The 144,179-nt window shown below is 42.2% G+C and overlaps 1 protein-coding gene across 1 annotated transcript; it reads right to left on the reverse strand.

Moving 5' to 3' along the window:
* Nucleotides 1-7,228: 7,228 nt before the first annotated feature.
* RGS17 (regulator of G protein signaling 17) lies at nucleotides 7,229-99,202 on the reverse strand. The gene is given in 6 exon segments (XM_065401644.1): nucleotides 7,229-7,417; nucleotides 11,465-11,699; nucleotides 13,678-13,767; nucleotides 43,345-43,488; nucleotides 99,044-99,166; nucleotides 99,168-99,202. Coding segments are annotated over 6 exon segments (816 nt in total).
* Between the last annotated feature and the right edge of the window lie 44,977 nt (nucleotides 99,203-144,179).

Here is a 144,179-nt window from a genome sequence, read left to right on the forward strand (position 1 = left end):
CCAATATGTCCACAGTCCTGACCTTGAGGCCCTATATCTATGGGATAATGACAGTTCATTCTCCATTCCTTCTGAATTTTTGTCTTTAATGCGGAGACTGACAACAAGAGTACCAATTGTGGCAGTGATTTTGACACGTGACTTTTGCCCACTGGGAGATAGATTGAACCATTTCTTTACTAGTAAGTACATCTTCACATACATACATGAGCTGTCAAATGTTGTTTCAGTAAGGTAACTGTATCATCTCATTGTCTCTAATGCTTAACCCTGATGCACTTAAGGGCAGCGTGAAGGCTGCTAGAACTCCACAACCAATCTTACTCTGTTAGTAGATTTTAAGACTAGAAGGGACCATAGTGATCATCTAGCCTGACCTCCTGCATAGCACTGGCTGCGGAATTTCACTCAAATGCTGCCACACCACTTGCATACTTATGGAAGGACCACCATCTGACTCTACCCTTCTATGAATAATGATGGGGAGCTTTTGTGCATGTACAGAGGTTGACTCTGGAAGTAGCAGGGAGGATTTCTTCCCAGGATTAACTGCACAAGAACACACCTTGACTGAAGAGAGGGCAGAAGATATGTCATCCTATTCTCCCCCTCTCCCCAATCAGCACTAGCTATTTTTTCCTTGTAAAGGCATTCTTTTCTCCTTTGGGAGTAAGCTCACTCCCTTTCTTCCATTTTGTTGCTGTTCCATATGGGTAACAGTAGGAACCTCCATTATTCCAGCATAGAAACAAGGGGAAACATCTGAGGGACAGGGATCTTATTTCCTCAAACTCCTATGACTTAGATATATGATGGACACTGTAGATAAGCCCAAGCAGAAAAGCCCAGATCCTCCAAGGTAGTTAGGTATCTAACTCCCATTGATTTCAGGGAGTTAGGTACCTACATACTTCAAGGATCTGAACTTAAGACCCCAAAAAACACTGTGGATCCCACACCTGCTCAGACCTGGTCACTTCAGCCCCATACTCACATCAGAGCAACTATCCTCAAAATAAGGGCTTGTCAATATTGAAGAGTTTTAACAGTTATTCTAGTATAATCCTATGTTTACACATTTTCGGGTATAAGAATTGTTGTGTTTGTTTTGTTTAGTTTAAACCTTTCCTGAGCAACATAAGCTAACGTGAAAAAGACATACTGGAATAAGAGTCAATGATGTTTAGACTGGTATAACTATATTTGTTTAAATTCATACCTTAAGTTATTTTAAAAAAGGATAAATAAGGCCCAAGTCAGTTTACTGAGGCGCTGGTAAGCATAGGCGTGAAGTGTTTGTAATCTATGTAAAAGCTGTACCAGGATTGGGCTCTTGTTATGTATAATTTCCGAGTTCTCAGCCACTCCTCCTACTATAAGGAGTCCTCAAAATATAGTGGTGAAGGAACGTCCTTAAAATAGTTTAGGCATCTTTGCATATGTATCCTGTAGTTACAGCAGATGCAAAAATCAAACATTCAGAGTAAAAGCAGAACTAAAATGTTTTGTAAGAAAGAGAGAAGGGCAATTTTCAAGAATTATTTCAGTCAGAGCTCAGTGGATAGGGACATCATTAAAGATGACCAGTTTCTAAAACACGTCTGCTAAATACATTTTAATGCTCAGTTGAATTGGAAATGTAAAAGCTATACAAAGAGATCATTTAGGAGGCTGTGGTGTGCTAACTTTATTTTTGCAGTCTGGTATTATCAGTTCATCCCTTCTGATATCTCCTTGTGTGCAAACAGGTTGCAATAAAGTCACTTTCTTTTGGATGACATCAGAAGTAAGACTCTCAGCTAAACTCAAAACATAAGTAGTTTAAAGAATATACTTTATTATGTTATAAAAAGGTGCAATTATCCGTAAAATTGTGTTGAGCAATAATCTTATAGTACAGCCATTGGAAGGAATCAAATCAAAGTATTCTGTTCTTCCTTTCATATTCACATCTTAAATTAACAGAAGTAAATAAGCATACTTTACAACTAAATTAACACACACCTGTAGAGTAACAGTAAGTTCTCCCAAGCTTACATTAGTGAGTTGTCAAGTTCAAAAGATTTATTTTAAAAAAAAGTTAATGTAATGCATATTCATGTAAAGTTGCCGAAACAGTCAGAAATGAAAATTTGTAATCCAGATCAATTTTGGAAATCCACAGGAAATACATTCAACATGAGAAGATGGTTTGTGGATATTAAAATGAATGGGTGATCAAAAATGGTAATTCTGCAATGTTTAGAAAACCATTTTCAGCAAGTCTGTCACTGTATACAATTGGATTGACAAAATACATTGTAACAGCAATATTTTTAAAATAAGAAAATTACACTTAGAGGATATGCAGTGAATTTACAGTCTTTGAAGTTAGTCTGGCATTAAGAAATAGCCTAAAGCACTGCCTCTGAAATCTTATTCATGCATGCAAAGCTTCTTTGTGATCCACTGGTACCTGTCAGTGGAGTTCACTGAAGTATGATGGATAATTTAATACAGTAAGCATTGTTGTCAAAGGAAGAAAAGAAAAATGATGAAGTTTTATGGATTTCATAGGACCAAATACTTGAGTTCCTATGAATGTTAGAATTTATGAAATTCATAACTACTATGTATAATTAACATGCTTTGTGACAAATAGTCAAAAGCCAGGAAATTTAGAGTACAGGATGATTTAGTGTAAATTAAAGCTTGTAAGGAAAAAAGCCAGCATGAATTAATGCCTTACTGTCAGCAGCTGAATTATCTGGCTTGTATCACAATTTTAAATTGTAGGGAAAGTTTTTGTGCTGATATCTTAGTTTATGGGACCAGTAGGGTCAATTTCTGGCTCCAGGCATTAAGCTAGCGTACTTGTTTTCCAAGTGTGTAAACAATATTAATGTGAGTCCAAACAGTTATGGATTTTGGCACCACCATGCACTGTCCTCCCACCCCTCACAGATTACTACTGTTATTGGCAGAAGTATGCAGGATAGGGTTGAATGGGGTTGAAGCTCAGTCAGTGGGCATACATATTAAAAACCTGTGTCTCCTAAGCCCCACATTGGGGTTGGTAGCCAGGGAGGAACAAGCAAGTTTAAACTGACATTTTGGTTATCCATGTATGTAAAGTCTAAATCCATTCAGTCACTGGGTTCCATCAGCAGGATACCTGCTGTGGGTCTTTGGCTGCAAGGAGAAGGTTTACAGCCATTGATACTGCAGGCCTTACTCCTTGTGGGACATGGATTCTGATTCAAAGGCCATTGAAGAAAATAGTCTAACAATTTCAGTAGGCTTTGAATCAGGCTCATTGAGCACATATCCTAGTCAGCCTCTGCAAAGCAAGCCTTCTAGGAAGCTCTTACTGTAATTTAAAGTTGCTCTCCCCTCTATGGCCCCCCAGCCTGATGTATGGCAGCAATTATATCCACTTGCTCTCCCAGCGAGAGCATCCCCCTCCATAGCACCTGCCTGTGAAGGTAGGTGCAATCTGTGTAGACATCCTATGCCAGGGGGAGAAAATATGGCTCCAAGTCAGAATTTGGACCATATTTATTAAACCTGAAAAATGGGGGTAGCTTCCTGCATACTGTTGGCTTAGAGTACAAAACAACTATGCATGTGAATAATTTAAACAGAACCATTTATTGGCTTCAATAAGACTATTTGGGCAACCCTAAGTTACTCACGTGGTCCCCAATTCAGCAAAGCCCATGTTTAATTTCTCTGAAGCCAATGGGATTTAGGCATATGCTTAAATGCTTTGCTTATTCAGGGCCATGCATAGGTGTCTGCAGGATTAGGCCCTATGATGTATGTGCATTTAAACTTATTTTTTTCTTTTTTAAAGCTTACGTTTATATTTTGAACTTGCATTTCAGTTTTTCATGAGACCAGAAGTGGCACGGTATATACATATATGTTATTCCAGTCTATAGAGTAAGCATATTGGGCAGTTTAAAAATTGTATTGTACATTATATGTACAAGTAAATCAGTTTTCAAGTTTAATAGCGTGGCTGTTTACATTTTTTTCAAAATACTGTACCAAAAGTAATGAGATTGTGTTATGACCTAATTTGTTGTCAATATCAATTTCAGAAATTTAAACAGTTTGAGATATCCAATAAGTTGACATGGACTGTAGTTGACTATTCATATAATTTTGAAAACACCAATTATTTAAGTTTATATTAACAGTAATTATATTAATATTTACTCCTTGGAAGCAAGATTCTATGTCATAAATAATGGTCAGTTTATAAATCCCTGAAAATAGGGGATTTAGAACATAATCTCATTGCAATATTACACTGAAGACCTATGTAATATTTCTTAAAATAATGTAACAGTTTCCAGATATAGATTTCTGGAATGCCTATGCTAGAAACCAACATGTATTTTAGGGCCCTTATCTTTAGCTTTAGTTAGAAGTGTCCTAAAAAGGATGAACTGTCTGTTTTGACAAGAACATCTACTTGTCTAAAGTATCTTATAAAGATAGCTTATGGCTAGCAGGTCACCATCAAATGGTAACATCAAGAATATTCAAGTCTACATTTTTAAAGGCTTATACATGCAGTATTGTCTTATTACACATTGTCTAGTTGTTTGCACCAAAATGCATTGTGCCTCAAACACTAGCAAACCTAAAATCATGCCATATAAATATATACATATATGATGCTATATATGTATAGTACCATAGTAAATATCATTCTAACTAAATGGCACCGTAGATATGTAGGACCAAATTTAATTCTAATTAAGAAAAAGCATCTTAAATTCATTTTTAAAATTGTATTTCACAGTAGAAGGAGGCAATTCTTCCTTGTTGAATTCCATCCCCCCCTTCAGGAAGAAAAGTTTTGTAAACATCATAGCTATTACTCTATCAATATAATTGAATATTTTATTCATAATGGTAAATAGCTAACCAACATGAATAAAGTATGTCATAACACAACAACACTTTCAGACAAAACAGGTATTTATTAAAAGAAATATTTATAAATATTATGTCTTGCATTTTAAACTACATTTTCATAAACAACAATATTTAAAAGTGCTGAATATAGTAGGATAGTCAGCAACGCCACTGTAAACAGAATTTTGTTTTCTGCCTTGCAGAATTTGTTTAAAATCCCATTTTGTCATACACTACAACATTTAAAATATTTGCATAGGGAATAAAGAATAGCCCTTTTAATAATCTCCTGAATTCTATATAAATTACAAAACCAAATGAGTTTAAGAAACAATTCTTCAAATTGTTCATATTCATCCAGAAAAAGCACACAGGTTTCAAGTAAAAATGATAATTAAAAAAATTCCCCAAACCGGCTATTTGAAACATATTCTATAAATAATAATAATAATAAATGTGTGAGAGAGGTAGTAAAATAAAGGAAAAAAATAAGCCCCAGAAAATAAACTAAACTCCAAATCCTGCAAGTTATTCCATGCAAGCAGATCCCTGTGCCTGTATGAATCATATTGACTTCAATAGGGCTCTGTACAGAGGTCAGCCCATCAGAAGTAATTTACAGACTGAGGGGAAGGGCTCAACATTTCAGGGCTAGATTCTGCTCCATTACAAATCCGTATAATCTGTCAACTCCAAAGTTAATAGAGTTACTCCATATTTCTATGGGTGTAAGGGAGAAGACTCTTGCCTCTCTCTAAGCCTTAGTATAAGGACAATGTTCCCAGTAATAAGGACATTTAAAACTTTTATTCAAAGCCATTCTATCATTTATCTTTCAAGATAGTTTGCAGGGGATGCTAGCCCTCAGAATATAGTTTTGTGTACTTTAAGCATGAAGATGGTGTTTTGTAAGTTACAAGTTATGGTATATTTAAACATCAAAGTGCATATCAAAATAGGACAGTTTTTTTTTAAAAAGGCCAAGCCAGACACCTGCAAAAAATAGCCTGGCAGCAAGGCGATTTGAGCCGCCTTAGTTCTGATTGTACTGGGCCGTTAATATTCAGAATTCTTTACCCAAGAAAGACACCTGTTAACTTCAACTTTTGCCTGGGTAAGGAGTGTAAAATCATAAGCCCTTGAACATTAATCTCTACAACCCCTTGTTTTCAAGGAGTTTTTCAAAATCAAAGAGACAACAAGCTGAGATAAGTCTTCCTTAGCCCCTCTCCCCCTTTGTAAAATACTACTTTTTTAAAAAAAAAACATCTTTTCACTGGATTTCTCTTTAAAAGAAAAATATCTTACAGGACAGATGCAATTCATCAAAATGTTCTAAAATGCTCTAAAATGCTACATGTAGGCAATCTTTTATTAAACTTCTTTATTCAAAAACTAAATTATAAACTTTTTTTTTTTTTTTTGCTGAAGTACATAACATTAGACAACAGTGTTAGAACTGGATCGCCAGTCTTTAATAAATCAATTACAGTATCTGACATCTGAAGTGTACATTGAAAATCTTTGTTCTTATAACAATTAAACAATATCAGCGCATAAATTGTGTCACCCAGACATGGATCCCTTTAAGTGGTTTGTGCTTTTTTTTTTTTTGACATTGCAAACGCTAATGAAAATGCCAGTTTTGGCAGTGACCAACCAGAGGAATCCCCACTTTGATTTATTTTAAATAAACAGTGATAAATAGCTCTTTTTCCCATACAGAATTATTGGCTTCAAAAAGTCAGTGTATTGTACTCAGTAGAGCATGTTGAATAATGCTACACGTGAAAAATTGGCTTTTTTCTGTGTTAGTGATGTTAAAAAAAAAAAAAAAAAAAAAAAAAAAGCAGCAAGCCCCTTCCTGGTTTGCTGCAATTATTTCTATGTACCATAAGACTGTATTGCACAAAAAAGTTCTTAAATACAGATATAATTTATGTTATTGAATTAAATATTGCAACAACTAAGTGGTATGTGAAGCAATTTTATCTTGCACATGCAGTGTGAGAATACACAAGGAGACTGTTCATAAAACTACAAATACATCATTGCAATCTTGACTGCAGTTAAGTGAAAGGAGTGTGAAACAAATGTATTTTGGCAAATCCATTGTTCCCTCCCCCGCAAACTCAAGCAAGGAGGACCTTGGTAAAAATGTAGACAGAGACCATCATATGTATTTGTTTTCTTCACAGTAGCCTGAGTAGTGCTAAACTGTAGTTCTCCAGGAACTCAGCGCCAGATGTTATTAAACTACTTTTATTCCCTCCCACCCATCCAAAAAAACCCAAATTATTTTATCCAAAAATTAGAACTAAGTTTCAGAAGTAGAGCCTACAGTACTTTCGATGAGAGACTTGTACATCTGAGAGTTCAAAAACCTTGGGAAAGAGTCTCTGTGCATTAAGGTGTATATCTGAAGTTGGGCATCTTCATACATGTGAGGACTGGGATCCAACAAGTTTCTGTTGATCACTTCTCGCACCCGAGAATCAAGACTAACCTGAAGAGAATAGAAAGAGATGTCTGTTAAACAACAGATTTGGAAAGGGCCGTATAAATATCTATATTTCATAGATATTTTCCGCCCCCTCTCCCCTCCCCCCCCCCCCCAAAAAAAAAAAGAATCCACAGAGGACCAAGAGCTCAGTTTCCTTTTGTCAGTTATATTTTTTGTGTACTTGGCTTCTTCAAAAGTCAATTTTATACAAGTATGGGCAAAACTACAATCTGAGCTTACCAAACCCATTTTGATTTGCCTTGGTCTTTGTGTTCACATTAGGTACTATGAGAAAAAGATGCCATTATATCACAGCAAAAATGCAGGGAAGTTAAAGCTATACATTAACATGGATCTCTCCATATACATTTCATTTTACATTGATCATTTTACTCAGTTTTTCCAAACTTAAACATATTCCTCCTGGGAAATACTGAATGACTCATTAATTGGCTGAAATGCTTTCTCCTAGTTGCTTTTGTTCAGTCTTCTGAAATTTTCTGCTTACTGTACCATGGTTGTTGGGTTTTTTGTTTTATTCTTAACACTATACTTACTAGTCACAAATTGCCAAAAGTTTCTTTTTTTTATTGTTGTGCTAATGTTGCTATTAGTCTTAAGTCTCATTTTTTTTCTTCCATTCAAGGCCTTTTAGATTCTGGTAATTTCCTCTTTTAGGCAATTTTATATTCATATTTAACTTGGTAGCAATTTTGCAATTTCCACTTGAATTTCTGACCTTATATTCCTTTTGTAATAAACTCTGACATCTAGGAAGGACAGAGGGACATTGCCCCTGATGTTCTACTAAAACACAAGATTCATATGAGATTAAGTAAAATATGGCTGCAATAGGGAAAACCTAAATGGGTCCAGTTAGGAAAATATTAGTTGTGGAGAAAAAAGATAGAGCATTGATATGGAAGAGCCAAGAACAATTTGTTGCTTTGATCCTTCTATTTGAGCCATGCAATGAACTTCAATGGGCCTATGCTATTTAGATCAGCTGAGGATCTGGGTCTATATATCTACACTGTACCCATATTAAAAAAAAAAGTATTGTCCAAATATATTTAGTCCATATAAACCCAAAAGCAACAGAGACACCCTGATGTTAGAGGAACATTAAAGGTACATGGTTAAGCATTAAAAAAAATCAGGAATGAATATTGCATATGCATTGCAATAAAGTCTTTAAATATATAACCAAATACCATATTGAAATAGTTAAGATAGCATGCAAGTTTTTTCTACAGCCTTACGAGTGACATGTAGCAACCTGTATTTTTTCCATTCTTGTATGCTTGTACTATTGCCATAATAGTCTAATACATCTTTATTGGCTTAGTCTTTGTATAGAGTAAGTCCACTTCTCCAAGATGCATTCTATAGTCTAATCATTTCTTAGTCACAAGGCATTATTATGATGCCAACTTAACTGCAAATATCACATTCCTAGCAAGTTTTTCTATTACTTTTTTATATTTACTCTGTAGAATATTTTTTGTCTTGTTTACCATGTACTTTCATATAAATGGCTGTTGTGAACTCTGTCCTATCATGCACACAGCACTATGTGATGCAACATGCATCACTAAAGCTGTAGACAAGATAGTGTACAGGTCTGTCTCATCTTACGCTGGGGTTACGTTCTGCAGTCAGCGCCTAAAGCGAAAATCGCGTACAGTCAAAATTACATTGAGTGTAATGGCGGGCGGAATCACCCGCACTACAGAAACAGTATTTAAATGGTTATTTTTCTCTTTTTTGGGGTTTTGTTTTTGCCAACCGCGTAAAGCTGAAATCGCACATGTTAAATGCGCCTAAGATGCGCCTGTATTGTATTATAGTACTGAAGAAGCAGCTGCAAAGGGCAGTATTGCAACCTTGGAACTTGCTTTGGGCAGATTTCAACTCCTGACCAACTGTACTTCTCTATCCTAGACCTGAAATTCTTAGCTGTAAGTGATTTTTCCCTTGGGTGATTTGCCTTTGAGTACATGAAGTTAACAGCATTAGGCTCTCATTTTATGCAGCTAGCAGATTAATTCTCTTTGTTAGAGAAAGTGGCATCAAGTAGTCCTTATTGAAGATATTTGCTGGTGAGTGTTCTGGTGAAAATTGGTTGAGTTTATGGAATTTAAAAAAAGTCACCTTTCACACCTGTAGTCTATTTTGACCAGAATTTTCTCAATGACCCTGTAAAGTGTGCAGGCAGTTTATATGCATAACTGAGTGTTGGTTGTGACACTCTGTATCTTGGGGGAACACCCTGCATCCCCACGTTCATCCTTATAATATGATTGTGTGTGTGTGTGGGGGGGGGGCAAAGCCAAGCGGGAAGAAAGAACATGATAAAAGGGAGAGACTTTTGCCATGCTCTTCCTCTCTCTTCTACCTCCATCTACAGACATCACCACCAAGCGACTGAAGCGCTGATCAAAGGGGAGAGCCTGGCTGAAGAGCAAACAGCCAGCCTGTTGTAGAAGCATCTAAGTTTGTAAGGGCACTGAAAGTGTTAAGATCAGCTTAGAATGCATTTTGCTTTTATTTCATTTGACCAAATCCAATTTGTTCTGCTTTGACTTATAATCACTTAAAATCTATCTTTTGTGGTTAATAATTTGTTTGTTTATTCTGCCTGATACAGTGCGTTTGGTTTGAAGCGTGTCAGCGACTCCCCTTGGGATAACAAGCCTGGTACATATCAATTTCTTTGTTAAATTGATGAAATCATATAAGCTTGCAGCGTCCAGCAGGCATAACTGGACCCTGCAAGACGGAGGTTCCTAGGGTTGTGTCTGGGACCAGAGATATTGGCTAGTGTCATTTGGTTGCACAATCCAAGCAGTTTACATATCAGAGGCTGTGAGTGAACAGCCAGGAGTGGGGGTTCTCACAGCAGAGCAGGGTAAGGCTGACTCCCAGAGTCAAGGATTGGAGTGCCCTAGCAGATCACCGGTCCAGATAACACTAAAGCTTTTGCACTAAAGTGGTTTGTAAACAGCTATAGTTCAGACAAACCCATAGCAGCATAGGGAAAAGGGTGCATAGTGACTGGGGCAAAGGTTCCCAGCTCACGTGCCCGTCTAAGTGGTTTCAAGAGGTCTCCTGCTTGCCTCTTAAGATCTACAGTAATGACAGGAGATGATTTGGGATAGCCATTGAAACTGAAGGGGATCTGCATGGAAAGTTTTATGTACACTGAGCATGAAATTTGTTATCACTTTTGAGCTATTAATGATGAAACTAGAATGCTACAGCAGTCCTAAAAGCTGGGGAGAGTTGTGGGCTACATGATGGCTTAGAAAGCCATCTGAGTATTAATAAGTGAAAGAGAAAAACATTATTAGCTTACTATACTGACAGTCGTATCACTCACACATCAACATAGCATATTACAAGACATAAGAAAGGCAAGATAATGACAATGGAATCTATTACCTCTAGCGACCATCCTGGAGGATAAATGTATAGGGCCAAGTCCTCAGCTGGTATAAATCAATATAGCTCCATTGGCTTAGAGCTAGAATGGTTTACAAAAGTTGAGGATCTTGTCCAAAGTGTAGGGAAAGTAAAGGAACTAATTGTACTTGACACGATCCAAGCATTTATCTAAAATATTGAGAAAAACAAACTCCAACAGTGATTGCAGGACATCACTCCACACACAACTTTTTAAGTATTATAAGAGATTATTCATTGGGATGTCACAGTTGTTGACTGGCACCATCTCCTCAAGTCGTCTTCCCTGGCTTACTCCCTATCTCTAAAAGGAACTTTCCGCTACAAAAGCAGAGAACAACATACATCTGCTGGCCTTGTGATCACTGAGCCTTGCTTCATTACCCAGAGATTTGAGAAGCTGGAGTGAATGATGCCAAATGCCCCCAACCCCAACCCTGGCCCCTTTTCATTGGCTGGAGATCCTCAGTGTGAAGAATCTGTCTGATCTAGCAAGTCAGGTATGTTTTCTGACCCCACCACATGAACCTGCAGCACTGCCATCCTTGATTACAGCAAATGAAAGTTTAGTATTTCCAGCTTTACCTCTTTTGGTGAAAGTATAGAAATATAATCTTCATATATAAGCCTCGACTTTTCTTCAATAACTTTCTTGTTCTGTTCCTTCTTTAGGTCTTCACACGCAAGCCAGAAAAGCAGGTTCTCTTCGCTGTACTCTGTTCGAAGAAACTCTCTGAAAAGGTTCCTACCAGCTGGTGTTTTCATCATCTTGTCAAAATTCTGAGCCCAAGACATAATTTCATCTGCAGTAGGGTTTTGGCTGCAAAAAGAAAGTATCATTAGAATATGCTTCTGTTTTTGTAACAGTGTTTACATACATTGGGCCAAATTCTCCTCAGTTACACTGTAGTCAAGAACTAATGAAAACAATGGGGCTTCATTCATAACTGTAGAGTTTTGCACGGTGTTCACTTCTGTGTTCATAATCCCAATACCAATTAAATTTGTTTTATTTTAAGAGGCAGGGTACCCTGGTTTTCTATTGATTTTCTGCTAAGATTATTTGTTACCCATAAAACTCAAGAATAAAGTGACATTCTGCAAAGACACAGCAGAATTTAATTACTGCCTCTGTACTTAAAGGAGATTGGATTCTGAATGGCTGATAATGGATTCTCTTTCAAGGCTAGTTTAGATGACATCTGATGTCACTGCTTGCTTCTGAAGATGCTAGGCCAATCAGGTGCATCTGCATTATTTGGTTCAGTAGGGCTGAGAAGAACAAAGAGGCCCTTGGCAGCCAAGGGCATACTAATGAGGCCCAACAAAATACCAATTGAGAGATATTTTAAATTAGCATATGTCTCTAGTACCTAAGAGTTGCTAAGTTTCCCTTTGTTTGGTGCTACTGATCTGAATGATGATCTATTAACACATGATTTGATGGGTAACACCAGATGCTACTGGTAAAATTGGATACAGAAGAAGGGGGAAAAAACCCAACCCATTCCCACTTTTAGAAGAAAGCTATCCCCAGTTTGTTATACTTTAAGCACTGGATAGGAGATCAGAAGACTACATTGTTTAATATGTAAATAATAAACTGGAGGGTTAAGTCGTTCAAGTTATTTAACTACTATTAAATTTAATACTGGGTACTCATCCTGTCCTTCCTGCATGATGGAAGCCTCTGAAAGTTCCAGTGTTTAAGAGCTTTTGAATATACATGTCACACAATAAGCAGTATTCGACCATATGTCTAGTGCTCAAATCCATTTAATCAACCTTTATTTTACAAGCAATACAGGATATACAAGTTATTTAATATTTATACTTCCAGAAAGCTATCCTGAGCAAAATGGGTATAACTTTTTAGTTAACTAATACAGACTCCATATTTTCTGTTTTGTCAGTCAGTGATAATTTCTTGGACTCAGAGGCCTGGATTCTCTTCTCAGAATGGTCAAAATAAGAAGCAACTCCACTGAAGCTAAAGGAGTTTGTGGCATGTATACATGCAGTGTCCACAAGACAGCACTTCCAGGAAGTTCAGAAACAGGTAGAAGTAGGATAGAGTGTCTGGAATTTATTCAGAGTTTAGGGATTGAGTAGGGCATCGAATCTGGTTTCATCCATTAAGTTCCTTTTTTGTAACCATTAACTCATTGCTCTAAAACTGGACCCTCCTTGCTTCGTGAATATTACAATCTGATGAAGATATCTGAGCAAGATGGCACTATGCCCCAGAGTTACATTAATTTAAGAAGAGAATAATAAGCAGAATCTCAAGTTCAGAAAGTTAAGGTTAAAATCCTTTCTCCAGCATTTATTCCAAATAACTCAGCTGGATGCTAGGGAATTTTGCAGAGAGAAGGAGAAAAATTTCTGTTCCCCAAGGTCTTGGAACAGCAGCAGTTGCACTCAAAGTTGGAGCAGCAACTGCATGACCCCTGAATTTGTGTATATGGAAGGAGGGCCAGAAGATATGTAGTGACAGTTCCTCTAGTCCCATCTTCTCTCCTCCCCATGTGTTTGGGCAACAACATTTTCACAACTGTATTTAAACAGTTATTTTTGTAGGTAAGATAGGACTTGGAATGCCTTTACTTGCGTTTCATCATCATGTCTGATTTTACTGCCTTTTATCCAAAGATTTAAGAAGGGAACATCAGATAACTTCCTAGAAGCCTCAGATCAAGTGAGGTTTTGATATTACTTACAGACAAGTTAGAGATACAGACATTTGATTTACTGGATAGCTATTGTGAGCACTGGAAGATTTAACGTGACAAACTTACCATTCCTCTATGACCTGGATACTCTCCATTTTGGTTGTATGTGTTGGCCTTCCTGCATTGTCCCCTCTATCTTCATTCCTAACAGTGAGGCTGCAATGTAGTACAACACTTTATTTTGTCTAGAGAAAGTTAATTTAAAATAATGACTATAGCAATGTTCCAATGTATGGAGTATGTATATATTTAGAGCTACGTTTTCCAAAGTGGTTTCACACCAGCCTCTAAATATGAACCGAGTTTTGGGAGAGTTTTTCAGTCACAAATTTTTGCATGCCCCAGAACTCAGATTAGGAGGTACAGATGCTATTTCCAGATGCAATTTACTACAAGTTCATAGTTGTGCACCCAAAAACTGGCATAAATTTAGAGATCACTTTTGGAAAGATTGCCCTAAGTGAAGTCAGAATAATACTGGTAACAAGTAAGAGGAAAGGAAGAAGAAAAAAGAGAGAGAGAGACTTTATTGGGCACTTACAAAAATGCCCCAGCAATGTTGGGGATTCATTCATTCTTTGAGTAACAAAATTTCCCCCACATTAAGATTATGTTGTGTGGTTTCAATTACAAGATTTAGCATGTAGCTGTCCCATAGAATTCCTTCCCTCTTTAACCAAATTTGTGAGGACTCCTGGACACATTACTTTGAAAACTGACTTTTATTTTTAATGGACTGCCAACTTAGCAAATATCGTGCTAAATGGATTACACTTCATTAAGTGGTAAGCCATTTTGTCCATATGGCAAGTACTATTAGTTTTTCATACCGATAAAACTTATTGGTTTTTCAGTAGAAAGACTTCCATTAGCCTTCTGTAACTGAGGGTACGTCTACACTTACCGGAGGGTCCGGCGGCAGGCAATCGATGTTCTGGGATCGATCCCGGAAGTGCTTGCCGTCGACGCCGGTACTCCAGCTCGGCGAGAGGAGTACGCGGCATCGACGGGGGAGCCTCCCTGCCGCGTCTGGACCCGCGGTAAGTTCGGACTAAGGTACTTCAAATTCAGCTACGTTATTAACGTAGCTGAATTTGCATACCTTAGTCCGAAGTGGGGGGTTGGAGCTGAGAGAAGAATGACTTTCCTTTTCTAAAATAAATAAATACATACATCTTCAAAGCTAGGTGAAAATGTAAAAAAAAAATCTGCAAATATTTTTCTGTTTTGAATCCTATTTGCTTCATTTTTCTTTGCTGTCTATGAATATTCTAGCAGGTGAAATTACTAGCAGGAACATTTACAGCAGGGATCAGCAACCTTCGGCCCGCGGCCCGCTAGGGTAAGACCCCTGGCGGGCCAAGACGGTTTGTTTACCTGCCGCGTCCGCAGGTTCGGCCGATCGCGGCTCCCACTGGCCGCAGTTTGCTGTTCCAGGCCAATGGGGGCTGCGGAAAGCGGCGCGGGCTGAGGGATGTGCTGTCCGTGGCTTCTCGCAGCCCCCATTGGCCTGGAACAGCGAACTGCGGCCAGTGGGAGCCGTGATCAGCCGAACCTGCGGATGCGGCAGGTAAACAAACCGGCCTGGCCCACCAGGGTGCTTACCCTGGCGAGCCGCTTGCCAAAGGTTGCTGATCCCTGATTTACAGAAACAGAATTAATTGAATACTGGAAGATGCTTACAGGAAGCAACTTTTGTATGGCATCAATATTTGCATGGGAAATCTGATTATAAGAGTTAGGCTTGGGAACTGGAACATACCACGTGAACAGTCTGTCCAATGGAAAAAAACCACAACCAATATAGCTCAGATTTTGAATAACAAATATCCACAATGCCCCTGATCATCTTATGTAGTTGCAAGTATAAAAAATTGAAATGGTTTCTCCCTCTTCGATTGAGTTGAGTACCTTCCACTCACATTGAAAGAGAAATCCATCTCTGAGTCACTCTAACTGTAAATAAGGTTTCCCTCCACCCCTTCTTCACTCAGGTGCGTGATCAACACTTTTATCATCAGTTTGGCAGAGCGTATGGTGAACTCAAGGGCTCTTTTAAAAATCCACAATTAAAAATCCCAAATATTGCAGATTACATATTAAGACTTAAACATTACAAAGATATACACTTTCAAACAAAGCTGCTTGAAATCAGTTGCTTCTTCACTTACCTGCCAAGACCTGAGTTCAGGCCCTTGGTTCTGCTTCCCCTGTTACAGCGTAGGAATGCAGCTCCTGTGCTGCTTAAGGTGTTAGGATGTCATCAACTGCTGCAGGAGAAACAACACATCCTGAACTCTGGGGTTGGCAGGTAAAAAGCTTTTTCCATCTCCTTTTGACCCATTTCCTGTCAAGCTATAAAGGGAGCACCCACCGAAGCCAATGGGAGTTCCATGTATAGAACAAGAACAGAATATGGACCATCCACTTTTTACATCTTGTAATCTTTAAGTCCACACGTGTAACTGCTTAGGGTCAGATTGTACCTGGTTAGAGCACAAAGGTTTATTTGGGGAGGAGGGGGAGAAGATGTCACAAGAAGCCTCCCTCCCTCTGTCATGGCCCCTACACTCCTCTAGATACAGGGACTTCAGTGCCTCTGTGGTCACAAGTCACTCCATGGAGGAGATACAGAAAGGTGACCGGCAGCTCCCAGCCAACTCCACTGGTTGGTGTAGGGTAGGAGCACAAAAGGATAGTACAACAGATGTGCTCTCCCTTGTGCTTCTCTGAGGGATTGTACCCAAGGCACAATCCCTCCCAAAGCTCCCCCTGGGACAATACAGCTTTTCATCACAGACACAATCCTGCTTGCTAGGTACAGCAAGCTCTTATTAATTTATGATTGCAAACAGTTTTTTAAAAATAGTTAAAGCATTATGATTCACCACATCCTACTCATCTTATTCATGCAATTTTAATGGGAGCGCTCGCGTGATGGGTAAGACGAGGAAGATTCAACCCAAAAAGAATGAAATGACCCGTCTTTTTTCTTCTGCGATGTGAGCAGCAGTTAAACTGCACTGAGCTCATCAGCCTGCCTCAGGGCTGAGCCACTCCAAACCACCCACACCCCAAGTTTTAAATGGGGCTCCAGGTTTCTCAGCCAAGAGGTGTAAGATTGTACTGTTAGTTTAAGTAGATATTTGGGGTCAAATGCTACTTGCTTTGCTCATGCAAAGCTTCTGCTGAAGTATGAGAATCAGGACTGGCTGCTGAAGTTGGAAAAAAATGAATAGGGTAGTGAGTTCGAAAAAGAAATAGGAAACTAGACACCAAAGCTGTTATTTATCAGAGCAGTAAACTGGGATAGGAGTCTATATTTTGCTTTGTTAAGAGCTTTGGTATACATCTAGATAGAAGGTTAAAGAAGAACCAAGAATATTTTGTCATCTGCGATTTTGTAGTTTGTGCTAGTGTGATGGTATCAAGTACATAACTGGCACTAATTCATTCACCTCATTGTTAATAAATGAAGTTCAATGACTGAATTAGTCATTATTAGAATTAAAATTAGAATTAGCCTTGGAAAGCTCAGAAAACTCTGACGGGTTGATATGGTCAGTTGGAACAATTTCTCAAATTCAATTACTTTAGTGAGAGATGCGCTAAGTTCACAATAGTTGTTGACTGACATTTTGCATTACATTTCTGGCTATCTTGGTTTGAATGATTTTAGTACAGTCCAACTTGATTTTCTGCATTTGACAGAAGGTTAGTGTTTCATCAGACATATGACATCTTGATTTGAAGGCAACTTTCATTTGAACAAATGAGTTAATGTCACTCAGGGTAGCTCTTTGTTTTTTGCTCTAGAAACTGGTTCACTTTCATTTAAAAAAATAATACATTTGCATAAAGTTTGTGAGATCTACCATTTCCCCACAAAGAGAGTCTATTTTCAGCCATGTAATGAAATGTAAAGAACTTTGAATGCCAAGCAGTTTTTCATTTTGAGATGAATATTTTGAATGCATCTAATTTTAGTGAAACCACCTGGGGCAAGATATTCAAATCTGGGTGTTATGGCTGTACCTACAGAAACATGAATAACCGTGAGCCCAGTACCAGTTTTCTACTTTTCATTATTTGTTACCTTCATTAATAATATTGCATTGATATCAGCTATGTTGCAACTTTTGTGATAATGTAAAAATAAATAAATAAAATTAATTCCTCTCTTTTTGTGGAAATCAAGCAGTCCACAATGGCAAAGTGTTTGCATATTCCTCATTTAGGGGGACCTGAAAACCTCAAGTTAACATAGATGCAGTAGTCTGCGTTGGAAACAAGTTGCAAGCAAGTTGTGTTATGGAAAACTAAACAAACAGGATAAAACTCAGTTTTACCAAGCAACTGATTGTGAGCTTTTAGGAAGAGAAAGTGTGTCCTTTGGAAGGTGTCAGGCAACAGTGAAACAATAGTAAGCTGATCAACAGTCGGACCCCATAAATCAGTGGATAGTGCCCTTATAGTGTACTGTACTTATTCAAATACATCCAGCTAACTTCCCTGAAAAAAGTGTAGTCTATAGACACAGATTCTACATGCTAAAGTTGCATCAGAAATAATAATGCCTTGACGTGGATAGGTCTGGAGTGCATAAGGGCATAGTGAGGAATGAAAAGTGCTGCCACTTAATGGATTTTAGTTCCAGTTCATTGAGAGGTTGTGCTCCATGCCTATTTTTGTTGTTGTTTTATTGTTCTGAAGAAAATACTAAAAACATTACAACAGGGCCAAATGGGGTGACTTTGTTCTTGCTTTCAATACACCATGAGCTTCCAGCTTTCTGCAATAGCTATAATCATCTTACCAACTGCAAATAATATTATTGAAAGAGTAATTCATGTTTTCATTTGGAACTTCATGACCATAGGATCTAAACATCTGACTAATCAGACACTGCAGTACACCATTTAAAATAAATGTACAAATTCAAATGCAAGCAAATACCAGGTTAAACTTGCTCAGAATTCCTTGTCAATGATTTTGGATCAGCTGTTGGGGATCCTGGTGTTTCAGATGTACAACATTTAACTTTTTAAGATACTACTCTCCCTTAGTCTCTATGTTCAGCAATTAAATATTTGTCCTGTCAAGTAATTATTTTACTAGGCCAATATTGCAAGCCAGTAGTTTTTGTATCTCACAATACACTGAGTAGAGATATCAAAAGAGCCTAAGTAATCTAGGAGCACAAATTCCACTGAAAGTCCCCAAAACTCTTTTGATAATTCCACCCAGTTCTTTCAGCCACTCAAAAAGTTCCAGAATGTCCTTACAGTGACACTTTTGTCCTCCTGCTATTCTGAAACAATGGAAGTAATTTACATTTGGGACCTGATCCTTTATGCTCTGGGAATCCAGTACTCTTGTGGACTTCAGCTGATGCATCAGGAGCCAGATTCTAATCTCAGTTACACTGGTCTAAGTACAGTGAAGTCAGTGATGTTACAGCAAATTTACACAGGTGTAACTAAGAGCACTATTAGTTGGAGGGGGGAGGGATAGCTCAGTGGTTTGAGCATTGGCCTGGTAAACCTACAGTTGTGAGTTCAATCCTTGAGGGGGCCATATAGGGATCTGGGTCAAAATCAGTACTTGGTCCTGCTAGTGAAGGCAGGGGGCTGGACTCAATGACCTTTCACGGTCCCTTCTAGCTCTATGAGATAGGTATATCTCCATATATTTCTTTGCCAGGGAAGATAATGGAGCAAGTAATTAAGGAAATCATCTGCAAACACTTGGAAGGTGGTAAGGTGATAGGGAACAGCCAGCATGGATTTGTAAAGAACAAATCATGTCAAACCAATCTGATAGCTTTCTTCGATAGGATAACGAGTCTTGTGGATAAGGGAGAAGCTGTGGATGTGGTATACCTAGACTTTAGTAAGGCATTTGATACGGTCTCGCATGATATTCTTATCGACAAACTAGGCAAATACAATTTAGATGGGGCTACTATAAGGTGGGTGCATAACTGGCTGGATAACCGTACTCAGAGAGTTGTTATTAATGGTTCCCAATCCTGCTGGAAAGGCATAACGAGTGGGGTTCCGCAGGGGTCTGTTTTGGGACCGGCTCTGTTCAATATCTTCATCAACGACTTAGATATTGGCATAGAAAGTACGCTTATTAAGTTTGCGGATGATACCAAACTGGGAGGAATTGCAACTGCTTTGGAGGACAGGGTCATAATTCAAAATGATCTGGACAAATTGGAGAAATGGTCTGAGTTAAACAGGATGAAGTTTAACAAAGACAAATGCAAAGTGCTCCACTTAGGAAGAAAAAATCAGTTTCACACATACAGAATGGGAAGAGACGGTCTAGGAAGGAGTACGGCAGAAAGGGATCTAGGGGTTATAGTGGACCACAAGCTAAATATGAGTCAACAGTGTGATGCTGTTGCAAAAAAAGCAAACATGATTCTGGGATGTATTAACAGGTGTGTCGTGAGCAAGACATGAGAAGTCATTCTTCCGCTCTACTCTGCTCTGGTTAGGCCTCAGCTGGAGTATTGTGTCCAGTTCTGGGCACCGCATTTCAAGAAAGGTGGAGAAATTGGAAAGGGTCCAGAGAAGAGCAACAAGAATGATTAAAGGTGTTGAGAATATGACCTATGAAGGAAGGCTGAAAGAATTGGGTTTGTTTAGTTTGGAAAAGAGAAGACTGAGAGGGGACATGATAGCAGTTTTCAGGTATCTAAAAGGGTGTCATAAGGAGGAGGGAGAAAACTTGTTCACCTTAGCCTCTGAGGATAGAACAAGAAGCAATGGGCTTAAACTGCAGCAAGGGAGGTTTAGGTTGGACATTAGGAAAAAGTTCCTAACTGTCAGGGTGGTTAAACACTGGAATAAATTGCCTAGGGAGGTTGTGGAATCTCCATCTCTGGAGATATTTAAGAGTAGGTTAGATAAATGTCTATCAGGGATGGTCTAGACAGTATTTGGTCCTGCCATGCGGGCAGGGGACTGGACTCGATGACCTCTCGAGGTCCCTTCCAGTCCTAGAATCTATGAATCTATGTTATTGTAACCCGGTGATTAGGCTGATGTCCTATCCATGCATGGCTGTCATCAGTTAGTATTTATACAAGCATGATCTCAGTTATCATCTCCAAACCGTTAAGGTATTTTTGAAATCACTACATACCCATCAATGCACATTCTATACCTCTATCAACATAAAATAAGGAAGTTATTAAAACCCTTTCCCTGGTGTCATTCAATATGCTGCAGGGTATATGGAAAGTAGAAGTCAAACTAAGAAAGCATAGTCTAGTGCAGTGGTGGGCAACCTGCGGCCTGCGTGCTGCATGCGGCCTGTCATAAACATACAGCTAAGGGTAGCATAAAATCCCTCTTTATCCTGTAAAGGGTTAATTCCTCTTTTACCTGTAAAGGGTTAAGAAGCTCAGATAACCTGGGTGGCACCTGACCAAAAGGACCAATAAGGGGAGAAGATACTTTCAAATCTGTGGGGGAAGGTTTTTTGTCTGTGTCTCTCGGAGCCAGCCAGGAAACAGGACAGGGAAATTACATCTCCTTAAGCATATCTGAACTAAGCATCTAGTACTGTAGAAATAGTGAGTAATAGGAAAGAAATGCGTTAGGTTATCTTTTGTTTTAGCTTGTGAATTTTCCCTGTGCTAAGAGGGAGGTTTATCCCTGTTTTTGTAACTTTACGTTTTGCCTAGAGGGGAAATCCTCTGTGTTTTTGAGTCTTTTGTTATTCTGTAAAGTACTTACCAGCCTGATTTTACAGAGGTGATTCTTTTACCTTTTCTTTAATTAAAATTCTTCTTTTAAGAACCCGATTGATTTTTCATTGTTCTTAAGATCCAAGGGTTTGGGTCTGTGTTCACCTGTACCAATTGGTGAGGATATTTGGGAAAGGTAGGGCTCCAAGTGGCCCTCCCTGAATGTTTGTTTTAATCACTTGGTGGTGGCAGTGATACTAAGGCAAGGAAGGAATTTGTGCCTTGGGGAAGTTTTTAACCTAAGCTGGTAAAAATAAGCTTAGGGGGTCTTTCATGCGTGTCCCCACATCTGTACCCCAGAGTTCAGAGTGGGGAAGGAACCCTGACACGGCCCATCAGGGTAATCTGATTGCAGACCCCAACACCGACTGCAGCTCCCAGTGGCCGCAGTTCACCGTTCCCAGCCAATGGGAGCTGCGGGAAGTGGCAGGCTGCAGGGACGTCCTGGCTGCCGCTTGCCGCAGCTCTGATTGGCTGGGAACGGCGATCCGCAGCCACTGGAAGCTGCGGGGGGCCATGCCTGCAGACGGTCAATGTCAGCAAAATGTCTTGTGGTCCGCAATCAGATTACCCTGATGGGCAGCACGCGGGCCGCAGGTTGCCCACCACTGGTCTAGTGGCAAAAGCACTGGAGTGTCAGGAAATTTGTATTTTATTCCCACTTCTGCAACCTTGGGTAAAATCCTATCACTTCTTTGCACCTGTTTCCATCCCATCCTTTGTGTTGTATGTTTAGATTGTAGGCTTTTCATGGCAGGGACCATCTCTTACTATGCATTTGTATAAGTAGTGAAATGGGGTCCTGATCTTGGTGGGGCCTCTGGGCACTGCTGTAATAAAAACAAGAAATTTATCCTCACCACAGCCTAAGGACCAGATGAAGTCGATGGAACTTGCATGCATCCAAGGACAGAATTTGGCTCTAAAACTAGAAATCAGCATTGTATACATTTAGTATCAATGTATATTTTCAGCTAAACTTACTGGGGGCTGACAGACATTCTCACATGTTTCTCTGTAACCTGTTTGTCCTCAGGAAGTGTCTGTTTCACTGGGGTTATAATTCATAGTATTCACAGACACTTCCTGCTGCTGGGAAGTCTAATTATCACAGAATTAAGAGACTGGGGAAAAAAGACAGTTAGGTCATAGATACATATATTTTAAAGACAGATGGGACCATTGTGATCATCTAGTCTGACCTCCTGTATAACACAGGCCAGGAATTAATTTCCACTTCAAGTCCAATAACTGGTTGAACTAGGGCATATCTGTTAGAAAAAACATCCAATTTTAATTACAAAAATCACAGCGATAGAGAATATACCACAACCCTTGCTATGTTGCTCCAATGGTTAGTTACCTTCACTGTTAAAAATATTGCACCTTATTTCTAGTTTGATTTTTTTCTAGTTTCAGCTTCCACCTGGAGGATCTTCTTATATCTTTGTCCTCCAGTTAGTTACTAGCTCCTGCATTGGCAGGGAGACTAAGAACTATGCCCTATAGCAAGCAGTAGTGATGGAATGGTCATCCCCAAATCGAGACAAAACTGAATACATCTCAAGACACTAGGGGACAGATTCTGAAGCCATTGGAATTAGAGATTAATGTAGTGCCATGATATTGCAGTGCATAAGAGCAGATGACTATTGGCTTTTTTTTTATACAGTAGAAAAGAGAATGAATAAGTTGTCTGGCATCTTACTTGTAAGTCAGCTGGAAGTTTTGAGCCATAGGCCAGTGAAAACTCGGCAGGACAATGTTTATTTAGGAGCAGAGAAGCATGACAATGTTGCTCTATTATATGAAAAGATCACTGAAATACCAGTAAAATCCATTGACAAAGCTGTATAACTATGAATGATACAGCCAGGCAACCTCCAAGCTATGTTATACAGAACCTAGCTAGTCAATAAACCTCTCTCCTATCTCACTATTTATGTTTGCCAAAAATAAACTTATCTGCTTGAAATTTCACACACTCAATCTTATACAGCGATAGATTTTTTTTCCTTTTGAAAATATGAGGCCATAAGGAGAATATCAGTATTAGGTATTAATTAATTTAATATTTTCTGAACTTTTTTGGCTTGTCTCAGTTCCTAAGACCTAGAGACTCCATGTTTATTTGATCTTCACAAGAATTGGTACCCGGTGCTAGTTTTTTGGGTATAGAGGGGTTTCTCAGCAAGATTTAGAAATTAAAGTTAGTTCATGCATGCACTTTGGGCTCTGCAGTATTAAATCCTCATGCTGGCTCTGTATCGTGGGTTTTTAGAACTCTGCATGGTGCAGCTACTTTGGTGCCAGCTTCAGAAAGCTCATGTTAGAGCAGTTCATATTCTCTTCTAATCTAGGTGATGCATGCAGAGATACTTCTCAGAACCTGACCCTGTTTTCAGTTGCCTATAACTTTGTAAACTTTAACCATTCGACCTGAAGTTTTCCATTCTGAGTGTCTGCCTCACACTGACTTTTCCTGGAAAGTTTCAGCAAATAACAGTTTCTCCAAACAATTATAAGGAAAAATATATATTTGCCCATGTTAAAAAAAAATTCTATAACTGTTTCATTGAGAAGCTCTAGCATCTCCATACGTTGAAGCAGGGACTAGAAGTTCAGTGGGTTGTTGATGGTAGGAAATTCCTCTGGTGTCAGGGATGTGCCTTTTGCATTCTGAAAATACACCCTCTTTGGGGCAAATTGTGAGCATCTGAAAATTTAAGTTCAGGCATGCTCAGTAAAGACTTGTTAAGAGTTCAGCAGCTAAATTTTCCGGAGGACCTATCTGCACTGAGCATGATCCAGCTCCTCACAGATCCCACTTGCTGACCAGACTGTGCATGCACCATCCTGGGCTGAGCGGGTCTTTTCCTGTAGTTGTTGCTCTGGAGACTGCAAAAAAATCTGCTGGATTTTAATACAAGAACTCTGAAAACTAAACCAGGTAACTTCACTCACGCACTAGGAGGACAGCTGAACAAAGCATTTTAAAAAATAAAGTGTCATGTATTTCACTCCTGATCAGTTATTTTTGCTTAATTCTTCTCAAGAAGGTCTCTTTACAGGTTATATATTTAAGCTGTTTAGCTTCCCTCTTAATATGAGGTGACCAGTCAGTATACTACCCCTTACTGCACATTCAAGGGCCAAACACTGATGTCCATGATCAATTTGGTCTGTGGCTTGTTGTAGTTTTGTATATATATGTTTTGTCTTCCACAATCACTAGTGTATTATTCAAAAAGGTTTGTTAGCCACCTGCTAGAAGACAGCAATTCAGACAGTGAAATATGCATGAACATGCACATCACCATGAACAGGCAAGTTAGTCTTCAGCATGCAGTAAGAGTCTCCATGATTTTTAGAAAAGTTTTATAACCTTTAAAGGTCACCTCCTACTAGGCAAAACCTAACAGGTAGTTTGAGGCAGGTTTCATTGTATTAGCATGCAATTAGTTTTGGCTCATATTCCATGAGCAAGCTCTCATATAATTTGACTTAGGCCTGGTCTACACTAGGAGGTTATGTCGAATTTAGCAGCGTTAAATCGAATTAACCCTGCACCCGTCCACACAACAAAGCTATTTAGTTCGACATAGAGGTCTCTTTAAATCGATTTCTGTACTCCTCCCCGACGAGGGGAGTAGCGCTAAATTCGACATGGCCATGTCGAATTAGGGTAGGTGTGGATGGAATTCGACGCTAATAGCTCCGGAAGCTATCCCACAGTGCACCACTCTGTTGACGCTCTGGACAGCAGTCCGAGCTCAGATGCTCTGACCAGCCACACAGGAAAAACCCCGGGAAAATTTGAATTCCTTTTCCTGTCTGGCCAGTTTGAATCTCATTTCCTGTTTGGACATCGTGGCAAGCTCAGCAGCACTGGCAATGATGCAGAGCTCTCCAGCAGAGGTGACCATGCAATCGCAGAATAGAAAGAGGGCCCCAGCATGGACTAATCGGGAAGTCTTGGATCTGATCGCTGTGTGGGGCGATGAGTCCGTGCTTTCGGAGCTGCGATTGAAAAAACGGAATGCGAAGATCTACGAGAAGATCTCCAAAGCCATGACGGAGAGAGGATACAGCCGGGATGCAACGCAGTGCCGCGTGAAAATCAAGGACCTGAGACAAGGCTACCAGAAGACCAAAGCGGCAAACGGATGCTCTGGATCCCAGCCCCAGACATGCCGTTTCTACGAGGCACTGCATTCCATTCTAGGTGCGGCCGCCACCACAGCGGCCTTATTGCGTCCTCCATGGTAGGAAACTTTTCCGCGCCAGGCTAGCAGCAAGTACTCTGGGATCAGTGCCTCGCACAGCATGGCCGCATACGGCCCTGGTTTTTGCTGGCATTTACGCAGCATGCGGTCTTTCTCTGTGTCCGAAATCCTCATCAGAGTGATATCACTCATGGTGACCTGCTTTAAATTAGGGGAATGTTAGTATTGGGACTGATTGCTTGTTCCTTTACATAACTGTAACCGGCGGTTTACAGCCACGCGGTGGAGGCGGGACAGGGGCAGCATACAGGGATCTTTCCCGGGGACAGCCGCAAGGGGGGTGGGGCAGGGGCAGAGTTCATGCTGGCCGGATTGCCGGCAGCAGGAACTGGCCAACGCTAGGGGCATTGCTTTGAACGTGAAAGGAGGGCACTGCTATAAATTAAGCTTTCAGCAGCCAAAAGTCTACGGCTTACCATGTCCGCCTGCTACCCGAATTCCGCTGTCCTGCCCCGCTTGTGTGATCTGTACTCCAAGACCCCAGGCACTGAATGGGAAGGCCGAAAATTCGACCTTGTCCTGAGTGCGCATGTGATAGGTGCTGTGCATGGTCTTGTTCACAGAGAAAGACTATGTTCATTGTTCACAAAAATGTATCTTTGTGAGGAATTCACTCCCTTTTTCCCATCCCACAGCTGCGAGTGTCTCCTGACCTACCCCAGCATCCCCCTCCCAGAGGCTGGCACAGATTAGGCGCCGAAAGAGAAGGACACGGGATGAGATGTTCTCCGAACTTATGGGCTGCTCCCAAGCCGAGGCGGCACAGCAGACCCAGTGGAGGGAGAACATGTCGCAATACCAGTGATCACACAGCGAACGGGAGGACAGGTGGTGGCAGGAAGACCAGCAGGCGACTCAAACGCTGCTTGGACTAATGAGGGAGCAAACGGACATGCTCCGGCACCTTGTAGATGTTCTGCAGGACCGGAGGCAGGAGGACAGAGCCCCGCTGCAGTCTCTCTCTAACCGCCCTCCCCCGCCACACAGTCCCATCCCCCCCTCACCCGAAGTCCCAAGAAGGAGGGGCGGCAGGGGCCATGAAAACAGTCACTCCACCCCTGCAGACTGCTCAAGTACCAGACGGCTCTCATTCCCAAAGTTTTGATAAGTCCTTTCCTTCACTCCAAAAGCACCTCACCCAAGCCCCCGTCCCAGTGTCATCCCCTAACTGTGTAGTTGTTAATAAAAAAATACGTTTCTGTTAATTACTGTTTCCGTCAGGTTCTTTTAGAGGAGAGTGTGTTTGAAGGGGGGAAAGGGGGTTGGTAATTGGAGAGGACAGTCACCTTTACCAGGGTACAGACACGGGGGCAGGTTCAGCAGCAGGTCACACACACATTGCAGTCACTAGGCACCCTGGTCAGTCTGGGAGGTGGTTTTCATGTTCTGTGGGGGGGGGGGGGCTATGTGAGTTTGTGGCGGGGGAGGGCGGTTACAGATCTTATGCAGCGGTCCTTAGCCTGGATGACAGAGCCACGCAGCAGGGGATCTGTAACCATCCTCCCCCGCCACAAAGTCACATAGCCCCCACACACAGAGTCCCGAAAAGGAGGGGTGGCAGGCTCCGTTGAAACAACCAGTCCACCACTGCGGACCGCTCTAGGAGCAGGAGCCTGTCATTCCTCGAGTTTAGAAGCGTCCTTTCTATCACTACACCCGCTCCCCACCACAGTCTGCGTCCCAGTTTCAACCGTTTACCACGAAACCCTTAATAAAGAAAACGGTGTTAATGAACAAAGTTCCATTTATTTTATTTTTAAAGGTGTGTTGGAAGGGGGGCAACGGGGTGAAGGGGGTATGTAACTGGAGAGGATAGTCAACATTAAGTGGGTAAAGAAATGGGGGCAGGTTCAGCTTCTCTTTAAACAAACTTAATAGTCACAGGTTACCCTTCTCACTGTGGAACCTAGCTTTCAAAGCCTCCCGGATGCACAGTGCATCCCGCTGGGCTCTTCTAATCGCCCGGCTGTCTGGCTGGGCATAATCAGCAGCCAGGCGATGTGCCTCAACCTCCCACCCCGCCATAAACGTCTCCCCCTTGCTCTCACAGAGATTGTGGAGCACACAGCAAGCTGCAATAACATTGGGATTATTGGTTTCGCTGAGATCAGAGTGAGTCAGTAAGCTTCTCCATCTCCCCTTGAGACGTCCAAAAGCACACTCCACTACCATTCTGCACTTGCTCAGCTGGTAGTTGAAGAGTTCTTTTTCACTGTCCAGGGCGCCTGTATAGGGCTTCATGAGCCAGGGCATTAGCGGGTAGGCTGGGTCCCCGAGGATCACTATAGGCATCTCCACATCCCCAACAGTTATTTTGTGGTCCAGGAAGTAAATACCTTCCTGCAGCCGTCTAAACAGACCAGAGTTCCTGAAAACACAAGCGTCATGAACCTTGCCCGGCCATCCGACGCTGATGTTGGTAAAACGTCCCCTATGGTCCACCAGTGCTTGCAGCACCATTGAAAAGTAGCCCTTTCGGTTGATGTACTGGCTGGCCTGGTGGTCCGGTCCCAGGATAGGGATGTGAGTTCCATCTATAGCCCCACCGCAGTTTGGGAATCCCATCGCGGTGAAGCCATCTATGATGACCTGCACGTTTCCCAGGGTCACTACCTTTGAGAGCAGTAGCTCAACGATTGTGTTGGCTACTTGCATCACAGCAACCCCCACGGTAGATTTGCCCATGCCAAAGTGGTTCGCGACTGACCGGTAGCTGTCTGGCGTTGCAAGCTTCCAGAGGGCTATGGCCACTCGCTTCTGGACAGTCAGGGCTACTCACATCCGGGTGTCCTTGCGCTTCAGGGCAGGGGACAGCAACTCACAAAGTTCCAGGAAAGTTCCCTTACGCATGCAAAAGTTTCGCAGCCACTGTGATTCATCCCAGACCTGCAGCACTATGCGGTCCCACCAGTCCGTGCTTGTTTCCCGGGCCCAGAATCGCCATTCCACAGCATCAACATGACCCATTGCCACCATGATGTCCACGGCGCGGGGTCCCATGCTTTGCGAGAGGTCTGTGCCACTCTCAGACTTAATGTCCTCACCGCGCTGCCGTAGCCTCCTCGCCCGATTTCTCAGCATCTGCCTCTGAAAAAGGTGGATGATAGGGTGCAAGGTGTTGACAACGGCCATAACTGCAGCGATGGTCGCAGCGGGCTCCATGCTCGCAGTGCTGTGGCGTCTGCGCTGTCACTCACCAGAAAAGTGCGCGAACTGATTGCCCGCCGGCGCTTTCAGGGAGGGAGGGCGGGAGTGACGGTTGAATGTCGACAGTTACCCAAAACCACCCTCGACACATTTTTTTCCCCAGCAGGCATTGGGGGCTCGACCCAGAATTCCAATGGGCAGCGGGGACTGCGGGAACTGTGGGATAGCTGCCCACAGTGCACCGCTTCCTATGTCGACGCTTGCCCCGTTAGTGTGGACTCAAAAGTCGAATTACTGTTCTTAGTGTGGATACACACGTTCGACTTTGTAATATCGGTTCCACTAATTTGATTTAAGTAAAATCGAACTACTCTCGTAGTGTAGACATACCCTTACTCTTCTCTTCCCATTGAGGATAGTGAGAGATTGGCAATTGGCTTCAAGGAGATTAGGAGCATGCCTTTTATTTCTACATGTCAAACTGAAGTATGGTCTCTATTAGATACTTCCTCACCCTAACAGAACCTACAAAAGCAAGAAGTTTTGTTGAATTGTCTTCCTAAACCTGGGGGTAGAGAGGGGTAATGTGGTCCTGCATGAGATTCTGCAAGTCTTTCAATAAACTAGCTACAATGGAATGAATAGAGGAGAGAGTTTTAGCCTTTATTGTGAATTTCCTTGGTTTAGACAGTGTTTTAGTTTTAATATGAAGTGGTGTTGGTGCCGTATATTTGCTATTGCAGTATACAATCTATGTACTTCTATATAATATGAGTTTAATAAGAGTGTAGGGAGGAATTTATTGCTCTGTACATTCATATGCATTTTCCTAATTAGATAACAGAAATCTATATTACAAGAAACTCTGGTTTTAAGTGGAGCCTTTCATACTCTCATCATCTCAAATCCATTAAGATGTCATTAGATGCTGGTGGTGGTGCTGCCATGAAGGCAGACACAGCAAACATTATGCACCAAGCTGCAGTTAGCAGCCTTAGTATTAGACTGTATTTTACTGAAGGAACTTTGATCAATACTCTGAAATTCTATCCCTTCCCACCTCAACTCTGAATGCGCCGTGGAATCTCTCTGCTGCCAAGATAGCCAAAGATGTGGAGAAGGGACCCCCTCTTCTCTACAGTATGGCACCTCTAAACTCATCTTAGTACCATGCTGTCAGGTATGAGCCTAGGTGCCGATGCGGTACAGCATCCTAATAGTTCTACTTACAAATATGCACTTATTTTCAGGTTTTGAAGTTGTTTTTCCATATGTGCCAGTATATTACTACTTCTTGGCTTTCGGGCTAAGGGCAATATGTAGATAAATACTTCTCTGATGCACTGTATTTACTGAGGGACAACCAGTCCTAAATGCTCAATTACTGAGGGACAATCTCCACTCATTGCTATATTTGCTTTCTACAACCAACTCTCTGTAAAACTTTTCATGACTGATATACCCGAATATTTGGATGCTAACACCTAAACTGTGTAATTAAATTTATTAATCTAAATTTGGGTTATTGCTGATTATGTACTATATATATTTTATGATTTTTAAAGCATACATTGTACTTTTGAATGATTTAAGCACTATACCCAGATGTACCAACGCAATTCCCTTAACCTGTGCATTATAGAATTTTAACCTTAGCTTTAATAAAAATTCAGATTATGAGTTTAGTCTTTTTCAGGTAATTTACAGTCACTATGATCATGTTTATAGAGAAAGATTTGAGTTAAATGTTACAGTTTGGGGGCTATTTTAACAAAATTTAAATGAAGAAATACCTGTTTATAATTTTATTATATATATTATTTTTTATATTTTATATTAAATTATATGGATATTATTTATATATTATTATATAAAAAAGGTGATGGTGGGAGATGATTTTGAGGTCATTGATGACACGTGTGAATTTGAGGACATACAAAAGCAGACAAGCATTTTAAAAGGTCTAGTGATACAACACTGTCCACAAGGGGGCTTTACTATACCCTGCTTATTTCCTAGTTGTCTCTCTCCTCCCAGAATTTCATAGTGAACACTGATGGAAGAAAAAAATTTTCAACTGACCTCCATCATAAAGAAATCACACTGCTTTTATGTAGTATTTACAGCAGAAGCTATTAAATAAATATTTTGGAAACTTTTAGTCTTCTCTCAGAAAAGGTGTCCTATTTTAGACTCAAATGTGGAGTGCACTTTAAGAAATCTACTACTGCAATCTGGTGTGCTAAGTCCTCTTACCACTGATTTTAATGGAATTATTCTGGTTCTATTTCACTATAGCAGGGCTGGCCTCTAGTTCATGAACTTAGGCAAATATTAGACTTGGGGTGGCCTTACCCTACTTTGATCTCCATCCCACCAACTCACCCAACAGTCCACTTGTCTCCCTGTCAGTTTCATTTCTTCCTTCAAAAGATTGTTGTTCTTTATATTCTGTTGCGTGCAGAGGGTATGTGTAGTTTCTAGACATGCCCCCGAGTCCTTAGTACTGACTGCAGCTATTCTACAAGTGATTGGTATATTTGAAAGACATAAAGGCACCTGTTGTCTAGGTCTCAGAGAACTAGAAAGGACACTAATTTAAAGGGACACCAGGTGAACAGAAGCTTCACCATCAGAGTGGTTTGGAGCAGTCTTTTGGCAGATGACTTTAGTGATTCCAATGCTATTCCAACAAGTGCACATTGGGTCTCAGTTCTCTGCTGCCTTACACTTTGTATAGCCACTTACATTTGCTTTGTACAGGTGTGAGTGACTATCCAAGATATAAGGCAGTGGAGAATTGGAGCCCATTAGGAAGTTGCCAAGGGCATGACGAGAGTTAGCTTTGCTAAGTCCATCCGCTTGTTGCACTCTTGTTGCTTCTTTCACAATGGGGAGAGATGACCGGAATGTTCCTGCTAAGCTCTCATAGCTTTATTCAAAGGCATTATTAAGTTTTTGGGTTAGGGAGTCTAAGTTTTTTATAAAGATTCCTATTATGAGATTGAAGAACATACTTTCTTAATAAATTAAATAGGATTAAACCGGTTTTGCACAGCATTGCATTATATTTTGTTACAATTTTGAAATAACAGATTAAATGGTTAAGTAGGACCTTCAGTCTTCCACTTCCACAGATACAGATTGAAACCTCCCGTAGCTCACCTACAGAGAGGAGCATTTAAAATAGCCACCACACAATTTAGTACAGATGGTCTCTAGCAAGAGAGAGATTCAAGACTGGATTATAGCAGAGGTGTTGCTATTTGGGACTGAAGTACATTGGCAGAGTTAAGTATGAGTGTTTATATACTTGCCTATACTCTTCAAGTCAAATTAGGAATGTTACCCCTTCATTTTCATTCAACCATTCATTTTTTAATTTATTTTTAAACACACTGCTGGGTTGAGATCATTATATTGGTCTGGATATAGACAGAAGTTTGCACTGTTTCACAATGGACTTTAATTGCTATTTTTCAAATTTTCCATAGAGCGAAGGGCTCAATCTTTGAGGGAGCATGTGCCCCCAACACAGAGACATCAAAGGGAGTTGAGGGCACCCTAAATTTGCTAGTTTATAACCACGAATGCTGCCAACTGGCTACGTGTTTGTATTTTCGACTCATATTAAGATGACTAGATAAGACTGTCATCACCTTTTTTCTGCCTTGATGAGTAACTGGCCTACTTTTAGCAGAAGATTCTCCATCTTCTGGGTTTTATCTACTAGGACTTAGCCTCCAAAGACTCATTTCCATGATCTATCCTCATTTTTATTTAAAAGCCCTAGACATTTATTCCTGTTTTAACTGACATTTTAAACTGATTTGGAATAATACATAGTTACATGATAAACCTTTACCAGTTGGAAGTTATGCTGCTAACAAATTGACTGGAGCTAGTACCTTTTCCCTTTCAGTTAGGAACCAGTGTCTTATTTGGATAAGAATTTCTCCTGATAGAAACTTAAATATGTAATGTCCTGTTATATGCCACTGTTGAATAAAATTGAAAACTTACAGAATTTTCCCTTGTCCTTTAAGGTACCATACAGAGTGTCCTAATTCCCACTTTATTTTCAATTTAGGCTTATGTTAAGCCTCTCCCCTTGCAGCAGTTTTGTGTTTTTTCCAGGGTCTGAAGTCAATGCATCTTTGTGTAGCTATATAAATGTCACACCTGAAAGGAGAAGACAAAGCTTCTTCACAATATGTTCTGGACTGACATGGGGCCAATGCTCCTACCCACTGAAACTCACACAAACTGCAATGTGAACAGGACTCTGGTGCCCTAGCTCTCCAGTTTCTTTTCCAGACCACAGCTTTGCTCATCTGTCCTGGTGGCAGAAAGTCCACCCATGGCAGGACTATAACACTTCAAGCCTCCCACAGCCCGTTCTCCCCAACCCTGGAGCTGAATGACATTGCCCAGGAGGTGGGTAAGGTTGGCTGTGAAGCCAGCATGATGTGCTAAATCAGCACATCTCCCTGAGGGTCTTCAAGCTACCCTCTTCTGATGGAGGGGGTACCTCCACTCCTTGCCTTCCCCTCAGGGATGAATTTCTCCTCAAGGTCAGCTACCTCTACATGCACAAGTGGTGCTGCAACAGGCTGGAATCAAGATCACTTTCTAAAATTAACTAGGTTTAGTCTTAGATCTCCTTCTAAGAAACTACTGCCAGCAACTTAGGTGTGGCTGAATAAGATTAAGAGTAATGTGATCCTACATATTTACTCTTCAAATCAGGGGGATTGTGGGTCTGATTTTTTACACCCTAATTTTCCCAGCAATTTCCAATTGTTTGTTTGAAATGGGGCCACCAGATTTTCATTCTGGGGGATTTCAACTCTCCTTCTTATTTTTTCGGACTTTGCTATCAGAATGAGGGGGGTTCTGAATTTAGCACTATTGTATACACCAGGGGTCAGCAACGTTTGGCACGCGGCTTGCCAGGGTAAGCACCGTAGCGGGCCGGGCCAGTTTATTTACCTGCTGACGCGGCAGGTTCGGCCGATCGCGGCCCCCACTGGCCGCGGTTCGCCGTCCCGGGCCAATGGGGGCGGCGGGAAGCGGCGCGGGTGAGGGATGTGCTGGCCGCGGCTTCCCACCGCCCCCATTGGCCCGGGGCCGCGATCGGCCGAACCTGCCGCGTCAGCAGGTAAATAAACTGGCCCGGCCCGCTAGGGTGCTTATCCTGGCGAGCCACGTGCCAAACGTTGCCGACCCCTGGTATACACAAAGGTCTTTCCATTTTGTTTTGTGACACTTCAGTTTAAGTTATGGACTACCTGCTAATTCCATACATTTAGGTTTTTCCCCTCAGCCCATCCTTCCTGGGTTACCACAGATGGACAGGTCACAGTAAATACAGACACGAACCTCAATGCATCTCAGAACTAATGTGAACTTTTGAGGTTAGAAAAATTAGGTTACCGTTTCAGAAACACACCCCTTCCCTCCCACCACCCTAACAACTGGCCAATAACAGTGCAACAATTTCCTAGAGTACTGCAGTATAGTGTCTGTTCTATATTGCTATATATTAGATTCTCCAATTCATCTGAATCAAAACTCAAATTCACAAGTGGAATGGCTGAACGTAGGCTGTGGCTTTAAATGCCCCCCCCCCCCCTCCAAAAACCCCAAACCAAATAACTCACTCTTGTTCTGAAGTCATTGTGGAATAGTTACTTAAGTAGTTAAGTAATGCACGTGGTACCCAACTGAACCCCCACCACACCTTGTGTAATCATTTACACAAGCACAGAGTGGGTATGAAGTACTACCAGTTAGAATGGTACCATTTTACACCCATTTTGCACTGGTGTAAGTGACAATAAGGTGCGGGGCAATGATCTGTCAGTTTCTTGGTTATCTTTGAAGTTCTTCAGCCCAGATCTCTCTCTTTCTCTCTCGCTTAAACCACACATGAGAAGTGTTTGTTAATCTCAGCCTACTAATTGCTGGAAGTTTGCCCTTCTCATTAAACCAGAACACAATCTGGCACAGTATATCAGGCAGGGCCCAGGCCCAAAGGTTTGCAAGGCAGATTGTGATGCCCTGGGAGAGTTGTGTAAACAGTGTGCACAGAGCCACCTGTCTCTAGCCCTGTTACAAGCACTAAACATTCATAAGGCTCCAGTACAATCAGCAGGAAAAATCCCTGCCCCTGCCGAATGATGATTTGAAGAGTGAGCATGTTTATTTTTAATGTTATATACTCTAGGATTATACATGTTTCCCCCCCTCTGCTGTTTCCCTGTTGCGGCAACAGCTTTCTTTCTTTCTTTCTTTCTTTCTTTCTTTCAAAGAAGTGTTTGGAGTATTGCTTAAGTACCATTAATTTAACCAATTAAGGCATGAAAAGAGTACTCTAACAGTCAGAATGTCTTCTTTTTGGTTGTCCAATGCTGAAAGTTAAGTTTTCCCATTTTAGGTAGCTTGGAGAACCTTGAGTGGGGCCAGTTTCCAGGACTAAGTAGTTAAATCTCTGCCCTGTCCCCCCAGTCTTGTGATGCAAAAAAGAGAATGTTTTGCTAGACAGCTCTGTCTAGCAACCTAGAAAATATGAGTTAATGGATCCAAAGAGAAGACAATTTAGAAGATTGTATGTACAAGAACATTTTCTGCATAGTGTGAGAATTAGGCCCAGATTGTGAGTTTTATTCAGATTTTACTGGTTTCATTGGGAATTTTGCTTGAGAAGGGAGCTCAGGTGCACTCCCTTATAGTTACTCTGACACAAATCTAGCAAGACTGGCCCATGGAGGTAAGAGGCATGAACTGAACCAGCTAAGCCCATTGTGACCTAGAATAAATTAATTCCCATGGAAGAGAGGTGATGTTTCCATCAAGGTATTAGACCTGGTCAAAAAATGGAAAAAAAGAATTGTGAACTATTCTGAGTTTGTTTAGCAGGGTTTGAAATGGAACAATTTCTATTCAACATTTTTTTTTAAATCGCCTTCTCCCCTTTCCCCTCCAATCCCCATAGTGTAATAAAATGGAGTCGTGTCCAAATTTCTTTTCCATTCTAAGTCTCCAAAGTCAGAGATGTTGATATGAGTGGTGCCTTTCCATCTTCCAGAAGAGGAGGGTTCGAGAGAAACCTTCAGAAGCTATTTGAATGAGGCCTTTAAAAAAAACAGATAAGGCCTTTCAGCCTGGGAGTTTGTATCAGGCTTCAGAACCAAGGAAGGCTTTGTGGCTAGCTTACTCTTTCCTGGGGAAGCCATCTTAGAAGGTCTCCCAAACTCATGTTACCAGGTTCTCTTGCAGGAGCAGATCTTGAACCAATCTTTTGGTTTTGGTGTTGAAGGAAGAGGAATTTGCAGACATCATACTTTGGCAGAGTATCTTTCAAAGGTGCAAGTTGTCCTGCTAAATTCACGAGGAACACCTTTTAAAATCCTTTAGATGCACCTGCCAACTTGGGTAAAACCTCAGCAGAAACCAACTAAAAGAGGCAAAATAGTTAACTTCCATATATGTGTTCAGATTTAGAATGTTTTGAACTTTGCAATTTACAAATATTTATACTAACATGACAGAAAGGAGCTGGCTCTGTGACTGCTCTACTAGGTGTTAAGTGGAAACAAGGGACTGTTAAAGAAAGTAGGTATGTAAAGAGTATGTGTATTTATTGGCATATAAAGCTCCAATCCCCTAACTGCCAACTATAGCTAAAAATGATTAGTTAGTATTAGAGCTAGGCATGCAGTTCCCACAGTGTGGAGGCAACACCGAAAAAGTTAATCTCCTAACATGGTAAGTTAATCATCTTCAGTCTTTACTTCTTGTAAGTTTTGCATCTCTAGGGCCAGTCAAACAAATCAAAGTGGTTTATGTTGGCTAAGCCTGTCATTTCTGGTTCTCCAGGTTTCTTGCGGTGCTACCACCATTCCATAGAGCATTAAGACATTCTAGCTACTGTACATTTGACAACACAGCAAGTTTGCTCACAAAGAATCTTTAACTATCCAAGAAGACAGACAGATGATCCTTGCTGGGGATTCTATACTAAGAAGAATCAAATGAACATTCTGCAAGAGACAGGCATGCCTTAGGACTATGTGCTCTTTTCCTGGAGCCAAGACATGAGATCTCTCTCTAAGATAGGATGAGCTTTTGAAATTGATGGGAAAGGATCCATTTGTGGTGGTTCCTATCAGCAAATGAGTAATGAGAGTTCATCACGGGATAGGTCTCAGACAACAGATGACTTCAGGGAAGAGTGCTGAAGAAAAATCATATACAAACAAACAATCTCCAGGGAGATCCTTCCTGTCCTGTGAGTGAATGAAGACAGAAGGCAGAAGATTCTGGAAGTGAACCACTGGTTAGATAAGTGGTGTAGGGTGGAGAGTTTTGGTTTTGTGGAACATTGGTTTCCCCCTCCTGCTGAGGTCGAGGACATCCAAACTATACAGTCCCCTCTCCCCATAGAAGGTGGGCCAATCTCCTCGGGGGCAGGCTGGCTAGAGCAGTCAGGAGGGCATTAAATTAACAACAAAAGGGAATGGTAAAAGGCAGGAAGACATGAGCTCTCAATTAGCACAAAAATGAGATTTGAGAACAAAATTAATCAAGGACCAAAGGAGAAGAAATTCTTTAAATTACATTCACACCAGTGCTAGGAGCCTGGATAGCAAACAAGAGGAATTGGAATTGCTCATTTATGAACATAAGTTTGATCTAGGTAGTATCACCAAAACCTACAGGGTGGAGTCACGTGACTAGAATGTTATAGTCATTGATTTTAACCTCTTTAGGAAGGATCAAGTGGGCAAAAGGGGAGGAGGAGTGACACTATGTCAAAAGTGGCATCATCTGTTTCCAAGTCATTGCTAACTCAGAAGAAAATTATCTTGAATGCTTATGGATCAATATCCTAACAGATAAAGCACAAGATGGGGTAGTAATTGGTGTCTGTTACAGACCACCAAATCACCCTAGGGAACAGGATGACCGCCTGCTTATGCACCTAACTATCAAGTGTAGGGGGAAAAAGCTGCGTGATTGGGGCGGTGGGATTTCAATTTGAGTGACATATGAGGAGCTCATGCTGCCAGTATTAAAACATCCTTGGAATTTCTGAATATTATAGGTGACTATTTCCTAACTCAGAAAGCTTTGCAGCCAACATCTGTGATTTCTATATTAGACCTTGTCTTGACAGAGAAAGAGAAATTGATTACAGAACTAAACATTAATGGTAGTTTAGGTACAAGTGATCATAATTTGGTCACATTTCTAATGTGCAAACAGAACAAAGTCCAAACCAATTATATACATTTGGGACTTTAAAATGGCCAATTTCACAAAGATTAAATGAATTATGAGATAAATCAATGTAGAGGAAGAATTTAAACCATGAAAATGTGTGTGATAATTGGGAATAGTTCATGAACACTTTACTAGATGCCCCAAAAGCTATAATTCCACAATCAAGGAAGAAGGTCATACTGGTAAAAACACCTAACTGGTTTAGAGGGGAAGCAAATGCAGTGATCAACCAACCAACCAAATAATGTGTATATTTATATAACAAATGGATGAAAGGGGAAGTTGATGGTAATGAATGTAAATCAGAAGCCAGGAATTGTAGAAAACTGATATGGGAATCAAAGAGATAGAAGGAGAAGTTGATGGCCAGCAGAATTAATGACAAGAAGAAGGAGTCTTTTTAAGTATATTGTGAAACTGAAAGAATCCTAACAATTGTATTGGTCCATTACTAGATGGAAATGGTAGAATTATCAATAATAATACAGAAAAGGCAGAACTGTTCAATAAATATTTCTGTTGGGGGGGAACAGATGATGTAGTCATATCATATGATAAGACTCTTTCCATTCCAATAGTATCTCTGGAGGACGTTAAACAGCAGCTACTGTTAGACATTTTTAAATAATCACATCTAGGTAACTTGCACCCAAGAGTTTTAAAAAGAGTTGGCTGAGGATCTCACTGGACCGTTAATGTTGATTTTCAATGTCTTGGAACACTGGGGAAATTCCAAAAGACTGGAAGAAAACTAATGTTGCACCTCTATTATGAAGGGTAAATGGGATGACCCTGTAATTATAGGCTTGTCAGTCTGACATTGATCCTGGGTAAGATAATAGAGTGGCTGATATGGGACTCGATTAAGAGAGTAAATGAGGGTAATAGAGCTGATGCCAATCAACATTGATTTATATGAAATAGATCTTGTCAAACTAACTTGGTATTTTTTTTATGATATTACAAGTTCAGTTGATAAAGCTAACAGTGTTGATGTAATATACTTAGATTTCTGTAAGGCATTTGAATTGGTACTGCACATTTTTATTAAAAAATTTAAACAAATACAAAATTAACATGGCACATGTTAAATAGTTTAAAAATTGGATAACTGATAGACCTCAAAATGTAATTGTAAATGGGGAATCTTAATCAAGTGGGTTTACTTCTAGTGGGATCCCGCAGGGATCAGTTCTTGGCCCTGCGCTATTTAACATTTTTATCAGTGACCTGGAAGAAAACATAAAATCACCATTGATAAAGGTTGCAGATGACATACAAATTGGGAGTGGTAAATAATTAAGAGGACAGGTCACTGATACAGAGCAATCTGGATTGTCTGGTAAGCTCTATGTAAGCAAACTACACATTTAAATATGGCTAACTGTAAACGTATCCATACTTACATGATGGGGTAAAAGAGTGACTGAAAGGGGGTCATGTTGGATAAATCAGCTGTACATGAGCTCCCAGTGAGACACTGAGGCCAAAAGGGCTAATGCAATCCTTGGATGCATAAACAGGGAATTCCAAGTAGAAGCAGAGAGGTTACTTTACCTCTATTGAGCACTGGTGCTACTGCTGCTGGAATACTGTGTCCATTTCTGGTGTCCACAATTGAAGGATGTTGGTAAGTTAGAGAAGGTCCTGAGAAGAGCCCTGAGAATGCTTGAATTATAATTTCTAATAATTATTAGAAAACATACCTCACAGTGGTAACCTCATGGAGGTAAGGGGTGACCTGGTTACAGTCTACAAGTACCTACATGGGGTATAGATGTTTAATGATGGGCTCTTCAATCTAGCAGAGACAGGTATAATACGATCCAATGGCTGGAAGCTGAAGCTAGACAAATTCAGACTGAAAATAAAGCACACATTTTAAACAGTGAGAATAATTAACCACTGGAACTATTTACCAAGGGTTGTGGTGGATTCTCCATCACTGGCAATTTTCAACTCAACATTGGATTTTTTTTTTTTTTAAAGAGATGCTCTACTTCAAGAGGAATTATTTTGGGGAAGTTCTATGGCATATGTTACACAGGACGTGAAACTAGATGATCACAATGGTCCATTCTAGCCTTGCACTCTAGGAATGTGTTTTTACCTGTAGTGAAATGGTTAACAGAAAGGGACAGTTTCTTTCCCACCTCTCCCTGTAACAGCCGGCATTGACAACCCACACCAATAGCGCTGGAACACTTTTTATAGTGGGGGTGAAGAAAGTCAGCTAACTGTAAAGCAGTGGTCCTCAAACTTTTTACCTCATGCCCCCCTTTACCCCTGTCCACGCCCCCCGCCCCCCAGAGCTGGGGCCGAGAGTGGGGCCATGGCTCCGGGAGAGGAGGATGCGGACAGGGGCAAGGGGGCTAAGGTTGGGGCCACAGCTGGGGGTGGCATGGGGCTGGCAGCTGGAAGTGGAACCCCAGGCAGGGGGCCAGCAGCTGGGAGTGGAGCCCTGGGCGGGGCCAGGAGCAGAGCTTCAGCACCCCCTGCACCTATAGTTCCTGCCCCTATGACCAGCACTGTTTTGTCCTTCTAAACTACTAATGCTTACTATCACTGGACTTCCAGTGCTATTGGAAATAGCTTCCAAAATTAACAGATGACACTTATTTAAAAAATACATAGTTTAAAAAATATAACCCACAACATACCTAATCATTCTCATAAGGTACACGGAATAGCTTTCTGAATAAAGACCTAATGCTGCTAACAAGTTCTCTGTTAGGAAAGATATTATATCCACAAACAAAGGTGTGGGTATTTGACTAAGTTGCTATGTAAACAGAATCTTAATCCTCATTTCACTTTAACACTGGGTGGAATGAAAGAAAACTGAAATATCACATGACTCGCTAGGATATTTTTAGAACTGTAATGACTTGTCCAGAGCTGTCAGCTAATGAACTAGCACCTTGAACAGATACAGCCTTGTTATTGACAAAAGTGAAAGCATTCATTATAAGCTGCGCAAGCCACGCTCCAAGGTGGGCAAGTATTATACTTATTTTTTAATAGCAAGGAGATTGAGGCACAGAGAGGGTAAGTGATCTGAATTGTCTAACGTCACACAGGTTGCTGGCAGAGCTGGAAATAGCCAACAGCGTCAGTACTGGCAGGTTCTATTAGAGCATTGTCACCAGTAATGAACCCAATGATGTCTCCATAAAGACATCTGGTGAGATTCATAATACTCCAGATAGAAGGACTGATGGAACTGGGGAGAGTCTGGGTAGGTTTAAGGCCAGCATAGTCTGTTATGATAATCTAATATGACTTCCTGCATAATATGGCTCCAGAGAATTTCTTGCCTGAAAGAATAATCAGCAAGTCAGGTTTCTCATGTAGGTTTTTTTATATATATAAAAGCTATTAGAGAAAATGAATGAGGGAAATAAAGTAGCATGCTGGCTCCTTGTAGCCATAAACAAGCTCACAAGACAAATTCCACACCAAGACAAATATTTCATTTTGACTCAAGCTCTAAAAGGGCCAAAATTGCCTTTCAGAAATGACTCCCCCTCAACCCCTCCTTCCCCTCACATGCCTTCTTTGGGCTTTAATCACAGATTCAGAAGTTAGAGGTGGGAGACCCATTAGGTCATCATTCTGCCCGTGCAGGATTTATTTTCACCATTATATTTTCCAAATATTGTCCAGGTTAGTTTTAAGAGTCATAAGCAATGGCATTTCCACGACATCTCTCAAGCTAGCCTGTTAGACTTTACTTTTAAGATAGAAAATAGGCTTAGCCAGACAGGGTTCTTCATGCACAATCAAGTCCACATTAAGAAAAAAAAGTCAGGATATGATCAGCAATAAACACTTCTACAAAAGCAGTTGAGAGTACACCCAACATTGTAATGCAATGATGGATCATATCTACACTGAATATGCACACGCTGTTCAAATGTATGGGAACTGCATACTGCTCTGGAAGCTCTCCAAGGGAAACAAAGCTCTAAGAATGTGTGAGGAGAACTGATTATTCAAATATCTATCCCAGTGCAGCCTATAACGATCCATAAGTAAAGTCGATACTTATGGCCCCGCATACCCTTTACACAAGCCACAGAAGAGCAGAGGCAGCACAGTGCTTGTCTTCACATTTAAGACCCTTTCAGACTCTCTGTGTTGTATGGAGTGAACATATAGCAAGAAGCAGGATAGCTTTCTAATAGCATGTTCTCACTCACTCTTTCTTGTTCCCATGGATCCTCTGGTTCTGTGAGAGCTGGAAGTTTGTGCCATTCTGTTTCTGCCCCTGTGGCAAAGAGGAGGACGTGGCAGGGAAGTGGTTCAGAAGAGGCTGTTCCATTGTGATACCCTCTGATGTGCATTTTTAGATGCAGGAAAAGGAGCAAATGGCTGACTTAAGTGTAAAATAGGAGAGATGTACACAGAATGGCCACTCCAAAAAGACTCAGATGATTATATCTTTGCATAGGCCCCTGAGCAATTCCGAGAGTAGCTTTATGCTTCATTAGGACTAGCCATCTGTGTAAAGTTAAGTATGTATATAAATTGGAGCCTTCTATATTACGGCAATAGATACCTTAGACATACAGCTCAGCAAAATGATTAATTGAAGTTATTTTGAAACAGAAGTTCATAGATTTAAGCTTCAAACTCCCCAATCCAATTCTTCCTTTAAGAATAGCTGAGTAGCAACGACTTTCCCTGCTAAAATAGTGCTTTTTGCTAGTTGGAAGATCACAGTGGAAATCCATTTTTTTATGCTCTCAGACTAGAGAATTTAGTTAACAGTTTATTAATTCAACAACTAAATTGCTATAGCACTATATAGTTCCCATTTCTGTCCATTTACCTCCCAATGAATGCAAAGATAAAGTGTTTTGAAACATTTCTTATAGTTTAGAGTGAACAATGTAAATACTAAAAAATACAAACTGAAACAAGAGTGTCTTAAATGTAAAATTAAGACATTTTCAAGATCATCTGCCCATCTGAGTTTTACACCTGCTACTTCCTCATTTTATGATAGTAACTTTGCAAAGGGGGCAAAATTAAAGTCGTGTTTTCAATGCCTGCTGCCTCATCTGTAACACAAGAGGTCCAAAGAGCAGAGAACTATTTAATAAAATTTTTATGTAGAAAAATAAAGTCTGACTTTCAGCAGTATCACTCTCAGAGAACTCCATACATTCCCAGCAACTGGCAGTTTTCACTCTCATTGGTTACCTGTGTTGAATAGGATACCAAGTACACTACGGGACATACCATGAGCAGCTGCAACAACAGCACCAACAAAAGCAACATGTGTTGTTGGGCCTTTGGTTTCCAGGTGCTTGAGACACAGCAGATGTTCCTTCATTTTGTGACTGCTGCCTTTTTCTCATTTCAGCTACTTCAGTACCCAAGTGGCTACAAGAACACAGACATAAGAGATTTACAGAATTACTACAGACAAACATGAAGTACAATCACATTTTCTACATTAATTATATTAAGTCTCTCAAAAACTTTTGGCAATAAAGACAAATAACCATCATCTGTGCTGCCTAAGTAGTAATTTTACAATAAAAACATTTTGCTAAAACAATACATTCCAGTGACGTGCTTATGCTCCTGTTCTGATCACTTTGACTAGAATAAAAGGCTGTTTGTTATCCTTACAATCACTAGCACACACCTCACCAATTGTATAGCACTTGTTAGAGCTTAAAATATTAATGACAATATGACTATCCAACTTTTTTTTGTTTTTTCCATCTCTCTAAAACTATTGTAAGATGGTAATTCACTTAAAAACATGAGCCTGACTTTGATCTTTGTTATTCCAGTGTAAGCTAGAATTAAACTGCCCTGAAGTCTGAATTGGAACACTACAACTGATGTGATGCATCAGTCAGGGCTAATACCTATTATTTACCATTAATTAGTCCAGATTAGCATTACTGTGGGTTTGGCTACTGGAGTTATCTGTGCATCCAAGGAAAAATAAACATTTCAAAATCTTTCCCAGTGTTAGGCTTTTTGGCTAGGCAAGTTTTTCCTTCCCTCATCACCAGTACTTCCCAGATTTTCTGAAACCAAGCTTTTTTTCCCTTCCAGTGGTTTGTACTTATTCCAGCTGGAATTAATATTCCATGAATTAGCTGAACTTTTCATATGAAGAGAATAAGAGTAAAGTTAGGTTTATTAAGGGATTTTATTAAGGGATTTTTTTTCCACTGGTGCACACAGTATGACTCAGTTTGCATACACCGAAACAGGAACAGTGAAAGTTAAACCTTAAATGGCTTCTTTCTAAAATCACTGAAGTATTTTCAGCACTACATTTCATAACAGTCGCTAAGGGAGTCTGTGGCTATACAGCCACACATTCCCACCTGTCATGTGACAGGGGTATTAATTACATCAAGTCAAGTTGAGAGACTGGGGCTTGGAAGCATTTCAATCTTTTGCCAGAACTGGTGTGCTTTCAGACTCTCATACCTTTCTTAAGTCAGTTACTCACAATCTCCATCCCCTCTCCCAACCCCTCCCCCCCCCAAAACCCCACAACTCTCTACACCAGCAGTTTTAAACCAGAGGTCTGGGGCTTCCCGAGGAGGCTACAAGCAGATGTCAGGGGATCCGCCAAGCAGGGCTGTTATTAGACTCACTGGGGCCCAGGGCAGAAAGCCGAAGCCCTGCCACACAGGGTTTAAGTCCAGGACTCTGAGCCCCACCACCTGCAGCTGAAGCCGAAGCCTGAGCAATTTAGCTTCATGGGGGCCCCTGTGGTTGGGGCCCCAGGCAATTGCTCATCTTCCTACCCCCTAACTCCTGGCTTTTATATGCAGAAAAACAGTTATTGTGGCACAGATGGGCCATGGAGTTTTTAGGACTCAAGTATTTGATCAAGTTAAAATGAAAGATCATATTAAACAGTGATTGATTTAAGTGAAAGGCACTACGTACATACATATACATATATATAAAAGAACTATCACTTCCACCATTCAGGTATGAATCTCAGAAGTCAACTGCCCTGCATGAAGGTGTGTGTTAATGTTACTGATGCTATTTCTTATGGTTTATATTTGCAATTTATAGGGAGCCATACACTTGTGTAGCGCTGGTTGAAGATTTAAAGGTCAATTTTTTGTAAAATATTGAAAGTTACAGGAAAATTCTTAATGTTTCAGCCAGCTCTAAGTGTTTATTAACACTATACATTTGCCATAGCTGAGAAGAATGCCTTCATTCTTGTGATAGTGTTATATTTTGTTTGCCAATAACAGAAGGAGGGAAGAGTGCTACAGCATGACAACATGTAGTTCAAAAGTTTCTGACATGTATAATGTCACTTTCCCTGAACTACATATAGGGACGACTCTGCTGTGCACGCATGATGCAGTTAACCTGCTTTATAATTACCATACCATGCTCTGAATTGAACCTATAGAAACCATGCACTGACTAGTATATGGGTGCTGACGAAGGATCTTTCATATGGTATGTTCTCTTCTTGAGGCCAACACCTGAATTCTAGAAACTTTTGGACATAACTTCCCATAATTTAGCAATCTCAGAAATCAACAGGACTACTCATGGGTCTAAGTGTTTGCAGGATTGGGGTCTTTGTCAACAAAGAAATATTGGGCCAGTAGAATAAAAATGAAAACATTCTCCATATTCCACATATCTTTAAAGTTGTACAAGAAATGTAGGATTATTGCATGTCAGAAATACCCATCCCCCACATTTCCCCAGGAAGAGCAACAAAAGAGAGGTTCAGGGGGCACAGTCGCTTCCAAGTGCTCTGACTATGCTATACAGGCTGATGTAAAGGGTGAAGAGAAAACACTAAGCATGATGGCAGGGCATACAGTGGTGCGAAGGCTTGTGTTTTGTGGGGGGTCGAGAATGTGGTAGATTGACCACACTCATGCCTTTATAGTCCCAATATACTGACACTCCCTGACTTACGCAAGCATTCTGTTCCGGAACGCCTTGCGTAACTTGAATTTTGCATAAGTCGGAAACGTATCTCCAACCATTATGCCAAAAAAACAAACAATCACCACACCTCCTATTTCTAGCTTACAGAACTTTTTCCATAAATGCGGATCTGCGTAAGTCGGGTCTTGCGTAACCCAGGGAGCGTTTGTAATGTTCAGGGAATTTGGTGGCACAGAGGGCTTGGGCACTATTTGCTCTCTGCAACCCCATCAAGTTCATTTTTGGTCACAGTTGATACAAGTTTGGAGCCTCAACCTCATTTCACAGTACATTTATCTGAAAATACAAAACATTGCTTTAATTTGACGTGACTGGCAGTCTGCTCTATCGACGTTCAAGACTAGAATAGCAGAGGGTGTTGCTCCCACTGACTGAGGTGCATTTGCAGAGCTTACACAGCACCTGGCTCAAGTCAATGCTATCAGTCCTACACTTCTGTGAGCATGATATTCCCTCAGATCCTATAAGGGAAAGTTTACAAGCAATCAGCAAATCCCAAGGGTGGTGGTGCAAGCCAGACATTCATTTACTGAGCACAGAGGTGCGGGGGTGATCAGGAGTCAAGCTTTTCGTCTTTGCTTGCTTTGGCAGTTAACTACTGTATTTGCAAATATCAGACCTGATCCTATTGTCTTCTCTGACAAAACTCCCATTGATTTCATTAAGTGTTTAGGCTGTAGGAGAGGGATTATCAAACTCATTCTTTGGATATATTCAGTGATTGAGCTATGGAATGTAAACAGTGACTTAGTCATATGATGGGGATGCCTTTTGTCTGATCCAGGTTATGAAAATGAAGTTTAGAATTCTAAACTCAGATCAATCTAGTGAGATGATTGTTTGACTGGAACCAAATGTAAGGGAATGACGATAGAGATCCAAAATTATGCGACCTGATTTTGAACAGAGATTCTGTGATAGTGATACAAGCTGGAATTACATATTTTGAGTTTGCATTTTAGCTTTTGAAAGGTCTCACTCTTCTTGAGATCCCAGAGAGAAATTAGCTCTGTGCTGGGCATGAACACTGTGGAAATAAGGGGCAAAAGTCCATCTGCCCAATAGAAGCAGCATCTCTTCCTAGCACTACAAAGGAGATTAGATAGACTCTCCTATATCAGGCAGCCCACCGTGGGCCCAATTCCCTTCTCACTTTTTAACATCTGGATATTTCCATTTGCTTCAATTTTATGACCTCCAATTTGTGAGATCAGAATCTGGCACCATTTTACACAAGAGGTTCAATTCACTTTCTAGGGGTTATCTAAGTACTATGCCCTCATCACCATAGCATCTGAGCATCTCATGATAATTAATGGATTTTATCCTCACAGTGCCCCTGTGAGGCAGGAAAGAACTATCCCCATTTTACAGATGCAAAAGTATGGTACAGGGTAGATTAAGTAATTTAGTAACATTTACATAATTTTTTAAAGCAGCAAAGCAAGAGAAACATATGTATCCTTTGTGTGCAGTCAGACCCATATTAGTTTAAAATGAAATGAACAAACCCTGTAAAACTTGGAGTCAGGCTCATTGTCAGTTGTATGGAGTTGACTGCACTAAGACTCCTACTGACATATTTAGGACATAATTACCACAAAATTCACTGTAATTAGCACAGAAATCCCCTAGCACAGAGCAATATCTTGGGACGCGACCTCAAAAAGAAGGGAATATATTAAGAAACATTTGCTTCATTACACACCTTACAACTGGGAAAGCATAATGGATATTGACTGAGGAGTTCAAACCCCAAATGATTCATCCTAGAGGATAAAGAGATGATCCTTCACAACCCATTTCACATTCTTGTCCCCCACCATCTCACATGGGACTTACACTTAAATTCTTAAATCTCTTCCCCAGAAATCCCCAAGATACAGCGTTCTTCACTCTCCTGCCTTTTGGACATTGCACCAGACCCTGACCACATCAACTCAATTGTTCTATTGGCTCCTCTCCTCTAATGCATCAAGATCAAGCTTCTTGTCCCTGCTTCAAAGCCACGCAGAACAGTCCCTCCTCGTATCTGAGCTTTTCTTTTGATATTGTCTCGTCCCCCATCAATTGGGCTAGTTTTGATACCCCATTTACCTGTATCTCCTATAAATGTCCCTGCACTTTCTTCCACACTGCCCCTTATGTTGGAAAGTCCTTCCTGATTTGCAAACTTTTTCCTCCTTCCCCAACCCTCACACCTCATTCAAGTTTCTCCCCCATCACCCTTCTGCTGCAACATCTACAAGAAGTTAACCAGAACATCCATTTAGTCAAATAAAACCCACCCTCTTTATTCCATCATGCGGTGCAATAGTCCTTGTTTGAGGCAGTGTTTGAGGGAGGTTTAGGTTGGACATTAGGAAAAACTTCCTAACTGTCAGGTTGGTTAAGCACTGGAATAAATTGCCTAGGGAGGTTGTGGAATCTCCATCATTGGAGGTTTTTAAGAGCAGGTTGGACAAACACCTGTCAGGGAAGTTCTAGATAATACTTAGTCCAGCCATGAGTGCAGGGGACTGAACTAGACGACCTCTCGAGCCCCTTCCAGTCCTATGATTCTATTATCGTAGTGATGTTGCCCCTAGCATAAGTCTTAAAATAGTGTTTTATTTAAGGGCGGACCCACTGGTATATCAGAGCAGTGCAAAGCTGCCAGAGTGCACCAGCCTGTTAAGCTGGTTTACAGCAGCTTGCGCTGCTCTTGTGATGCAAAGCAGAACAAATCTGGCCCTTCCTTTACAATGTACTCATGTTTTTAGGGGGCTGTGTTAGTGAGACCAGTGCTAAGTGAAGGCAGGCAGGGAGAATACAGTCCTATTGTCCATCCCTGCACTCCTGCCTCCTTTCTCCTAGCAGTGCTGCCTCAATGCACAGTGAAGCCAAGGCAGCATGCCATTGGGAACCTTTCAAGCACCGATGCCCAAGCTAGCATGCAGCTACAGAATTTTTAAAGAGCAGTGACAGTTGGCTCAAGTAATTTGCCAATGAGAACTCTAGACTTGTGTTCAGTCTCCCTCACACCAACTCATTACAACCAATAGACTTTGCAAGTTAGGTGTAGAGGAATGGTTGTTGGTTGAATTACCTTCGATGTCACAATGAATGGCCCCACTTGAGTTACCTCAGCCTAGACGTTAGAAGCAATTAACTTAGCTTAACTGCCACTTAGTTTCTTAAAATATCAATTATGCATAAGATTTAAATGCATTGCAATTATATGGAAAGTGTTTGCATTATGCACTTGTTAACATCATTTGGGAAGAAGAGACTGACAGATGCCAAGTTTCTTAAAGGACCCCTTTAAATTGCAACTCAAACTGATTAACACATTTACTTGTAAGTTCTCCAGAAATTCATTCTGCACTCCATAAGTTCTGTACATTTGAGGATACACTATTTTGTACCAACTCCCTCCCTCCCAAACCACGAGGTTGAATCCTGCTTTAAGTGCAAAATAAACTGCTTGAGCTATGGAGTTACAAGCTGCAACTTCATAATATACAGTGTTAATGTAACATGCCGGTCAGCGTGTTAACATAGAATGGGAGAGGTCAGTCCAGAGGATGTGTACATTATAGCTCTTGAGCTAGCGAGATGGGCTTTCTAGCTAAGTCCTAGAGACTAATGCTTTACACTTTGAAGGCCTCCCAGTGTTTGCCAAGATGGCAGCCATCATATTATGAAGCCTTGTTTTTCTTTAGTTTTCAGAGGGGTCATGTAAATACCTCATCCTGCCTCAAATACTTGTACTCCCCCAAATTACCTCCTTTCCATTATGAATGACAGGTCTAAGCCTCCTCTTGGTCCATTCCTTTTACAGTTCTATGTTGTAAAATACTTGCTTGTCTCTGAGAGCAGACTACTTCTCCGCCTACTAACTTTTCTTCAGAAGCTGGAGATCTCAAGTAACTTCATAAGTAGTCTTATTGCCTCCCCATGACTAGAAGTTTTGACTGCAGCTGCTCTTGCTGCACCTATTTCTTTCCCAAGTGAACTCCAAGATAATGTGAGTTTTCTGCAAATAAAACATCTTTCTTATGTCAGGCCCTTCTATTCTGGATGTTTGGCCCTTCATCATGGTTTTTTAAAAACCGGTTGGAACATGGTCATAAAACAATTTGAAGTCACACAAACTCCCTAGCAGTAATTCATTTCAGTGTTAGATACTCTCAAAAGCACAGTATTTTTGCATTCATGCATCACATTGCATCAGTTTTCACTGGCAGTCATATGATTTGTAGAGCTGGCTCCTACATCTATGTAGAATGCCTGATCTTTGATCCCTAATTTAAATTGATCCTAGCCTGCTCTGGTACACAAGCCCTGAAAACTCTTGCATTTAAGAGTCTATTCTTCATACATTTTTGTCTGTTTCCTCAGTTATAGGAGCAAGCATTTTTCAATTTGTGAATCACTGAATACAATAAGTGGAATTGTAGGGAGAGGAAGAATTGCTGTCAGAGAGTTATAATTTGGTCTCATCCTAAGCAAGTCAATCTTTTGAAAAAACAAAAACAAAATTGTTTTCCTAAATGCTAGCCACATGAAGTAGGCCTCTTTTCAGAACTGGACCCCTTGTGTCCAGGAGCGAAGACAAAGCCTCCTAGGATATTAAGAAATTATATAGAAGCTGTTCAAATATTTAATATTTTATTGGACTATCTGGGAATGCTAACTCAGCCCTACCAAAACCAGCTTGTGTAATTTGTTTGGACACTACAGAGACCTTGCTCTGTGTACAACAATGCCTTTTTATGAATCTGCCAGACAGCCTTCATGGTTGAGAAGGTTGACTGAGATGTCTTGTTATCATTTTATAGTGAATTTAGTACCCTTAGGAAGCCCCACTTAAGTCTCTACATTACAGTGCAGCTATGGATTAATACTTCTAAATCAGACAGTATTGCCCAGCTACTAAAGATTAAGCCTGACAGTAATGCATTATTTAAAAGTTTGAGATGGGTACATGAACAGTTTTTTGCTTCAGTGTTTAAAACATTAAACAAGCTGTGCTAAAATTATGAGGAGCACTCTGCAGCCTTCAGGAGCATTTTATAAGTGCAGGATGTAAAACTCACCAGGAAGCCTTCCATATTTCCCAAGCATATTTTATATTTGTATGTGTGGCACAGCATTGGAGATTCCCATTTGGTGCTTCACGTATCTATCCTGCTTCTCTGGCTCGTACTGACTTTGCCAAATGAAGCCGCTGGTTGCAACTGATGAAAAAGTTATTTTCCCTCCAGAGAGGGCTTGCAGATCCTGACATAGACGTCTTTGGTCAAGTCTATAATGTACTCCACTGAGAGCTTACTCACGGGAGCCTTGAATGACACAGAAAGCAAGCAGCTCTGCTGAAGCCACCACTGTTGTAGCTCCTACATAAGCATTAGATTTTTCAGTGCACTAAAAACGCCAGATCTCATTTCACAGTTCTACTTATTTTACTGCTTTGTGACCTGCATAGATCCTGTACAATGTCATCAGAAATTTAACAATTAGAATAAGTAGGTCAGTCGAAGAATTTTGACTAGAGTAAGGAAAGCAAGATATTTGTTCAAGAATATTTTTTTTTAATTTTTTGTAGTGTTGGTAGGAAGGTTTCTGTGGGTTAGTGTGAAGAATACCCAGAAGTCACCTACTACAGGACAGGCCCAACAAAGAGAGTAACAGAACGCCACTAGCCGTCACCTTCAGCCCCCAACTAAAACCTGTCCAGCGCATCATCAAGGATCTACAACCTATCCTGAAGGACGATCCCTCACTCTCACAGATCTTGGGAGACAGGCCAGTCCTCGCTTACAGACAGCCCCCCAACCTGAAGCAAATACTCACCAGCAACCACACACCACACAACAAAAACACTAACCCAGGAACCAATCCTTGCAACAAAGTCCATAGCCAACTCTGTCCACATATCTATTCAAGGGACACCATCATAGGACCTAATCACATCAGCCACACCATCAGAGGCTCGTTCACCTGCACATCTACCAATGTGATATATGCCATCATGTGCCAGCAATGCCCCTCTGCCATGTACATTGGCCAAACCGGACAGTCTCTACGCAAAAGAATAAATGGACACAACTCAGACGTCAAGAATTATAACATTCAAAAACCAGTCGGAGAACACTTCAACCTCCCTGGTCACTCGATTACAGACCTACAAGTCGCAATTCTTCAACAAAAAACCTTCAAAAACAGACTCCAGTGAGAAACTGCAGAACTGGAATTAATTTGCAAACTGGACACCATTACATTAGGCTTGAATAAAGACTGGGAGTGGATGGGTCATTACACAAAGTAAAAACTATTTCCCCATGCTAATTTCCCCCCTACTGTTACTCACACCTTCTTGTCAACTGCTTGAAATGGACCATCCTGATTATCACTACAAAAGTTTCTTCTCCTGCTGATAATAGACCACCTTAATTGATTAGTCTCGTTAGAGTTGGTATGGCAACACCCATTTTTTCATGTTCTCTGTGTATATATATACACAGATATATATATATATATATATATATATATATATATATCTTCCTACTGTATTTTCCACTCCATGCATCTGATGAAGTGGGTTTTAGCCCACGAAAGCTTATGCCCAAATAAATTTGTTAGTCTCTAAGGTGCCACAAGTACTCCTCGTTCTTTTTGCTGATACAGACTAACACAGCTACCACTCTGAACCCTGCTCTAAGGTTAACTGACAGAAACAAATCTGTCTCCCCCATATGTTGGAACCACATATCCCACAAATGATCTTGTCTCTAGTTATGGATCATGGTTACCAGCCTTCTCAGCTCTAATGTTAGTATTTATTTCCTCTTCTGTTTCTTGGTTTCAGGCAAAAAACAAAACAAAACAAAAACAGTATCTACAGTCTCATTCTGTCTGGAGTCACAGTATTGAAACACTTATCAGTGTTCCAGTGTTTCCGGCATTATTCCTGGCAACAGCGTCTCACTCACTTCTCATCACCTTCTGCCCTCAAATGAGGTAGTAAAAAAGCTTTACCCTTATTTTTCATCTTTATCCCTAATGGTCAGTTTTGTATGCAGACTCAGTTCTTGCTTCCAGAATTATTGAAGGGATTTGTCTGGAAATCCAGTATTCATTGTGGTCTGAGTTCTTCCATGCTCTGCTTCTAGTTGCTGTATTGTTTACCTGTTAATTATGCTTCCTGACCAGGGGTCTTGCTAGACTGATCGCTACCACCACGTTTCATGTGCTGTATAATGGATAACATGAAAGGACTACATGCTTCTAAAACTAAATTGGCTCTTTATTAAGAGAATTATTTAAAGCAGCACTGCAACTGTAGCTAGCATTCGAACCATGTGCATGCAGACCGACTAATGAATGCCTCCCCCATACTCTTCACTCCTGCAACCTGTGCACCTCCTAAGCTCCATGCAGGCTGCCGGCACAGACAAGGGTTATACAATCAGAGACACTGATGAAAGGTCAGATATTGGGCTAGTCACATCCACAGAAGCAGTACAGGCTCAAGAAGGAGAGTTCTCTTCTACCCTCACTTTCCCTGTTAAGGAGCAAACACCAAGCCCCAAAGAAAGCAAAGGCATGGAAACCAAATAGTGACAACATCATGAAAATGAAAGGGCAGCAGACATCAAAGGATGAGGATAAAGAAGATATCCTTAGATCTAGCTAGGAGAAGGTAATCACTCACTTTTGTCAGGGAATTACAATGGAGAGGGAATAGACAGCAAGTGGGGCTGGTTGATAATTTGGAAGTTTCTGGGTTTGTTATGCTGCAATCCACCTCCACCCCCTTCCCAAATAAACACTTTCTAAAAAAAATATATATATATATGTTTGTTTTGGTCAAATATGTGGCTGGAGAAAACGTAACCAGCTTTCATGACAAGTCAAAGCAGAGCAAGTAAACCGCATGCTCCAGGCCTATGGAGGCAAAGGATGATGAATAAATACTGTTTAGAAAGGCAGAGTTGAAAACCGTGGAAAGTCACTAGCTATTTAAAGCATACCCAGACCTTCTTAAGAAACATTCAGCTATGTGAGAAAAAGGAAGAGTAGAAAGTATGAATACAGGGGAAAGCCAACACTGGCAGAATTAGAGAGATACATTTTCACATGGGTATAAATTAGGAAGAAGTCAGTTTGCCTCCTCCTGCTGATTTCTCTTCAATTCTTTCAATATAGGACCTGCTTTAAGAACACTCTTCATTTATTAGACTTATGTTGGGGAAGGGGTTGCAAACATTTGGCTTACTCCTACAGGAATTTGTTGGAGACCTAGGGTAAAGTTTTTTCAAAAGTGCTTAAGTGACTTTTGAAAATCGAATTTAGGAATTTAAGTGTTACAACCCTGGGTGAGGTCCCTGGTAAACATCACCAGGCTGCTGTACTGGATCCAACCCTCATGTCCCACATGCTATTGGCTTGTTGGGGCCAGGCAGAGTTTAGGTACTATTTCTCTGGCTCTGGGCACCTAGACTCTCACTCCAGGTGCAGATTCTGTGTTGGACACCACACTTGGCTCTGGGGACCCTGTGGTTCACTTTTGTAGGCCCTGAAACTAGAGTTGGATTTCCCAAGCCTCCCTATCAGAGGGGTAGCTGTGTTAGTCTGTATCCACAAAAACAACGAGGAGTCCGGTGGCACCTTAAAGACTAACAGATTTATTTACAAACAAATCTGTTAGTCTTTAAGGTGCCACCAGACTCCTTGTTGTTCAAGCCTTCCTGGTCACTACTACACATTCCCAGAGTTCCACCAAAGCTGTGGACTTACTGTTTCCCTCTTCAGGGATTGTGACAGTGAAAACAAGTAACACAGGCTCGACAAGGAATTTCTAAACACAGACCAATGTAGCAGCACAAGAGATCTACAGATCTATGGGAAAAACAAAACTTGCGTGCAAATCCCTGCCTCTCTTTCCTCACCGCTCCAAATGCCCTTTGGGGTTTGGTCAGTGTCTGTTCAGGGAGTCCAGGATTCCTCTTCTTCTCATCCTTGTTTGCTTCTGGTTCTGGCCTGCTCCACTTGTTTGAGTGAGTCCTTTTTATGAAGTTGCAATTCCCTTTGTCAGATCTCGTCAGTGACTTCAAGTCCCTGGCCAGGTGATCTGTTGCTTGGAACCCTTTCTTCCTGGTGAGTTGGTAAACTCCTAGGCATTGTCCTGCTAGAGCAAGATTATTCAATTGTTGATGGTCCTTAAATGTCCTGTTTAGGGGCAGATACCCATGTGCCAGTCCCTCTGCCCTTAACTTGAGGGATGATGCAAAGATACAGGCATATTCAAACTGGATTTCATAAATTCACATGGCCAGATTGAGACTTACTGAGAGATTTTGGCACTGAAAAAAATCAGAGGGACTTGGAGACTAGGAATAGCATTTTTCAAAAGGGCCTAAAACTAGTCATAAAATGGAAGAAGAAAAAAACAAAACATAGTAGCTATTATCTCCCCCACACCATTTTTCATCATTTTTTTGCAAAAAATTGAGATTTACAACCAAAAATAAATGAAACATTCTTAGCTGGCAGATCAAGTATTTACTCATTTCTTTGCTTCTCACCAATAATTAAGACCAAAACATATCTTCCCATAGAAAGCAATAGATGTCTTACTATGGAAAGCTTTGAAAATGGTCATATTTGATAACTTGCCAAGCATTTACGGTGACTCATACTGCATTTTGTTTGCATTTTAAAAGACATGTTCAGGTAGAAAATCAAATCTCTTCTTTTAGGGAACACTTTAAAAAAAATACAGAATAAGCACAATTATTCATATGAGAAAATGATATTCATGGAGCCAAGTTTGGTCCCTACTTCCTTTTAAGGCACCATATTCAACACAAAAACAATGAGGAGTCCTTGTGGCACTTTAGAGACTAACAAATGTATTTGGGCATAAGCTTTTGTGGGCTAAAACCCACTTCATCAGATGCATGGAGTGGAAAATACAGAGGCAGGTATAAATACACAGCACATGAAAAGATGGGAGTTGCCTTACCAAGTGGGGGGGTCAGTGCTAATGAGCCAATTCAATTAAGGTGGAAGTGGGCTATTCTCAACAGTTGACAAGAAGGGGTGAATACTAATGAGTTCAATGTAATCAAGGTGGCTTATTTCAAACAGTTGACAAGAAGGTGTGAGTATCAGCAGGGGGAAATTAGTTTTTGTAGTGACCCATCCACTCCCAGTCTTTATTCAGGACTAATTTGATGGTGTCCAGTTTGCAAATTAATTCCAGTTCTGCAGTTTCTCATTGGAGTCTGTTTTTGAAGTTTTTTGTTGAAGAATTGCCAGTAGGAGAACACTTCAATCTCCCTGGACACTCAATAACAGACTTAAAAGTGGAAATTCTTCAACAAAAAAACCTTCAAAAACAAAAAGTGAGGAATTTGATATCTAGACTGAAAATATCTAAGGCAGGAATATTTTGAAGACCATTTATAAGGGAATTATAAACAGACATTTTTATGTAACATCTCACTTTTGATGAAGTTCAGAGAGAACTTGAAGCTACTTTTCAGTGATACCAGTTGTGATTTATCAGAATCCATTTCTATATATTGTACCAGTATTAAATAGTTTAATGTTCAGAGGCAAAGAAAGAAGAACATGCTATCAAAACTTGAAACATAGTCTTTCAAAATCCTTTGGGTACATGCAAATTTGCGTGTGACAATGTTTGCTTAGTCAGATCTGTATGTTTCCCAGTTCTCTAATCTTATCCTAAGCGTTGTAAATTGAGCTAATCCCTTAGCTGTATTAACATACAGCAAACCATTAAGTAATTCTTCCATTCAACTATGCAATGGGACACAGTGAACACATTTAATTTTGATAAACAGGTCCCTAGTGATCAGCAGTTGAAACCTCTTAGAATGTCGTCTTTATAGATTACTGAACAAAGCTTGACATGCATATCTGCCACTGATCTTCCTATAAATTGTGTTCCTAGGCAATTGCAACTTGTTTGATATCCTTATTTACTGCTGCATAGACTATGGGCTTCCTGAGGGAAGTTCATTAGTGCCCTGTCATCCTTGTTTACCTAAACTACTTTAAAGTAGAAAAATAGTTGCATACAGCAGCAGTTCTCAACCAGGGGGGCCACAAGCAGGTTTTAGGCTGGCCACCGAGCAGGGCCAGTGTTAGACTCACTGGAGCCCAGGGCAGAAAGCTGAAGCCTCGCTGTTCAGAGCTGAAGCCCGGGGCCCTGAGCCCTGCCACCTGGGGCTGAAGTCGAAGCCTGAGCAACTTACCTTTGCGGGGTCCGCTGTGGTGTGCGGTCCCAGGCAATTGTCCTACTTCCAACCCCCTAATGCCAGCCCTGACTTTTATATGCAGAAAACCAGTTGTGGTGGCACAGGTGATCTGTGGAGTTTTTATAGCATATTGAGAGGGGGGGGCTCAGAAAGAAAAAGGTTGAGAACCCCTGGCATACAGAACTATTTCCTTGAACCAATGAAACATGGACATTTACATGCTGAATTTTAGAAGATTAAGTTAAAGAATCAGAAGAGGGCCATGTAATATACATAACTGAGACACCTATACAAAAGCTTTGGGTACCCTGACAATTTAATGTTTTAACATTAGCATTAAAAAAAATACAAAAAACAGGAACACAACTCAGTTTGGCCAGCCAGCCACCAATCATGCCTTTTCAACCCCTGCCTCGCCCCCAGCCCCTCCAAACAAAAAAACCTCCTGCCGTTAAAAAGTTTAATGACAGAATCGATACACAATTTGGACCAAATGCAGACACCTCCCGGGTGGAGGAGTCTCTGCTGGCTAATGAGTCTGGTGGAGAAGATGGGTGTATAAAGACTGAATTCTGCTCAGTTATACCCAAGTAGCTCCGTAGTCAGTTGTGACACTCTTGATTTACACTGGTAAAACATCACAAGCCAGCTGAATATGCACAGCTCTCCTGTGGCTCCGATCAACCCTGCAACTGCATGGCTATATTCCCTACCAGGGTGGGATCTGTGCAAGTTTTTATTCCAGTTTTTGAGCTGAGTGCACAGCCACAGCTGTTCTGTTGCTTTAGGTGTTGTGGTATTGGGTAGGGTGTGGGGTTCCCAGTATCTAGCCCAGCTACAGGGGCTAAGGAGTAGGCTTAGTACTACTTTAGTCCATTTTTGACACAAACACAGACTGCTTAAAATAGAGCCCTTTTAGATATGCTCTTGCTCCCATTACCAGCCAAAGTCATATCTAAAGCTCTCTGCTTAGTGCTCCATCCATTTTTAATTTAACTCTGTGAGAGCTTGATCAGGCTATAAAAGCACGTTTGTCTGCTTAGTGACAGGGAGGGTCGGTAGACTTGCATTTATTTTTTACAAGAGACCAACAGTGACTCTGCAGTTTTAACTAAAAGGCCTGTCTTTATTAGCATCTTTCATCCCAAAGCACTTTACAAGTGATGTATGTGTTTAAGAACCATATAGCCACTTCTGCCTATGCTGACTGAAATGATAAAAAACTACTTCCGTTAACTCCAATAGGAGTAATGCTAAGTGCTTTTCAAAACCCCACCTTTAATGTCTGTGCAGGACAAGGGGACTTTTTGGATGAGAGCTTAAAAATAAGAAATCTAAACACAGTGAACTGCATAGGATTCACTTCACTAGCTGGAGATCTACATATGTTAAAACACAATACTAAACCCACTTATGAGGATGACTGGTTATAACATATGCCTTTAAGGCAGTATAATGCTGATCAATGACTCCTCTAGTGCTCTAATTTAAAGTAAAAGGCTTTTTTGGACAACCACTCACTGAGCAATAGATAACACTATGCCTTCATACAGCTAATGGAAATTATTTTTTCCTTTTCCTATGTGGCAGAAACACAGAAGTATGGCACGCCATGTGCTACATCAGGGATCTACTGTAATTTTCTTTCCATGGCTATGCCCTGTTAGAGTGCAGACGTTAAATGTGGGCAAAGGTTTTTATAAAAGGACATAAACATTGTGTAAAAGCAGCAAAGAGTCCTGTGGCACCTTATAGACTAACAGACGTATAGGAGCATGAGCTTTCGTGGGTGAATACCCACTTCTTCGGATGCATGTAGTGGAAATTTCCAGAGGCAGGTATAAATATGCAAGCAAGAGTGAGTCAGAGATAACGAGGTTAGTTCAATCAGGGAGGATGAGGCCCTCTTCTAGCAGTTGAGGTGTGAACACCAAGGGAGGAGAAACTGCTTTTGTAGTTGGCTAGCCATTCAGTGGGTATTCACCCATGAAAGCTCATGCTCCTATACGTCTGTTAGTCTATAAGGTGCCACAGAACTCTTCGCTGCTTTTACAGATCCAGACTAACACGGCTACCCCCCTGATACTTGATAAACATTGTGTTTATCAATAAAAGAGGCCAATGTTTTGCTTCAAAACACTTGAGCCAAGTGATGCCTTAGTATTATGTTTTAAATTTGACCAGCAATGCAAGTAGGGCGGTCCGGCCTGGTCCGCCGTACCAGCAAGATATTTATAGTTGGTAGGCAGGGCCGGCTCCAGGCACCAGCCGACCAGGCACGTGCTTGGGGCGACACCTTAGAAGGGGCGGCCACTGATGGGGTGCCGGGGGGCGCTAGCGGTGTTTTTTTTTGTTGGTGGTGGGCGGGGCGGCGCTCGAGGGTTTTTTTGTGTTTTTTTTTTTGTTTCGGCCGGGCAGCATGGGGGGTATTTTGGCAGTGTGGCGCTCGGGGGGGTGTTTGGCTGGCCCGGTGCTCCGGGGGTTTGGGCGGCCTGGCGCGGCGCTCCGGGGGCGGTTTGGGCGGCCCAGCGAGGCGCTCGGGGGGGGGGAGAGGCGGGGGTTTTGGCCGGCCCAGCGAGGCGCTCCGGGGATTTGGGCGGCCCGGCGCGGTGCTCGGAGGGGGGCGGGGGTTTGGCTGGCGCTGCGCTCCGGGGGTTTGGGCGGCCCGGCACGGCGCTCGGGGGGGGGGGGGGGGGGTTGGCTGGCGCGGCGCTCGGGGGGGTTTTGGCGGCCCAGCGAGGCACTCGGGGGGAGGGGGTTTCGGCGGTTCAGCGCAGTGCAAGGGGGGGGTCGCGGGGGGTTGGGCGGCGTGGCGTTCCAGGGGTTTGGGCAGCCCGGCGAGGCGCTCGGGGGGGGGGCGGTTTGGCGGCCCGGCGTGGCGCTCGGGGTTTGGCCGGCGCGGCGCTCGGGGGGGTTTGGCTGCTGTGGCGTTCCGGGGGTTTGGGCGGCCCAGCGCGGCGCTCGGGGGGAGGGGTTTCAGCGGCCTGGCGCGGCGCTCGGGGGGAGGAGGGGTTCGGCGGCCCGGCGCGGCGCTCGGGGGGAGGAGGGGTTCGGCGGCCTTGTGCGGTGCTCGAGGTTTGGCCGGCGCGGCACTCGGGGGTGGAGGGGTTTGGCTGGTGTGGCGTTCCGGGGGTTTGGGCGGCCCGGCGCTGCGCTTGGGGGGCAGGGGTTTGAGTGCTCCGGTGCGGCGCTGGGGGGGAGGGGGTGTTAGGGCGGGGCAGCACTCTTCTTTTTTGCCTGGGGCGGCAAAAAAGTTAGAGCCGGCCCTGTTGGTAGGCGTACTAGAAAGACACAAGAGGAGCAGAACGAGAACTCCTCTGGTGCAGCTGTACCGCCCCCTGCCCTTCCATGCAGGGTCTCCTCCATCTATACAGCCGCCCCGCCGGAGGGCAGGGCTGGGGGCGGTACAGCTGCGCTGGAGGAGCTGTGGCATGGAGCCTCCCGGTGGCCCCATGTTCTGTTTCTTTAGGGTTACCATATTTCAGCAAGCAAAAAAGAGGACGGGAGGAGCCCCGCCCCCATCCTGCCCTAGCCCCGCCCCTGCCCCTCCCACTTCCCGCCCCCCTCAGAACCCCCAACCCTCCTCCCGCTCCTTGTCCCCTGACTGCCCCCTCCTGGGACCCCTGCCCCTAACTGCCCCACAGGACTCCACCCCCTACCTAAGCCTCCCTGCCTCTTGTTCCCTGACTGCCCCTTCCTGAGACCCTCCCCCCATCCTAACTGGCCCCCTAGGACCCTACCCCCTACCTGTACCCTGACTGCCCCAACCCTTATCCACAGCCCCACCCCCAGACAGACCCCTGGGACTCCCACGCCCCATCCAACCACTCCCCACCCCCTGACAGCCCCCCCCCCAGAACTCCTGACCCATCTAAACCCCTCTGTTCCCTGTCCCCTGACTGCTCCGATCCCTCTCCCCACCCCTGCCCCCTGACAGCCCTGCCCCCAGAACTCCCAACCCCCACCCCCGCTCCTTGTCCCCTGACTGCCCCCTCCTGGGACCCCTGCTCCTAACTGCCCTCCAGAACCCCACCCCCTACCTAAGCCTCCCTGTTCCTTGTCCCCTAACTGCCCCCTCCTAAGACCCCCCCCCCACCCTAACTGCCCCCCAGGAGCCTACCCCCTACCTGTACCCTGACTGCCCAAAACCTTATCCACCCCTCCCAGAAAGCCCCCCCCCAAACTCCCGACCCCCCCCGTCTCTTGACTGCCTCCTCCAAAACCTCCCTGCCCCTTCTCCAACCCCCTGCTGGCCCCCTTGTTGTTGGCCTTTGCCTAACATCTCTGTGAACTTGCTCAGGAACGGCCTGAGCCGTTCGTCCCGGCAGGCTGGGTAGCAGTGAAAGAGGAGCGGGGGAGGAGCTCCAGACTGCCGGAGGCGATCTGCGAATGCAGGGAGGGAGGGAGTGATCTCTGCTGCAGGGGAGAGGAGGAGGGGCTCTCTCTGGCTGTCAGAGCCCCATGTAAGTGGCACCATCCGGCCGGCTGCCCTGTTAGCCGCGCTTGCTCTGCATGGGGGGAAGTCCGGACATTTACAAATTCCCCTCGGACGCTATTTTTAGCTCAAAAAGCTGGACATGTCCGGGGGAATCCGGATGAATGGTAACCCTAGTTTCTTTCACCCCTGTGGTTCCCAAGTCTCTGGTGCAGCGGGAGGAGGACAGACCTCCCCACCAGGTAAGAGAGGTGGATCATGGGGAGGGGACAAGGAAAGCGTGGGGGCCCCAGGCGGGGGCGGGGCGGAGTCACATGGAAGGTCATGTGAGGAGGTCACAAGCTCCCTGTTAGCTGCTGCCCTTCCCCCCATACCAGTAAGAAATGGATTCCACTTGCACCACTGTATTTGACTCATTCCTCTTACAGAGGACTGGCATATTCAATAAATGCACAACTGAAAAGCCAAACGCTGCGCTTTTTCTTAAAATGTTTGACACAAATCAGTCTGCCTAACTCCAATCTGCCATTCTTTGCTAATAAAGTTCTACTAAAGCTCTCCTGTGTGGAAGGAAACCATTTGAAAAGACAGTACTAATAAAGAAGTTCCACTACAGTTTGTGGCTTAAGTGCTATGAGATGACTTGCTGAAAGTGCTCACATACATGGTAAGTACTGAAAATGTAAGCTACACGCTGATGTACTAAGACTGGTGGCAGAGAGTTGTATGCGGCATCTTAATTTGAAGCCACCTGTACCTTAGGGGAGAGTCCACTGGAGGGAGCGTAAGTTATGAGAAACAACTTTAATTCTTGCTGGAGGAATTTCCCGTGGGGGTGGAGAATAGACTTGCTTTGCGCTGGAACGGACCTTTGTGTTTATAGTCCCTTGAGAAGCAATATCTCCTGAACAAAGTAAACTAGAAAGTGTAGATCTAAATCTTTAAATCAAGTTATTAGTATTCTAGACAGGGCCCTATGGACTCCAATTCTGCAGCCTGGCATTCTCTCAACATGCCATGGATTTTTTTTTGGCTACAGAATGTCATTTGGCTCTAGCCAGGTATTGACATGGTTTCCCCATCTCCCTGCCCTGCTAGGACCTGCTTGCAGCTGGATCTTGATGTCCCCAGAAAGGGAAGTTAGTTATATTACAGTGCATGACCACTACCCTGTTTCATGGAGCTAGGCAGCAGGGAATCTGGGAGCCTGAGCTGGAGCCCAACATGCAGCCAGAGATTAGGGCACCTAGAAGCACAGACTGGCCAGCCTGACGAACAACACAGCAACTGAGGCCATCTCCAAGTTCCCCACTTCCCAGGCACACATGGGGAGGAAGTAGAGGTTCTGAGCCCAATTGCCTAGGCAACATCACAGGAGCCAAGAGCCAGATAGTGGAGCCAGACCAACTAGCAAGCACAAAAAAAGACCAGACAGTCAAAAGTAATTGAAAATAGACTAAATCAGAATATTTTCAACTATGGTCAGCTCTTGCACATGTGGGTGAATGAGAATGAAGGTCATTTCATGGGAGCAGAATAAGTTAGTATTGCTGAGGAATTCCAGAAATAGGCATGTTAAAAATAACTCAGCTGTTTTTTATTTGCTAATATTGGAAAATCGCTATTAGCCTGTCAAAATGCAATACATTTTTTTAACTCTTCTAATCATTTGAGGCTGATTATAGCAGTTATTTACAGATGAGCTATCCATTCTGCACTGCTTGTTTATAGTTAGTGTCACGGCCTAACCCACTGAGGATAATATTCAGGTGAATGGTTTGAACATAAGAGGGCCAGTGCAATGCAAAGAAGAATTGTGTTTTAACTATAAATACAATATTCAAGTGCAATATGGAACCAGATTCTGAATTTAATCTGGAATGACAACTGTACCCAAGATCAGATTCTAGCTGATGTAATTCAGCCCCTTTTAGCCCTGGTGTTGTAAGCAAGAACATATTTCCAGACTGCAGTAGACCTGAGTTTGGAGAATGCCCACCAACCATGCCCACTAGAATAACTGTTGTGCTCTATCTCCACTTTAGTTTTTGGAGGTTTTTTTTTTAACTGTATCTCTCAGGAACTATTATAAACAGCTGTTCATTTACTATTTAAGATCCCAAGTATTATGATCGTGGGACAGATTGAGGGCAGAAGGGACCATTATGATAACCAAGTCTGACTTCCTGCATAACACAGGCCAGGGAATTTCACCCACCACATCCACTATCTAGCCAAATCTGTGTTGTCAAGCTCTCTAGCATCTCCGTTCTTCCCCTCTCCACTCCCTCCCCACAGGACTGAAGTAGAGGACAAGTCTTGGGCAGACCACATTTAAGATAACAACAACAGATTGTATGTCTGAGAAGTCTGAGACGATTGATGAAGCCAAATGTTCTTTTGCTTAAACAGCAGCTTCTTTACGATATACCTATGTTTTGTTTGCCTCCAAGTGCTGTTAAAGGATGCCTGTTGTACAAACATTCTACGGAAAGTGCCAATCTACTAGTGTTCTTAGGGGACAGTATCTGCAGAAGCAAGTAGTTTACATTGCAATATTACAGTGATTTACTGGAAGTCTGTTAAGATAGGTGGACAGCATGTTGCTGAGGGAAAACCCTAGTGGGAAATATACTGAAATACTTATTAGGGTACTTTCATACTTATTAGTGGTCCCATCCTGGATCCCCTTGGCCACTGACTTCAATTCAGTTTCACTATATAACTGTTTCTCACATCCTTCCTGCAGTGAACCCCTCTAATATTTCCTTTGATTGATCTGACCCTTTTCAGACACCAGAGGGAAGGCCTGATTCTGCAATCCCTTACTCACACGAGTCTTCTATACTCATGACTTCAGTGAGACCACCCCATTTTTCAGGGTAAGTTACTCACACGCAGTCAGTGGGACTATTTGTCTGAGTAAGCATGACTCACACAAGTACGGGACTGTGAGAACAGGAATTTCTGTACAGTTTGATAACCAAGATCAATTGAACAAATTGGTCTTATAATGTGAGAAAGTGACAAAATGAGAGAGATATTTGTCTGTAAATACATCTACCATCCTCCTTTCATATGAAGAAAGGAATGTTTACAATGAGGCACCAAACAGGAAATAATTAAATGCATGTTTTCAGACAATTTAGTGAAGTTGATTAATTCTACCCCCTAATCTGACTATAATTAGGCAAAGTGTTATAGCACACAAGCCAGTACTTGTAGTGTCTTTATAGGATAGTATACTGCATGACTAAAGAGATACCACAAATGAACATGTAAGGCGTCTGATAAGTTATGTAGATACTGTAGGTGGCTGTTTTACTTACTCAGACTGTATTAATTATTCAGTCTCTTATGAATCCTATATTTATCCTATTCTCCTGTGCTTGCAGATTTCCAGTCAACTATTCACACTTCTGAAGAAGTTGTGATTATCTATTAATATGCACAAATGCCTCCACAAAAGTCTGCCCCATCATAATAAATCTAGGTTAGACAATCACTAAAGAAATTTAACTATTGATGTGGTAGTAGATAAACCTTCAACATTAAGCAGCATCTGCCTATGGTGCCTGATACCTCATTCTCCCCTATGGGCTGGGCTGCTTCACTATATCTTCCATGATGCTCTGTGATCTCCCCTGTGACCAAGCCACCTGGTGCATCATGAGAAATGTAGTCCAGGCAGGGAACCTGTCCCATAGGAGGAATGAGGCACCAAGTGAAGGTTCCGTTTAACAATGAACTAATTTGAAACATTTCAATTTGGGGATGTCAAAACGAAAATTTGACACTTAAAGTTCAAACACTTTTTGTTCTGCAAAAATTGCTCCTTCAGATTTTCATCCCAATTCAGAACAAATAAATGTTGAAATATATCAGAATTTCCCATGGGATGGGATGGAAATTCTGATTTCTGCTCAGCTCCACTTCTGATTATGTCAGCTCCAGAGGAGAGGATGAAAGTTTCTGTTGACACCTATTCCACTTCTGCAGTCTTTCCCCAGTCACTCTAGTCTGCAAACTATTGCTTGAGTAGGTTCTCCACCCTCACAAAAGGAATAGTATAGCTCTCCATCATTTTAGTTGCCTTTATTGAAGTGAATACTTTACTTTCATGAATTGTACTAGTAAGGACACTGGGCCAGACTCTGATCTCACTTGCACTGGGGTAAATTTGGAGTAACTTCATTAACTTTGCAAATTGGGAGCAGCTCTAGTACTGGTGTAAGTGAGCATGGATTTCCTCCTATGTAGTGTATCGACCAACAGATTTGACCACTATAATGTTATTACAGCAGCACAATTGTAGAAGACCCTTTAACTACGTACCCTCCAGTCTCTCATTCAGTAGTGAGAAGACCACAGTATACTTTTCTTTGATCGTCCATCTTCTAGGCATTAGTGTATCTGACGTAAATAAAGCCAGGGCTGGCTTGAGGCCCCAGTGGACCCTGCAGTCTCCACTTCTTACTGGCCTCAATAAAAGCAGTTTGTATACCCTTGTTTACTCTCTGCCAGTTAAGTGTGATACACTTATACAATGTGATCTAGCCTCCCCTGGATGAAGGCACATAGCTCTCAATAACAACAGGAAGAGCTATGCTGACAAGACTGCTGTATTTCTAGTTTCACTGGTGAAGGAAGGAGTTCTTCTGCCACCTTGTTAAAGAACCAGAGATTTGGTTTCTCTCTCATTTATACCATACAAATCTTGTGCTGCAGCCACTATTGTTCTAGCAGACTGAGTCTCAAAGGGAGTTCTGTCCAGTCTATCTGTGCTTCTCCTTAATTTAGATAAGGTACACTCTCTCTCATGGAGAGCTTGTTCCTAGAGGGGTTTTTTTAAATGAAGATTCATTCAATATTTTCCTATGTACCTATCTGCATGTTCAAACTGAGCAATTTGTAGTGGTGAATAAATCCCTCACAGATAGGGTGACCAGAGGGCAAATATGAAAAATCGGGACAGGGGGTGGGAGGTAATAGATACCTATATAAGGAAAAGACCCCAAAATCAGGACTGTCTCTATAAAATTGGGACATCTGGTCACCCTACTCACAGATATCTTCTGAGGAAGAGAGCTTTAGGCTCTCTCATGCATTCTCTGAGGAAGAGAGCTTGAGTATCTCTCATGTGCTTTCAAGTATAGTGGTCTCATTAACATTAATTATCTAAAACCCAAAATGGCTGGAGATAGAAAGCTAAAATTTCATAAGAAAATAGTTGTCAGTGTTACCTTGTTACATTCTGGTGACAAAAAAAGTTGTTTTGATTGGACAGTCTGAAGGATTTGAAGATTGAAGTCCCTACATAAGCAGTATCTTCCTTCATGCATTGTGCACTCACTGGGGGCAAGGTGTTTTGGTAGTTTCTAGTCAAGAGTTCCAGAGTATGGAATTCTCCCCCCTTTAAAAAGGCCTAGGTAATTCCATTAAATATTATGTTGCGAAGATTAAGCTTTACAATGCAGTCTGACTACATGGTCCCCTGCAGCTTTCCATGCAGCATGTAAGGTGTTTAGCGGGCCTTGCCTCATTCACGGGGGGTATTTTATGAAGCACAATGGATTGTGACTGACTCTGGGGCAAAATCTGGGAGAATAGAGCATAGTAAGAAGCACAAATTTCCCTCTGCCCCAAATGCAGGCCTATTGGGCTGAGGCAAAACTCCACCCATTTGGTCCCCTTGCTGTCACCACATACAAGAGAAATCAGTAATGGTGTGAGTTCCCTATGAAATCTTAGTGGGAAAAGAAGCTCCTTTATGTTACATCACCTTAACTGTTATGCCCTCAGCCTCCAGCTTCCTTTTCAACTCCCAGCTGCCCAAATATCATGTTTCCTTAGCACAGGGTCCAGCTGCCAACCATTTCCTATATCAGTCTGGACACAGAGCCAGACTGCGCATGAACCAGTTGTCAGGGGCTATGGTAGATTAGAACTAGGATAAAATACTCTTAAGATTTGTTTCCCATTTGCCTATAACTCACTAGTTCCAGCCATATTCCTCCCCCCTCTCCCAACCCAGTTTACCTTGTTTTCATGCGGTTGTGATAAAAATACCTTGAATGTTCACACGGAAGTGGGGAGGAGGACTGCTGTGGCATGATTAAACAGGAGAAGACAACTGAGCAGCAGTATCCATAAATATGTGGCTGCGAAAAGGCAAATACATACATTTATTATTATTAACTGAGTGCCTTCCTAATGTGTCAATACCCTGGTTTTCTTGAGAAATGAACAAACACCACCAACCTGGTTATAATAAAGTGACTGCTACTGTTTTGATATGCTATTTATAGGTAACCAGGTACAAAGCATTGCCTAATAGCCAGTTATTTATTTTAAGTCAGATACAAATAACAGCTTCTCATGTTACCAAAGTTTCTCCAGCTAATAAAAACATTACTACTGAATGATGAACTACACACAAAGTTGTACTCTTTTCTCAGTTGCAGGCAATCTGTAGTAGCTGGTGAAGCAAATTAGTTACTTCAAATTTACAATGGTGGACCAGAAATTGTTCCTTGAACTCCAAGTAGGAGGAGTTTTTTCTGTACATTAATAGCATCACAACTTACATATTTAGGGGCATTACGATTATTTCAACTCTTTTGCTAAAGGCATCTAGCAGCAGCCTTGGAAACAGGATTCCAGACTACCGTAGATCAACTATTGCTCTGTCCCAGTTTGGTGGTAATTGTGTTCTCAAAAGAAGGTATGCTGTGTAGTTTTAGCCAGGTCAGTCGTAGGATATTAGAAAGACAAGGCGGGTGAGGTAATATCTGTTATTGTACCAACTTCTGTTGGTGAGAGAGACAAGCTTTCTAGCCACACAGGGCTCTTCTGCAGCTCTGAAGAAAAGACCTGAAGAACTCTGTATAATTCAAAAGCTTGTCTCTTTCACTAACAGAAGTTGGTCCAATAAAAGATTATTACCTCACTCACCTTGTTTCTCAAAAGAATGTCAGTGTAAGTTAATTGAACTGGATGTGTGGCTATACACATCCCTGCTTGTGTCAGATGTCTTCTACACACTAACAGCAATATCCCAGAATGCCGTTTTGAGGGGTGGAAGCAGCAAGAGGATACCATGGAGCTTGGTAATAGGTCTTTCTAATCCTCTCCACTCCACATAAGGTGCGTGGATGGCACGGACTATAACCTTTAGCAGATGCCTTTTGCTCTCCCCTCAAGACAGCTTAATCCACCATGGTCTGAACTAAGCATTTAATGTGGCAACATGCTTTAGTCTTAAACACAAAGTTTGCCTCGTGTGAATTTACACCCACTTCCAGATTATAAAGATGTCAGTGGAGAAGCTGGAGGAAATAAGAGGACCAATTTCCTTTACACCAAAGGGTCATTAATATGAGAGGATTGTCAGCTTTTTAAATGTACTAGCTAGTAGAGCTCTGCAGAGTTGTACTCCCACTTGGAAGAGGCAAGTTATGGGCAAGTAAAATTTTGTTAGTTCTTTCCCTCGATGTGATAATGAAAGAGGTGGCAGGTTTATTTTGTATGCATCCTGAATATATACCACATGACTGCTTTCTCTTGGATGAGATAAGGCTTGCTCAGAAGTTTGTGATTATCTTGGTCTCTAGTGGCCAACCTACCAAGAGGCTATAAAACCATATTGTTACAGGCTGCCACCACGTCTGCATTTGGTATCAAACGGTAAGCTCTCTAGTAGTCTATATAGCAGACATGCCAGAGACTGAATGGACCTGGAGACTAGAATACTTATTCCTGGATATGCTCACTCTAGAACAGACATTGATAGTGCTACCCACAGAGGCTTGCAGTGTTACTACCTGCGCTTTATATTGCATGACTGTGAAGAGGATCAATTTCTCCATCAACCTGGCACCTGCCTAACAGGGGTGCTGGAACAATTTCTATAGTGGGGGTGCTGAGAGCCATTGAACCAAACTATAAACCCTGCATATGATTGAAATTATTTCAAACCAGGGGGTTGCACCCGCAGAACCCCTAGTTCCAGCACCTATGCTGCGTAGAGTGCTAGAAATTCTTTAAGAGCTTGTTTTATCCCCCAGGATAGTTGCTGCTTACTTGCCTGTTTAAGTTTACAGACACACTTTACATATTGTAACCAAGAGTTGATTTACAGGTCTGTGTAGATGTCTCTCCCATGCAAATACAATAACTTGACACATGGCAACTTCCTTCTATCAGATTTGCAGAGGTTAGAAGGGTGGAGCATGACAGTTTACTAAAGATCTCATGAGTTGTTTTTTCCTGGATTTAAGTTTGTTTAAGCTGTCTAGCAAGATTCCTGTCAGGACACTATTCTACAGCAAGTATGAGTGATCTGCAGGGATGACCTCCTGAAAGTTATAGTTCACAGAAAGAAGAAAGAAAGAACTATCATTTTTATGTAATAAGAGATACAGGTCTATTGTTAGCATTGCTGCTTTTTTTTTAAAGTTGGAAATAAACCTTGAACAACAAATACTAAATGTTTAACCAGACGATTTGTCCTCCCTGTAGTATTATGCTGGACAGGCTATCAGAACAAGGGTCTTAAAAAAATGACACTTGATTAACCAGTGAGGAGTTTTCCATGTGTGATCTGGTATAGAGATGCTTCATTTAAACAGCTGCTCACTTTCTTTACTGGAGGCTAACGCTGTTAGGTAGGTTTCCTGGTTTATATCTGTTTGAGCTATTGTAGTACAGATCTTTGTTCTGTAAGAAAGCAGCATTACACACTGTACTCCATCTATTATCTTTTATGCAATAATAAGACTTTGCACTTACCTAGCAACTTTCATCAGCCTCCAAGCATTTCAAAAACATTAAGGAATCAAGTCTCACAATAGCCCTGCAAGGAAGGCAAATCTTAATTTCCTCATTTCTCACATGCAGAAGGGTAAATTGTGGAAAAGAGGTAACGTTTTTTTGTTTTTTAGGTAAGCTCACACAATGAGTCTATAGCTTAGCCAAGATTAAGATCCTGGCTTCCAGTTCTCTTCTCTAATCACTAGATTGCCTTTTAGCAATTTGCCTTTTAGCAATTTGTCATGTGACAGTTCCACGCAGTGATGTTTGTTATTGAAAAGAGAGAGAATTCCATACACAAACCAAGGACTAAACTGTGGTTTTGATGATGCAATTGTAGAAAGGCGTGAGGGGCAACAAACCCCCCCCCTCTATACTGTAGAATGGCCTACCCATGCCTGCTTCCTTGCCTGTGGAAAAGGGGAGTGCACAGAGCTGGGGATCTACCCTCTTTACTGCCTTGCCAGTGCGGATGAACCAGCATGGGGCATGCTACTATATAAGCCAGAAGGAAAACTACTCCTGCTCCTACTCCTACTGAGAGGAAGGTAGAAGCCCGGGAGGCATTGTGATTCAGAAGTCCCTCAGGGTCACTCCTGGGGAGATGCAGAGCAGTGTAAATTGTGCACCACCCATTGCTAAAACTGTAAGCACATGCCCAGGCATGGGAGTGTGCCTTTGTGGAATTTGTTTTCCATTTTCAAAGACATTGTCTTCTTCTTCCTTCCCCCATCCTACAACCTCCATCTAATCCCACCTCATCATCTCAGTAAATGCTCATGTTCCACCCACAGACACACCTACTGAGGTTCAAGTGAATAATTCACAGTCAGCCAGTAAAGGGAAAGTAGAGCTGTGTTTGCCCTGCTAGTCAAGAAATCACCGAGTAAATGAAATTCTAAAGCAATGTAGTTTCTTTGATAGTCCAGCCTACAGGTTTTGAGTAATTTTTAAGTTAGCTATCTAAGAAATTACTCCTCAATGTGGTTCCCTGAAGCAGCATTTTATCTTTCTAGTAGCTCAGTTCTTGCCAAGTTCATTAGCTCAAGTGAATTTATGGAGTCTACTCTGCACTTAGATGGAGAACATCATGGTCCTTACCACCCAGATAAAGTCTATCACAGAACTGAGATGGAAGAGATCCAAGGTCTTCCAGTCCATTTCTGCTGGTACAATAGTGTTCTTTTAGGTGTTTTCTGCAGTTAATTCTGTCCAGACTAATATTAATGATCTTATAATTACACTAGTTATTTCTTTATGCCAGTTTGAGGAAAGGTAACTAGCGAAAGACTTTTTTTTTTTTTTATTTATATATAAAGTACAGCTTCTTGGAAGGCAAAGTCCCTGTAGTCTAGGTTAGCTAATCCAAGACTTTCCTGCAATAAATAATTATACTGACCCACAAGATGCACTAATTTCTAAAGATACCTAAGATAAAAATCTATTTTTGTCAAATCTGATAGGTAATATATTAGCCTCCAAATGATACACAAAATTTAAAACCATCACAGGAAGTCAGAGCAGCAACGGATGCAGGACCATATGCTGAAACACTCTGACAGTTAGTCATTTTTAGGCAGGTCTGGCAACTTTTCCTGGTAAAAGCGCTGTCAGTTTGGAAAATAACTTGGAAGTGAAACAGGCCTCATTTTAGTGAAAGTCAGTTCACCCCTAATGGTATCTCTGGTGTAACAGGGTTGGCATGGCTCTATTCAAGACAGATGCTCTGTTTTTCTAGTATTACCATAATCAACTTTATGCTGCTTCTTTCAAGAACCAGCCCCTAAAATCCATTAGAAGCATTTTATTCACTTGACTCACATAGCAAAATGTAGGAATTTGTCTTCTGAAAGCTACTCCACTCAAAAGGACACAGAACACTTACCCTGAGAATTTCTAGCTTTTATAGCTTCAAGCACATAAAACATAGTACTAAATAAATAGATATGTATTTATCGCCATTTCCTTTTCCATGCTATTTGCGTACAATGGGAAGGGGGTATTCCTTCCCCACTTGATTAGTTTATTCCTGGTTTTGTGCATTTGTGTCACTTGCATAGGAAGCTTGAAAAATGTACCCAAAGCCCATTAGCCAGGGTGAAAGACCTCTACCATCATATCATGCCTTTTACTTAAAGGAATAAGAGTTCTGTGCTCCAATTGTGGCACTGGCAATTAAAGTTTTACTTAAGATCTGTAGCTCATTAAGTCTCTTTTTTTGTTTTACTGTTGTTCCCTTTCTGGATTCACTCCACCTTCTCTTTCCTACTATAGATCATGGTGCATCTTTGTCTTCCAGTGTCCATTTCCTCTTCTTTCCCCTTCCACTCCCTTAAATCCAACAGTGTATAAGCTCATTTGGTGGCTATTCCTTTCTGGAGAATCAGCAGCACAAGAATTAGTGTTTACATTTAAAATAACTAGGCTTTGAGAAATACCCCCATTGATATGAATGAGGGAACTTCATATCCCTTAGAGCAGTGTTTCCCAAACTTGGGACGCCGCTTGTTTAGGGAAAGCCCCTGGCGGGCCGGGCCGGTTTGTTTACCTGCCACGTCCGCAGGTCCGGCCGATCGCGGCTCCCATTGGCCGCGGTTCGCTGCTCCAGGCCAATGGGAGCTGCTGGAAGTGGCGGCCAGCATGTCCCTCGGCCCGCACTGCTTCCAGCAGCTCCCATTGGCCTGGAGCAGCGAACAGCGGCCAGTGGGAGCCGCAATTGGCCGGACCTGCGGACGCAGCAGGTAAACAAACCGGCCCGGCCCACCAGGGGCTTTCCCTAAACAAGTGGCGTCCCAAGTTTGGGAAACACTGCCTTAGAGCTATTCTTTCACTTTGTCTACATGCTCGAAAAGGCAGTACTGCTATGATTCACAAGAGATGATAAGACGCTTTTTAAATGAAAAGTTTACATTTCACAAAAAACAATGGCTTTAAGCACTCTGTAAACCACAGAGCACTACCTATTTTATTTAATGAACAAGGCCAAGTCAGCATCTTGGCTGCTGGGCTGGAGACACTTCACAAGCTTTGAGTTGCAGGGACAAGGAGGTTATTCTCAGTTCTGAAAACATCCCCTCTACATCTGCTATGTACCACACTAGGTGCCACGGGCCTGTCTACACTAACCAAGCAGGGATATAGACTGTATTCAGTCATTGGCTGCAACACTGTATCCTGTCCAAATAGGAACTTAAAAAAATGGTGTGGAGCATCCAAGTACAGCATGTCTTGTACTAGTGTGTTCTGGGACAACTGAAGCAAACACCTATCATCAACACCATAGCTCTCTGGAGCAGGGGCTGATGGAGAATTTGCAAATATTTTGTAGAATTCCCTGTATGGATCATAAAACCTCTCAGGCACTGTACAGTTGCCAGCATGGACCCCTCTTAACACATGGTTCTTAGCATCGGAAAACAAGTCAGTTTTTCTGGTATGGGAAGAGTCACAGGACTGCTGAAGGTTAGAAGTGGCAGACAGATTCAGAGGAAAGCAAGAATCTCAAAATTGCTGTTATGGGATACAAATCTATGACAAGCCCAGAAGGAAGCCATCCCTCCATGCTTTGTGTCCTGAGAAATTCTCAGGATGTGAGGCCTGCCCTCATTAGCTACTTTACCTATTTTGTAGCCATGGACAACATCCAACTGAAGCGCCGGTATTTGATGAGGATCACATACATTCAAAAAAAGGGGGAAATTACTACTTATTGGGAGCCTGAAATGACCAAATGGCTACAGAACTTCCAAGTAAGGAAGGATACCTTTTAGGCTGTCTGGCCAGAGTGAGAGCCTACTTAGACGACAACTTCAGTCCCCACAGAGAGAGCTCGTCAACTATTTGTGTCCAATAGTATTCATCATGAATTTAGCTTTTATTCTAGCTAGAGACCCAGTCCTGATTTTCTTGAAAGATATTCATTAGTTATTATTGGCCTAATAGTTTGGACAAGCCATTTTCAGCCCCTGGGTGTCTGCAGACTGTTTGCTACAGCTACTCGGTATGTATTAATCACATTATTATGTGTGATAATCCAAGGTGCATCTTGTTGTTTTGGCTCTCCAATTCAGTGAGAAAGTTTAAACATGAGAACCACCAATAAGCTTCTAGAAGGAGTTTTCAAATGCAGTTGCCAAAATTCTCCCAGCCTCATGAATCAAATTGAATCCAGTGCTTTTATTTCTGAGCCATACTTGCTATTCAGCCAGCTCTGCCCAGGCCTTAGAGAAGAGTTATTGCTCTGGTGAGGCTTCTGCAGATATCACATATCATTTAGTGCCATATGGTCAGTAATGGCAAGTATAAGGAGGAGGGCTGGGACAAAACCAGCCAGGGCTGTAGCAGACATAGACATTTCTACACACCTATCTAAAGGTTAGACTTTGGTTCAGTGAAATTCATTGTAAAATAGCAAAGAAAAGATCACCTTACCCCTTTAAGAGCCAGAAAAACTCCCAGCCACAGCTCCCAAAGTAAAGTTATAAATTGTGACACTTCCAGCCGAAGCCCCAAAAGCAAAGATACACAGAGCAGCTCACCTTGCCATACTTTCCAAGGAGAAAATAGAGAGAAAGCCAAGACATCACTCCAACCTCCCAGTTCTTCTCCCCCCCGCCTATCAGATTCAAACTTCCAGCCTGAGACCCACTGGTCTCCATCCTTCTCTGAATGTTCTGTGGGAAATAATTACTGGTAATTCCCTACAGCTGACCCACCTAAGCTACCTTGTGACTCCAAGTTTGAGCAGCAACTGTGGTTCTTCTAGCCCAAGAAAATTAACTACTTTCTTGACTTTTCTGCAGAGCCAATATACCCCAGTAAAGGCCACCATGCTGGATGTGTGCATGAAAACTAGAGCAGGTTGAAATTTTTCAAATGAAAAGTTTTTTTTTTCAAATCAAAAATGTTTTTTTTTCTAAAATGATTTTTTTCACAGAAATTGCTGGTATGGTTGACTTTTTAAAAAAAATTTATTATGCAAAATTTTAAGCCTTATAAAATTCAGTTTTTAATTGAAAATATTCTGGTGATTCATTTTTTGTTTGCCAAAAAGTTGGTTTTCAGTAAACCAAAATAGTCAATAACCATTTTGGTAACATATTGGATAATGCTTTCCATACATTTTTTGAAAAATGGTTTAAGTTTCATAAACTTCAAAATATGTTGGAAATTTTACATTTTTTTCACAAGGCTACTTTTGGAGTCTGGCCCAAATGCTCAAAGTTTTGTTTTACTGTTGTTCCCTTTCTGGATTCACTCCACCTTCTCTTTCCTACTATAGATCATGGTGCATCTTTGTCTTCCAGTGTCCATTTCCTCTTCTTTCCCCTTCCACTCCCTTAAATCCAACAGTGTATAAGCTCACTTGGTGGCTATTCCTTTCTGGAGAATCAGCAGCACAAGAATTAGTGTTTACATTTAAAATAACTAGGCTTTGAGAAATACCCCCATTGATATGAATGAGGGAACTTCATATCCCTTAGAGCAGTGTTTCCCAAACTTGGGACGCCGCTTGTTTAGGGAAAGCCCCTGGCGGGCCGGGCCGGTTTGTTTACCTGCCACGTCCGCAGGTCCGGCCGATGGCGGCTCCCATTGGCCGCGGTTCGCTGCTCCAGGCCAATGGGAGCTGCTGGAAGTGGCGGCCAGCATGTCCCTCGGCCCGATCAAACCTAATCCCCAGTAATTTAAATACCTGGGAACCTAACTACCTTTGGAGAGCTGGGGTTTTTGGGACTAACTCTAATAGCAGCAAAGTCATCTGGTGGCATGTGACTGCGTCACTTGTACATTCTTGACCCAGAATAGGGCTGGTCTACACTAAGGGGAGGGGATCGATCTAAGATACGCAACTTCAGCTACGAGAATAGCGTAGCTGAAGTCGACGTATCTTAGATCGACTTACCTCGCGTCCTCACGGCGCGGGATCGATGGCCGTGGCTCCCCCGTCGACTCCGCTTCCAACTCTTGCCCGGTGGAGTTCCGGAGTCGACGGGGAGCATGTTCGGGGATCACCAGAAGGGCTCTATTAGCTCGTTAGCAGACTTACCGTCTAGTGCCACTGTACCCCTGCTCGTACCATACCTCTACTGCCTTCTCTCCAGGTGTGGCTCCCTAAAGCCGTAGAAAACCCAACCACTGAGGCAATGGAGCCCCTTTACATTCAGGAAGACTCTACATATGTATAGCTATAGAGGGGACAATCAGGTCCTCTGTTTTTAGGGACATGCAACTGTGCTATCTATGGTGGTGTCCAGACTAAGCAGAGTTTTTTGTATGGTATCTATTTTAAATGGCTATATCAGAAATCTTATTTACCAGCTAGCAAAGGAAAATTAAACATTTCTTGGCTATGGTACCCTGTGAGTGCTATTTTTCATAGCACAGAACACAATTTTTTTAAAGAAAACCTTTAAAACATTTTAATGACTAGGTATATAAATGAACTAGGATCTCCTTATGCTGAATGGTTGCCTCCCACTGTTACATTCTGGGGTGCAATACAGACCACTGAGGGTTTGTGTCACTGCCTGCCCCATAACCCTGAGTGCCTTAAAATGCCCTGCTGATGTAGCTCTTTTGTCTGGACCCTTCCTCCAGCATATAAGCATACACTGAGCATCCATGTGTTAAGCAGCTCTGACTCAGCAATTCTGATTGTCCCCAACATCCCCCAGTCCCTAGTTTTCCCCAAACCATGTGCTCTACAATGTCCAACCCTCTCCTGGACAATTCAGAGATATAAAAGATAGAATTAGAAATTGTTACAAGCAAATAAAAGTGAAAACATTTTCTAGAGGCTAAGACTTAACACAACAAGCTACAGCCTTTGGTCAAGGTAATTTCCTTACCAATCTACCTTCCAGCAAGATAGCTGACCACCCTTCTGAACAGGATCTCTCCAAAATCCAAAGTGCTCAGTTCCTTTGTCTTCTGGGGTGAAAGATAACTTGGGGTTCTCTGCCCTTATCTTTATAGTCCATGCACCTTTGAAATGGATTCTTTTCAATCCCTAAAGTAAAGTTTATTTGAGCTGTGAGGAAGGTGACATGAAGACTCCTGATGAAGGAAGTTCCATGCTAATTTCTTTCCCCTCTTGTGTTTGCTAAAATGCAAATTGATCTGTTTCCTGCAATCTACTCTCCCTGCTGTGATACTGAGTTGTCCTTTCCCCCCCTTGTTGGCTTGATGGTCCTGTTTACCTTCTAGGTAAATTCCCATTGTCTCTTAATGAACCCTGGAAATACCTTCCAGGTGGTAAAACCACATTCCTTTGTCTAGGACAGGGTAACTTTACCCCTGCTGGCAGACACACTTTGATAAAATAATTTCCAATATATTTGTAATTCTGAATCTGTCCTCTGTACATACACCAGGGCAATAATATCAATGATCAGTATGTTATTAGCTCTCTATTGATATCTTACCTGACGCCTTCTAGATTCAGGTTATGATATTAGTGACTTGGGGTACACTGAATTGGTCAGACCAGCTGAAACGTACTACCAGACATCAGTGAGCCCCTTGCCTTCTTGCATGGGGATGCTGTTAGGGTCACACCCACTTCCTACAAATAATGAGCTGGTAGAAAACAAACTTCAGTTAAAACAATAAGTATAGAAACATCTCATCACTGGCTTTTCTAGACTCTCTATTTGCCTAGTTCTTCTCCTATCTGACTGCTAGCTCCTTCAGAATCTCTCTCTTCCCCCTGCAGCTCTCTGTTGCTGGCAGTCAGTGTTCTAGCCTCAGTCTTCTCCCTCTACACTCTGCTCCTGGCTTCTCTGCACTGATGATTCTGGAATCTTTCTACTTCTGGTGATCTCTGTTCCTCTGTTCAGCCTCTCATCTGTGACAGTCTTTCTAATATCTCATCCTCGATGTCCCACTATCAATTTAAACTCAACTGAAAAAAGACTGATACATTCCTCATTTACTCAAAAAGAAAAAAAATCTCCCTTCCCCTTCTTTCCTGCACCACAATCCATAGTTCCATGATCCTCCCTTCATTCCTACTCACAATCTCAATGGGCACCTCTCACAATTTGGCTCCTCTTTCTGTGAAAAATATTTTTATCTGCCACCGCTCTGATCATCTCAGTCCCATCCTTGAGCTCCTTCCCTATGCCATATCCAAACTTCTTACCCTCATTTTTTAGACCCTTCAAATTATCCTGCCTAACTTTCCACTCTGGACTCTACTCTTTTCCTTCACACATCCCATGCTCTGCCACATCCACTTGCCTTAATATTCCTTCCATTTCCTTCTACCTCTCCTAAATCTATGCCCTTTTACACACAGCCCCTTAAGTGTGGAATTGCTTGCTCAACTGGAGAACTGGGGAAGCCAGTTCTGAGGTGGGCCCACTGTACAACCTCCCTGTAGGTTGTTTCTATAAATAATTCAGACTCTCTACCCCTCCAGTTCAGCAACTCTTGCCTCAGGATGTAAGCAGGAAGACTGCTGGAGAGACAGAGGCAGAAGGCCCTGTCTGAATGTGACCAATTGTGACATAAACATTTTCTAAGCTCATATGGTATGGCTATGCAGGAGACAAAGAAGGAAGCATCTGCAAAATCTTGAATAAAAGATTTATTCCATTTAATGAATAGCCTGCTTAATTCAAGCTGCATTCTCCTGGGAGCTGATTCAAGTATTTCCCGCTGTCAGGAAATTTCTTGTTATTTTGCAGAGAACATTGGTCAATTTCAGGCTCAGCTCAACTGTTTTCAACTGTGGCAGCAGCCTAGGATCTTGAGGGAACAGAAGCTCCTCTGCTTCAGTTTAGGCTTGTGTTGCTTATGGAGGTTCTGGAAATGCTGGAAGAAGTTTGTTTTGTAATTTTTGCTTTTGCCATATACTTCCTCCCTGTTGAAGGCTTGGGATCATTTTTCAGGGGAGATTCTCAATGCTTCATTTAAGGAGAACAGAGTGTGACAAGCACTCTTAAGTGTGCCCTTCACTTAAGAAACTCTCTCTTGACACTGACAATCTAGCCAACTACATGCCTATCTCTAACCTTCCACTTCCAGGCAAAACTATGGAGAAAGTTGTGGTGAGACATGTCTCACCCTATCTAGTTGCCTCAGATCTTGACGCCTTGTTGGTCTGGCTTCACACCTGATTATGGCATTAAGCATGTCATGGTGACTCTGGCTGATGATCTCTTTAGAGGGACTGATAAAGATCAGATGTCCTTGCTGACATTATTAGATCTATAAGCTACGTTTGAAACTGTTGATCCTGAAGTGTTGCTGAGTTGCGTGAAGACCTGAGAAAGAGTAGACAGGGCTGCTTTGTGGACGCTTCCTACTTGTCTCTCCAAGAGACCCCCAGAGGGTAACTGCTTTTCTGTCCCAAGGGATCTCTCACATGCAGGTTCCATCTTATCACCCTCCCTGTATGTTGGCCATTGGAAGGGATATCAAGGAGGCATAGGGTGAAGTGTTTTCAATATGCTGATGGCGCTAAGCTTTGTCTCCCCATTTCATCCTTCTCAGAGTGTGGTTAAGTTTGTCTCATTGTATAGTTGTGGTTGGGGCATGGATGACCACAACCTGGTTTAGAGTCATCCCAGAAAAGACTGAGCTGATGTTGGTAGGACAGTGGAATCAACCATAAGATATGTGAAAGGTCACTTTGATTAAGGGTCTGTGTCCTCTGTTTGTCAACTGAGTTTGCAATTTAGAGTTCTTGTTAGACTCCCAGATAATCATAAAGCAACAGTGTGACTAGCTGGAGATCCTTTGGTATAAAGAGAGGGACCTGTGGGAAGGGCGTTCTCCATGAGGCCTATAAACTTTAGACCCTCTGGGTTCACAATAGCCATATCTGTCAACCTTTAGGGTTGCAGCAAAGGTCACATATTTCATCAGGCATTTGGGGAGGATTAAAGTTTGTGGAGTCTGGCCATTGTGTATGGATTGCTATTTTGGGAGAGGAAAGGCTTTGCTGGAATGTTGATGGGGAAATTTCAGTTCTGTGGCCTGACTTCTTTTGTGTGGAGAAAGATTGTTGGTTTGCCACTGCTGTTTTTGTCATAGCTGAAGTGTAGTTTTCATTATTTAATTATCTGTCAAGGGTACAGAAGCCTGGATTAGGCCTTTTTGTGTTTATGTGTCACAATCAATGCAACAAGAAATAATATGTGTCATGTATAGAATCCACCAACCCACAGAAAGACTGCATTAGCTTTCAATAGTCCACAAAGAACGAGAGGGAACCAAATAGAATGGATGGCTTGAAAAAGACTTGACAGTCAACAGCTACATTGACTGCTGGCTGTCCTGACCAATCAGTGAAGAGTAGTAGATGTATAGTGTGGAATGACACTCCAAATGAATGAAAAGGACCTCAAGGATCTGACTCCCACTGACAGATCTTTTCAAAGACCTCTATGGAAGAGGAGAAAAACTGCTCCCTCAGATATAATATCCTCTGGAACCTATTTCATCGAAGTGAGAACAAGGATACAGTTTGTTGGGAATTTTGTGACACAATGATTTTTTTTCAATCAGAAAATGCTTATTTGTCACAATCTAAACTGATTGTGGGAAAGGGTCAGTTTTGACTCATCTCCCAGTTCAATTTTTAAAAAATTGTTGAAATGTCCATTTTGACATTTTCAAAACAAAAACGTTTTGTTTTTGATTCAAAACAATTTTGTTTTAGTTGAAATTGAAACAAAATGTTTTGAAATTATCAAAATGAAATGTTTCAATTGACCTGATACTATTTTATTTTTGATTATCAGCTCAAGAAAAATTAAGAAAGTTTGACTTTTCAGCCTGATTTTTTAAATCTCAACAACTCTTGTGGGATGGAAAAATTGTTTGCTGCCCAGCTCTAAAGAAGACCTCGCTGTCAGGTGAATGATTTGGTGATTCATCCAAGCAGCCTGAATTTGTCCACCATCTATTGATTTCATTTTTTACTAAGAAGGGTATTTGAATAGCCTCAGATCAAAGAGAGTGACACCTTGTCTGTCCCATGTCAGTTGATGTAGGTGAAGCCAATGCAGTTGTCTCACACAATCATTATTGCTGGTATCATGATCCTGTTGGCAAAGAGCATATGGCCCTGATTTCTAGCTAGGTTATGTCTACTTATCTGATTTATCTAGTGTTATAAGGTGCTCACATAGATACTATGGTGCTGAGCACAGGAGAGACAAAAGTCTCTTATGAGTAGCTTATGAAGAAGACTAGATTTATTGAAAAAGAAATTTTTCATATTGATATTGAAGCATCATTAATGTTTGCCTTAAGTGTGTCATCTTGGAAAGCATGAACTATTGTTTTTGGGATGACAAGGGAAAGAATCTTTAGACTGTAATAAATCCACTTGCCATCAAGAAGAAACTTTGGATTCTTGGGGTGACCTTATCCAGAATTCCATCACAACAGATTTTTAGCTGTTAACTTATATTTGTTGCTCTCTTTATTATATCCAACTCTGATGACTGTTTAAGAAATTTGATCTATTCAACTTTCATGAAGCCAGCAGTAGTTTGCTAGCATAAGTACATTTTATAGATTGAGCAGAATCCTGTCTGGCTGTGTTATATCTAAATGTCCTCCCAGTTTGTTTATACTTCCATTTCTTTTTTATTTCTCTTTTTGTTTATTTGGAACTTTATTGTTGTACAGTGGGGAAACCATATACAAAACCGAAGATACTGTCATTTATTTCTTTTCTACCAGGCAATGGTAAGTGTCATATTGTTGTGTTTCTTTGTATTTTATATGGTGTAATTAGTGATTACATTGATTATGTGCCAGATTCTGCCACCTTTACTCATGTTAAGTAGTGACATTCACATAAATAGTAGTCAATTGGATTAGTCACAGAATAAGTTACTACTCCAAGTCAGAGTGGCAGAATATGGCTCTAATTTAGGGCTAGACTGCAGTCCTCACTCACATTGGTGTGCACTCTCTTACCTGAGTAGTCTCATTGAATTCAGTGTCACTATTCATGTGAGTAAATGCACAACAATTTGAGGAAGGGTTCCACAGCCTAGCTTTAAGTAAACAGAAAGGGCCCAATTATTCCTCCTGTGGAAAAATCTGTGGGAGGCAGCTAACATGGAGAAAATCTCTACAAAATGTTCCTTGCAGAGACTTTCCCCCCTAATAGTTTCTTTGCAGGTTGGTACAACAGGCTCAACTACAAACCTCATGGATCATCTGGGATCCCCAAAGCCCTGGCTGGGATGATTTAGTTGGGGTTGGTCCTGCTTTGAGCAGGGGGATGGACTAGTTGATCTCCTGAGGTCTCTTCCAACCCTAATCTTCTATGATTCTCTGACCCTGGGGGATCAGCAGGAAGCATGTGCCCCTATGATAGTTCTGTGTCCTATCCCCCCAACCCATGGCAGCACAGTTCTAGCCATTGAGATTTCCTCAGATGACAGTTGCTCCTAGAAAGCGTCTTAAAAGTGGGTGGGGAGAGACCTGTGTAAAAGGGGGTGGGGAGAGACCTGTGGAAATGTAACACAGCCTATTAAACTTCATTGTGAGTACCACTGGGCCCAGGTGGCAGAATGATATAGCCTCCCTCTTGCATCACATCCCTTCCCCAACCCCTCCCCCCACAATCCTCTGAGCAACTCAGATCCACTGAGGGCCTTTTTCATGGTTAAGTAAGGAGAAAGGAATGGATGCTGCTGTCGAGGGGTCTGAGCCAACTGTCTGTGTAAGAAGGGGAGGGCTGCACACAGAGGTTTCATTCCATCCGTGGATCTCAGAAGCACAACTGGGTCAAATGTTATCTAAAGTGCCTTTCTAGGCCACCCATTGGAGGTGGGCATGTACATAAGAAGTGACCTAATCCACTGAGATGCTGTCAGCCTTGTGAGGCTGAATTCAATAGGAGCTGAGTCATTCAGCACCTCACTGGATACACTCAGTACCTTGCAGGACTTAGTCCTAACACACTCTATGGCTACCTCTACACAGGGATAAAAATCCCAAAGCTGGCCTGGGTCAGCTGACTAAGGCTTGAGGGGCTTGGACTCCGGAACTGCAAAAAATTGCTGTGTAGATGTTTGGGCTGGGGCTGGAGCCCGAGCTGTGGGGCCCTCCACTGTCACAGGGTCCCAGAGCTTGGGCTCCAGTCCCAGCCCAAAAGTCTACACAGATTTTTTGCTCCACAGTCCGAACCCCTCAAACTTCAATCTGTGTCCATGCTACAGGTCTTTTATTCCTGTGTAGACGTACCCTAACGTGCACACTGTAGCACGCTCTAAAACAGTCACTAACCTGCTTGCCTGTGGGTTTAACACAGAAAAAACAAACTTTAGCTGTTTAAACATTATGTGTCTTGGTTAAATGAAAACCATAAAAGTTCTGCCTTCTCCTTGTTAGACCCACGTTACGTCCCCTGGCCAGAAAAGTGCTGTGCACCCTCAGCTTGACTAACTGTGCTGGGAGTTGCTGGTGCTCAGCGCCTTACAGCATTGGACCCTATCAGAGGAAGAAAAACAGTTTGCATTAAGTAATATCTGGGCTCCCATTCATTTGTTGTTACAAATGATGTTACTTGTCAGCAAGATGGCCGCTGCCTACCGGGAGATCAGGTATACTTTTGTAATTATAAAGCTGAATGTATAACATAATTGGTGACTTATACTGTGTATAGGGAGACTGTTTTTCATTGTGGGTCTAGTCCAGCTCCACTGATGTCAATTAAAAACTCCTGTAGACTTTAATGGGAGTTGGATCAGGCCCCATATGGTCTTTCAAAACACCAGCTAGCCTTATGGGTGCAGTTTTTAAAATAATTACACACAAGCTACAGTTGTGTCTTCAGTGGGTCACACATCCAGATAAAATAAATCTAGCCTTCTTACAGCAGAGTTGTTTTATATATTCATTGCTAGAACTTAGCCATAGCTCAATCAGTTACTCCTGTCTATTGTAATCAATTGTACACATTTCTAGCTGTGCCATATATATATTGTGACTGCAATATTATGGCACGTTCTATCACAAAAGCTAACAACGAGGACAAAGGAAATTTGCAGCATATTATTTTATACATAAATTTGCTGAAGCTAGGACAGATCTTATTTAACTAACTTTAATTGTCTTGGCATTGTCTACATAAAAAAGAGGGAGATCAACAGGCTAAGTTTTAATGAATCACAAAAAAGGCAGATTGTGTTAAAGAACTGATCAAAGAGGAGCTGAATATTCTGACACAAACACAGAAAGTAGTAGGTTATCTACTGGAAAATGTCCAGTATTTATAGCTTAATCCCTAGGTTACAAAATTTAGAGAGACATTGTTATAAGGGATCCCGGGCCTCCAAATTTTGTAGGTCACCTACTCACTATGGATTTTGATTTTAACACAGTTTTTCAATTGCAAATTGATATTCATTTTTTCAAGTTGATATTCAGGTTACATGATCAGATGTAAAAAAGAGTAAATATATTGAATGAAAATGGTTGGTGTTTTGTTCTAGTTATTTTCAAAATGATTGAAACAATGGGGTGAATGGAGAGACCAACCATGTTTACTTTGCTGGAAATCCTCTTGCTTTGTTTTTAACTGGACCTTTTAGGTATCTTCAGCTATCTACAGTGTTTTTATACAGGGAGTGTTTGGTGGTATTTCTACACAGGGAGTGCTGCCTAGTGAGACTGGGAGTCAAGACTCTTGAGGTGAAATCCCGTCTCCAGCTAAATCAATGAGAGCTTTGTCATTGACTTCACTGGGGCCAGGATTTCACCCCAGGATTCTATTCCTCACTCTGCCATGGGTTTGCTCTGTGATCCTGGACAATCACATAACTGTTCTGGGTCTGATTTTACCCATCTCTCAAATAAACACAAAGCTGTTTAATTACTCCTCACAGCACTCTGGGGCACAGTAATGTTTGAAAAGTGCTTTGAGATTCTTTGATGAAAAGGTGATACTTATGGGCAGTCTTCTAATATTATTATACTAATACATTCTGTTAATTCTGAAACCCCAAACCAATACCTGTAAAGATAATAAATAATAAATACTACGACTACTACTACTACTAATGGCCATCAGATTATTATTTTGTAATTGTTCTCAGTATTTACTAAATTGTCTACATGTTCAAGACTACTGCACTCTCTAGAAAAAAGCTCCTTTCCTCTGGGGATAAATATTTTTTCCTTTTGTTCTGTCACTGATATTTTCCTATTGCTGTTTTGGTCTCCATTTTTTTGTCTTCTTGGGTTCTCGGTAGTTTTTCTCAAGCCCTCATGAAATACTACTAAGTTTTAGATCGAATATATCTCATACAATATCATTAGGATTCCTTTTGTTTGTTAATCAGACTGAAAATAGGTCACTGTGTTTTGTCGTGGAATTAAATGCCTGACCCAGAAAAACACCAGTGGAAGTAAGGGCACAACGTATACTAGCTTGATTTTCACATTGCATCACACACATATAATGTCACTCCCTGATCCTAAACTATAATGCTGTCCTGCTGAATATGCTTAAACAATTCTCTCTGCTGTATTATATGAAGGACTCTGAAGACAGAACATAAAACCATAACCATTTCTTAAAAATTGTTGTGACTACAAAAAGGGATTAGCATTATAAACATCTGTCATAATCAGCAGAGAAATCAAATTTGTTGTCATTTGGAAGTCAAGAATATTAAGACCTAAAATACATAAGGACAAAAAGGGACAAATACTGCCCACTTTTAAAGGGCATGCAGATGATCTAAAGAAAGAAGAACTGCTGTGTTTCCACTGCACAGAGGGTAAGCTGGGGAGAGGCTGAGTAGAGGACTTGCTCTATGTGGGGTATGTCTGAGTAGAGGGACCCATGTTGCAACAGAGCAGATCTACCCTGTGCTCCTCACCATGGCATATGAACTTCTCAATGGTTCTCTCTACAGCTATGCAGACGGGGCTTGAAGCAAGGGAGTGATATGGGCATGGCCAATGAGTTTTCAAATACATGAATCCACTGACCAACCCAACTCCCACTCCTGCATGAAGTTACTGAGCACAGTTGCCACTACTACAGCATCCACATTTGTGAAATGGCTGCACTGCTGCTCTAGCCAGTGTGTGGAGGGTTACCCTCCATAAAAAACATTTATTTGGCTTGGTGGAAATTTCCAGGATTTGGCCTTAAGTGTAAAATAATCCAATATAATGTCTGATAGTCATTATCCTCTGCTCTGTTCTTGTATGCTGCTTACTTCTACAGTTAAAGATCTGACAGAATTTCTTAGCCCCAGTTTCTTATATTAGGAAGATTAGTTAGATTTGTAAAATGTTCTGAACACATTTAACACACTACATAAATATGAAGTATTATTACCAGAAGTTCAGGCTGCTATATTACAGACACATTAAATCCTATTGGTATGAATCTAGGTGCACAAATATTTTTGTACCCATTTTTAAACCATTGTGTGACTGAGTGGCAAAAAATATCTTATATGTCTGTTCCCCCACAATGATAACTTTTGCAAGTTGCTGATTATTATTAGTGTTTTGCCATTTCTCAATAAATTAAAACAGCAGACGTACAAAACTAACTACGTAGCAGGGGCTGAGTAACTAGGATTACATTTACCACCTTACTTATGTTCAATTTAATGGGGCTACTCATGGAGTAAGATATTATGCGATGGGCTAGATCCCCAGCTGAGATAGTTGGCATAGAACATTGGTTTGACAACCATTTACAGTAGCTGAATATCTGGCCCAGTGTGAGTAAAGACGGCAGAATCTAGCCTGTAATGATTTTGCAATAATGTGAACTTTGCACTGGATGAGGAGTTCATAATTTCAGAAAGTGATGTCAACAGAGTAATATAAACACTAGTCAATGACCATGCAATTTGTCATTCATTATACCTTTTCTCTCATGGAAGTACTCTAATGTTTTTATTGGTCAGAAACAAAGCAAGAAATACAGGGACTTCTTGGTAAGCCTTCTTGCTTCAAGCCTGCTGTGTGCCTAGGAATGCGTGACAAAGCATCAGCCCACTCCTGTCTCTTTTCTAGACACAAACTGCTCGGAGACCTTCTTCTGGGCAAACAATGTATTTACAGTGCTCTCCCCACCACCTTTACAAACATGTGCAGCTCTGTATTTATAAGCATGCAATCCTTAGCTCATTCAGCCCAGGAGTGGGGGAAACAGAGGTCTTCAGGAAAAACTTCCTAACTGTAAGAACAGTAGGACAATGGAAAAGATGCCTCAGGAGGTGGTGGAAGCTCCTTCACTGGAGGTTCTCAAAAGGAGGCTGGATAGCCATCTGTCTTGGATGGTTTAGACACAACAAATCCTGCATCGTGGCAGGGATGTTAGACTAGATGATCCTTGCAGTCTTTTCTAATCCTATGATCCTAGGATTCCCCCTGAGAACTCTCTCCTGGCTCTGCCTCTCAAAAGCTTGCCTGTCTCTCTCTCTCTTTCCCCATACCACTTCCTTCCTATGTCTTTTCTACTTTCTGGGCTAATAAGCTTTTGGGGCTCTCTGCAACCTATCCCAATCTATCAGTTAGGCACAGTTTGGCCCCCCAGATTTACTCCAGGGCAATTTAATTGCTGATCCAGTGATCAGACTGCTGGTACAGCTGTCTTTGTCCAGCACCCGGTCACAGAATGCCAGAACAGGTTATATGTCAGAACATCCTGTGCTTTGAGATCCCCTGATAAGAGCCCTCTGAGCTGCAATACCTAGGCATGACGGCACTGAGTTAAGGATATCGTGCAGCCTTCATCCATAATTTCTGTAGTTTAGCTGCTTTGTCTCAGACTCCTTAATGTTATTTTATTGACACTATTCAGTGATAAACAGAGCTTTTGCTATAACCTAGGCTAGACCTATTTATAAAGTGTGGCACTGACTACGCCCGTTTTATCATGTTTCCTTTTTAAAAAAAATTAAAAATGAGTCTCACACAAAATGACAAATATTTCTCTGTCAGAGATACAACCATATTCTATTTTCCTAAAGCCAAATGAAAGTGAAGGCCTGCACAGAATATCAAATAACGATCCAAAGGGAGGGGGAATATTCAGTAAGTTTCATAGCAGTATCAACTGTTTCATAACGGATCAACAATTTTTCTTTAAACAGAGTGGGCCAGTTTTTCTGGTCTGCTCCACACTTTTTGCTCTGACCAGGTGACGCCAAAGAAGTGGGGACTGCACATAAATCCCCAGCTGGACATACCGCTGGCACGACAGAGGCTCAGTGGGCACAGAGCTGGTATAGTTGACTCTTGTTCTTCCCTCCCCACAGCTGCCCCCTAGCATAGGGGGCAAGTCCAGGGTGGGAAGAGGTGTATCACTGACGAGGAGTGGCCAGAGCACGCAGTGCTCCTGCTAACCCCAGTTTGGATAATCCTTTGGGGACCAGTTCCAGCGGCACAAGTTAGAATGGCCCCCAGGCTGCTCTCATCTGTGCCAGGGCTAAGGCTGAGATATTGTCCCCCTACCCTGCTGCGATCACCAGAAACTGCACAGCAAAGAATCAGGCCCAGTGAAAGTTTCGCCTTCATTTTTCAACATTTTACAGGAATTGAGAAAAAATGCCCAGGTATACGGGCATTAGAGGCCCCTGGACTGTCCAATATAGAATAGTTATAATACACCAGGTAGCATTAAGACATTTCTCTCCAGATTCCCCTCTTAGTGACTGCCTACTACTACTACTAATTCCCAGACAAAAAAAATTACATTTCCATAGAGTTACAGTTAAGAGTATGTCTTAGTAACTTAAGGATAAAAAAAACATTACAGGGATGTTGTCATCACCCAAAAGACAAGCATTACAAACCCAGGAACTACATAATCAAGGTTATACTTAAAAGAAATCCAGACATAGTAAGGTGAGAAATGCACAAACAAACTTAACTCTGCCTTGTAGTGGTGTCATGCAATAACCATATAATTATGATTAAGCTATTGTAGTGTTTGTGGTCTCAGATTAGATTAAACTGATTTTTATACATATTAGAGTTTTTCATATGTTTTCCCCTTCCTGTTATCACAAGAAGGCAGAGTTAAGGTTGTCTAGGTACCACAACTGTGCATTTCTTAACTTAACATGTTTAGATTTCTTTTAAGTGTAACCTTAATTATGTAGTTCCTGGATTTGTAATGCTTGGTTTGGAGATGATTACAAAAGGCCCGTAATGTTTTTTACCTGTTGGCTTCTGATACATACTCTCAACTTTAACTCCATCTTAACATTGACTTTTTTTGTATGGGCATTTTCTTATTTTTAAGAAATTATTAAAAATTTCATATATGAAAACTAAACAGGAAACCCAAAGAGAATGCTCAGAGAGAACCCATGTCCTGAGACTCAATGTTGGTGCAGTTTAACAGTTTACCCTGGACTCCTGCCCCAGTTACCACCCCATCAGTGCTGTCTCTGTGTACAGAGGAGCTGAGATTGCAGTACCATAGGAAGCTGTTCAAGTTATGATGCCCAATCTAGCATACAGACATTAAATCTTTAAAGAACAGTGACAGCTGAACCAAGTAAGCTACCAGTGAGAACTCCTGACACATGCATCCAGTCTCCCACAAACTGATGACTAATTACAACCTATAGAATTGTTCCATGCAAATTTACTGCAGAGGAAGGGTGATGATTGGTTGAGTTACCTCTAGAGTCACAACGACCCCCCCTTAAGAGTTACCTGAGCTGTTGACCTGCACCTGTCTGCAGCCTATATATTCATAAGTTATTAACAGTTGCATCTAATTGTTATCTTAATTGCAATTTAATTTCCTCAAATATAGCTTATGCATAAGCTTTCAATTAATTTTAACAATATGGAAAGTGCCTGTGTTATTTCATTATTAAGATAATTCAGCAGAAAGAAAAGATTGACATGAGATGTGAAATTTCTTAAATGACCTAGTTTTTAATTAATTTTAACTCAACCTAATTAACAGAATTATTTGTAAATTCTCAGAAAATTCATTCTGCACTCAAAGAGTAAACACTGTAAATATGGGGAGGATATGTTGTATTGTTCATATGAAAAAGAAGTTGAGTCCCTGCTTTAATTATTAAAAAGACCTCTACCTTAACTATGGTGTCTTAACTACACCTCCATAATAACTAATATTGTTTCATTGGGTACACTTTTATAAAACTTACAAGTATTTCCACATTTTTCACATTCAAAGATCTCTGCAAAGTAGATAAATGACAAGGCCATATTTGCTTGTTATAGAAGTGGGGAGAGGCTAATTTCGGCTTTTTGCGAACAGGGGCTGCTAACAGGGAGTTTCGCAAGGGAGTTCTCCAGGTGAAGGAGGAGCAATACAGCACCCTTTTGGGGTAAGTGACTGTCTGTAGTGTGTGTTTGTTTGTGTTTGGGGGTTACTTGCTGTGTGCTGAGCTTGTGTTTGTCAGTCTGTTTGTTTGTTTGGTTGTTTGAAGGACCGTGTGCTGTGGCTGGCAGTTGGAAGCTGTGAGCTTCAAAGGAAGGTTTGAAACCTAGAAGCCTCTGGTAATTGGCTGAGCCTTAATCAGTGGGCGGGGCATTCATACAGGCCAGGGCTTTATAAAGCAGCGCACAAGCGACCAGGGAGCTTTTGCGACCAGGGGCTGCTAACAGGTAGTTTCGCAAGGGAGTTTGGGAAGGGGAGTGGGAAGGGGCGAGGGTCCCTTGCCGGTTCTATCTGTTTTCCCTTTATTCCCCTTAAAACTTTAAACTTCTTGCTTAAACAACCCTGTCAGCGGACAGGGGGCTGCAGACGGGAGTGTGACAGAGGGAGGCTTACGATGGTTAGGAAGACCCGCAACACCTGTGCCACCACTGCTTCTGTCTCCTCCACCTGCGCCTGTAGCCAGACAGAGCGCCTGAGCATGGATGCTTCTACCCAGATCCTGGTGTGGTTTTGCAGAGACTGTAACTTGCAATTTCCACTTACTGATATCCAGGCTGGGGGGACCATCCAATGTGAAAGGTGCCTGCTGGTGGAAACTCTCAGGCAGCAGGTGGGAGAGCTACAGGAGGAGGTGGCTAGGTTGAGAAGCATCCGAGTCCACGAGCAATTCCTGGACAGTGTCCATGTGGAGACAGCTGAGGTAGCTGTCCCAGTACACAGGACTGCTGATACACCACTGGTGGAGGAGGAGATGGCTCAGGGTGGACACTGGCAGCTGGTTTCTTCTGGCAGCAGGCAGTGCTCCACCCCTGCTCCGAACCCTCCCGCTGTGGTAATAGGTAACCGTTATGCTCTTCTTGATACAGGAAAGAAGGCATCACCCCCTACAGTAAAGGAGGAGAAGCCTCGTACCCCTAAGGCTGGGAGATCTGCTGCCACCACTGCGAATAGGAAACGTAGGGTAGTGGTGGTCGGAGACTCTCTGCTGAGGGGGACGGAGGCGCCCATCTGTCGCCCTGACATTTCATCTCGGGAGGTATGCTGCCTGCCAGGAGCCCGTATCCGAGACGTTACGGAGGCATTGTCGAGGATTATCCAGCCCTCTGACTACTACCCCATGCTACTCATCCATGTGGGCACAAATGATACTGCGAGGTGTGACACTGAGCGGATCAAGAGTGACTACAGGGCTCTGGGAGTACGGGTGAAGGAGTTTGGAGCGCAGGTGGTATTCTCTTCGATTCTTCCCGTCAAAGGTAGGGGCCCGGGCAGAGACAGATGCATCCTGGAGGTGAATGCCTGGCTGCGAAGATGGTGTCGCCAGGAGGGCTTTGGTTTCCTAGACCACGGGATGCTATTTGAGGAAGGACTGCTAGGCAGAGATGGCGTTCACCTTTCGAGGAGGGGAAAGACCCTATTTGGACACAGACTGGCTAACCTAGTGAGGAGGGCTTTAAACTAGGTTCGACGGGGACAGGTGAGCAAAGCCCGCAGGTAAGTGGGGAACATGGAGACCTGGGAGATGGGTCGGAAACAAGAGGGAGTGTGGGCTATATTGGCAGAGAGAAAGGAGGGTCAGGACAAAACTGGGAGGAAAGATCAAACCAGTATCTTAGATGCCTATATACAAATGCGAGAAGTATGGGTAATAAGCAGGAAGAACTGGAAGTGCTAATAAATAAATACAACTATGACATTGTTGGCATCACTGAAACTTGGTGGGATAATACACATAATTGGAATGTTGGTGTGGATGGATACAGCTTGCTCAGGAAGGATAGACTGGGGGAAAAGGGAGGAGGTGTTGCCTTATATATTAAAAATGTACACAGTTGGACTGAGGTAGAGATGGACATAGGAGATGGAAGTGTTGAGAGTCTCTGGGTTAGGCTAAAAGGGGTAAAAAACAAGGGTGATGTCATGCTAGGAGTCTACTACAGGCCACCTAACCAGGTGGAAGAGGTGGATGAGGCTTTTTTTAAACAACTAACAAAATCATCCAAAGCCCAAGATTTGGTGGTGATGGGGGACTTCAACTATCCGGATATATGTTGGGAAAATAACACAGCGGGGCACAGACTAGCCAACAAATTCTTGGACTGCATTGCAGACAACTTTTTATTTCAGAAGGTTGAAAAAGCTACTAGGGGGGAAGCTGTTCTAGACTTGATTTTAACAAATAGGGAGGAACTCGTTGAGAATTTGAAAGTAGAAGGCAGCTTGGGTGAAAGTGATCATGAAATCATAGAGTTTGCAATTCTAAGGAAGGGTAGAAGGGAGAACAGCAAAATAGAGACAATGGATTTCAGGAAGGCGGATTTTGGTAAGCTCAGAGAGCTGATAGGTAAGGTCCCATGGGAATCAAGACTGAGGGGAAAAACAACTGAGGAGAGTTGGCAGTTTTTCAAAGGGACACTATTAAGGGCCCAAAAGCAAGCTATTCCGCTGGTTAGGAAAGATAGAAAATGTGGCAAAAGACCACCTTGGCTTAACCACGAGATCTTGCATGATCTAAAAAATAAAAAGGAGTCATATAAAAAATGGAAACTAGGACAGATTACAAAGGATGAATATAGGCAAACAACACAGGAATGCAGGGGCAAGATTAGAAAGGCAAAGGCACAAAATGAGCTCAAACTAGCTACGGGAATAAAGGGAAACAAGAAGACTTTTTATCAATACATTAGAAGCAAGAGGAAGACCAAAGACAGGGTAGGCCCACTGCTTAGTGAAGAGGGAGAAACAGTAACAGGAAACTTGGAAATGGCAGAGATGCTTAATGACTTCTTTGTTTCGGTCTTCACCGAGAAGTCTGAAGGAATGCCTAACATAGTGAATGCTAATGGGAAGGGGGTAGGTTTAGCAGATAAAATAAAAAAAGAACAAGTTAAAAATCACTTAGAAAAGTTAGATGCCTGCAAGTCACCAGGGCCTGATGAAATGCATCCTAGAATACTCAAGGAGCTAATAGAGGAGGTATCTGAGCCTCTAGCTATTATCTTTGGAAAATCATGGGAGACGGGAGAGATTCCAGAAGACTGGAAAAGGGCAAATATAGTGCCCATCTATAAAAAGGGAAATAAAAACAACCCAGGAAACTACAGACCAGTTAGTTTAACTTCTGTGCCAGGGAAGATAATGGAGCAAGTAATTAAGGAAATCATCTGCAAACACTTGGAAGGTGGTAAGGTGATAGGGAACAGCCAGCATGGATTTGTAAAGAACAAATCATGTCAAACCAATCTGATAGCTTTCTTCGATAGGATAACGAGTCTTGTGGATAAGGGAGAAGCTGTGGATGTGGTATACCTAGACTTTAGTAAGGCATTTGATACAGTCTCGCATGATATTCTTATCGACAAACTAGGCAAATACAATTTAGATGGGGCTACTATAAGGTGGGTGCATAACTGGCTGGATAACCGTACTCAGAGAGTTGTTATTAATGGTTCCCAATCCTGCTGGAAAGGCATAACGAGTGGGGTTCCGCAGGGGTCTGTTTTGGGACCGGCTCTGTTCAATATCTTCATTAACAACTTAGATATTGGCATAGAAAGTATGCTTATTAAGTTTGCGGATGATACCAAACTGGGAGGGATTGCAACTGCTTTGGAGGACAGGGTCATAATTCAAAATGATCTGGACAAATTGGAGAAATGGTCTGAGTTAAACAGGATGAAGTTTAACAAAGACAAATGCAAAGTGCTCCACTTAGGAAGAAAAAATCAGTTTCACACATACAGAATGGGAAGAGACTGTCTAGGAAGGAGTACGGCAGAAAGGGATCTAGGGGTTATAGTGGACCACAAGCTAAATATGAGTCAACAGTGTGATGCTGTTGCAAAAAAAGCAAACATGATTCTGGGATGTATTAACAGGTGTGTTGTGAGCAAGACACGAGAAGTCATTCTTCCGCTCTACTCTGCTCTGGTTAGGCCTCAGCTGGAGTATTGTGTCCAGTTTTGGGCACCGCATTTCAAGAAAGATGTGGAGAAATTGGAAAGGGTCCAGAGAAGAGCAACAAGAATGATTAAAGGTCTTGAGAACATGACCTATGAAGGAAGACTGAAAGAATTGGGTTTGTTTAGTTTGGAGAAGAGAAGACTGAGAGGGGACATGATAGCAGTTTTCAGGTATCTAAAAGGGTGTCATAAGGAGGAGGGAGAAAACTTGTTCACCTTAGCCTCTAAGGATAGAACAAGAAGCAATGGGCTTAAACTGCAGCAAGGGAGGTCTAGGTTGGCCATTAGGAAAAAGTTCCTAACTGTCAGGGTGGTTAAACACTGGAATAAATTGCCTAGGGAGGTTGTGGAATCTCCATCTCTGGAGATACTTAAGAGTAGGTTAGGCTAGGTCTACACTACCCGCCTGAATCGGCGGGTAGAAATCGATCTCTTGGGGATCGACTTATCGCGTCTCGTCAGGACGCGACAATCGATCCCCGAATTGACGCGCTTACTCCACCAGCGGAGGTGGGAGTAAGCGCCGTCGACTGGGAGCCGCGGCAGTCGATTTTGCCGCCGTCCTCACAACAGGGTAAGTCGGATCTGATACGTCGAATTCAGCTACGCTATTCGCGTAGCTGAATTTGCGTATCTTAAATCGACCCCCCCTCCCCCGTAGTGAGGATGTAGCCTTAGATAAATGTCTATCAGGGATGGTCTAGACAGTATTTGGTCCTGCCATGCAGGCAGGGGACTGGACTCGATGACCTCTCGAGGTCCCTTCCAGTCCTAGAATCTATGAATCTATGATTGTAGAGGAAGCACTGAATTTTTTTCAAGCCACCATATTTACCTCGAAGAAAAGTTTACATATAGATGCTATTGCTGAAGTGGCAGGCCATACTTGTGTCTAGCTGGCTTTACTTTCAGATCAGCTGGTATCTTTTTTCCTACGTCTTAGAGTGCAGTTTGCTTTAATCTCCTTTTCAACTCTTGGGAGAGGAGTATTCCAGCATCCTGCATCAATGTTTTATTTGTTATGGAGGGACCTCCATTCAGATGAATTTCTGCTATACTACCTTACACCTCATCCATGTTGTTTCTGCCGACAGTCAAGTTCCAGTGTCATGTGGACCCTGCTACTGGCAGCCTGACAGCGCTATTCCAATATTGTAGCAGTAGGTCATGATGTCCCTGTTCCTCTACAGTTCCTGAGAGATAAATTTAAGCACCCCTACTTGTGATCCTATGGCAAGATTGGCAAGCATTTTCCTAAGCAAGCCTGATCAACTCTAATGCTCTTTATGCATGATCCTCACTCAAGTCCTACTCTCTGGTAGAAGCAATTCAGTCACAGGGCCTTCACTGCTGTCTTGCTTTTGGTAAGAGAGTTCTATCCTACTTTTCAAACAATGCACATTACACACAATGAACCATAACTTAAGGCAATCAGCAACAAAGCCATGGTCCTATATAGCTTGTATGTTGCATTTAGATTAGTTTTTAAGAAAAACCAAACCAAACTAAACCAAAAACAATAGTTTGAGAACAATGCACTGCCCCCGTCCCAAGGCTCCCAGGAACCAGGTGGCTCAGATAACAGGAATAGGATAGGGATTTTTTACCAGGATGTCAGGTCTAAATTTGGTCTAATCATTAGTGAAGGAAAGTTATTACCATTGAATGACTGCTCAGTAGACTTTATGAACTGAGTTGATGATTTCAAGCAATTTCTGTGTGTCCATCTCTCTTTCTCACACACACAAAATCAAGCCCTCATCACTGCAATTCTTATTTGTAGTCTCAGCAGCAAGACCAAGGATTGGCAGAGTGGGAGACGGAATTGCCTTTGCATCCATAAGGACAGGACACTGCTAGGCTATAGTGCTGTCAACCCAGCACCTTTTATAAACACAACAATCACTTAATGTATATTTTAAGTACACTTTTTCCATTTCTGTACTCAGAAGCATCTTACTTCTCAGGGCTGGGACTGTGTCTTCCTGTTATATATATATATACACACACACACACACACACACACACACACACACACACACACACAGAGAGATGGTGCCTTGCACATTTGGGTGCTGATGAAATTCAAATAAATAATTATTAGCAATAATAATATCTTAGGTAACAATGTTTCTTACAAACCTCAAACAATGGATTAGTCCCATTCATTTACTTAAATAGATGCCAATTTTTCATGATGACACTAATTATGTATCTTATAATGTGGCTGATGACACTAGCTTCCATTGATGTGAATGGGAATTAACTTCCTTTTAAAAACTTGTAAAAATAGACAGTACGTATGCATTCATTTTGCAGAGTTATTTATTATTTATCTATAAAACCTATCAACTAATAAATTTGCCTACTTATATTTTCCAGCTTTTTAAAAAATAATGCAATCTATTATTGCATTTGAGATTTCATCCATTTTGCCCAACACTTGATAAACTAAACAAAAAGCAAGGTTTATGTATGTATGTATTGGTAAATATAATAATATGCATCCCAGCTGCAAAGTTGATGACAGGTTAGCCCAAATCCGTGGCAATGCGTAAGATAAGGATCCCCTCTCAATACTGCAAACCCTAACGCATAGTTATGCCAGGTCTAAGCTCATTATGATGGTGATGAGCGCTCTGGAAATAAGCTAGATAAACTAGAGCTTGTTAGTTTTCTTCATATTCTAGCGAGCTCATTGGTGATAAAGGTAAGAACTCATGTTTTTTAATCCCGGATTTAAAATCAAATCCCTCAAAAACAACCTCGAATGGAAAGGAACCATTCCTGACAGGGTCTTCCTTGCACTCTCTCTTCCTTAGGAAGCTGGGCATCTGTACAGTGTCTGTCCTGTGTCAGAGCAAGTCCTCGCCAGTGGCTAAGGGCGGTGGGCTTGATCTCCTTTGCCAAAGCGTTGGCTTGTGAGCGCCTCTTTGCTGAGCGCGCTGCGCTGTTCGTAACTTGGTGCCGGCCGGGAAGGATCCGCTATTGCTAGCGCTAGCAGCCACTAACCAGCCTCCTGCTTTCCGAGCCTCAAAACCATCTGTAACCGCCTGCTTTCCCCCATAGGCTCTGTCCTTCCTCCAGCCTCCGACATTTTCACACACACACACGGAGAGAGAGAGCGAGGCAGGGGGAGAAGAATCCGGCCAAGCCCCAGCTCCCTGCTGATGCCGCAGAATAATGAGGGGGGAGGATGGATGGGTGACATGAAAGGCTATGGAGAGAGTGTAAAGAAAATCCATAACTCATCAGAATAATGAACGGCAAGGATGGTGCCTGTGAGCCACCTCTCAGTTTGCCCTGCACCGAAGCAGCTCCTATAGACTTAGTGGGGGCCTCGTCCTTGTATTAAGCCCCCCTTCCTCCGGCCAGCACTCTGCACTGTGTTACATGCCTCTGTTCAGGTCTTACAGGGAATCACTTCCATTTCCAAGGAACCTAGACAAATGGTATGTGTGGTTTCTAAAAGGCCACGGTCTCCGATTGTTTCAAATCAGTGCAAAATGCAAGGGTGCATTGCCCCCACTCTCCTGCCCAGAAGAGAACCTGCCTCAAGGGAGCCAGAGGAGACGGTCAAGAGGAAAGGTACGACCCCCCCCCCCACACACACACCCTTTCACATCTGCAAACGGACATTTCCCGATATTCCCCCTCCCTTCCCCCAATATGGTAGGAACCCCCCTCCCCCGCCTGGATTGATCAGGATTCCTTGATGCAGCTGATGCACAGCAGCAGCATCGCTCCACAGAGCCACAGCCCAGGAGCCAATATCTGGGGAGTCCAGCGAAGCCACCGCCAAGCCCCGCGCTCCCTTTCCCCACCCCTTTGTGCATCACTGGAGAGGAGCGACACTCGCTCGGACCCCACCTTGCAGCTCAGCCCCCGGGCCACCGCGGCTGCCCCCCCGCTACACACACTCACGTCCCCCGTGTGAGTGCATTTGCAGTTGTACTCCCTCTCCACCCCCCTCCTCTCCCCACCCCTCGGTCTCTCTATTCCAGGCACCAGGATAAAGCAGACATGTTGGTGCCATTTAACAAGGTTCAGGTTCAAAATAATAATAATAATAATAATTTTTAAAAAAACCAAAGCGGTCTGGCTTACCCACCCCCGCCTGGCTGCGTGTGCTTGGCACTGAGCGATCCCGGGGAAGGGCTCGTGCAGCTGGTCCCTAGCGGAGCTGGTTTGCTGCCATCCGCCCAACTTCAGCACCCAGCCGGCAGGGAGAGAGAGGGAGGGAGAAGGGAGGCAGGGAGCGAGCGCACATGCGCCCTGCCACTCGCGCTGGACCCAGCTGAGCAGCTGGAGTTTCCCCGCTTCTCCCCGGCGTGACTCACTCCCAGTCCCCTGCCTCCGCTTCCTCCCCGGGGAGCTTGCTCGGAGCAGGCTGGCGGAGAGCAAGGGGCCAGGCAAAGAGCCCCGAGGAGGGAGTGGTCCAGAGAGGATGCACGGGGAGGGGAGAACCGGTGCTATTGGTCCCCTAGGGCTCTGGGAATGAGTCTCCAGCCAAACATGGCTGCTTTGGAGAGGGAGACTCGATCTCTGGCGATGGGTTTTTAAATCACCTGGCTCTGGGAAGGAGTGAGTTGGGGCTGTGTGCCAGTGGGGCGCTGGCCACCTCACTCATTCCAGCTGTGCTTTGTATGGAGAGCAGGGGCAGCTTGGGACAGGCGCCACCATAAAAAATATTACCTCAGCCACCTTGTGTCTCATGGATAAATACAGAGGGGAAAGATAACAGCTTGCTCTACCTGGACCCTGCTTGTTTTTGTACCTTAACTTCCAAACTGGACTAGCCAAAGAGACAAAAGGTCGAGCTGCTCCTACTGCACACACAGAAAAGACCACCCAGACCCTGATGCAGCCCAATACAAGTGACACAAAAAAACACTTGCATAACTTTTGAATTCCATGCCACCCAAGTTCTAATGCCTCAGTGGACAACCAGTGGTAGAGGTGTTCCAAGTGCAATGACAAAACCAACACCATGATTCACCTCATGGAACAGTGATACAAAAATCTGGATCCTGCCAACTTTTTTGCCAAACTTTCAAATTCCACTGCCTAAACAGAGGACACATTTAGTCATTTTTGCTGCACCTTACAAAATCCCGCCCCTGATGTTTTCCAGTGCAATAGCCCCGCAATGGCTCAGATCTGACATCTAGATCCTACTGAATCTTGTCACAAATCCAGAAATTCTAACATTAAAATTGAAAACAATTGTTCTTTCTACTAGCCAACCAAAACAAGCTGCCCCCCAACACATCATGGTATAAGGAAGGTGTAATACCTTTAATTTGGCAGCTGTATCCTGCTAATTTTTGGTTGCATATCTCTCACTCCCCCCCCCCCCTTTCCCCAGTTTTAATGTCTATGCAGCTTTTCTGAGTCCACCAGATAATCTAGATCCCAAAGTATTGTGGTGGAACAGCACTACAAATACTGGACCGATCTTAACACAACTGAAATAAAGGAAAGGTAAGCAGCCCAGGAGGACTAGCCTCACAACAGCATAAGCATCAAACACTTTATTTTCTTTTAAAATAAAAAAACTGACTAACTATAGCCAAATTACAGATTAAATCTACAGCTATAGTAATCATATGCCCCTGTCCCTGAATTCTGGGAAGAGGCACTTCAAGCTCCTAATGATGAGGGCTGAAGTCAACCAGAGTCAATGCTCAGCACCTCTAAAATCAGGCCATTTAGATGCCTCAACAAGGATGCAGGCACCTAAATTTATATATTTAAGTTTGACAATTTTGGCCTACATTAAAACAAACAAAGTACCCAAAGGAGCAGAAAAACTGACAAGTGAAGTGTCACAGGTACTGCATGTGCTCCAAATCCAACTGCAATGGTCAGAAGGAAGGAAGGAAGGGGCAGGTGAAGCCACACCCTTTTTATACCTTAAGATCCATGACTGAGGGGGTGGAACAAGAGTCACTGCTTCTGGGAAGAGGATGAGTTTGTGCATTGGGATTTGCTTATTTTTAAGAGTGTGGATCCATACGGGCAACTCAGGAAGGAGAAGATAACAGCTTTACTACTCAAAATAAGTGCAGGTGATGGGAGAGTGAAGAGGAGGTTTATTAGAATATGTATTTTCCTGTGACAACATCTACTCATTTCTCACTAATCCCATGTTTAGGGAACTTTAGCTGAGTATATTCTTCAGAACACAAGTACCAACAGGCTTTTGTCAATTGTGGATTCTTTCTCCTCCACCATGAAGTCCCTTGAATAGAGAATGGGGATTTTATAGTGACCTACTTATTTGTTGTTTTGACCTTTATATATATATATATATATATATATATATATATATTTTGCATATTTTAGGAGGGAAATGTAAGTTTCATTATGTTTTGGGAGTCAATAGGATTGATAGTACTAGTGAGTGGCAAAGGATGATGGGACAGTGGGAACTGTCAGCATTCCATATTTGTTCATATTCAGGATTCTTAATGTGAGAGTTTGTGAAGCTGTATAATTTTCATAAAGAAAGTAATATTGGGGGTGTTTGCTGGATTCCATTGAAGCATATGTTCAACTGTAACTCCTTTTAAATAAAGCTTTTTGTTTTTAGATCTTCCTATATTTTTGAATGAGCAACACAATTTTAAGGCTTCATTTTAGGAAAGCATCCTGTTTAGGAGAAACTCTTAAGCATATGCCTAACATTGAAGTTAAGCATATCAAGATACATGTTGATAAATTGGAGAGGGTTCAGAAACAGCCACAAGAATAATTAACAGATTAGAAAACATACCTTATAGTGATAGCCTCAATGAGCTCAATCTATTTAGTTTAACAAACAGAAGGCTAAGGGATGACTTGATTACAATCTAGAAGTACTTACATGGGGAACAAATACTTAATAATGGGTATAACATGATCTAATGGCAGGAAGTTGAAGCTAAACAAATTCAGACTGGAACTAAGGTGTAAATTTTTAACAGTGAGAGTAATTAACCATTGGAATAATACCAAAGGATTCAAAAAGAGCGGTGGTAATTACAGAAGTACCAGTGTATACTTACTGTAAACTTCATGCTAAACATTGGTAGCTGGCATCTGAAGAAGTTGCCAGTGGCCTATTTACATCCTGACACTGTTTGCAAGGATTAGGGGTATTTTTTCTGTCAGTTTTATACTGCTTCCCATAACCAGAGTATGTGAGCACCTATCTTGTAAAATCAGTAGCAATTGTGGTTTCTCTAGTGGACTTTGTGGGATTTCTGGCAATTCTCCCTTTATGGCATAAAAAATCTGCTTGGGATAGGAATTAGATTTTTTAAAAATATGTATTAATCTGCTGGTTTGTTTCAGGATTTTTTCTTAGTTGGGTGGAATTTTTGGAGTAGAAAGGGCTGTCAGTGGGGGGATCTTCATTCTTGGCCATTTTCTAAAGACGGTCACACTCTGGATTATTCACTTAATTTCCTCTGGAAGCCTGGGCAGGTTGTTTCTGGGTCATATAGCTTTCCCTACTGAGGTCTAAATAATGTACATGCTCTGTCACCAGTGTGAGAATCCATTATTGTTTCATCCCTACTTACTTTTAAAGATAACTGGACAAATACTAATGTCTAGGGTGACCAGACAGCAAGTGTGAAAAATCGGGACGGGGGTGGGGGGAGCTAATAGGAGCCAATATAAGAAAAAAGACCCCCAAATCCAGACTGTCCCTATAAAATTGGGACATCTGGTCACCCTACTAATGTCATTACTCAAAACTCATTAAGGTTTTGTCTGAGTAAGAATTGAGTAAAAAATGAATAAGGATTTCAGAGTTAGGCCCAAGTATACTCAGGAAATGCCTAAAGCACATGCCTACCTTTAAGGTAATAGTGCTGATGGAATATACTTAGACTTCTGCAAGGCATTTGACTTGGTATGCATGACATGTTGATTAAAAAACTAGAGCAATATACAGCTAACATGGCTAACATTAAAAGTGGCTGACTAACAGGGAATCATCACTGAGTGGGTGTGTTTCTAGTGGGGTCCTGCAGGGATCCCTTCTTGGGTCTACTCTGTTTAACATTTTTATCAGTGCCTGGAAGAAAACGTAAAATCATCACTGATAAAGTTTGCAGATGACACAAAGATCAGGGAAGTGGCAAATAATAAAAAGAGGACAGGTCACTGATACAGAGTGATCTAGATTGCTTGGTACACTGGACAGAAGAAAACAATATGCATTTCAATATGGCCAAATGTAAACAACAAAGAATGCAGGCCATACTTATAGGACTGGAGATTCTATCCTGGGAAGCTGTGACTGAAAAAGCATTGGGGGTCATGGTGGATAATCAGCTGAACATGAGCTTCCAGTGTGATGCTATGGCCAAATGGTCTAATGAGATCTTGGATGTATAAACAGAAGAATACCGACTAGGGGTAGAAAGGTTATATTACCTCGGTATTTGGGGCATGTGCAACCTCTGTGGGAATACTGTGTCCAGTTCTGGTGTCCAGAATACAAGAAGGATGTTAATACATTGGAGAGGGTTCAGAGCAGAGCCATGAGAATGATTAAAGGATTAGAAAACATGCCTTATTGTGATAGAGTGAAGGAGCTCAATCTATATAGATTAACAAAGAGAAGGTTGCGGGGGGGTCATTTGATTACAGTTTATAAGTGTATTAACTACACGGGGAACAAATATTTGATGATGGGCTCTTCAGTCTAGCAGGCAAAAGTATAAAAAAACCCAGTGGCTGGAAGTTGACACTAGACAAATTCAGAATGGAAATAAGGCACAAGTTTTTTCACAGTGAGGGTAATTATCCATTGGAACAAGTTTATCAATGTTTGTGGTGAATTCTCCATCACTGGCAATTTTAATAAAAATTTTAATAAAAAATTAATAAATTTAAAGCTTAGATGTTTTTCTACAAGATGTGCTCTAGTTCAAACAGGAATTAATTCAGGAACGTTCTATGGCCTGTGTTATATAGAATATCACACTAGATGTTCGCAACGGCCTTCTGACCTTATAATATATGAACGTGCTTAACTCCCGTTGAAGTCAATGGGATTTAAGCACATGCTTAAAGGATTTTTCTGAAGGGGGTAGACTTAATCACATGCTTTGATGTTTTTATGATTAGGGGTCTGTCACAGGATAGCTGGCCCCTGAGGATGGTCAGACTCTCAGCCTTCCTGTGACAGGCTCTGCCAAAGGGAATGTGTCAGCCCAGATCCTTCCGAGGATAAATGATTGCCTAAGGAGCTGGGCAGTAGTTAATTAGTTAAGGAACACCTCGGCCTTATACAGGGTTATGTGTGCTTAGGCAAGAGAGAACACAGGAGAGGAAGAGCCTGGGGAAAGAACTCCTCAGGGGAGCTGGCTAGGAAGCTGCTCCCAGTGGGGTCTCCCTAGAGAACCGAGGCTCTTGGGGAAAGGAACTGTCCCTAGAAAGAGGAAGTTCCCAAGGGGAGGGCTTCTCAGGGGGAGCCTGGTGAAGGGGGTTCACCAGGAAAGAAAACAAAGGAAGAAAGTTCCTAGGTGGGAGAGGCGCTGAAAAGAAGGAGCTCTGAATGCCAAATCTCAGGGGAGCCTGGCCCCATGGAAGGGCTTCACCAGGTAGCAGCAGAAGCCCCAGCTCAGAGGACTTATATTCCTTCTGAGGAAGGGTTGTTGCAGTTTGATCTCTGTGGGGACCTTGTCCCAGGAGGAGAGACCCTTTCCCAGGTGATAAGAAGCCCTGGCTCCAGAAGAGGATATTGGCTCAAGACGGCCTCACTGATAAGGGACCTGGACATAAGTCAAGTTGATGGACTACGGTTAACTCAGCCCCTTTCCCCTTCAGCTAGGATACTGTAGTGGAAGCCTGTTTGTGTAATGTTCCACCTTTGGGTTAAATAAACTATACCCCTGAAGGGGCATGTTCAGTATAAGTAAGCCTCATTAGACTTATTGAAAGCCCACCGGGGGAAACTGAGGCAGGGATGTACTTGCAGTAAACCTTTACACTAGGTGTGGCCAAACTGTAGCTCGTGAACCACGTGCAGCTCTTTTACAGTTCAAGTGCGGCTCCTGGAGACCCCCACAGATCCCCCCATTCTCCGCCTACAAGACTGGGCAGTGGGGAGCTCAGGGCTTTTGCCCTGCAGGGGTGGTGGGACTAGGGGCTTCTGCCCTGCAGGGAGGGGGGGGTCTAAGGGCTTTAGTCCAGTGGGGGGCATCGGGGCAGAAGCCCTCCACCCTGGCAGGCGCCACCCCATGGGGCAGGTTGTGCATGTCTTGCAGGTCTCGAACTTCTGAAGATTACTGTGTGCGGCTCAGAGGGGGTCAGTAACTTTGGCCACTCCTGCTTTACACACACAGTTTTATTTCTACTTAATTTTAGGTGTTCATGCTCCCAATGGACTTTATTAAACTGAAGTTATGGTTGTGAGTACAAACTGGTAATTCACTGGGGAGGAACCTCAGAAGAACATGGTAGTGACAAAAAAAAAAAAAAAAATACAACAACCCACCAACATGAAGAAACTCAGAAAATTCAGAGTTAAGATTAAACTTAAAAGAAACCAAAATATATGAAGACAGAGAATACAAGAGAAAAAACGTGATTGGACCACCTCTAAAAACAAGCATATATTTCATTTGAAGTCTTGTAGATGGAGTAAAGCAAGTTATTTTATTTAATCTAAGGGTGATATATCAACCATGAGAACAGAACTTGAATGAAAATGAGGAGCCTAAGATGATGAGACAAATCTAATTTCATATCCAGTAACTAACTTCAGCCCATTCCTTCCCCCCCCCCCCAATTATTTCCCACAATATAGGTTGCCCTTTTGCCAGGTGGTGTCAGCAGCAACAAGGGCCAGGTTCAAATAGTGAGGGGTCCTTCTTGAACAAGTGCCACTGGCTTGAGCCCCCACCTTGAATTTCTGGGATCATTAAATACCTTCCCTGAATACCCCCAAAAGGCAATACTTCCCTGTCCACAATCACTGAGTCTGCATATAGAACAAGGAGAATTTTACTAGGGGAAAAGACAACATAGCATTACTTTGAGGAAAAAGTAGCAACAGTATCTGTATGAATGATAAATAAATACTCCCCCAGGATACTTTTGGCAGCTGTTCATTAATTCTGTTCCTCACCTATTGGCATGATCATTCTATCGGCAAGTGTCCCTTTACCATGTCACCTCCCCATGTGCTAAACCCTACTCACAGTTTGGGGTCAGTGGTAGTGTGGTCCCAGAGTCCCGAGATGTACATGGGCAGCAGGCCTGTCTCCAGTCTATTGTTAATTGCTGCCTTGACCTGTCTTGAGGCTCCACCATCCAACTCAGGTTCGGTGATTTCAGCTTTATGTAAAAAGCAACAGAGAGTCCTGTGGCACCTTTAAGACTAACAGATGTATTGGAGCATAAGCTTTCATGGGCGAATGCCCACTTCGTCGGATGTCATGCATTCACCCACGAAAGCTTATGCTCCAATACATCTGTTAGTCTTAAAGGTGCCACAGGACTCTCTGTTGCTTTTTACAGATACAAACTACCACGGCTACCCCTCTAATACTTGACAGCTTTATGTAGAGGTTAGAGAAGGTTTCAGTAAAGAGTCCTCTTCAGACTATACCTTTTTGAGGAGCTGCTTCTGTCTCATTGCCTGTGTCTTCCCACAGCACAGGATCCTTAATGGATGGGAACCAGGATCATTGGCACACTTGGCAGACTCCTTGCCACTGAAGATGAATCCCATTGCTGTAAAGTAGAAGTTTTCTTCCCCTCGCTCTTGTTCAGTTCCATTACCCGACCAATTCTGAATCTGGTCTTATACTCTTATAGTGACTCCCAAATGAGTCAGTGGAAGAACGCTGGGTCGAAAGCTTATACTTCGAAGCTCTGCCTGTAGCTATACTTCTCCCTATTCACCAATAGATGGGAGCAGAGAGCTCCCTACCTTCTCTAGAGCTTCAGGCCACAGGGCTTACCTATATGAATTAGAACTGGTTAAATCAAAGAAAAATAGCTCAGCTGTTTGGTCTGCCCATGTTCATCATTCACTATCTGAGAACATTTGTGCAAATGGGTTTTCTTTGCACAAGTGTTTGGAGAACAGTTGTTCTGTCTGCAAAAAATTCTATTTGCACGTGAACAAGGGTATTCATAGCAAACAAGAGTATTCTCTATTTGATACTCACTATTCAATATTTGCCGTTTGTTACTAATGAATGCCTCTTCTTAAAAACATTTATCTAATCAGAGTAGAAACAAAACCATGTGACTTTGCTAACTATTCACATAGCCCAAATAAAAATAGAACTCAGTGTGAATGGACACCCCACTAGGCTAACATTTGTCCTCTTAAACAATTCATCAAATATTTGTGAGTAACCAATACATCTGCAGGGTGCCTGGTCAAATAATTAACAAATGGGAAAAGAGGGTACATTCTTTGGCTATTTTATTTGAAACAAATAATCTGTCTACCTTTACTATAAATATAATATTTTAAAAGAAATTATGATATTTTAAATGTTTGTCAATATACATGTGATTAAAAACAACTGGAATTTTAAAAAATGCTGAGGGGTTTTCAACCACTATTGGAGTCAGTTATTTAGTTGGCCATTAGCAGCTTTTTATGATGAATTGTCTGTCTGGAAAAAGACAATCAGTTGTCCTGATGTCAGATCAATAGATTATGTTTTTATGATGTAAGAACAATTGATTATAGACACTGTTCAGGTTGACAAGCTCAACATTTGCGTTTCCAAAACCTGGTATTTTCTATTTTAAAATATTATTCTAATAAAAGACATTAAAATGAAATCCATCAGTCCTTCCAAAGCAAGAACTCAGCAGACTTAAAACAGAGCTCCTGAAGTGGGCAATAGACAACAAACATTGCAGATGTGTATGTGGTGCTCTCCTGCTGCTGTCTATGCCAGATTTACTCTTGTGAGAGGCATACAAATGGAAGTAATTTTCATTCTCTGAGTACTTGAGACAGAATTCTTGTCAATTTCAGTCCCCTGGCATCTCACAGAAATGGAGCTGAGAGGAAAAGGGGACCGATATGTCATGACATACGTGGTTGCATCATATTCAAGCACAGTTCCATCATTCCAACCAGTTCAGCATAGGAGATGGGATTTTTTGTTATGCCCTTTTTTGGGAAAATGCTGCTATTTAAACCTACCAGAGACACATTTTAAAACAGAACATGTCATTTTTAAAGTTGAAGAGTTGACGATTGTCATTTTTGACAATGTACCTTCAAGTACATATATCATAATCAATTGTTCTGAGCCCAGGAAATTACTATGCAAAACTGTTATGCTCTATCTTCTACAAACTGCATCTATGTATATTAAGGTTAAAACTTGTATGGCAAAAGATCAGGACACACAAAGTTATTTTTCCTGCAGTGACTAACTCTTTCTTCTTGTTTATATACATTATGACAGGACAATGATTCTCAAGGAGTGGGCTGCTTCCCCTGGATAGACTGTAAACATTTCCCAGGGGCTTCTGAGTAGAGCTGCTTGAAATTTTTCATGTAGGAAGTTTTTCCACTGAACAATTTGGCTATGTTGTATGTAACCAAAAATTTGTTTAAATGGAAAATATCAATACTGATTAAAAATATCTATTTTCCCATGGAAAATGTCAAAACAAATGTTTTTGTGAAAAGTTTTGTTTTGGCTTTTTGGTGTAAAGAAACCAACCTTTTATGTAAACTAAATACAAATTTCGTTTCAAAATGTCTATTCAAAACAAAATTTTTGTTTTCGTTTATAATTTCCTGCAGGAAAACTGAATTTTTTTGACCCTCCCAGTTTTCTATTTGAAATTTCTCATGGCAAATATGTCAGTTTCCCAGACAGCTCTACCTCTGAGCTCAGTGCAGCCCTTGGGAACTTGCAAACATGCTGCTCAGTCTGTCTGCTGCGAGGGACTAGACTGCCTCTTAAATCCACCCTGGGCCACTTCTGGATGAGGATGACCCCTCCCATCACTTCCATTGGAGAGTGGAAGGGGGCAGATGGAGGCTTATCTATTTGTGGTGTATGTGGCTAGCGATGCCTGAATAGTGTCACATATACTACGCTACCTCTCCTCAGTCCAGCTCTGGTTTGGCTGTGCTGAGTTCAGTCCAGGAGTGCTACCTGTGTTCTGGCAGAGTGGCAGAGTAGAGGATAGGGAAATAGGCATAATTCGGTAACAAGTTGCTTTGAAAGCGTACCCTTTCCTGCTCATTATGGAGTCTCTGTGGCTCCTCATATTCTTATTATGTTTGCAACAAGTTTGTTGTGGCCCTTACTTATTTTCTAGTTTATTTGATACCTTTACTTTGTGCTGCTATCTTTTGGCCAACCCTTCTGAACCTTCATCATACTGGCCACTATCCCAGCAAGTCCTTGTGAAATGCTGGTACTTCCCTCTTCACTATTTAACAAACGGAGTAAGAGTGGCCTTTCGCTTCAGCAAAATGAACTAAACCCAGAACCCAGCACGGAGACTGCGGCCATGTGCACTTAATACTGCCAACCAGTGACAATTTAAATGAGTAGTTTTGCAGCTTCACATTTGGCTACTGTGAAGCTGCAGACAAGGCTTCTGAATTTTACTCCCAAACTCATCTTGCTTTCTAGGAGAGAACCAGCGTGGAGGCAGCATGCTTGATCTCTGAGGACAAGAAACACCTTGAATCACTACCAGACTCTCAGAGAACAGCTCATATTAAGGAGAACTAAACTCCAAAAATCTGGGAAAAGTACTGTTTACAGCAGGCTGTATCCAAAGCATTCTGAACAGGCCCCCTGGCAATAAAGACACATATGTTCAAGAATCTGGTGGGGTACCTAATTTGTGGGTTAATGAGCTGCTTATCCCATTAGTCAGAATTGGCTCTTTTATGCAGATTTACCATGTGCTCATTCTTTTTTGTTTTTATTAACGTGATGCAGACAGTGAAAAACCCAGTGCTTTCCCCACATTAAGCAGAGACAGCAAAGTGGGAGAGAGGCAGAGGCAGAGGGGTATCATTCCTTGTTCCCTGCAAAGTCAACAGGCTGTCATGAGGTTAGTTGGTGGCATGTTTAGGGTTCTTTAGACAAGTAAGCCTGCTCACTCTACACATTGTTTCTTGTCAGGGAAGAAAACACTACTTCCCAGAAGACGACGACACTGGTGTCAGACTAAACATCATCAGCATATGGTTTGATTGTGTCCTTCATGTTGTCCTTCCACACTCACCTGTATATCTCCTTTTAATAAGCCTTCTCCACCTGGATGTTAGGGCTCAGTCCACCACACCTCCACTACCTCCTTTAACCTGCTTCTCAAAACCCATTTCTCCAAGGAGGCTTGTAATAAAGTACTGTCTTTACATAGTAATTTAAACAAAACAAGAACCCCAACGATACATGCCACACTCATCTAAGCAGCTATATAAACTTACTGTTTTCACCTTCCTCCTCTTCTCACAAACTTTCCCTGTATTTGTTCTCTCCTTCTGGCATTTTTTTTAAATTGTCAGCTCCTTGGGAGGTCAGTTATTTAACATTATGCCATCTGATGGACTTACCTATAATTTTCAGATGTGATAACAATAATGTTACACAGAATGACATACAACACAAAGGCCAAACTGTGTTTTAGATATTAATACACAACTACTAACTTCAGAGGGAGTTTCATGACCATATGAGAGCAAAATCTAGTCTAAATTTTTTTTTCATCAATGAAACACAACCGATTAACTCTAATTAGTCTAGAAGCAAACAAAGATAGCAATATAACCATTTATGGAGGAGGTAGTGGATAGCATAAAATCCTGGCTCTTCAGATCAATGGTTTGTTTGCCCATCCAGTCTGAAGATTAATGTTTCAGTAAATGAGATGTAACCAAAGTTGTCCTGCAAAAGACTGCAGAGAAAATAAAGAAATAACAGGATGTTCCTTTAGAAAAGAATTATTATTGTTGTTTGTCTGTTAGGAGCATTTCAGTGCATGCCACAATCCAGAAGGCAATAGATCAGAACTTAAAAGAGCAAATTTACTCTGAAAAGTGACCATTTTAAAATGGCACCCTCTAGCCAAAAAAGTCTCAGAGCTGCTAAGGAGCACTATAAGGAATTCATATGTACTATTTTATGAATTAAATCAAAGTGCACATGATAAAATAATACCAGAGCATCTTAGATTGCAATAACAACGAGGAGTACTTGTGGCACCTTAGAGACTAACAAATTTATTTGGGCATAAGCTTTCATGGGCAATGCGTCTCTTCCACTGACCAACCATTATTTAAAGGTCTAGGCAGTTACTCATGACTCATGCGTTGTCAGAGGCAGGCAGAGCCGACGTGGTGAGATATAAGCTAACATTTTCCAAAGTGACCAGTGATTTAGAGTGCTTTAGGTTTCTGGCTGCCCAGCTCGAGACACTGTAAAGGGCCTGATTTTTAGTCAAGGGGTCTGCTTTGTACTTTCTGACAATCAAGTTCCTTTAAGGCATCTCAAGTTGATTGCCCTGAAGCGGAGGCACCCAAAATCACCGGTCACCTTGGAAAATCTTGGCCCCAGTCTGATCTCTGGTGTAAATCTAAAGAAACTCCCCTGAGTTTCACAGAGTTAACACAGGATTACACCATGGTAACTTAGATCTGGACATGGTTCACAGAACCAGTTTTAGAGCTTGTGGGCAGAAATGTACAACCAGTTAATTTTCTCACAAAGCCCCAGTGTGAAGGGATATGGCCCAAGGAGGGGTGCTCAGGAGGGCAACATGTTTTTAAAACAAAATAATAAAGTATTTTCTCCCTTGGCACCGGCTTGGTAACATCGCTGATAGGAAGAAGAGGCAAATATAAGCATGACCTGTGTTTTTAAAATAACTTCTGCTCTATTTGCCACACTGTAATACAGTGCTACAGAAAGAAACAGCATCTACAAGGTATATGTAGTCACTGGCCACAGGAAAAAATAAACCAAATCATATTGTGCATGCACACACTGATCCAGATACATTTGCAGCAATACCTTCACTGCTGCATAAAATAACTAAAGCAAGTTGCCAAGCCATTGCTTTAATGGATTGCTGTGTATTGAACCAACTGAACTTTCAATTTCATCAGTGTCATTTTAGAGTAACTCTGTTGACTTCAGTGGAGACATTTCAGATTTAAACAAGGGCAACAGAGAACAGGATTTGGTCCCTTGAGGGTGGACTAGCGCCTTTATCAATGACTTTTTACACCTGGAAGTAAATACAATGAGATCTAGTCATATAGAAGTCATCCTGCATTTCAAACCTTTTTCATATTTGGACAGGCTCAGTATCCTCAGCTTCCTTATGACCAAGCTTGACTTTGTCAGCAACTGGCATCTTGGATGGAATCTTTTAGAGGTTGTTTGTTAGACTGTGTGCTGTCGTGGAACGCTGTTTGGGGCAATATGTCTGAGTTTTCTGGTGACACAGGCTGTTAGAATGTTGTTTGTAAGAGTTTGTGCAGCACTGGATACTCTGCATGTGTGTACAGGAGCTCACAGGAAAGTTTTTCCTACTACAGCCCCTTAGCCAGGGCCAGACCTTTCAATATGTTGAGGGCCAAATGCGGGACAAATTCCCCTAATGGGGGCAAGGTGGAAAATAATAGTGCAAAAAGTGTAAAGTGATGTTGGATCCATTTCTCTAGCATAAAACGCGAAGGGTAAAATCCTGCCTCCAGTGAACCCAATGGGAGTTTTGCCACTGACTTCAGATGGCTCCAAGATTTCACTCCAGGTCTTATTCAGCATTCCTTAGGGGCACTGGCACTAAGTGTACTGCAGGGTGCAACAGCACCTCTAATAATGGCAACTGAATGCATAGCCTCCATCATAAACAGGTCTTATCGTTTTGTTTAATGCCTTTCAGCATCCCCACTATAAAAATTGTTCCAGCACCCCTGGCATTCCTTACTCAAGCAAAACTCCCCGACTCCAATAGGATTGATTTGAATTTACACAGCTCTAACTGGCAGCAGAATTTTGTTGCAAAATTAGGAGGAAAGGGCTGGGGATCGTCTAGTGTTCACGGGCAATGACAACACCACAATGATCTAACAGTGCTTGTGGGAATGACAGCCTTGCTGCCGTGTGGGAAGGGAAGGGAGGGACAGGAGGCAAATGAGTGAAAAGGTTTGTAACGCTGTCTAAAACTATTCCCATTGCAGCTGTGCCACAATACATTTTTTTGTTTTAGACTCTTGTTCTAGTTCATTTTGGAGGGTTTTGTTCTCTAGCCCAAGGGATTGTCATCATCAATGCTGGCAGAAAGCTTAAAAAGTCCGAGTGCAGGAACCAGCCAAAGCAGAATGGTTAAAAGAGGCCATCCAAATAGATAGCTCTGCATATTTACAGGATGGTTATTGAGCAATAACTGTGCCAATCTCCGCACTATGACTGGCGAAAAGTGGGCGTCAACACACTCAAAAGTTTGGCATTTGTTATGGTTATTGAAATTCCAAACTAACCCTAATTCAGGTTGCAAAACTGGCAATAAAACTACCCTCTGACTGGCTGAGAAAATGACATTTCAACATAATTAGGTGATGTTGTGTGCCCTGTTTAAAACTTACTGCATTTCTCTTACACAAGAAGATCTGTTTGGATAGCATAACTCTGAGACACGGCATTGCCTTTGGTGGTGTGCCTAGGGGTGGGAATGTTCACAGTGTGACCAGGACTATCTCAGTGCTAAGATTTCCTTCTCCTTCTGTGACATTAGGCTGCTTTTGCTTACCCACACAATCTTCCCTGGCCTGCAGAATTAACTGCATACAAAAATCTGAGGGGCAGAGCCCTCAGCTGGTGTGAACTGTTGTTGACTTCAATGAAGTGATGACAATTTACACCAGCTAAGGATTTGCCCTGAGTACTTGCAATTCTACCTACCTAGATGAATGGTTAGAAATGCTCGTACTTAGATTTGTACGTTCAGTTCAGCTGTGGGTGCAAAGAATGAGATGATGCTTTGTGCTGGAGAACATGAAAATGTCTTCAGGATTATCATTTTTCCTTTTACAAAAAAAAAAAAAAAAAAAGGTTTGGCTGTAACCCTTCAGAAAAAATGTGGATACTTAAAATGTTTTCAGATTTCAAGGCTTTGAGTGTTCATTTCCCCCCCTTTCTAAATGTATACAATTTAGAGGCTACATTTTCAGCCCTGCCTTAACCAGACCTCAATTTTTGTTCTTGCAAGATTCTGTGAGCAAAAACTGAGACTGGTGTTTGAAAATCTGGCTCATAGAACAGGATCTTAGAATGGTAACAAGCCTCATTACTTTCCAGTCCAAATGCGGAGTTATCACCTTCAACTTACTTTCCTAATAAGCAGCACATAGCATATTTGAATCTCTCTGTCTCTCTCACTATACACACATATAACATTTTTAAAAACAACATCCCTCCCACACTACATCCACTTAACTTTTCCCTCTTGGGGAGGAATGGAGAGAAAACTTCACGACAGACACTAATCTTGTTTATTCTTAATCCTGGTAGGCACTGAGATGCTATGGTGATAGAATAATTCTGACCTCAGTGGCACCGGAACAATCCCACTAAAGTCAATAAGCTGTAACTGAGGGTAGAATTTGGCTCAACACTTCAGAAGTAGTGTATAATTAAGGCCTGATCCTGCTCCCACTGAAGGGAAATGGTGAAACTCCCATTGACTTCAGTGGAGCTGGATCAAGCCCTTAATGTGAAGCAGGGAAGCAAATAGTATCATCCCCATTTTGAAGATAGATTCTGAGACATGTAGAAGTTAAGTGACTTGCCCAAAGCTAGACAGCTAATAGAACTCAGGAGTTCCTCACTGCTAGTTCGTTGCTCAGTCCATTAAACCATAATGCCCATTTGAGCGAGAAATATTTCCCTGGAGCCCATTATCAATTGGATTTCTAACTGATGATAAAATCCTGAGCTACTCAAACCTGCATTTTATATATATGACAAAATAGTAGGTCCATCTTTTTTAAATGAACCACAAGTATGGTAAATTATATAGCCATTAAAAATGCTGAATTAAGACCAGGGGCAACTCTTAGTTTGCCCAGAGGGATAATTAACTAAATTATTACACTTAATTTTAGGGGGAAAATAGTATAGTTGGCATGTTCTTTTTTGAAACGACAAGATTTTTACCTCTTTTCCCCCCACCTGTACAGAGCACAAAATGTCTATTCCCCCTGATATGTTAATGTCCTTAGTAACTGTGCTGAGTTGAAAGCACACTGTGAACTTAAAAACAAATATTGTAAGAAACAAATGTTCTTACCTATGTAACTAACAGCACCTTGGGTGATTAAAACTGAAAGAATTTTAAATATCCAATTTACATTCCAGTATTTATTTTCTGTTTGCTTTTTGCATCTCTCTCTGCTGTCACCATGACATTGAAGAAATGAAGTCCCTTTTAGTTTAGTTTATATAGTCTTACATTTCCAGACTCTCAGTGCTGCTAGGAGCTAGGCACTTAGAAGCTGATCCAGCAAGGCACTGAATACATCCTTGGAGGTGCTGGAGTCCTTCAACTCACAGGGAAGTTTGGGGCCCTCTGAGCAGAAAGGAGATCAGTTTGGAAATAAACAGTGTCCACTTTCTCAGTTGTTATTGCAGCTGATGTTTCCAAGCATAATGCGATGTATGGTCTGTTTGATGTAGTCCTTCCCAGTATTCCTGGGGACAGTTAATGCTTAATAAATCTATCAGACTGTAACACTATGAGTTAGTGAAACAGTTAGAGGGGGGAGGCATACCCTCTCTGATAAAGCCTGCTCCCTGAAAGAGCCCCACTACCTTCAGAAATCAAGCCAAAAAGCAGAGTGAGAAAAATGAGTGAAACCAGAAGGAATTTAAAAAGCAAATGCTACATCAAAGGGACAGGAAAGAACTGCAATAACATTGCTGAGATTGCAACTGGGCAAAGGCCCAGAAGCAGTACCTCCAATATACAGAATTGTTTCTGTACCAAACACTTACAAAGTACTGAAGAAACATGAAAATGTGCTTAGCCAAAGGTGGTGATTATGCATAGAGCCCCTCCTTACAAATGCTGACCAGTTATTCCCAATAGAAGTAAAACCCACTGGAATCCAGTTAGCCTCTTGCCACTAGTGATCTAAGCAAGAAGCTATTTCAACAGGGTGCTTTGTAGAAATACTAAAATAATTTTAAACAGCCAAAGGTGTTCAGACATGGTGATAGGCGTGCTATAAGATCCTATTCAGAACTGCATAATAGAATTGAAAAGATATGTATTTTATTCTATGCCTCTTTGTGTCTCAGTTTATTTCCCCTTAATTGCAGAAAAACATATCTAAGAACAGCCATTTATGACCACACAAACATCAACAAAGGTAAGTTTCCTATTGGGCTATTTATTGTGGGCTGAGCTCAGCTAACCATACAAGTCAGATCAAGTACGGGGCAGTGCATAATTCTGAATCAGAGTTTAATTTATACTTTAACCCAGAAGTAATGGAAAAGCGATCTGTACCAGCAATTTTTCAGGTATAGATTACTTCCTCCTCTGGACCAACTCCCCTCCAACATTCCTGTCGGAGAGTAGCAGCCTGCTGGTTCCTGTTCTCCCCAGGATGTGGGAAGCTCATGTCTCTGGAGTGCTAGGTTAGCACCCTAACCACTGGCCAGTCCTTTCTTGCATTTCAGGAGCCTCATTTCTGGTACTCTGTCCCCAACTGTGCCAGTCAGTCCTTCCATAGCTACTTTGAAAATTCAGTGCAAGACCCTTCTACTCAGCTCAATTCCTTCCTGACATTCTGACCGCCTTTTAACTTTTCCAGTGGATTTTTGGTGCGCCTTTGCTTCCCCCGCCCCAGATTCCTGGGTCTCTTTTATGATAAAATTCATGCACCATCTTAGCCCATGATCCTGCAGTTCTGCCTGTGCTTAACTTTACACGCATGCTTGACTTCAGTGGGACCACCCACCTGCTTAAAGTTATGCATGTGAAACAACATGCCTATAAAGTTAAGCATGTACATAACTATTTGCAGGGTCAGGGGCTTTGATACCTACATTGCACACAATATAAAATAAGAAAAGACTTGGCCATGATCACTGCCGTGCAGCCATGCAGGGCAATAAGGGGGCATATGAAATTCCTTTACAAACCTTGATTCCCCATAATTGTACTTTCCCTCCCCTATAGGGGTACTGTGAGGATAAATACAGTAAAGACGATGAGGTGATCCGACAGTATGTTTATGGGGGCCATGTGAGTACCTATGGTAGCTAGGAATGAGAATCCCATTGCTCAAAGCAAGTTGAACATAATGCTATGAGATGTTCCCTGTGTGGATAAGGTTTTATATGCTGCTCTTTTAATTTTGCATTGTGACTGGATTAGGAAAGGTAGAAAGTTAAAAAGGCTGCAAGCTGACTTTATGAATGCCTAGTATTTTGAAACTAAAGCTGCATGAGAGGAAAGAAGTGAACTTTCCAGAGGGAGCTCACTATGACAGACTGTTTCTATGAGTCTTGTTAGCCAAAGACTTTTTTGAAGAAATAGAACAATAGAACATAACCATTGATCAGCCAAAAGCAAAATTCTCCTCTTTGATCTGTACTCCAGATCTTTTCTTTGCAATGGGGGTATGTATCAGTGGCATATTCCACACTTATTCAGTGTAGCATATGCAATAGACAACTGCAATGTTGATCAAAGAGGAGACTTTCCCAGAATTGATAAGGAGGATTAAAGCAGGATTACAGACCCATATGCTCCTCCTTTGCACAAATACATATTAATACAAACATTCTGCACATTTGAGTTTGGTCTGCAGGGCTGGCAGGGAGTGCGGAATGAGTAGTGTCAGGATCAGCAAAGGAACCAAAGGCTGGGACCCTCTGGATAGCAGTGGCCCCAACGCTGTGGATCTCTAGTTAGCCATTTACACTGAATTTATGACTGCATTCCCCTTGCCACCAGTCCCCCAACTGTGTCGACCAAACTGGGCCAGTAGCCATTCTGCCATTGGCTGTTGACCCATGATGGTAAGCTATGACTCCACTATTGGGGGTGACAGAGTGCACAAGGCAGGTAACATTATTTGAAGCAACATTAGCATTATGTCCCTCTTATTGTGGAGGAGAAAATACTTTTAAGTCTCTCTCTTCCCCTGGCCATGCCCCTTTTCACATACAATATCTTTTGCAGAGGGGTGATACCATGGAAGAAGAAAGATTCTGCACAATTGCCTTGGCCCTCTGCATTGCCACACCCCAGCTTCCTTTGTAGTTTATGCCCATCTGAACATTGCAGCACTGAGTGGCAAAATGATGAGTTGGAAATGACTTTCCCTATCATTGAACCACCTTGCTCTGAGCTGGACAATTTGGCAGCCACTGTGGTTTTGGACCCAGACACTTGGACAGACCCACCAACATTGGATGAAATGAAGTGCTGATGGCATCCCCCTAGAACTGCTAATGTGTGCTTTTCATCCTGGAGCGGAATCACTTTTGGCCATCTTTCACCTGGTGTGGAGAACTGGAACCTTGCCAACCTCTTGGAAGGACAGTATTGTGATCTCACTTTATAAGGGCAAGGGACTGCACAGCGAATGTAAGAGCTACAAGTTGATCACCTTGTTGTCCATGCCAGGGAAGGTGTTTGCACATGTTCTGCTGGTGCATTTGGAACCCATGCTACATTGGAAACATTGCCCCCTGTCACTGACTCGCAGATCGTACCCACTCTTGGCCCCGTTCAGTCTGTGGGGGATGCCCCTTTCAGTGAGACAGCCCTTCTCGGGGGTCCACTCTCTCACAGGGTCAGGCCCCTCCACCTCCTGGAGCCGCACCTCTCTGAGCCTGAGCACGTCCGTCTCTCGCCGTGGGCCCCCTCAGGGAGTCCACTCGCTCTGGACCCCCGGGGCCTCCACCCTCCAAAGGGGTTGATGCAACCCTGTTCTCTAGACCGGAGTGACTCTCAGCCAGTGTGAAACAGGAGGGTTTATTGAGCGACTGAACACAGCACAGGAAACTCTCAGGGCCTCAGGCCTGGCCTCCCTCAGCCCAGTACACCCCAGTCTCTCTGCATCCAGGTGGGCTCTGCCTGCTCTCCCTCTCCAGCCCAGAGCTCCCCCCCCCCCGCTTCCCCGCTGGGCCTCTGAGATCACCAGCCCCAGGCCCCGCCTCTGTCCATTTTCTTCTCTCCAGGTAAACAGGGTCGTAAACCGGGGCCTCCTCTCCTCTCTTCTGTTCTCTGGCCCCCTCTGGCTGGAACCGGCTGGTTAGGTCACTGGGTCCTCTCTCCGCAGCCCATTGTTCTCCCACTGGCCAGAACCGGCTGCGACTCCTGTGCTGCGTCTCCGGGTCGTCAGGTCACCAGTCGCTGGGGTGTCCATTCTCCAGGCCATCGGCTGTGGTCCCAAGTTCCCTCTCCGGGCCTCTGTAACAACAAACTCCCTCTCCCCTCACCTCATTAAACCAGTAACACCCAGGGAAACTGAGTCCCATCCCCTCTGCATGCAAACCATTGGAAAACAAGGAAAAAACAAGAAAATCCCCACTTCGTCACATCTCTTCCCCCTTCAAGGCTGAACGGAGCAGAGTCACTTAGCCAGTGACCTGGGGAAGTTCAGGGCCCCCGCCCCGTGGTACAGCATCGGCTATAACCTTGGCACTCCCCCTCCCCCTGGCACAGCCCTCTCGACTGCACCCCCCTGGACCAGCGGTGCCCCCTCTCGGGGGGCTTCCACCCAGTTGACACCCCGCGGGTTCTGTTTGGCCGCCATTTCCTTCATCTTCAGGCACTGTGCCACCTTGTGTCCCTTTTGCCCACAGTAATTACATTTCAGGTCCCTCAAGTCCCACCTTGGAGAGGTCTCGGGGTGACTCCCTTTCTGAGTCCCTGATGTGGGTCTCCCTCCTGCCCCCGATCTGCTGTCCACAAACTCATCTGCCAGTGCCCCTGCACTGCGCAGATATGTGGGCTTCCGGTCCACTATCCACATCTTAAGGTCCAGAGGGCAGATGTCATACAGCTGCTCCAAACCCACCAGGTTATACACGTCCTCTGCAGTAGCGGCCCCTGCGCCCTTCCCCCACTTGTGGAGATATTCCCCCAGCAGGTTGGCGACTTTTTTGTAAGTGACACCTGAGGTCTTGCATACACCCCGGAATCATTTCTTGTACGCCTCGGGGGTCAGTTCAAACTTCAGCAGCAAAGCCTGTTTGAACAGGTCATAGTCCCCCCTCTCAATACCCTCCATTTAGCTGAACGCCTGTATAGCTTTGGGACCCAGCAGGGGGGTCAGACAGCGAAGCCTGTCTGCAGGGTCAATCTGGTTCAGTTCACAAGCCTTCTCAAAGGCTGTGAGGTAGGCATCAATATCCTCCCCCCCTCCTCGAACTGGGGCAGCAGTTTGGTGTCTAGACTCCCCACAACACCAGCATCTTGGGGCCCTTCCCCACTTACCCCCCGGCAGGCCCTCTTGGCCCGCCACTCCTCCAACTCCAACTCATGCTTCCGCTGTTCTACACGGTCCACTCGTTCTCTTTCTCTGTCGACCAGCCTCTGATCCTCCAGCTCCAACTCCTTTGCTTTCAGCTGCAGCTCCAGTTTCTGCAACTTCTCTAGGGAGGAACCTGACTGGGTCTCCCTCTGCCGACCGGGGCTTCGGATCTGATGGACTCCCGGTCACTACACAGACTGCCCCCACAGCTACCCCCTAGCTCATCGGGCACCCCGGGAGTCCCCCTGGGGTCTGGAGCCTGTTCCTCAGACTGGTCATTCTCTACAAGCTGAGCAATCAGCCGCTCCTTAGTGAGCCTCCTCATGCTCAGCCCTCTCTCCCTGCACAGACGTGCCAGGTCACTCTTACGGAGCCGGTTATAGGCCATTTCCAGGCTGGTTCCTTTCAATACCCTCGTTCTACTACTGGCAGCCACTCACTGCAAAGCGCCTGCGCCCACAGCCAACGTCCACAGGGTGCATCCACGAACCATCCTCTGCTACCACGTTGTCATGGACTCACAGATCGTGCCCACTCTTGGCCCCGTGCAGTCCGTGGGGGGTGCCCCTTTCAGTGAGACAGCCCTTCTCGGGGGTCCACTCTCTCATGGGGTCAGGCCCCTGGAGCCGCACCTCTCTGAGCCTGAGCACGTCCGTCTCTCACCGTGGGCCCCCTCAGGGAGTCCACTCGCTCTGGACCACCGGGGCCTCCACCCCCCAAAGGGGTTGATGCAACCCTGTTCTCTAGACCGGAGTGACTCTCAGCCAGTGTGAAACAGGAGGGTTTATTGAGCGACTGAACACAGCACAGGAAACTCTCAGGGCCTCAGGCCTGGCCTCCCTCAGCCCAGCACACCCCAGTTTCTCTGCATCCAGGTGGGCTCTGCCTGCTCTCCCTCTCCAGCCCAGAGGCCCCCCCCCCTGCTTTCCCGCTGGGCCTCTGAGATCACCGGCCCCAGGCCCCGCCTCTGTCCATTGTCTTCTCTCCAGGTAAACAGGGTCGTAAACCGGGGCCTCCTCTCCTCTCTTCTGTTCTCTGGCCTCCTCTGGCTGGAACCGGCTGGTTAGGTCACTGGGTCCTCTCTCCGCAGCCCATTGTTCTCCCACTGGCCAGAACCGGCTGCGACTCCTGTGCTGCGTCTCCGGGTCGTCAGGTCACCAGTCACTGGGGTGTCCATTCTCCAGGCCATCGGCTGTGGTCCCAAGTTCCCTCTCCGGGCCTCTGTAACAACAAACTCCCTCTCCCCTCACCTCATTAAACCAGTAACACCCAGGGAAACTGAGTCCCATCCCCACTGCATGCAAACCATTGGAAAACAAGGAAAAAACAAGAAAATCCCCCACTTCATCACACCCCCAACCGTCAGGCTTTACGAGGAACAAGTCCACATTAGACACCATTTTGGCCCTCTGTTTGTTGTCGGAGATACACCGTGAGTTCAAGAATCCTCTGTACATAGCATATGTCAATCTTAAGGCTGTGTTTGATTCAGTCGTCTGAGTAGTTCTATGGAAAGCCTTATAGGATGTAGGTGTCCCAACCACTCTGCCGGACTTGATTAGCGAATAGTGAGCTGCATAATGGAACCACTGCCTGTGTACGTCTTGGGAATTGGATGTTGGCACCTTTTAAATCAGTATCTGGGGTCAGGCAGGGCTGTGTCTTGGCCCCTGCACTCTTTTGTCAGGCAATGGATTTCATAATGTAGTATTCCGTCAGACCTTGACTATGCGGATGTTGTTGTTCTTCTAGTACAGAGCCCTGATAGGTTTTGCGAGGCACTCCAGCAAATGGAGGAGGAGCCTGTGGTCAAAGACAAAGTTGCAAAACCTAGGATAAGGTTTATTCATGACTCCAGTCTCTTTGAATAATGAAAGAGTCTCCAGCTTTTGCTATTTGGGCTCAATGCTCACCAGTTCCTCCAAATCTCATATGGATGTTCTTCACTGGATTGGCATCTGCCATGGGTCATTTATCACAAATACGGAATCAATATCATCTCAGCATGGTAACCAAGTTCAGGATCTATTTGAGCTCTATCCTCTCCATACGGTTTTCCACACAAAATGCCAACATCATATATTGGGCATAAAGTGGAACGACTTCATTTGTAATGCAGACGTTTATGGTTGCTCTGGTCTACAGACTACAGCAGACATTATCCGCAGCTGGCATCTAATACTTTTTGGACATGTTGTCAGAATGTCATAAAACGTTCTGGCAAACGCCGTTCTCCAGATGGCTTGTAACATCTGGGATAAAATTCCACCAACTGAGGGGTGGAGACAGCCCAAAGGAAGACCTGCTATTACCTGGGTGCATCAAGTCTGTTCCGATGTTGATTTTTTGGACAGTCAAGCTCTTGCGGCCACACAGGAATGGATCAGATGGTGAAAGATCACTATGGCTGACTGTTCAGCTAAGTGTAGAAGAAGATCACTGAATTTGCCCCCTGCTAGGGCAGGATACTGTTTCCCAAACTGACAGTAGCTATCCTAAGGGACAAAGAACTATTTAAAAAAAAATCCATTGTGCTGTGGAACATGTTGGTAAATCATATCACAGTCCCACACAATTATTTCTTAGGAGTTGACCTTTTCCCCTGGCTTTCTTTTTAAAGGAGAATGTGAATGCATGTTTAAGTTAAAGGGACATTAAACAATGAACACAGCGGGTCAGGCTTTCAAAAGAGTAGCCTCTTCTTTTTTCTGACAAGCACCATTTACCCCTGTAAACTGAAGAGACACATTTTTCACCTTCAATTTAATTGTGGGTGCAATTGAGCTAGTAAGAGGCACCAGTACTTAGATTTGTACCCACAATTCATTGTCCTGGGGGAACAAAAACTAAAGTTTGTCAGCCTTTTGTAAATGCACTCCAAAAGTTTAACATTTACATCTCTTTAACATGAAAATTCTGGTTGCATCTCCTCTTTATGACTTATTAACTTTAATCTTGACACTTCAAGGAATCATGCCCGATCTTGTGTCTCATTCCCTTCAGATGTGAGCAATCAGACACTAATAGACATTGCTTCGTGCAACCTACAGAGAGTGTCTGTATTTCAGACACTATAAGAAATAGAGAGGTTGAAGAGTTCAGCTGGTTCAGAAAAGTTAATATATATGTTGTAATTAGAAACTAAGAAAGTTATACAATTGGAAATTGAGCATACTGGGGCTCTCCAACCACACTATTATTATGGAGTTAATGAAAAGTTCCTTCTACTCAGCACGTGCTGAGACAATTAATTTCATTCTTCTTCTCCAGTGTTATTTTTCTTCTTAGCACATGAAAATAATACCTGTCCTCTCCTTGCATGGACAAACAGAGATCTAGAAATTCAGTGACTTCAGTCAATCACTGTGTAGCTGGGATATACCTGAGCAGAGCAGGACCAATGCATATGTCCATTATAGAAAGCAGAGTTGAGCAATTTAGTCACCTAAAATACAAACAGGGTGACACAGTATGCATGTGTAAGCATAATAGCATTTTGAACATCTCTAGCACTTTCTATCCCAGGATCTCAACGCCATTTAAAAACGTAAACGAATTAAGCTCAGAAAACTTCTGCAAGGTCAGTAAGTGATTACAGTTAGTCAGCAAATGGTATTTTCTTCAAAATAAACTTTTTTTTTTCCAAAAAATGTTTTACAGATTTTTTTATGCTAAAATTCTCAAGAAATATTTCAGTTGTTGAAAACTTAGAGTAACTAAAATGTTTTTCAAAAAATAAAATAAAAAGGGACTTTTTCATCATTTTGATCACAGCATTTCAACCACCTCTACTGTGTATTATTGGTCCAAATTCATCCCTGGTGTAACTCTGATGAAGCCCAGAATGTAGTTTTTTATTAATTAAAAAAGATTATCTAAAGTATCTTCTACTGGTTCTCCCAGTGAGTCTTGCCTTTCGCATGTGACTTCTAGATTTTAAAGTTCTTCGGGGCATCGAAGGTGCCTTAATATCTATATCCTATACTAATACATGGTCAGTACTTAATAATTTATATAGAATCCAATAGTGATACTTACATATTTACAGTGGGTGAAATTCACCCCTGAACAGAGGCCTACCACAAGGCCTATGTTATGTCCTGTTTAAATCCTCAAAATAGTAGAGCTGGGTGGAAAAATCAGTAAACAAATGTAACTGATTTTTGTCAAACATTTTCACTGTTTTTTGAACTTTAAAAAAAGTCAACATTTTCCCAAGCACCAACGATTTCCAGTCAGGTTTATAGCTCATCACAATTTCTGCAAAAAAGTTTTGCTGATTTTTTTTCCCCATAAAAAATACAATTTTCAAAAACTTTGAAATGCAGAAATTTTTTACCAGTTCTAAAGCCCAAACTGGAGAAGGTAAATGTCAGTAAATTTTGTGCTGGCCCTCTGCACAGGGGTGAATGTTCCCAGTGCAATAACTGAGAAATAACCATAGAGTGATTGCGCAAACCCTTATACTCTTATTAATCAGAGTACACATATACTAAAGGAGTTGTCAGAATGATGCAAATCAGACACCCACAATCAGAATAGAGGAAACTGCACTACTAGGACAAACTATACACTTATGCTTCTTCATCTATAACATCCTTTTTCTCTAACTGGCGAACACACTTTCATTTCAGCAGAGTATATTTTTATTGCAGTTTTCTGCCTTGGTCCCAAAATCTAATGGAGCAAGGGTCTTCTAGGAGACATTGGAGAGACAACATTCCACAGCATGAGGCACCCGCTCTCTAAAATTAGATGGCATGGAATGTTCAGTCATCCATGCACTCTAATTGGCTGAACACTCCTGAGTGCTTTATCACATTATTTCCAAGGGTCACCATAAATGCTAGGTCATGAACCATGTCCCAGTGCATGAGGCCAGAAATTTTAATGTTAATTACAGTTGGACTCCATCACAATGTCAGTAGAGCTACTGGTTATTTGCAAGGAACTCCAAAAATAGAAAGCTGAAGGAACCAATTAAAAATCCAATTACTTACATTATGAATCTCTGACCAATTAAAAACAAAGGTTGATCACACAATCTTTCATAGTTGTTAAAAATAGCATGGATAAAAGAATCATTGTATTGTTACAATTGTGATAATACAACAGAAAATATTGTGCAGATAATATGACACAGATAATATTCAGGCCAGGCAAGGAAATATAGATTATACTAACTGGATGGTTACATATAATTATAGAAATGTGATTTGACAAGTATAAATTATAAAAATAATTTCTATAAAATCCAGTAAAATCTTGTCTGGTTTCACATCTGAGATTTTCTTTTCATTTGTTGCAACTCTGTAAAGACTGTATGCATCAGTAATAATCACTCCCAATCAATTTGCAAATGTCTTGCATTCAAATGTAAAAGTACCAACTTATCAAATTATTTTCAAATATATACAAATGCTGTAAGATTAAGCATCCAAAAGAGATTTAGGTGGTGTTCAGACACAGTGCAGATTATCCAGGCCTGACTGTAATTTTTACGTTTAAGACTTAACTTATGTAATATTGTCATATTCTAAAAACACCAAAACTCATACTACATGTATGCCACAAGGTAGCGGTGTAATTCCCAGCCTGCATAGATATACTTGTGCTAGCTCTCATCTAAGCTAGTGTGTTAAAAACAATAGTGTATCTGGGTAACACAGACAGTGGCAGCACGGGCTAGACATGCCAAGTATGTACTCGGGGGGTTCAGGTTTGTACTCCACATGGCCAGCCCCTGCTGCTAAGGTCAAGTCCTAAGGTCTTTATTCAGGTTTTATTCAATATTCATTCAGCTTTATTCATGCAATAGAAGTTTGCCTGACTAAAGTAAAAAACTTACTGAACAAAACGCTGAGTAATATTTCTGGATTTGGCTCCAGATGTTTTGGTTTGGTCTTTAAGATGATATATGTAACCACCCAAATATATAAAACCTGCTAAATGAAATCTAGCTATACAATGTATTTATTTATTTACTTATCTGAGGTTTGTACTAGTGACATAAAAGCATATTCATCCCAGGATCTGGCTATCCATGACAAACTCTTAAAAGTACAGTTCAGACCTAATAAATTCAACAACTGACCCCTTGAGAACACTATCATGGCAGCATATCTAAGAAAAATGCAGTAACAAACCCTACCAGCATTCCTAGTGTCACCCTCCGACCAACTCCCTGCAGGCCAGGGAATAAGATGGCCCTTGCAGTGTATCCGGAAGCTTAACAAACTCAGTCTTCTTTGCACCAAATTGGGAAGCAAATTCTAAAGGCGTGGAACCCTGAAAAAGGGCTTGTCTTCACTAATGAGGTAAGTCGACCTAAGTTACGCTACTCAACCTAGCTACGCTAGTCGACGTAGCTTAGGTCGACTTACCCCGGTGTCGTCACTGCACTGAGTCAACAAGAGACGCTCTCTGGTCTACTTCCCTTACTCTTCTTGGAGAGCTGGAGTACCAGGGTCGACTGGAGAGTGCTCTGCCATTGATTTAGTGGGTCTTCACTAGACCCGCATAATCGATCCCTGCTGCATTGATTGCAGCAACATCCATCTCCCAATAGTGGAGACCAGCCCAGAGAATGCCCTGCCAGTAGCCCCTTCCCTTTTCTACCAGTGGAACAGTAGCTCAGGTGCCTCCACTGACCATTACTGTGGCTGCATCTCATGAAAAGAGGGGCACTCTCTTAGATAGGTAGAGCTCAGGCTTTACTAGTGAAAAAAAAATCTTTAAATCTACCCAGAAACCAATAGGCAGCAAGTGCAGACCATAGAGCACTGATTTAATGGGCTCACAGAATGGCACACTGCTTAAGTGGGCAGCTAAATTCTGCATCAGCTTCAATTCCCAGATGAATTTAAGGTGTAGCCATATGGAGGGTGATTTAGAAAAGCCTGATTTGGAGGTCACAAAGGATAATGGTTGCAAGGGCCTCATCCAAAAGAAATGGGCATAAGCTCCTGACCATAAAGAGATGAAAAAATGTTGACCTGGTTGTAGCAGTTACCTGTTCTTCTAATAGCAGTGGGAGGTCTACCCTGGTCCCATGACTGAAAATCTAAATCACAAATGATAGACACCAACTTTTAATCAAAAGGACCAATGTTATTCTGGTTAGGAGAAACTGTATAGGCAGCATAAGAAGCGTTTGTCCTTCATGAACAGACCATCAGAACAGGTCCTTTGGTCCAGCATGAGGGATATGTATGTATGAGAGTGTGTGAAAGCTTGAGAGAGAGAGTTTTTCTATATATATTTTAATATGGTGTTGTTTGAAGCATTAATTTAGTGTTACAATCCTGATAAAATCTTATTTTAAAAAGTTGCTTTCCAGTTTCAACATTAAAAAAAGTTTTCTTGTCTCTAATCATTAACTATAATAATGCCACATAGAGTTTTACTTCTTTAAAGCACTGTACAGACGTTAACAGACGAAAATGTTTGATGCAACTTGTTTGTGTTGGAAAATGCTGTTTCATCGAAACCAAAATATTTTGTGAAGATGTATCAATTTTGATGGAAACATTCCTGAGATCCAGCATAGACTCTGATCAATTCCAGAGAGGGAGATACCTGAATCCAAACCTGACCTTTTCACTCTGAAAATGGACATTTTGTTAAAATTCCGTCTCACAAAAGCTTTCAAAGAGTTTGGGGTTATTTACTGATGTAGAACAAAAACAAATTTTGGAACCTCAAAAGTCTTTGGGAAATGGAATTGTCAGCCTCTGGCAGGCTCTATTTAGGAGTCATGTAGTGATTTGGGAATCTACTTCATTGAACCCAGAAAATCTACCTTCACAGTCTGATTCTGAAAACCTGTAGGGAAGATGGAGTCAAGGATAGAATAGTTGTCAGGTTATTCAAGCATAGCAAATCTGTGGATGGAAGGGAAGGAGCTATATGAAAGGTTACATCTGAGTAATTATTTCCTTACTTTGCCTACGGTCTGAACGGTTCCCATATTAATAGATTGGCTTTACAAAAGCACTTTAATTACTTGGTGAAGGAAGGTCAAAATGCTAGCATTCAAGTGGCAAGACAAAATGTCTAGACAATAACCCACAAGATTTCTGATAATTAGTGAAACTTATATTCTTTAAATGTGGATATTACTCACCAATCTCCCACTTAGTATTTCTGTAGACTCTTGGGAGCTCAACCCAAAGTGTCAACTCAAGACTTTTAGACCTTGTAGTGTGTCCCCATACCACAATAAATATCAATTAGCTGATAGCAAAGAATGAGGCATAATATTTTAACACTATCAAAGACCACTTTGCTACTCATCCCTCTTCTCTTTTTCCCTGCTAAAGACTTTCATTAATGTTGAATCTATAATATATCACTGACAACATCAAGAGCAAGTGCCGCTCAGAGGCAAGGACCATGCTATATCTACTGTTTCTCCAGGTATTTTTTACAGCTCTGTTAGACAGAGATAGATAGGGTCAAGCTGCAAAGTTAAGACTTAGGGCTGGTCCACACTAACCCCCCAGTTCGAACTAAGATACGCAACTTCAGCTACGTGAATAACGTAGCTGAAGTCGAAGTATCTTAGTTCGAACTACAACGTACTTACCGCGGGTCCACACGCGGCAGGCAGGCTCCCCCGTCGACTCCGCGTACTCCTCTCGCGGAGCAGGAGTACCGGTGTCGATGGCGAGCACTTCCGGGATCGATTTATCGCGTCTAGACAAGACGCGATAAATCGATCCCAGAAGATCGATTGCTTACCGCCGAACCCGGAGGTAAGTATAGACGTACCCTGAGTTAGAGCTTCATGACTTGGTCTTCAATGTTTTGTTGTGCAGAGATGAGACTGACAAGAGATTATTTAGCCACACTTTCTTAAATCGTCTTGTGTTCTCATACTGCTTCCTGGCACAACTGTGTGTGATGCTGGCAGACCAGGTCATGCCAGAGTGTATTCAGGCCAATTCACTTGTCTATTAGTTTAGATCAAAGTGATTGTTGAAGGTAGGAGAGTGCATTTGGTGTTTAGATTTCATAAAACTAATCGATTACTTGCATTGTTTTCATTTGTCTGTATCATGTTCTAATGCAGCAGCAAACATTTACATTGTTTAAACCCCTGTACCTAAATAACCCATCAAAGAAGCCTTGTGAAATGCTAATGAAGGACTTCAACAGAAAAGAGCTAATTTCAAAGCAAGTGGCCATTGTGTGTGATGATCGGAGGTCAAAGATTCAAAATGCATTCCTCACTCACCGTCATTACAAAAAAAAAAAAAAAAGCCTACGTGGATAGATATACTGTCAGAATGCTTTATGTCAGAAGAAGTTATACATATGGATTCAAGGATTCATCTCTGGACTGTTTGGACTCTTACAGGGAAGTGTACCAGGTGCAAAGCGGAGATCCCCAGAGACAATCTGGGTACCCTGAAAAGACTTTTGGGAAACTGGCAGTTTATTACATCACTGCCACCATTTGGAATTACAAGCTGTGACTCACCTTACTATACATTTTACCTGCTTTAACCTCTCAATAACTCTCACTTCCTTTTCTTAGCTAATAAACCTTTAGTTAGTTTACTATAGAATTGGCCACCAGCGTTGTCTTTCTTTGGTATAAGATCTGGAGTACCAATTGATCTGGGTAAGTGATTGGTCTCTTGGGACTGGCAGAAACCTGATGTGGTGTGATTTTTGGTTTAAGTGACCTTTTATCATAAAATCCAGTTTGTCTGGGTGGCAGGAGAGACTGGAGAGTCTAAGGGGATTGTCTGTGACTCTATGGTGAGACTGTTATAGTGATCCAGGAGTTCATATTTGTCTCTGTCTTGGTGAAATCTAATTTATAGAACACACCACCAGTGTTGGGTGTCTGCCCTGTTTTCTGACAGTCTGCTGTGATGTAGGCACCACACAGTTGTGAGCCACCCTAGAAAGCATATGACACCGTGCACATGCCATTGTCTGATCATTGCACTCCATCAGGTCACTGGAAGAGTATTTTCACTGAAGCAGCTGGCATTGCAGGAGATGCTTCATATTTTGAGGCTCTCTGTCACAGTCACAGGTGTTGGGGCCAGTAACGTAGTGCCACTTGATCATTGCATCTCTAGACTGGCCAACTCCAGTGCACAGTCAATTAAGGCAATGCCATACAGCCCAAGGCTACTCTGAAGCATGTCGTAGGTGCTTGACTTGTGGAAGCCAGAGCACACGGGCTACAGGGACGTTCTCTACTTGTTTGCCATAACTGAACCCTTTTTGGGACCAGTGCTGACTGTTCTCTCCATAAACCCTGAAGGACTGTCAGCTCCTAAACAGGAAATGATTGCTGGATTTTCTTTAACTTCTGGATCTAAGAAATGGGAGCATTGCATAATATTTTTATCCAGCAGGAGATAGGATTCCACTTAAAACTGTGAATGTTGGTTTCTTACAGATAAGTGTGCAAATGTATTACACTATCATACCAGAAAAATCAAATCTCTCAAGTTGGGTTGGCTTGAACTAGAACACTGGAGTTTAAAGCTTGTAAACTTTAAAGAAATCTGAGCTTTACTTCAATTTGCCAAAAAGATTAACAAGATGCTGCTACTGAAGAAATATCTAATACATACGTAAAAAAACAAAACAAAAACCCAACCCTGTTATTCTTAGAAAAATTCTCTTTGCTGCTGAATTTATGATAAAACATTTAAAGAGGATTAAAAAACCCAGAATCACAGTCAGAAAATATAAGTCACTGAGATGGAGGAGCCATTAGAAACAGGACACTCAGTGGATTTTCATCTAACTGGATTTCAGTGCACAATCCCGCTTCTGTGGTCCGGGATGCAACACTACAGCAGCACACACACTCTGGGACAAGAGCACACTGGCTCTTTACCAGGCATGGATGATCAGTGCTGCCAGAGAGCTGAAAATTATGTCCTTACAAGTGTTGAAACATTTGTGGGAGAGAGAATCTAACACACTTAGGGCTTGTTTACATTACTGGCTGGATCAACGGGCAACGATCGATCCAGCGGGGGTCTATTTATCGCGTCTAGTCTAGATGCAATAAATCGACCGCCAAGTGCTCTCCCATTGACTCCGGTACACCACCAGAGTGAGAGGCGCAGGCGGAGTCGATGGGGGAACAGCAGCCGTCAACTTACCACAGTGAAGACACCGCGGTGAGTAGATCTAAGTACGTCGACTTCAGCTACGTTATTCACATAGCTGAAGTTGCGTAACTTAGATTGATCCCCCCCGCCAGTGTAGACCAGGCCTTAGTAAATTCAGGGCTGCATTGCTGCACTTCTTCCTTGTCACGTGATCATAGATCTTGAACCAGGCTCAGAGGCTACTCCCTGGCTCGACCAGAGTTGCCACAACCATGCACTGACTAGGCCTGGTTTCCTCTCCATGCTGTGACTATGGGGCAGCATCTCAGACAATAACTCATGTGGTAGAAGAGTGAGCAACCCAACATGTGGAGAGTGGTCTACAATGCCTAACCCCCCTTGATACAGAGGCCATCCTCTGGTTACAAAACTCAACATGGATCTCATCAAAGGTGCTGGAACTAGGGGTGCTCGTGCCCTTGCTTGAAGTGGTTTCCATCATTTACAGGGTTTACAGTTTGGTTCAATGGCTCTCAGCACCTCCACTATACAAATTGTTCCAGCACGCTGGCTCTGATGTCTGCATGTGTGAGTGAGAGTGAGAAAAAAGAATTCCTGGATAGCATTAGAGCTCCTACTCACATATATTAAAAAGCAAGGTATACAATAGACTATGGCAAAGATTCCCAAATGCGGTATGCATAACCCTGGGGTATACACAGATGAAATTGTGTAATGGTGGATTTTATTTATTATTTCATTTACTGCATTTTCATAATAGGCTATTCAGACAAAGCTTTAAAACTCTGTGGGAATTTGTTATATAAAATACGGTAGTTAATTTACTTCACGAGGTACGAATGAAAAACACAGATAACCAGAGACGCTGATGTACAGAGCCCTCACCTCCAATCACCGTACAGTATGGGCTCAAATGTCCAGCAACTGTCCAGTCAAACTGAGTTCAGAACTTAGGTTTTTTTTTCAGTTGTATATGTCGCCCTATAACTATATCTGTATGCAACAGTGAAATATGGACAGATGGCTAAAGACAGGTAGTGTTAAGAAGAACACATAACATATCAGTGATGATAAGGGTAGGGATACATGGGCAGCTCATAGATCTCGAAGGGGGTATGCAGGCAGCTGGTAGAGCTGGAAGGGAGTACATGATAAGAAAGGTTTGGGAACCTCTGGACTATGGTAAGGATTCTGGACAAACTCACTTTTATTCTCTTAGGCAAGCAACTATTTTCTTTAAAAATTAATTTGTGAATTGGAACTCATTTAAAAAATAAAAGACTTTTCTCATTCAATTCTATTGCTTTGGAACTCCTCAGGGAAAGGGGACACAGACTCAAATTATCTGTTTATTTGGTTGCAAATTCTGATTTAGATAAAATCCACCAAAATTCTGCATTTTATTATCTAAAATTGGATTCCATTTTATTAATCTTCTTGCTTGGAATTATTAGTAAGATGTGTTTTTTCTTTTTCCATTATATACCATCATATATCACTCTTTGCATGAAGGGGCAGGAAATGGAAGCAGAGCTAATATTGCAAGATTAGACATTTGCCCCTGTTAACTAAGAAAGAAATAATAGTCCTTTATTTGGGTGTTTTATACTTTTGGGATTACCAGTAATTAAATCTTGCTCATAGGATGTTAGTGTACTTTGACATGATTTTATGCTTTGGGAACACAGTTCATTTAGATAGTTTTAATAGATATTACAGTGGGATGGTGGGTAGATAAAACATTTATCCTCTTCTAAACACAACAAATACTTGCAGCAATGTACAGTGTGTATCTTGATCAGACCTAAAATATTAATTATTAATGCTCTATAACCCAATCTTGAATTCCATGCCTGAGCAAATCTCTCATTAAAATCCAATTTAAGTCAGTCTCAGTAGGCGTGTCACAGGGTGATCCCCTCAGAGTCCTTTTGGGCGTTAACCACAGACCACAACCACTGCTGGTCTCCTTCACCACCACCACCACGTTTTATTGTATTCCCGCAGGCCACAGCCTATAATGTCATTTGCACATATTTACAGTCCATAGCCAGCTTCCCCACTTGCTTCTAGGGAAGAGTATAGTACTCCAGGTTCCCTTCCCCGGAGCACTTCCTTCCTGTCAATTTATATAATCTTACCTGCTGGAGTTGCTCCCACTTCAATTAGCTCTTCAGCTGTAGCTCTACTCAGTTAAAGCTATCTGTCTTCCAGTTAGGTCCCAATTAATATATACCGGTGGGCAATAGAGTGACAGTGTGCTGAATTAGCTCCTGACTCAGCACACCCTGTTACAAGGGGCTCTAAGCGATTACCCCAAATAATTAGTTTCCAGGCCAAAATAATTTGCATAATCACTTTTGTACAAATATAGTGGGTAAAATTTACCATCCAACATGAGATTTTCTTAATTGCAAGTGTACATGAGAAGATAAAGAAGAAATGGATTTTCCTAGCAGAATGGAAGGAAGAGATGTTGACCAACAGAAGATCTAACTGTAGTGATTCACGAAATCACAGATTCAAATTCTGTATTGACTTGCAGTTGGCACAATCTCACGGGAGAATAAATTGCAGCAGAATAGAATCTCAGGTTCTAATGAAATCAATGGAAGTTAAATGCCTAATACTTTCGAAAATCCTACTACATGCCTGTCTGTTTCTTTAGGCACCTAACTAGCTCTAAAAATCTGGCGCTAAGTGCTTAAGTCATTTCTAAAAATGGGGCAGACTTCTAAGTCACTAAGGCCTTTCAATGCTGGGTGCAGCAACTCCTCAATAACTTTAAAACTTTGGGCTTAATTACTCAGTTGGTTTGTATTACTACAGAGTAATGACGACTATCAAGCAAATGGATGGTTTATCAGTGCTGTTAACGTCAATCCATTATGCTAAATGGGGCATTCAATAGATGCCTTCTAGAAGCTCAACAGTTTAAATTAGTCTCATATGAATGGCTAAAGGGTTAGATGGGGTATAAATCAGTGCAGAATTTAACCCACTGACTCTCAAGAATAATATTTATAATGTTTTGTGGGGGGGAAATAGATGATATAGTCTCATCATATGGTGAAGATAATCTTTCCATTCTGCTAGTATCTCTGGAGGATGATAAACAGAGGCAACTAAAGTTAGACATTTTTAAATCATCAAGTCTAGTTAACTTGCTAATAGGAGTTTCCATTAATAAAGAATTAAAGGAGGGTAATGTAGTTAATGCAAATCAGCCTGGGTTTATGGAAAATAGATTCTGTCAAAGAAATGTGACGTCTGTTTTTGATGAGATTACAAGTTTGGTTGATCAAAGGTAATAGGGTTGATGTAATCTTCTGTAAGGCATCCGACTTGGTACTGCATGTTATTTTGATTAAAAAAAGAATGATATAAAATTAACATGGCACACATTAAATGGATTAAAAACTGACTTACTGATAGGAAATTCATGGAGGTTAAGTCCATTAATGGCTATTAGCCAGGATGGGTAAGGAATGGTGTCCCTAGCCTCTGTTTGTCAGAGGGTGGTGATGGACAGCAGGAGAGAGATCACTTGATCATTACTTGTTTGGTTCACTCCCTCTGGGGCACCTGGCATTGGCCACTGTCAGCAGACAGGATACTGGGCTGGATGGACCTTTGGTCTGACCCAGTATGGCCATTCTTAAAAAAAAGTCTCAAAATGTAATTGTAAATGGGAATGATCATGGGGGGGAGGGGTTTCTAGTAGGGTCCCTCAGAAGTCGGTTCTTGGCCCTATGCTATTTAACATTTTTATCAATGACCTGGACGAAAACAAAATCATAACTGATAATGTTTGCAAATGACAAAAAATTGGGGAGTGGTAAATTATTAAGAGCACAGGTCACTGACTCAGAGAGATGTGGATTGCTTGGTAAACTGTGTGCAAGCAAAAATATGCATTCTAATATGGCTAAATATAAATGTATCCACCTAGGAATAAATAATGTAGGTCATACTTATACAATGGGGGACTCTACCCTAGGAAACAGTGACTCTGACAAAGATTTAGGGGTTGTGGTGGATAATCAACTGAACATGAGCTCTCAGTGTAACACTGTGGCCAAAAGGGATAATGCAATCCTGGGATGCATAAACAGGGGACTCTTGAGTAGGATTAGAGAGATTATTTTACCTCCATATTTGACACTGGTGCGACCACTGTTGCAACACCGTGTCCAGTTCTGGTGCTCACAATTCAAGAAGGATGTTGATAAATTGGAGACGGTTCAGAGAAGAGCCACGAGATGACTAAAGGATTAGAAAACATGCCTTAGGTGACAGACTTAAGGAGCTCAATCTGTTTATTTTAACAAAGAGAAGATTAAGTACCTACATGGAGAACACATTATTTAATAATGGGCTCTTCAGTCTAGCAGAGAAAGGTATAACACGATCCAAGGGCTGGATGTTGAAGCTAGACAAATTCAGACTGGAAATAAGGGCTATGTTTTTAATGGTGAGAATATGTAACCATTGGAACAATTTACCAAGGGTCGTGGTGGATTCTCCATCACTGAATTTTTAAATCAGGGTTGGATGTTTCATTAAAAGATATAATCTAGATATTATTTGGGGGAAGTTCTGTGGTCTGTGTTATACAGGAGATCAGACTAGATGATCTCAGTGGTCCCTTCTGGCGTTGTGGGTGTGGCTGGTCCCAGTGACTGAACCTGTACCGCTGGAGCAGGGACAGACATATTCGTTAAAAACTATGTTTCCCTTTTAGTGGCAAATACACAGGATAGACGAGCATTCGTAAGTGAGAATTATACTGCTTTGACTGTGAAGTGTGTTCAAGTGCTAGGCCTCGCAAATTGCATTCTAGGTACTGTAAAAGTTTATAAATGATGAACAACCTGTGGTTATTTAGGTCCATCATTCAGGCTGTGGAACAGTATTTTTTCCAAAGAGACACCATTCTATTTTGGGTTAGATATGCTGCAAAATCTTGGTACTGACTGAGAAAAAGATATTATCACAATTTCAGACCATGACGGTTAGATTAATGTGACAATTTGGGGTATCTGTCTATGTACAACTTAGGAATTCCATGTGAGATTGTGAACTGTCTGTTTGTGCCTTTGTCAAGCTGCAAACTGGATTTTGAACATGCAGCTTGTTTTCCTTCTCTTGTATTTTTACCTTCATGTTGGACTGAAATTCAAAGGGGGTAGTGACATAGGGCTGACAATGAACAGTTATTAACCTAAATGATTGCCCATTTATATGGAGCACCTTGGACAAAGAAATAGAAAAACTAGTGTGCCCTGAGCAGTAGCTGAGTGCAAATTCTGGGGAAAGAGGCAATTAAGCAATGGATCACTCGATGAGGGACTTTTATCACATCAGGAGGCTGATCGGTGGGCTGGAGGCTATAAAAGAAAGGCTCTCTCAGCAGCCATTTAAAGAGAGGGAGAAGAGACAAGAGATTCCATGGTCTGGATGAGAAGCCATGTGCAGGAGGGCAGGGAGAAGAGGAAGAATTCTGGCCTCCCTAGACAACTTTGGCCTATGCTCAAAGAACCCTTGAGAGTGGTGAGGAAACCAAACCGGAGAGAATACATATGACTGTATTTATTATTTTGTCTAGATCGGTGTATTTCTCATTCTAAGTAAAGAGAAATTATGTTTAGAATCCTGTGTAAAGTTTGTCTGTGTATCTGTTTGCTTCATTATCATGTGATCCTGAAGAGGTGAACTGTAAACACAGAGCACCCACATGGCTGGAGTTCTGGGTGAGGGTGTACTTAAACTACAGGAAGGTTTGAGGAGTTAGTATTAGTCCCAGGGTCTAGGCAGTTAGACTGTTGGGTCCCAGTTCTTAGAAGGGGGTGCTGGACAGAAGATCTGCCCTCAGAGAGTGCCGAGAGACACCAGTCATGGCAGTGCCAGACTTGGGAGGCTTGAAGCACACAAGGCCTAGTGAAGTGAGCCCCAAACACAAGTCTGGTGAATGTCAAGCCAGCAGAGGGGTCTCTACCAGGCCTGTGACACAGTCAGTAATTTTTTCCCATGTGAATCATGTTTTAACAGTTGCTTTGCCAACAGACTGTGATTGCAGGGTGCTCTGGAGTTAGCACACACGTCTCACTTGATAGACAAGTATCTTCCTCAAAATGATACTCCTGCAATGGAGGTGGGACTACTGTGGGATGCAACTAAAATCATTATTAAGAATAAACTTCTCTCTTTTACCTCCTGGTGGGAAAAAAAAAAAAAAAAAAGTAAAAAAAGAGAGAACTGTAGAAATAGAATTGTCTTACTAGGAAACCAGTAGAAATAGAAGTTGCTTCATGAAATTATTCACAAGTGAAATTAATACCTCTGAAATTCCTATGAATGAACATACACTTCCTTGATTGTAGACAGTTAGCTACGATCAGCAATAATATCAGAGAAACTTCCTGAGTGAATTCATATCTGACCGGAGTTCTTACATTTATCTGAAGCTGAATAGAACAAAAACAAACAAAAAAACCCACCAGAAATTGATGATAATCTTAATTGATGTTCATGTTCAGTTTGACACTAGCTGCATCCAAAATATTGAAACCTGAAATTACAACACACAACACTGAAGGAGCTAACATATTTCTGGGTAAATAGGAAACTACAGGATCTGATGTGCTCTGTGACTTCTTTTGTAAGATCACTGGCAAATAAGAGTCTTTATATTACAAAAATATTCGGCAGAATCAGGGAAACTGAAGAAACCATAGATCATGCTCACATCACCTCCTGCCTGAGGAAGTCTAGGCCACCAATGGAATGCACCAATTACAAGCTTATTGATTAGATTGCTTAATGCTTTGAATGCTCTGAAGAGCTGAGAAAACCATTTAGTCACAGAATTAAAAATGTTATACAGAAACTCATTAAATGGAACTAACTAAATATTGGGTCGCTCTAGTGCTGATAACTCATGGAGATTGGTTAATGTTCTCTAATTAGGCCTGATTTTGTTACCCTTAGATGCTAGGAAGCCTTTTTCTTGGTCAAGCAAAGAACCTTTCAGAAGAAAGGAGCAGAATTGCCTGTAGAAAAAGCTTCATCCAATGAATACAAGCCACTTACATAGCGCCTACATCAGCACTTATAGGTAACCGATCCTGCATGTATCCTTTCTACCCGAAGAGAGGAAATCATAAGGAGTGCTCACTTATATCTACATAATTAACATGCACATTTAAGAATGAGCTCCAAGTAGAGTATCAAAGTGGAATCTTTATCCTCTCCCCTCATTGTTTGCAAGTGGTGCATTGTCCCTCTTTTGTCCAGATGAACAGAACTCCATTGGTGATTTTTACATCTATAATGGTCCCTCGCTCTCAGGTGGGGAGGGAGACAACTTCACTTCACTACAGGCAGACATCAAGTAACAGTCTATAAAGGAAACTCTGGCCCTCTGTGTGGGGGGTGGGGTGCAGAGCCACAGTCTTTAGCCAGCAGCCATCTAGCTGGGGCAGACAGCAATAAACCCTAGGGGTGGGGTTGGCAGCAGGGATCAGGGGACCCACCCTACTCCAGCAGGTGCCAGCCCAGGTCCCTGATAGTGGGTCAGCAGGGATCCACCCGAAACATGCTGATTTAGTCTCTGGCTGCAAAACCGGACTAAAGCCTGGTTCCTCGGGGCTACTTCCTACCACAGACTGGGTGTAGGGCTCCATAGTTCAAAGGTCTTCGGTCTCCTCAAGGTACTTGGCTGCCGGCAGTCCCCACAGCTCCTCGGGGCATTCGTATGATGCTGGTCCTGGCAGCTCCTCAGGCTACTAGTCTGTCCTCTGACCACAGGACACACCTCCACTCGGGGGCTAGTCCAGGATCCTGTAGAGATCTTGGCTCCCTGGAAGAGATGTCTGCTCCCTGCGGTGGTCCAGAACCATCTGAGCTCCAGGCCTCTCCCTTTATACTTTTTGTCCCGCCCTGGGACTTCCAGTGCAAGGAGTGGGATGGATTCAGCTCTGCCCACCAGGGAGAGTGTAGTGGTCCCTCGCTCTCCAGTTCAGAGAGTCCACTCCACCTCACTACAATGACCCAGTTCAAAGAAAGAAAAAGGCAGGGCTTTGGAGCGGAGCCCGGAGCTGGAGTGCGGAGCAGCTCCGGAGCAGTGGAGCTGCAGGTTTTTGCCTGGAGCGGAGCCGGAGCACAGCTCCAAAGCCCTGGAAAAAGGGATAGCACACTCCATCCAAACAAACAAATGATCTGTAACTCAGTCTATTCATGTTAAGCACCTGCTGATCCTGATGCAAACACTAGCAAGAACCTTCAGTTTAAGAGTCTTAAGGCCCAGGTTTTTAAAGGTATTTAGGTGCATAAAGATGCAGATAGGCACCTAGTGAGATTTTCAAAAGTGCCTAGGTGCCTAATTTACATTCTGCATCTTTAGGCACCTACATCTCTTCAGAAATCTGTACCAATGTGACTTGGCTAAATCCCATTGACTTTCTCTTAGGCCTCGCAATACTGAGCAGAGTAGCACCTTTAAAAATCTGGACCTAAATCTTTTCCAGAGAGCTCTGAAAGCCAGGTCTCTTTACAGGGGAATTCTAATTAAACCCAGCTGGTTGCATGCCTCTTCCTGTGCATGCATTAACCCCTACCCAGCTCACTGGCTGCATGGGATTTATGCACCCATGTTTTTCTTGTCACAGTCTGACTCATAGCTACAATTTTTGCAAAAAGAAACTAATGCAATTATATTATAGGGGTCTCATCTCAGTGTATGCAGATACCATTTTAGGATTTATTCAGATCCTATTAGGCCCACCTGGTTTTGTTGTCCTTCATACAAGGATAGAAATTGGTATCAACTTTCTAAATAAATTTGTCAAAGTCCTAGGCCCTAATTATCTCCATTGCTACATAGCAACAAAGCACAGACTCTTGTCAAAGCATACTGTGGAGGAATTGAAATATCCTGATCAAAACCACACCCTTGACTTTGTTAAAAATGTAAAACACCTGAAGTTTCATCCAAGCCATGTGAGACATACATAATTAGGTAGGAAGGACAAACACAGTTAAAATGTTTCTACTCCCCAGCAAGGCTAGTAAAAAAATAGGGGAGAACTGAATTGTAAATTTTTACCCAGATTTTTTTTTTTTTTTTTTTTTAAATTTTAGAAATTTTCTGACCAGCTCTGTTACTCAGATATTTCTACCTTCCACATTGTATATGTGGCCTATTAATTTTATAATTTTTTTTTCATTTGCAAAACTGCAACCCATTTTGTATGGAAAAGGGAAAATAACTAACTTCCTCTGAAGAACTGTATGTTCTCCCAAAGCAGTGTTCTGAAAAATTGGACTTAATTGGTGTGACACCTTGGATTTGGTCTCCTTAATTCTAACTTCATCCTTGGAATGCAGTGTCAATGGAAATAGCACATTAGTACTCCAACACCATTCAAGCACATTGGATTGGAGAGAAATGGAGGCACAGCTTCTCAAAGTACCCAATTTATTGAATGCCCAGCTTACACATAGATAGGGAGATAGCAGCACTGACAAGTTATCCCTTTGTTTTTCATTACTCAATAATAATTTGGAACAATATTACCTGAAAGACTCACTATATTCTGTACTTTTCTCAACTGTCTTGACCTTTGAAGATCTGGCTGTAGCAGATGGTTGATTCAAACTAAAGGTTCAGAGCATAGCACACACGCTTTACTATTTCAAAATCTGACCTTTATCACTGGAGGGATGATGCACAATTTTAGTACCTACAGAGTCAAATAACTGGTGATGATGTGCCCAAGTAAACTGTATTCACTTGAGCTAAAGTGCTATAGAAGTCCATATCATAGACAATCTTACTCCTACAGGTTTAGTCAATAGAATATACTTTACAAATGAGCTTCTGAGATGAGAAAATGGGAAACAGATCTGAAGTATTTCAGAGTAGCAGCCGTGTTAGTCTGTATCCGCAAAAAGAACAGGAGTACTTGTGGCACCTTAGAGACTAACGAATTTATTTGAGCATAAGCTTTCGTGGGCTACAGCTCACTTCATTGGATGCATAGAATGGAACACACAGAAAGAAGATATTTATACATACAGAGAACATGAAAAGGTGGGAGTAGCCATACCAACTGTAAGAGGTCAATCTGAAGTATAAGATTTTGTACATAGAGCTCATGATGGTATGGTGGAAATATACTAAAAACACTCACTCTTTACCTCCAGCAGGGTAACCCAATTAAAGTACAGTCCAAAATAAAAAACTGATAACTGATATAAAGCTATACTACATCTTTTGAATAATGTAACTTCAGCTAAGGTCTACAATTTCAATAACTTTTTTCTCTATGCCGGAAGCAGTGCAGGCAGTGAGGGTCCAGGATACTTTCTAGCAGTAATTCGTTCTATATCACTTGGAGGTAATAACCAGGGACCAAAGTGGAGTTTTAAACTTTTTTTTAAATCTGGGATTCAGTTTTCTAAGTGGATTTTTTTTTTGGACTTCCACCTTCCAACTGTACCTTTTAATTACTATTGCATAATGTGGGATAAATGAAAACTCAACTAGTTCATTGTTTGCAATATTTCTGGAAGTAAACTCAACCCACAGTCATTGTAGATAGATCAACTTTTTAGTTTCTTTCAAAATTAAACATCCATAGTGAAGAGCACCACTTATTCCACCCCTTCCTCCAAAAAACACTAAACTTCAGCATTGTAGATATAGTTTTTCCTCTAATCTTCCAGATGATGCATTTTGATGCAATAAATACAATAAATGATGAAATCTTGGCCCCATGGAACAGAATGGGAGTTTTGCCATTGCCTTTAATGGAGCCAGGAATTCACCAAAATTGTTAGTCAGGCCCTGTTTGGGTCCTATTCTGTTTAATACCTTTTGTAAAGTGAAGGGCAAAATTAAAATACGTATGATGTTAGGTAATGATATTTTAGGATATTTTAAAAAGAAATTTCTTGCTTAAAAGGCTAGATTACAACATTGGAATAATTAATTTAAACTACAATACAGAACCAATTCCCCTGAACCCCTCAAGAAGCAGTGCAAATGCTTGCGGGAGTCAGGGCTAACAGAGGAGTTGAGGGAGAGGGAAGGAGCCTGTGAATGAACCTAGAGGGTTGCTGGCTGCGGGTGGGAGAAGTATGGAACAGGTTTTTTGGGGGGTGGGAGGAAGGGATTGTTAGGAAGTTGGCAAGCCTCCCCCATGCAGACCCTGGCTGATCCCTAGCCTCTCCCAGTCAGGAACATCTGCCCCTGTCCCCATGTGTCCCTGCACCGCCTACCCCCATCCCCGTGCGTACCTGTACCCCCTACCCCCAGTCCCCATGTCGCCCTGCAGCCCACCTCCCATTCAGTCCCTGGCTCAATGCTATCACCCCACTAGCTCCTGAGCCCACTCCAAGTCTGTCTCCCCCACTAGCCCTTCTGAACCACAGTCTGTGCCCTCCCCCCAGCAGCCCCATATGCCCCTCTGTCTGTCCAGTGCCTCCTCACCTGACCCCACTGTGGCAGCCTCTCCGACTGGCTGCCCTCTTCTGGCACCACAGCAGCCCCTGCTGGGTGAAAGATAACTGCAGTACCTCTCCAGCAGAATCTATATTCTGCGGAGAAAAAATAACCTGTGAGGGACATGAATTATGCATATGTGCAGAGGTGCAGAATTCCCCCAGGAGTAAAATATAGAAGCTTATTTCTTCCTGTTTTTATATGTAAAATCTCTTAAAGTAACAGTGTTCAACAACATTAAAACAAACAATGCATTAAGTAACTGAAATAACAACCAACTATGCCTTAGAGATGGCATGGCCTAGTGCATAAAGAATTGTGCTGTGCCTCAGAAGAGTGCCGGGTGCTATTCCTGGCTTTGCTGCCAGATGACCTTGAGCAACTCTCTATTTCTCACCTCACTCTTCGTCTGCCTTGTCCATTTTGATTCTAAACTCTCTGGGGTGAGTGTGGCGGGTTCGATCACGGAGACCCCCTTCAGACTGTCACCTGATGTGCTGAGACTACCTCTGAGCCCATTTTCTCTGCCAGTTTGGGCCTTGAGAGCCCTGCCTTGTCGAGCCAGACATACTAGTCTGCTCCAACACAGACCCAGGGTCTGAACCACAAGCCCCAAAGCTGCAGACTTCACTGAAAACAGCTTAAGAAATGTTCCTGTCTCTAGCACCCAGACACCCAGCTCCCAATGGGATCCAAACCCCACATAAATCTGTTTTACTCTGTATAAAGCTTATGCAGAGTAAACTCATAAATTTGTCCGCCCCCTATAACACTGATAGAGAGATATGCACAGCTATTTGCTCCCCCAAGCATTACTTACTTATTCTGGGTCAATTAATAAGCAAAAGTGATTTTATTAAGTATAAAAAGTAGGATTTAAGTGGTTCCAAGTAATAACAGACAGAACAAAGTAAGTTACCAAGCAAAAGATAACAAAACACACAAGTCTAAGCCTAATACATTAAGAAACTGATTACAGATGAAATCTCACCCTCAGAGATGTTCCAATAAGCTTCTTTCAGAGACTGGAATCCTTCCTAGTCTGGGCCCAATCCTTTCCCCTGGTACAGTTCTTGTTAGCTTCATCTTAGGTGGTAACTAGGGGATTTCTCAT

Source organism: Emys orbicularis, chromosome 3 (genome assembly GCF_028017835.1).
Source record: "Emys orbicularis isolate rEmyOrb1 chromosome 3, rEmyOrb1.hap1, whole genome shotgun sequence".
In the NCBI taxonomy this organism is placed as follows: domain Eukaryota; kingdom Metazoa; phylum Chordata; order Testudines; family Emydidae; genus Emys; species Emys orbicularis.